Below are 115,268 nucleotides of genomic sequence, written 5' to 3'. Positions count from 1 at the left end.
AACAGTCTCCAGGCTCTGAGCCATCAGCCCAGAGCCTGACGCGGGGCTCGAACTCACGGACCGTGAGATCGTGACCTGGCTGAAGTCAGACGCCTAACCGACTGTGCCACCCAGGCGCCCCTCAATAAGTCTTTCTTGAATGACTGAAGGAATAACCTCACACTGCTCAGTCGGCCCCCCACCCCCCAGGGGTCATTCCAAGGTCTCATCTCCAACCTCAGCCCAAGCACGAACACCTGCCTGGCTCCCACCTATGACCGGGGCAGAGAAGGACCCAGCTGTCAGCAGCTCAGCCCTTGCGTGCTCCCCGTGGGCCCCTCTGCCCCTGTTCCAGGCTCACGAGAGCTCCTTCACGGCGGCCACACTCTTCCCCAAGGTGACCCCCCTTCTGCTTCATGTGGGTCAGGAGGGGCTTTGCATTTCTGGTTGTCACTGGACAACCGTGTTCCAGAGTCCAGTAGCTCTGCCTGCCCTGTAGGTCTGAAGCCTGCCTCTTAAAGCCTTAGGAGCATGGCTCTCCAGCCCAGTTCAACAAACATTTCCTAGATCCCCACTCAGTCCACACTTAGGAGGAGAGAGCTGTGTTTGCTCCCCAGCCCCCGGGTGCCAGACTTGGAGCGGGCAGAAGTGAGACACTACCTGGACCACCGGACCACAAAGGGGGCCAGCACAGGCAAAAGCATCCAACTTCTCATCACCCCCTTGTCACTAGCACAATCTGACCAAACGTTCCCAGAGAAGCAGACCCACCAGCGTGCCTCCTACCCTTCGGGAGGGCCATCCACGGCTGAGTCTGAGGGTACCGTGTTGACAAGAACAAATGTTAAGGCTCCAGTATGTGGGTTATTCACCCTCTTTTACATTGTTTAAATTTTTTCAGTTGAATTGAATATATTATGATCTCCTTAGGTGTGGGAAATAGCCCACTCCCCGTCTTATCCTCAGGGCCTACTTAGCCAATAGCTGGCGTAAATAGAGAAATTCTGGTTGCGTTGGCTACATAACAAATACGCCAGAACTTACTGGCTTAAAACAGTGACAACACTTATTTTTCTCCCAGATCTTCAATTTGAGTGTGCCTCAGTGGGGATACTACGCTTCTGCTCCACTTGGCATCAGCTGAGGTGATTCAAAGTCTGGGAGCCGAAGTGATCTGCAAGATTGCTCATCACATTTCTGGGAATTGACGCAAACTCTCGGCTGAAGTCTTAGCTGGGGTTACCAGCCAGGACATCCACACACGGCCTCTCCACGTGGCCAGGACTTCCTCACCACGTGGACACTGGTTTCCAGGGCTGAGAGGCCTGACAGAGAGCCAGGAAGAAACCTTATCATCCCTTCTGATAGAGCCTGGAAAGCCAAACAACCTCCCTTCTGCCACATACTATTTGTCAAGACAGTTGCAAAGGCCTCCAGGCTTAAAGGGATAAGAAATAGTCTCTGTGTCCTGATGGGCAGTAGCAAGGTTCTGGAAACACATGTGGGGCTGGACATATTACTCTGGCTATTTGGAGGAAATATTATCTGTCACAAAGGGCTACAAAATGCCTTAAATATCCCAGAAGAATAAAATTATTCCCACTTAGAATTCTGTACCCAGCAAAACTATCAGTCAGGTGAATGTCTGGAAATGCAATTCTTAAAAGTTTACCTCCTGTGACTTTCTCTCGGAGAGCTACTAGGGAATGCTCCACCAAAGCAGGAAAGTAGATCAAAGAAGCAGAAGACACTCCTTGCATGGATTCAATCCAAGGAGGAGGAGAAGGGAGCCCTCAGATGACACAGATGGCACAGAAGCCAGGATGAGAGCAAGAGGGTGGATGGTTCCAGAAGAGATGTGTGTGGGTAAACATGCACATTTATGGAACTGATGGAATATCTTGTCTGTCTGTCCATTAGGAAATGATAGAGTGATTGTAAGGATTTGTGATCATGACATATAAAATGGAACGGAGGACAGAAAGACCAATTGAATAAAACAGAGCCCAGACACAGGCCTGTGTGTAGATACTATATGGCCATGATAACAGTGTAGGTCAGACTGGCAAAATTTAGTATTTATTCTTTATTTTATTTTTGAGAGAGAGAGAGAGAGAGCAAAGGAAAGGCAGAGAGAGGGAGACACAGAATCTGAAGCAGGCTCCAAGCTCCAAGCTGTCAGCCCAGAGCCCAACATGGGGCTTGAACTCATGAACCAAGAGATCATGACCCGAGCCAAAGTCGGACGCTTAACCCACTGAGCCACCAAGTCATCCAAGAGTGGTAAAAATTTAAAAGCTTGATGATACAGAATGTTGGCAAGGAAATAGATCAAAGGACACTTAAATTCCCTGTTTATGGGGTATAAAGTAGAGTGACCACTTTGGAAAATTGTTTGGTATTACCCAGGAAAACAACAAAAGCATATCTTCTAACCCAGCAATTCCACTCACCGGTGCACACCCAAGAAAGATTTTTGTATCTGCGCATCAGGAGATATGTAACAATTGGCTTTAGAAGCATTGTTTGTAAGAGAAAAAACTGGACACAGCCCGGTGTCAATAGCAGTAAAACAGAATAACTGTGTTATATTCTTACGATGAAATGCTACCATGCAGTGATGAAAACGGTTGAGCCACAGGCACATGAGCCAACATGGATGAATCTCCCAATGCTGAGCAAAAAAGCAAGTCCCTGAAGAAGAAGGGGAAAGGCTTCCATTTCTATGTTCACCACCGGGCAAGACTAAACAAGCTGCTGTCTAAGGACACATACGTGGATGATAAAACTGAACAAGCCAGACAAGGTACACCACAGAAGTCAGGATGAGGACGCCCCAGGGATTTCTAAGAGACTGGAAAAGTTCCAGTGCTTAGCCTGGGAGTTTGTTCTTTTTCTTAAATAAAATTGTTTTTACACATTCTTCTGTAGGGTGTATATGTTTCATAATTTTGAAAATGGGAAATCAGGGCCCCTGGGTGGCTTAGTTGATTGACTGACTCTTGATTTCAGCTCAGGTCATGATCTCACGGTTCATAAGTTCGAGCCCCGCATCGGGGTTGGTGCTGACAGTGTGGAGCCTGCTTGGGGTTCTCTCTCTGTCGCCCTCTCTCTCTGCCTGTCCCCTGCTCACTCTCTCTGTCTCTCTCTCAAAAAAGACAAAAAAAAAACAAAAAAAAAAAACCAGGGGGGAAACTGAGAAGGTGGAGAATGGAGTGTTTAATTTCGGAAAGAATAGAAAACATTGTACAGGGAAGTGTCAGGAGGGAGCGACACCAATGTAGTCACAGCAGGACAAAGACACGTGGGTTTTCAAACCCTGAGCCAGCCACACCGGGAACCTGATGGACAGAACCCAGGGCTGCATGAAGTGCTCAATCTTCACCTTCCATGAGAGGAAGGCCTCTGATAAATTATCTGAAATCAGTAAATCAATAGATGGAGGTTTAAACATATTATTTACAAAAACGGAGAAACATATCAGAAGAAACAACCAAAGGAGTCTGAGAAGAGGGGAGGGGTGTCATAGGGCCGGGAAGTGCGGGGTTTTATCATGCTGCTTAAATAAATGCTGAGTGTGTATTTAATAAGTGGTTGTTGGGGGCTTGAGAAATGCACATTAAAATGATACTTGGGCTTTTTTCCCCATCAAATTGGCAAAAAAGACAACCATTATTAACTCTCGGCGCTGGTAAATGTTGAGGAAGCCAGCAGCCACCATGGGGGTGGAAGTGAGTTGGCACTCACAATGTATGGGGCATTGTCTATTATTTCAGTGTTTTGAAGGATCTATGCATCCATGGTTGGGTTTGGAGTTGGCTCATATTACATTTTATTGCTTTTGATTTAAAGGGGTGCTCTGATTGGTCAGAAGGTGGAAGTCTCGGGTTAGGAACTGGGCTTGCACTCAAAGCCCAGCAGAATTAGGGTACAGCCTTCTCGGGTTCGTGTTTCAAACTGTGAGCCTGAATCGAGATCTGGAATTAATGAGGATTCTGAGGGGGCCAAGGCTAGGATGAATGGCACTGGATTGGAGTTTGTTAGGACGTAGATTTATTTCCCCAGTAGGTGTGAAATCAGGCGGCTGAAAATGTAAGCGCGTTCGCATGTGGGCAAAAGGAGCTGCGTAGGCCTGCCCCCAGCATCTCCCTGCGACTTTCTGCAATTCAAGGCCGATACCTTCGAGCTTCCCAGCCCAGACGCTGTGGCCCCCGGAGCGTCGGCTGCGTCCGCTCCTGCAACCGCGCTGGAGCGGACGAGCAGGACTCCTGTCCCTGCGCTCATCGCGCACTGGGGGTAGCTGGACATCGGCCGCGGGCGAGGGAGCCAAGGTCGCGGTGGCTCTGTTTGCGCGGTCTCGCTTGACGTGAGCCCGCAGGGCAGCGTCTTTTCAACTTGTTTACCAGCCTGCGTCACCCGGGAACCTTTCACCGACACCTAGGACAAAAGGTTCCTCTTTTGTAAGTCTCCTTTGGGCAGAAAGGGCATTCGCCAGAGCTAGGGACTCCGACTGGTGCAGGGCGCCACCCAGTGGTAGATTCGGACAGCGCGCACCCACCCATCTGCCCATTCCTCCTTTAGCCCTTCTGTACCCACCATGCATGCATCATCCATCCACTCCATGCTCCCATCCACCCACCCACTCTCCCATCTCATCTAATAATCATCCACCTACCCCATTCATCCACATCTCTACCCCTCCACCCAGCCACTGCATGTGGATCCATCAATACACCACCCACCCATCCACCTACATTTGTATAACTCAGCCATACGTACACTCTCTCTCCACCCATCCACTCATTCGTCCCCCAGAATTTTCATCCTTTCATATAAATATTTATTTTTTCCATCCATATCCATCCACCATCCGCCATCCGTTGACTCATTTGCCAAAATATTTATGGAACACCTTCTGTGTGCTAGGTACTGTGCAAAGCATTGGAATCAAGGGATCACAGGACACTCTTCTTGTCCTTATGGAACCTACAGGACACCAGAAGCAACACACAGAGGCCCTTGTGAAATGGCCATTGCTTTGAAGGGGGTGCAGGGCACTGTGAGGATGTATCAGCCCAGATATGGGGGCCAAGGGTTGCTGGGCTGAACAAAGGACTTCTAGGCTGAGGTTTACAAAACAGTGGGAATGAGCCAGGCAAAGAGGACTAGGAGGCCAGAGGCTGGTGCCCTGGAAAAGGATGCCATGGATACAAAGGCCTGGAAGCCAAGTGGGCTAGAGGGGTGGAAGCTATTTGGGCGTGTGTGTGCATCTGTGGAGATCTCCCTGTGCATACAGGGGAAAGTCTGCACAGTGTTCTTTGGTGCTAGATGGTTGGGGTATCAACACATTGTCCATTCAGATCCCCCCATCTCCTTGCTGACACAACTCATGGGGTCCAGGCATGCCCCCTCTTCCCCAGGGCCATATGCCCCAGGGCTGGGATGTCCCACTGAGTTCCCATTTTCCATGCTATGACTGGTTTAGGCATGTGAAAAATCTCTCTGGCTAAGGAGATGTGACAAGTGTTCTGAGGGGCTTCTCATTGTGTGAGATGATATTGCCTTATTAAGTCATTTCTCATAGAGCTTTCTGTTTCTTGTAGCAAAATACAACCTAAATGTTATCAAGAACTATTATTGAGAACCTCTTGTGGGGCACAGTCCAGGAAGTGACACCTTGCTGCCTCAAATCTCCTGGTCACAGTAGCATGTCCTGCCCTCCCACCCCAGCCCCATATCTGGACTGCGTCTTCAGAGCCATGGTCCCTCTATCTTGTCCTCTTCCTCCTCTCTCTCTCTCTCTCTCTCTCTCTCAATCTTGCTTTCTCCATGCCCTCAAGCCTGGTCTAGTCTCAGCCCCTCTTCCTGGGTAACCACAATATCCAAGACTGCCTGGGACCCCCACTCCATCCACCCCAAGCCCGTGAAGGCCAAGCAGGGGAGTGCCATCTTTGATCTGGAATGATGTCATTGTATCTTACCCAGCCAATTCACAGAGTCCCCCAAGACTTGGCCATCTGACTCCTGAGCAGTGGCACTGAGTCGGCCTCTGATGACCTAGGCTCCAGCAGAGCTGCAGGGAAGAACTTAGTCAGGGCCCCAGTCCCACAGTGGATTAGCACCAGCCCTGCCCTCAAGGGGCAAGATAGGGCCCCAGCCAAGATCCTTGTATCTTCTCACCCACCAGGTCACCCTCAGCATTTCCTGAAACTACTGTTACCCAGGCCCCTAATGGCTTTCTATTTGACGCTTTTCAGTCTTTTAACCACTCGAAATTTCTTCTTCTTTTTAATATATTTATTGATATATTCACACATCAAACAACTCATTCATTTAAAATGCATTTAGTCATGGGGCGCCTGGGTGGTTCAGTCGGTTGGGCGTCCAACTACCGCTCAGGTTATGGTCTCACAGTCCATGAGATCGAGCCCCACATCAGGTTCTGTGCTGACAGACAAGAGCCTGGAGCCTGCTTCAGATTCCATGTCTCTCTCTCTCTCTCTCTCTCTCTCTCTCATTCTCTCTCCCTCTCTGCCCCTCACCCACTCGTGCTCTCTCTCAATCTCTTTCTCAAAAATAAATAAACATTAAAAAAATAATTAAAAAAATAAAATGCATTTAGTCGGGGTGCCTGGCTGGCTCAGTCAGTAGAGCATCTGCCTTTTTTTTTTTTTTTTTGAGCATCAGACTCTTGATCTCAGGTTTTGGGTTCAAGCCCCACTCTGGACGTGGAAGCTACTTAGAAATAAATAAATAAAGGGGCGCCTGGGTGGCTCAGTCGGTTAAGCATCCAACTTTGGCTCAGGTCATGACCTCACAGTTTCCGAGTTTGAGCCCCACATCAGGCTCTGTGCTGACAGCTCGGAGCCTGGAGCCTGCTTCAGATTCTGTGTCTCCCTCTCTCTCTGCCCCTCTCCTGCTCATGCTCATGCTCTGTCTCTCTCTCTCTCTCTCAAAAATAAATATTTTTTTAAAAATTTTTTAACAAATAAATAAATAAAATAAATTTTAAAAATACATTTAGTATATTCACAGAGTTGTGCAACCACCACCATAATCTAATTCTAGACATTTTCATCACCTACAAGAAAAAAACTACGTCTCCATTAGCTGTCACTGCCATTTTTCCCCTAACACCACCCCTCCCCCTGGTCGCCCTTGGCAACCACTAATGGACTTTCTGTCTCTATGGATTTGCCCATTCCAGATATTGCAAACGGAATCAAACAACATGTGATCTTTTGGGACTGTCTCCTTGCACCTAGTGTAATGCTTTCAAAGCTCATCCATGTTACACTATTTACCAGTACATCATTTCTTTGTATTACCAAGTAATATTCCATGGTATGAGGGTAGCATATTTTGTCGACCCAGTCATCAGTTGATGAAAATCCAGGTTGTTTCTCAGCCACTATGAAGAATGCTGCTAGGAATATTCACGTACGAGTTTTTACGTGGACACATTTGCGTTTTGCTTGGGTCTACACCTACGAATGGAATGGCTGGGTCATAGGGTAACTCTAGTGTAACTCTTTGAGGAGTGCCAGACTGTTTTCCAAAGCAGCTGAGCCATTTTACATTCCCACCAGCCGTGTATGAAGGCTCCGATTTCTCTGCATCCTAATCAACACTAGTTATCAGCTGTCTGTTTGATTAGGTCTATCCTAGTGGGTGTGATATGATATCTCGTCGTGGTTTTGATCTGCATTTCCCTGATGACGAGGTATGCTGAGCATCTTTTCGTGTGTTTGTCCGCCATCCATATATCTTCTTTGGAGAACTGTCAATTGTGATCCTTTGCTTGTTTTTAAATTGGATTGTCTGCATTTTTATTAATGAGTCATAAGAGTTCATTATATACTCTAGATACAAGTCCTTTATCAGATGCATGTTTTGCAAATATTCTTCCCCCTTCTTTCCACTTTCTTGATGGTTATTGTTTACAGCACAAAAATTTATATTTCAGTGAAATCCAATCTGTCTTTTTTTTTTTTGTCACTTGTGCTTTTGGTGTCAGAGCTAAGAAACAGCCACCTAACTCAAGGTCACAAAGATTCACTCCTGTGTTTTCCTCTAAGAGTTTTAGCTCTCACATTTAGGTCGATGGTTCCTTTTGACTTAATTTTGGTGTCTGGTATGAGCTGGAGTCCAACCTCCTTCTTTTGCATCTGGAAACCCAATTGTTCTAGCTGCACTTGTTGAAAGGCCATTCTTTCCCCCATCGAATTGTCCTGGCACCCACTCTTTAAACTCTCTGTTCCTTTGGCTTTGTTTCTCTGTTCTAAGGAACACGCTTGCCTGGTTTTCTTCCTCCTTTTTGGCGCCTAGTTTCCCTTTTTGCTGCAGGGGGGGACTCTTTCTTCCCCCTGGCGATGGTGTCTTCTCACTCCCAGAGAGCCCCTCTCCCTGGCTTTTCACACCTGCTCCAAGGACATCCTGCAGGCCCCTCCCAGCCATCTACAACTCACCGTGTTCTCTCTCCCTCAGCACTCCCACTCTCCATGTCAGTGCAGATCCTCCAGGAAGGAAATGCTAAGACAGAAACAGATGTACAAGAGATCTGTTGGGAGTGACGCCCATTTGGATAAAGGGCAGGAGGAGCCCCAGGCTGTGGCTCTGAAGTCTTGTCCAGGCCACAGGAAGCAAAGCTCGCCCACAGGAGGAGTCCCTTGCAAGGCAGAAGTGGCCTCTGGTGCTCCCACGGTGCCTGGGCATTGGCTGGGGTGGCCCGGGGAAGGTATGGCTTCAGTATAAGTTGTGCTTCATCCCAGATGTGCAGTAGCTGGAGCCTGTCAGCCAGCTACACTCCTAGAAGCTTCTCTCCAGAAAGCAGACCTGAGCCCATGTTCTGCGCCCCACCCCATTCTCATCTCAGCCAACACGTTTAGGCTGCCTGAGTCCACTTAGCTCCGTCTACCGCCACAGCCAGCCTCTGACCCTGTTTGGTTCAGCCTCCTGCCCTCCTAACTGCCTCCACCTTAAATCTAAGTCAACATTAGCTCTTGCTGGGAAATGGCTTCCTAGGACCTCTCCCCAGCCCATCCTTTCCACGGAGCTAAAGGTTCAACTAAATAGCAAATCTGATGGTGGTTTTCTCTTCTTTGTGCTCCATGAGCAGTGATGGGACAAGATTCTAGCCTCCGTGACCTGGCAAGGACCTCCTTTCCTTTTCCTGGCACCCCTCCAAGCCCTCCCCCCCACCACCCCTGCCTCTGCCAACAACACCTGACACCCCCAACCTCACAAGATCGCTCATGCTCCCTGAACTGGGGTTCAGTCTCCCCTGCTCCTCAAATCCTTTCACTCACAGCCCTATCTGCCTATTTACATCCTATGTAGCCTTTGTTTTTTATTAACATTTATTTATTTTTTGAGAGTCAGAGAGAGACAGAGCACAAGCAGGGGAGGTGCAGAGAGAAGGAGACACAGAATCGGAAGCAGGCTCCAGGCTCCGAGCTGTCAGCACAGAGCCCGATGCAGGGCTTGAACCCACAAACTGTGAGATCATGACCCGAGCCGAAGTCGGTCGCTTAACCGAAAGAGCCATCCAGGCGCCCCTACAGCCTTTGTATTTTAAAGTTTATTTATTTATTTTGAGAGAAAGAGAGAGTACAAGTGAGGGGGGCAGAGAGAGAGAGAGGGAGAGAGAAAATCACAAGCAGTCTCTGTGCTGTCAGCGCACAGCCCAACATGGTACTTGATTCCATGACCCTGGGATCACAGCCTGAGCTGAAATCAAGTGTCGAACACTTAAGGACTGAGCCACCCAGGTGCCCTAGACTCTATGCATCTTTTTCCAAAAGTGTATTTATTTTGAGAGAGGGAGAGAGAGAATCCCAGCCTAGAGCCCAATGCTGGGCTCAATCTCACCAACCGAGACATCATGACCTGAGCCAAAATCAAGAGTCGGACGCTTAACCAACTAAGCCACCCAGGTGCCCCTTATGCATCCTTTAATCTGGTCCCAATGATGTCACCCCCGCACGATGCCTTCCATGATGATTCAAGCCAACAGAATCTTACCCTGGGCTTCAAGACCTTTCTTGTTATCCCCCTTAACACTGTAGTCAAATGTGGATGCCAAAAGTCACCCTGTTTTCTCCCCAGACACCAGTGAAATCATCTGTCCATCTGAGCTGGCAGGGAAGCAGTCTGATGAGCCGGACATAAAAAGCATGCGGGGCCAGAGCGCCACAAGGACCGGTGAGGGCAGAGGGGTAAGGAGGCGACCCCGCGTGGGAAATGGCGTGGTGCTTCAGACTCATTGTCAAGACGTGGCATCTTTCCCTGATACACAGCTCACAGAGGGACTGCAGACACAGCTTGAACTGGGGCCACGGCCACGTGCAGCAGGTAAACTGGAAACAGCACACATGGTCAGTAATGCCCGTGAAGAGCCGACACACCGTGAAGTAGAGTAGACGTGGTTTAGTCTCTTTCCATGTCCTGCAACCTCGGAGGCTGAAGGAAGGGGCAAAAGGAAATCCAGACTCAGGGCGCACAGGCGAGTTGAAGCATCTGCCCGCTGGGGTGCCCTTCCAGTCCTGACGGGGCAGAGTCACTGAAATCCTCCTGCGTCTCCTCTTGCTGCAGGTTTGCTCCCTTCTGCTCCACAGGAAGCCTCCAGACATCCAAGAGCTATCAGCACGTGTGTTGCATATCGTCCAGACCCGTCTACTGCAGTGGGAGAGAGGTTCTAAGGTCGGCTTGCGTTAGGGGCACCCAGGGTCCAAGCAGCCCAGGCAGACAAGTGCAGGTGGGGCTGCAACGGGACGCTGCCTGGCTGACCAAGCAGAAGAGTCCGTCTCCAGCCCCGGGCCCCACGCCTTGGCCCTCCCCAGCCAGCCGAGAGAGCGCTGCCTCTCCCAAGGCCAGTGGGAGGAGGCATGGGGTGGCCTTTGATAACCTGGACTACAGAGCCAGGCTGCCTGGGTTTGAGTCCCACTTCCACCACCTACGGACAAATGCCTTCGTGTCTCCCGCCCTCAGCTTCCTCGCAGAGATCACAGCACCCTGGCTGGGACGCCCCTTCTGCAGACAATAGCACATGGACTTTCTCAATCAGCCACACCCCTCAGATCGTGCTATAATCCCAGCACACAAGCGTTATCTGAGGCCCCAGATGTTTATTATGAATTTTCGTAATGTAATTGTTCAAACTTCAACCTTCAGAAATATTGCAAGAATTTTGTAATGAACACTCACATACCCACCACCTGGATTCTACAATTAACATGAATCTATCCGTCTCTTCAGCACTGCGTATCCATCTATGAGCGTATCCAGCAACCCATCTCATATTTTAAATTAGCTCTTAGTCGACAAATTGTGTTCAGAGTGAGATCTTGTAGGCTCGAATTAAGAGTTTAAAAAGGCCACATTGGGGCGCCTGGGTGGCGCAGTCGGTTAAAAGTCCGACTTCAGCCAGGTCACGATCTCGCGGTCCGTGAGTTCGAGCCCCGCGTCGGGCTCTGGGCTGATGGCTCGGAGCCTGGAGCCTGTTTCTGATTCTGTGTCTCCCTCTCTGTCTGCCCCTCCCCCGTTCATGCTCTGTCTCTCTCTCTGTCCCAAAAAATAAATAAATGTTGAAAAAAAAATTTAAAAAAAAAAGGCCACATTTTCTAAATAACTGACAGCCAAAGACAAGAACGTACACATTGACTAGAGAATGTGTCTTTATTATGAAGTATGCCCTTGGATTTCTTGGGCTTTTTCAAAGTGTATGCATCATTGCTTTGGATAATTGTATACAATTATAAAACAATTCCAGGTCAGAGTCCATACGTGTCTGATTAAGAGCAAAGATAAAACTCCACTGCCTGTAAATCCCGTCTCGGGCACACCCTGGCTTTGCTGGGCATGTTTCTTAATCTCATGGTGATTCAGTCTCCTCACTAACCCTGGAGGTACTAACAGGACTTACTTCACAGGCGGACTGTGCTAGATGGGCACAGAGAACAGCAGCAGGCACACAGAAGCATTCTGTAAAAGTGCACAGGTAATTCACAGTAGTTCACAAACTCACCTGTTAATAACAACGAATTGGTAGTATGCTCAGTAGCTTTTCCCTCTTTGGGTCAGTCATTTTCCAGATTCCTAAAAGTCTCAGAGCAATAAGTGTCCGAGATAAACCATCTTGAAAGTGTTTGCTTTCCTGCTGATACCTGACTCCAGTGCACAGCTCTTTATTCTGCTGCTGCACAGACAGGCAGGGGCTAAACCATTTGGGGTTTTACCTGACAGTGTAAGGAGCCTCTATCCTGGGGGTAAAGAAACACCACTTGTCTATTCAGGGTATTGAATGCTAGCTGCTGTAATAAATACTCCCACACACATGTGAGCACACACACACACACACACGCACACAAATCACGTATATGGCTTAACATAATATTTCCTTTGTCCCTTGTACAAAGCCTATGGTAGATACTGCCAGTTGGGACACTGTCCTCCAGTGGGAATTGAGGGATCCCCGCTCCTTCCACCTCAGGGAGCCCCTCCATGTTCCGTGGAACTGGTCTCCCTACCCGCTACACCTGCCTTGGGCAGAGCCAGGAGCTGCTGGAATTCTCCCTGGCATCTTACTGGCTGGCAGTCTGCTCCAGAGCACAGAATACTGCTAGAAAGACAGAGCCCTGACTGTGCCCCAGCTCCAAGCAGCCTTTGTGAATCTGCAAATTCCCTAGATGCATGGGACAATGTAGTGACCATGGTGAGGACTGGAGGGGTTCTCCTGTTTTGAAGGAACAAGGGATGTCAGCTGGAGAGGCAGAGGGCCCACCCTGGCCCACATCCGCTGGTGAATCTGGACTATCTGAACCTGATCCCTGCTCTTTAACATCTCATTTCTTCCCTGTCTTCTGATAGTCCTTGCTCGTCATTCTGTGTCTTTCGTACACGTCTCATTCGCCCTCTGGCACAGTAGGGATTCTCAAGCCTTAGCCAGCAATGTAACCAGCCTGTTACTGCCCTGGTTGCACGGCTCTGCCCCTAGACTTTCTGCTTCAGAAACAGGCAGAACGTTGACTTCTCCAAAGAGTTCCCGGTATCTCTGATGCTGCTGGCCCCGGGGCCACACTTTGAGAACAGCCCCTGTAGAGAGTGAGGTCCACTCGACAGAAAGGACAGGTCTGTTTTTGCACCACAGGTATCCCGAGGTGCACATTGAAGAAATGAATCGGGGAACGACAGTAAAAGAGCAGGAGTGAGGAACGAGGAATGACGGAGGGAGGAAACTCCTGTTCCCCAAGCCCCATCCCGGACACCGTTCGGGCGGCGACCCGACAGCTGGGACAGCAGGGCTCCACGACTTTCTGCGCCGGGACCCTGCAGCCCGCAGGCCCCACCCCCACGCAGCCGGGGCGTCTAGGCTTTGTGACGTCACCGCCCTGGCCTGCAAGAAGAATGGTTGCCATGGCGACGTAAATAGAAGGCCCGGACGCCCTGAGCCGGGAACAGCCGCGCGGAGGTTTCGGAGCTAGCCGCTGCGCACGGGGGCCGGTGGGTGCGCGCGGGGTCGCATGGGGGGGTGCGCGGGGCCGGGGATGCGCGTGGGGCCCGGGGAGGGCTCCTCTGGCGCCCCTTGCAAGGCCCCTTTGCAAGGCTGCCCGTGTGTCCTTACTCGTTACTTTGCTTTATCATATACCTAGCTGTCTAGCCATCCCTGTGTCCTTCCATGCCTTGTGCACCCCCGCTGTATGGCCCACTGCTCATCCCAACCGAGTTGGGGTGTTGGGAGGCGGGGCGCTGCTAACTCGTCCCTCTCCAGGCCTGGGCAGTAGCAGAGTGTTGCTGGAATGGCTCGGACTTTGGAGGCCAGGAATCTTGAGCTGGAATCCCCACTGTGGCCTTTCTTTGCTGTGTGACTTTGGACGCCTCGCTGAATCTCCACTTTGCTTCTTCCTTTGCAAAAGGAAAATTTCATTCAGCGAATCGTTAAGACGCTCCAAAGACGCCACGCTAGGCGCTTTGATGAGCACATTGGCTCCACGTGAGAAAAGACCCCTGTCCTCTTGGAGGTTGCTTTCAGGGGGGAAATAGGCAATGCACGGATTTTTTTAAAGTGATAACTCAGACAGCGGTAACTGCAGCGAAGAAAGTAAGGTGAGGTCATATGGGGTTGGGGAGAAAGAAAGCATGTGGACGGTGTGGTGAAGGAAGACATCTCTGAAGTGGTGCAGGAGGAGCACCCTCCCACCCACAGCTGGGTGTGGGTGAACGTTTTTTGGCCAAGGAAGTGGTACATGCAAAGACCCTGAGACAGAGCAAGGCTGTGCAGGAAGTCTGTGTTTTGTGTGGCGGTGCATGCTCTAGAAACAGAAAGATAAGTCAGGGCAACTGGAACCAAGTCAAGGAGGGGAGAGAGGATGAAGGAGGGGGGAGGCGGGAAGATATAGGTGTTGGCCACACAGTGAGCCCTCAGTAGATGCCAGCTGTTCCCAGCCACCCAGGGATACGGGGGTGAGGGCCCGGGGATCATCTGGCTCAAGCACTGTGTCACTCCTCAGGTTGGAATCGCCTTTAGCCAAGGCCAAGTTTTGCAACAAGCCTTTGTTCCTCTGCCCAGATGTCCAAGATAACATCCACTATGGTCTCCAAGGAAATGATTTACAACAGTAAGTATGGGGCTGGCCTAGGCTCAGAATCAGTGACAGCCTAGGGAGCTTGGGATAGTGAGGTCCAGGGTCAGTTGAGGTGAAGGTGTTTCCAAATCAGGCCATGAGGCAGAGATCCCAGGTGTGCCAGGTTCCCTAGAAACTCCATGTTCCATTCCTAGGGTGCTGTAACAAAGTGCCACAACAGACTGGCGGCTTAAACCACAGACATTTATTGTCTCACGGCTCTGGGGAGCTGAAGTCCAAGACATAGGGGTCCCCAGCAGGATTGGTGCCTTCTGAGGGTCCACGAGGAAGAGTCTGTTCCAGGCTGTCTCCTGGCTTCGTTGGCTGGCAATGTCTGGCGTTCCTCGGATTATGGATGCGTCACTCTGCTTTCATCGTCACATGGCATTCTGCCTATGTGCGTGTCTGTTGCAAATTTCGCCTTTTGATTAAGGTCGGGAGTCATACAGGATAGGTGCCCACACTACTACCCATGACCTCATCTACGTCTACAATGACCCTATTTCTTACCAGGGTCATGTCATGAGGTGCTGGAAGTTAGGATTTCAAGTACTCAGAAACATTAACTTGGAGGGGGGGGGACACAATTCACCCCATAATAGGTTTTGTAGAAGGTACCATAGTGGAGGTGGGGCTCTCTCAGCCTTTCTGCAGCTATGGTCACTGGGATGAGCCCAGAGGAAGTACCAGCTGGCTCCAGGCCCTTGTGGGCGGACATCCTGCCTCCTCTGAAGTCACACCCCTGCTGCCAGGTGCCCCCCCCTGGTGGCCTGGAGGGAGGCCGCCAGGGCTGGGGGGGACGGGTTGCAGAGTAGGAAACACTGTCATCTGTGTGCTCTTAAATGCCTTCAGCTTGTAATTTGTTTTTGAGTAGGTAAACTATTGCCATGGTTCAAAATTCCAAAGTGTTCAAAGCCCCCTGTTGTGAAAGGCCCCACCTGCCCCCAGATACGCAGTATCGCCGCCTCAGAGGTGGCCCTTGGCTCCAATCTCTCACCTCCTTCCACAGAGCTCCATTCATAAGCTCTGTGCACACTGGCATATAGATACAGTTCGTATACATATAGATGCAGTTCATACAGTTTGTCCCTTTCTCACACAGATGGCCACACAAGACACAGGCTTCCTGCACCTTGGTTTTTTCCATTAATCCAGATACCATGGAGACGCTTTCTTATCAAAATATGAGTACCCTTAGACTTCTAGTGTTGTGAGCAGAACAGTAATCCCATAGTGTGGATGTACCATAGTTTATTTAATCAGTCCATGCTAATTGGCATTTAGTTTGTTTTAAAACATGTACAGCTATCAGGGCCCCCCGGGTGGCTCAGTTGGTTAAGTGTCCATCTTGGTTCAGGTCATGATCTCACAATCCATGAGTTCGAGCCCTGTGTCAGGCTCTGTGCTGCCAGCTCAGAGCCTGGAGCCTGCTTCAGATTCTGTGTCTCCGTCTCTCTGCCCCTCCCCCACTCATGCTCTATCTCTGTCTCTCAAAAATAAATAAATATTTAAAAAATATTTAAAAACATGTACAAATATCAACATTTGCCCCCACTATTGCCATTCTGTGCTTACTCGCTCTATTCCAGAGTGAATTAAAAAATGAAGAAAGGCTGAAATGGGGTTACCAAAAAAAAAAAAAAAAAAAAGATAGCTTTGAAATGTTTGCAGACAAGAAATCGATTCTAAACGCACACACACACACACCAATGCAGCAACATGACTGCACTAGCACAAGACCGTTGAAGACTTTATAAACTATGTTGATTCATCCAGAAGAACCAGGAGGGTGGTTACATGGCGGGGTGGGGGGGGTTACCCTGTAACCCTCAACACTGTGTATATCACTTCCCTTGCAGGTGACATGTAAACAGGAGGCTTCCCTAGTCTGGGTTGAGGGTCTGTGCCTTTGGGAGGAAACCAGGCCAAGCAGGTACCTCAAGTGTACAGACCCAGGGCATTACCAGGCCAGGCCAAGCAGGGGCACACAGGGGGGTACGTGAAATCGCTCCATGGGGGCAGATTGTTGAGCCTGACATCCTGGGTTCAGCTGCAGGAGCTGGGGACTAAGGTAAGGGCCAGAAAGACTGAGTTCCCTGGGGGGAGAGGGGAGCCTGGGCCAGGTACAGGTAGGCTGTCCGGACCCCAGCCCTACCCAGAGAGCCAAGGGCGGAGGCACTGGGGTCAGACACACCCAGTGGAGCACCACACCTCTGCGAGCCTCAGCTACCGCATCTGTGGAATGGGAGCAATCCCCAGTCCCTACGGCTATTGTGAGATGCAAATGGAAACACAGGTCAAGGGCTCAGCATAACGCCCTGTGCACCGTAAGTGCCCTATAAACAGTAGCCTCCTTGACATTGCTATTATTAGTCTCTCCAAGGTCACCATTATTACAACCAGTACCCCACCTTCAGAGCCTCGGCTGGTCTCCCAGTGTGAAGCCTGAGTCTGAAGAAGATGCTCAGAGAATACAGGTGGAGTGGTGGTTAAGGGGTCTGGGCCAAGATGGCCGGAATTTGACATCAGAGGAGTGAGCTCTGGGTTTGCTCTTCATTCACAAACCTTTCTTAAGTGCCAGCTGGATGCAGGCATCTGTTCTAAACACTAGGGATTCAGGAGTGAATAAAACCCTCCCCTTGGTGGGGACTCATATTGCGACAAGGGAGGCAGACATTGGAAAGCAAACAGTCTGTATTTACCAGCCAAGAAGCAGTAGAAGGAGACCTACCAGAGGCTTTGGGCAGGGGCATAGGGCATAATTTAAATGGGAGCGGTAGTCCGGGAAGGCGTCTCAGAGGAGGTGACATTCGATACCTATCAGTAACGATCCTGAAGGATGAAATAGAGAGGACATTCGAGGCAGTGGAGAAAGCCCAGCAAAGGTCCTGAGGCCAGTATGAGCTTGCAGTGTGAGAGGAAGAGACAGAAAGCCAGTCTGGCATAACTTGGGTAGGGCCTTTCAGGCTGTGGGGAGGATTATTCAGTTCTGTTGAGGTGATAGGAGGGGTTTTAGCAGGGAGATTGCACCATTTCTGGGCCTTATGACTTCAATGAGTAGGGATGCCATTGTCTGTGACACAGGAAGAGGGGCTGGTTCACCCACAGCCTCCCTGGAGATCCTGGGCAAGGCGTCACCCCTGGTGCAGAGGTGGACACTTAACAGAGACCTTGTCCAGGCAGAGGAGCCAGGGAAAGCCCAGACTAGACCCAAGGCTTCCCAGTCAGGCTTGTGGGGAGGGGTCTGCAGGACCCCTGCAGAAAGTTGGAGAGAAAAGCAATAAACAGCTTCCCTCTCAGAGCTGCTCTGTTCCTGCCACTCCGCTGCCTGTGTTCCTAGGCCAGACCAGAATGCTCTTCCCCTAGATCTCCCTGTGGCTCCTCCTCCACCTCCTTTAGGAGTTCATTCAAATGTCACCTTCTGTTTTATTTTTCTTGGTGCCACTTTCCACCTGCCAACGTGCGTCAGTGTTCCCAACTTGTCTGTCTCTCCCCAGCACGTCGTAAGCTCCACCCAGGCAGGGGTGTTTGCCCGTCTTGCCTGCCGTACTTGCTTGGCAAGTAACAGGTCCTTGGTACAATCCTGTTGGCCTGAAAGCTTTCCCCTGAAGGTCGGAGTTCGGCAGGGAGGTCTGCTAGCTATTCGACACTGTGCTAAAAGCTCAAGCCAGAGCATTTATGTTTCTTTCTGAAGATTTTGTTTTTTGGGGCATCTGGGTGGCTCAGTCGGTTAAGTGTCCAACTTCAGCTCAGGTCATGACCTCGGGGATCGTGAGTTCGAGCCCCGCGTCGGGCTATGTGCTGACAGCTCGGAGCCTGGAGCCTGCTTTGGATTCTGTGTCTTCCTCTTTGCCTCTCGCCCACTTGTGCTCTCTCTCTCTCTCTTTCTCTCTCTCTCTCTCAAAAATAAATAAGCATAAAAAAAAAGATTTTGTTTTTAAGTGAACTCCCCACCCAGTGTGGGGCTCCAACTTACAACCCCCAGATCAAGAGTCACATGCTCCACTGCCCGAGCCAGCCAGGCGCCCCCTCTGTAAAGGAAGACGGGAAACTACTCCTATATATAAAGATAATCCCAAGGAATGCACCAGAAAGCTGCTCCTGCAAGTAAATGAATTCAGCCAGGTTGCAGGGTACAAGATCAAAACACCAAAACTATTTGTGTTCCTACACGCCAGCACCAAGCCATCCAAAGTGGAAATTAAGAAAGCAACTCCATTCACAAGGGCATCTAAAAGAGTAAAATCTCTATGCTTGGGGTGACGTCATGGGAAATATTAAGAGTAGGAAGATCCAGGAATCCGTCTCTCTCCACCAAAACAACTTCTGAGCTGGCAGGAGCTATCAGAATCCCAATTTGGAACTCTAGAGTCTAGATGGACACTTGCAGTTTCCAGGGCAGAACTGGATGAAGAGGCTGGGAGGGGTGTGGGGGATGGGTGAAATAGGTGATAGGGACTCTGGAGAGCACTTGTCATCATGAGCACGGGGTGATGTATAGAATTGTTGAATCACTGTATTGTACACCCAAAACTAATATAACACTGTATGCTAACTAAAAAGAAAAAAAAAAGAGGGGCTCCTGGGTGGCTCAGTCAGTTAAGTGTCCAACTTGGGCTCTGGTCGTGATCTCGAGGTTCGTGGGTTCGAGCCCCACATCAGCTCAGAGCCTGGAGCCTGCTTCGGATTCTGTGTCTCCCTCTCTCTCTCTGCCCCTCCTCCACTCACATTCTGTCTGTCTGTCTCTCTCTCTCAAAAATAAACATTAAAAAAAATTTTTTAAAAAGAGAACAAAAGCAATCATAAATATGCCATGTAGCTATATCAACGTAACAAAAAAGAACTATGGAAATGTAAATCCACATATAGATATTAAAATTGACACACAAATTAAAAAATTAAAAAAAATACAATGTAGGTTGCATTACTACTCAGGTCTGATAAGGCCAACAGATGAGAGGGTGGCTGCCATGGGAGAGGTAGTTTGTTATCCTCACAGATCCCTAGAAACAGGAAGCAGGGCCACACAGGGAAGGACCGGGCTGGGTCAAAAGCAGAGGGAGCAGGGCAACTGTGGGCAGGAGCCTCTGTTGTGATTTCCATGGGAAGGAACGGGTGAGGCAGGGTATATGGGCTTAGGGTTGACTGGATTGAGTAATTTCAGGACTCGGGGCATAGTGCTGTCTTGAGATGTCTGGTACCTGGCCTTGGGTGATTGGAGCAGGGGCCAGTGGCCCTGGGTATGAGAACATCATAGCAGAGGTGGGAGGTGGGTGTGTGAGCTCCGGATTAGTTAGTTTGTACTCTTGGACAACTCCTTAACTCTCTCTAGGGATTGGCCAACCCCAGGGTGGAGAGGCAGGGACAGTCCCTGCAGGGTCAGTAAGATCCAGATATTAGAGCGTCAGATATAGAAAGGACAAGCCACAGTTAATGCACCTATCCTCAAGGAGTTCCCCATCTTATGAAGGAAGGTGACCCCTACAGTCCTATAAGCCACTGAAGAGTGTGCTGGTTCTCTACTGCTGTGTAACAAATTCCCCCCAAAACTTGGTGGCTTAAAACAATAGTAAACATGCGTTAGCTCAGTTTCCGTGGGTCAGGAACTCACAAGGGGCTTGGCTTGGGGTTCTGGCCCAGGGCATCTCCTTTGCGGTCATCTGAAGGTGAGGCTGGGGCCGCGGCATGGGCTCCCAGCAGGCTCAGTCACATGGCCGTTGGCTGGGGCTGACACTTCCAGAGCAGGTGATCCCAGAGAGAGCAAGGCAGGACCACAATGTCGTCTCTGACCTCGCTCCAAAAGTCACCCACTGTCGCTTCCACGGCTGGAGGGGTCATGGCAGGGCATGAGTGCCAGGAGCCCAGGGATGCTGGGGGCTATGGTAGGTGGCAGCCACCACAGAGGATATGAGCACGTGATCATTTTTCCAAATTGTGTCTTAAATGGTCTGCCAGGCTGCCAGGTATGGTCAAGACTCCATGCAGCCACCTCTTTGGGCTCTGGCATGTGTCTCTCCTTTGCCTTCTCACACCCAGGGGTGGGCAAGGCCCCTGCTGTTAAAAGCACCGAATTACTCCTCTTGGTTTTCCCCGCCTCTCAAATACCTCCCCTTGAGTGGACCTTCTGTGTCCTGTGGGGAATCTGGTGGTGGCCCTTCCCCAGCTGTGTGGCCCCTTTCTGACTGTGCACCTCCCCCTCATTCACAGCCACCCCTTGAGAGCTGGCCAAACCTACCGTGTCTACTGGCATCCCCTCCCTAACCCTGTGGGATCCTGGCTTCTGCCCCATCACTCCACCCTGCCCATCTCGCTCTGGGGTGTGGCTGAGGCCTCTCCAAGGGCACCTCCCCTCCACTCACTCCTTCTCCGGCCCTCCTCCCTGGGCTCTGGTCCTCTCTGGCCTGTCTATCTGCTCCATTGGCCTCCTTGCCAAGCTCCTCCACCATCGGGGTTCCTGGGGCTGTGTCCTGGGCCGTCCTCTCTCTCAGCCACGACCACAGCCTCAGTTTCCATCTGTTCACCAGGGACACCCACATTTCCGTCCTCTCTTCCCCTAGTCCCCAGGCGTCCATCAACTGGCCTCTTCAGAGCCCCTGTTTGGCGGTTGCCACGGGGACCTGAACCCAGCACCCTGCCTGAGCTCCAGGCCTCCTGATCCCCACCCCCGCCACCCCAGATCCCTCCTTCCCTTCTCTGCCACCTCAGCAAACAGCACCTGATGCAAGGGCGTTCTTGCCTAAGGGATGGAGTTATCCCCGGGGCTCCCTTCTCTCCCATGCCCACACCCAGTCAGGCACCAAGCACCCCCCGCCCCCACCGGGCTCTTCTGGAAAGCACTGCATCCATGCCTACTCCCGCCCTGTCCTGCCACTGACTCCCACCCTCATCTAAGCCCCCAGCCGTCTTCTGTGGGGAGCAGAAGGTCCTGGTAGTGCGGAGGACAGGCTCGGCGGTGTGCAGGGGAGATACCGAGTAAGTCCCAGAGTGAAGGAGGGATGAGGCTGGGTCCCACAGTGCTGGCCCATCCCTCTTGTAGCCGGAGTGCAGAGAAGGTGTCTCAGGGGAGTAGAGGCAGAGAGACAGCTGGCTGCTGGAAAAGGAGCAGGTCAACAGGTGGCTTCCCCAGGGAGCCAGCATCTCCCCCCCCACCCACCATCACACAGGTGCTACTGGAGGCAGGAGGCACCCACCACCCACCCCCCGTCTCCCCCTGCTGGGGGCGGGGAGGGGGCATGTTATCACTTTCTATGAGGACATGTTGCAGCCAGCTCACCTCTCCCGGAGAATTTTTCTAAAAGTAGGCTTCCATTTTTAAAGCTTTTTAATTAAAAAAAAAAAAAAGCATCCTGTTAAAGTACTAGAAGAAAACAGGAACTTTTTACATGTACTTAACCTTCAGATGCAGAATGCCTCTCTAAGCAAGATACAGAATGCCAAAGCATTGCACTGAGTAAACATTAAAATGTCCTGTAAGGCAAATGCATGAGAGACAGTCCAAAGGTAATAGTCGTATCAGCGGGAGCAAACATACTGTCAGCAGCTCCGACGAACAAAGGAGCTAGTGTCCTCTAATAGGTAGAAGTGCTCAAGATCATTTAAAAACCACCACATCCCAATTTAAAAATGAGCAAAGGATACTAACAGAGAGAAGCCAGGATAATCAGCATCTGAAAAGATACACAATCTTTTCTGAGATCAAGAAGTGCAAAGTGCACATTAAAATCGAGATGAGTTTATTGCCTCTCAGACTGACAAATTCCAGGTGTGTGGGAAACAGTCCAGCTCAAGCTGGTGATAGAGAGCAAGGATTGTGCAAGTTTGGAAATTGCATGAGATTAGAAATAGCCTCAGGGTCCTGACTAAGGGGCACCTGACCATGGAGCAAGGAGATTTGTGCATGAGCAGATATACTGTTTCTGAGAGAGAGAGAGAGAGAGAGAGAGAGAGAGAGAGAGAATGCAAGAAGGGAAGAAGGGTAGAGAGAGAGAGAGCGAGAGAAAGAGAGAGAGAGAGAGAGAGAGAGAGAGAGAGAGAATCCTAAGTAGGCTCTACACTCAGCACAGAGCCCGATGCAGGGCTCGATCTCATGACCCTTGGATCATGACCTGAGCCAAAATCAAGAGTCAGACACTTGACCGACTGAACCGTTCCTCTATTCTTTTTTTTCTAACTTTTTAAAAATGATGGGAAATGATCCATAACAAAATTTACTCCTTTGAGCATTTTTAAGTATACAGACCAGTGGCATTGTAAGTACCTTCGCACTGGTGGGTAACCGTCACCACCATCCAAACCCAGAACTTTTTCATCTTGTAAAACTGAAATTCTGTCTCCATTGAACACTAACTCCCCACCCCACCCCCTCCCCCAGTGGCTGGCACCCTCCGTCCTGGTTTCTGTCCGTAGGAGTTTGACTGCTCTGGGGACCTCATGTAAGTTGGCTCATACAGTGTTTGTCCTTGTGTGACTGGCTTCTGTCACTCAGCACAGTGTCCTCAAGGTTCATCCATGGTGTAGCATGAAAGCAGATGATTTTGCAGTGAAAAAGTAAGGGGACATCTAAGCACGCGTATGCAAAAATACCTCTGGTTAGAGAAACAAAGATCCATTTGGTAGGGAGGGCTGTGGGTGAGGATTTTTCGTTGTATCAACATGTCATTTCAGTGGTCATCGTAACACAGCAAACCACATCGTTAACCCTTTTTGCCATGCCTGTGCATTGCTCTTTTAATTAAGACAAAAGTTGATTTTCATTAGAGTTTTGGTTTGTTTGGCTTGGGTTTTAACGTTTATTTATTTTTGAGACACAGAGAGACAGAGCATGAACGGGGAAGGGTCAGAGAGAGAGAGACACAGAATCTGAAACAGGCTCCAGGCTCTGAGCTGTCAGCACAGAGCCCGACGCGGGGCTCGAACTCATGGACCGCGAGATCATGACCTGAGTCGAAGTCGGACGCTTAACCGACTGAGCCACCCAGGCGCCCCTGTTTGGCTTGGGTCTTAATCTATTTAAATAATAGCAGTATCTGCTGACTTTTGTGATCTAGTTAATTAAATGTTGCTACCTGGCAATTGAACCATACAGTCAGCAAGATGGAGAATATGCACCCAGCAGTCTGTGCTCCTGAATTCTCCACACACCTCACCGCTCCCTATTGCCTCCCCTCTGCTCACCATTATATATGCAGTTTGACCTGCAGGCATCTGAGTTGTCAGCCCCATGCCCTTGACCCGCCTGCCAGGGCCACAGGACAGCTTTCCTCCTCACTCTTTCCACAGCCCATCACCCAGCTGCTTGGGGTCTGCCCTTGGTATACGTCCCTCACCTCACAAGCCCTACCTTCCCGGTGTCATCCCAAGTCTCCTCCCCCAAGCTGGTCCAAAATGACCGGCTGCCCACCTGAGCACATCCCCAGGCTCCCTGAAAGCCCCCTCCCTATCTTCCAGCAGCTGGCTGCCCTCCCAAGCTGGCATAGACTGGAATCTCCAAGCTACAGATAATTTCTGAGTTGGGGTAAGAGGACCTACCAGGCCAAATGCCTCCATCCCTGTGGGCATCAAGGACATGGGTTTCCCCCAATCTTCCGCTGCGGTCCTGAGGGAAGCCCCGGGAGGCTCATGGCAAAGGCACAGGCAGGGCCCTGAAGCAGAGGGCCTGGGTCTGTGACCTCCCCATAAACGGGCCCTGCGCGCCTCTCACGGGGCAAATGGAAGGATGCTGAAGAGAAAAGCACAAAACGTGTTGTGTGTGTCAGGCATGTGTGCACACGGGCCATTTTTGTGCACAGTTATCACAGCTTGCCAGCAAAGTCCGTACAATCCTCTCAGATGTGGAAACTGAGGCTCAGGGAAGCTGGGTGACTTGTTGGGGGGGGGAGCTCAGCAGGCAGGCAAGGGCACTGGAGTCTCTCCCAGCCTCCTGCTGTGTTCATGGCTTCAAGAGCCAATGAGTCATTTGCTGTGGCCTTTGCTTTCGTCTCCCCGCAGAGAACATCCTGGAGTCCACGGACAATAGTTCTACTTCAGTCATTGAAGAAAAAAAGGAAAAACGCAGGAACACAGGTAAAGGGAGCCCTCAAGTTGGGAGCTGAAGTCTGCGTGGGTGAGAGTCAGACATCTCCCTCCGTAGGCCTGTCTCCAACACCAGTGGCAAAAGGAAAGTCTTCTGCTTCCAATGGGTTACCAAGACCCAAAATAATAGTAATGTAAACAAAGTAGGATTTATTTTTCCTCCAGTAAAGGGAAATGTGGGAGGCAGTCCAGAGCTCCAGGAGGCCCCACAAACAGCAGTTCTACGAAACTGTCCCGGTGACCAGGTCCCAAGTCTTTCTGCCTTCAAGCCAATTTTAGCCTTAGGGTTTCAACTGCAAAGTTATCATGTGGTCACAAAATAGCTGCTGCAGCCTCAGCCATCACATCTGATTTCAGACATGGGGAAAGGGTCAAGGGAGGAGCAAAACAGCCTCCCAGCCAGCTCAGTCCTCCTTGGAAAAATACCCTTCCCAGAGGACCCACACAACAATTTCTGCCTACGTTCCATTGTCTAAAATTTGTCCCGTGGCCATCAGTATCTGAAAGGGAGGCTGAGCCATGTAACTTTTCAACTAGGCAACTTCCCCTTGTTAAGAGGAAGAAGGGTAGGCAGCTGGCTGCTTGTACTGCTTCCTCTGAGCCTCTGCAGTGCTGTTCCATCCCCCTGGCCTCCTGTGCCGCCCCCCAGGTTTGCAGGCCAGTCTGATCCTTCCACAGAAGGGGGCAGATGGGAGCACGCTCCCTGAGCCTACCTCTCACAGGCTGAGCTCCTACCTCTCATTCCCCTGCCCCCCCCCCCCACCCGCCTGGTTTCCTCTTTCTTTTAATTCTGAAAACCGAAACCTGTCCAGGAATAGAGACTAAGGTCCTGTGAACTCAGGTGCCCATCACCAGTACAGAAGATTTAGCCACATTTGTTTCATCTATCTTTCTCTTTTTTTGTTTTTCATCTTTGCCAGAACATTTTTTAATTTTAATTCTTAAAGTTTTAATTCCAATATAGTTAACCTACAACTAGAATAGTTTCAGGTGGACAATATAGTGATTGAATGTTACTCAGTACCCACCATGATAGCTGTATGCTTTATTCCCCAACACCTGTTTCTCCCATCACCCCACGGCCCTCCCTCCCTCTGGTGACCATCAGTTTGGTTCTCTATGGTGAAGTGTCTGTTTCTTGGTTTGTCTCTTTTTCTGCCTTTGTTCATTTGTTTTATGTTGTAAATTCCACAAGTGAAATCACATTGTATTTGTCTTTCCTTGAGAGACTTAACATTGCTTAGCATAATACTCTCTAGCTCCATCCACGTTGTCGCAAATGACAAGATTTCATTCATTTTTATGGCTAATATTCCTGTGTGTGCACGTGTGTGTGTGTGTGTGTGTGTATCACATCTTCTTTATCCATTCATTTATCCATGGACAACTGGGTTGCTTCCATACTTGGCAAGCATACTTTAAATTTAAATCCAGGTAGGGCACCTGGGTGGCTCAGTTAGGCGTCTGACTTTGGCTCAGGTCATGATCTCCCAGTTCGTGAGTTCAAGCCTCATGTCGGGCTCTGTGCTGACAGCTCAGAGCCTGGAACTTGCTTCAGATTCTGTGTCTCCCTCTCTCTCTGCCCCTCCTCCACTCACACTCTATCATTCTCTCAAAAATAAACATTAAAAAGTCAAATCCAGGCATGTCCTTGCATCATTATATCCCACAACGTACATTTTTAAAAAATAGGGCTTTTTCTTTGCAAAACCATAGTCAAGTTACCCAATTATCTCAGATATGTCTTCCTATAGAAGATTCGTTCTAGGGGCGCCTGGGTGGCTCAGTCGGTTGAGCGTCCGACTTCGGCTCAGGTCACGATCTCGTGGTCCGTGAGTTCGAGTCCCGCATCGGGCTCTGGGCTGATGGCTCAGAGCCTGGAGCCTGCTTCCGATTCTGTGTCTCCCCCTCTCTCTGCCCCTCCCCCGTTCATGCTCTGTCTCTCTCTGTCTCAAAAATAAATAAAACGTTAAAAAAAAAAGAAGATTTGTTCTAATTGATTCAAATGAGATCTGATCATCTTCTCTCTCTTTACAATCTAGCAGAGCCCCTCCCCCACGTCCTTTCATTTTCTGCGTCTTGACTTACTGAGACATGGCGTTAATTACCTGTAGAACGACCCCTGTTCTGTATGTATCTGTTTGCTACCAGGTCATTGTTCTAGAAACTGTTTCTCTGTTCCTCATCTTTCCTTTAATTGTACATTTTAACCTTACGTGCTTGATAAGATGTTCCATTTTGTCCACAAGAATGCTTCCTACCACCTCTCACAAGAAGCCCGTGCGTCTAGCTGCCCGCCACTCGTGGTATTGCCACGCTCGGTGGGGTCTGGTGGTGACCGCCTGGCCCTCTGCCACATTCCCATCAACTATTCACCCGACAGCTTCTTCTGACCATGGACCCCTGTGCCTGAACTGATCACCACATTAAGGGTGAGGCATCCGGGTTTGGTGTGATTGGTTTGGTCCCTTCGCTAAGGTATAATTAGGTGAAATGCACAAATCATAGGTATACAATTTGACAAATTTCAGTAAATGTATACACATTTGTAGCTTCCGTCTCATTCGCCATCTAGAACATTTGCATCTTCCCGGAAGTTCCCTTTCCCCCAGAGACAGCAGGGCTCTGCTGTCACCCCAGAATCATTCTATCCATTCTCGAACCTCATATAAGTGCAGTCACACTCCGTGCTCTTTCGGTCCTGGCCTCTTTCACGCAACATCACACCTGTGAAATGCCAGTCACAAGAGTCCCTTCTTGGTTGTTGCTGTGTGTATTCTGTTGTGTGCATATGCCGACAGTATTCTTTCCGGGATGGATGAACATTTGGGTTGTTTCTGGGTTTTTGATATTCTGAGCAATATTGCAGTAAACATTGCTGTGCATGCCATTTAGAGGACATAAACGCTTATTTCTCCTGGAAATGAGGAAGGAGTGGAATTGCTGGCAGGATGTTTAACCTTAGTAGATAGTGCTGAGCAGTTTTCCAGAACACTTGCTCCAATTCACAGTCCCACCAATAATAGGTGTGAGCAATCCAAATGCTCCACATCCTTTCCAACACCTGGCACGTTGTCAATACTTTTGCTATTACCTGGCCCTTTGGATATGGATTAGTATCTCATATTCCCTGTGATCCATGAGAGTGATTACCTTTTCATATGTTCACTGATGACTCTGCTGTGAAGTGCCTGTTCCTGACTCTGCCCACTTTTCTGCTGGGTTGTCTTTTCATTTTAATGATTTCTAGGAACTCTTTACATATTCTGGAAACAAGTCTTTCACCAGTTCTAAATATGCAAATACCTTCCCTCACTTGGCAGATTGCTTTTTCCCTTCTTAGTGGTGCATGTTTAATGAACAAAAGTTCCTAATTTTAGTGGAGTTCACTTTCCCAATCATTTTCTTATCATTGGTATGTTTTATGAACTGTTTTAAAGCTCTCTGCTGACCCCCAAGGCCATGAAGATACTGCATTTTATACAAGTTTTGTTTTCACTTTACAATCAGACCTATAAATCATCTCTAATCTAGTTGTAACCATTTTGTTTGCAGATTCTTTGGATTTTCTCCTCTACAATCACATCACCTTGAGATGACATTATTCGTCCTTCCTTTCCAAGCTTATACTTTTTATTTCTTTTTCTTGCTTAACTACAACCCTGAGTAGAAGTGCAAAGACGGCATCCGTGCCTTGTTCCTGATCATGGGGGGCGGGGGAAGCACGCAATATTTTGCCTAGAGGTTTCTTGTAGATTCCTGTACTCATTTCGTGTTGCTGCTATAGCAAATTACCACAAACTCAGTGGCTTAGAGCAACACAGATAAATTATCTTACAATTCTGGAGGTCAGAGTCCAAAATGAAACTTAGAAAACTAGAATCAAAGTGTCCATGGGGCTGCGTTCCTTCCAGAGGCTCCAGGGGAGAATCTGCTTCCTTGCCTTTTCCAGCTTAGAGGCGCCTGTGTCCTTGGCTCCTGGCTCCTTCCTCCATTTCCAACTCCAGCAGCACAGTGTCCTCCGGTCTCAGTGACATCATTCCAACCTCTGCTTCCATTGTCACACCTCCTCCTCATGCTGCTGGCCTTCCTGCCTCCTGTTAGAAGGACCCTCGTGATTGCATCAGACCCATCTGCAAATCCAGGACCATCTCGCATCTCAAGGTCCTTAGCTTCATCCCATCCGCAAAGTCCCCTTTACCATATAAGGGAGCCTAGTCACAGGTCTGGGATGTAGGCCATGGACATCTTTGGGGGGCCATTACTCAGCTCACCACACTTCCTCTTATCAGACCAGGGAAGTCTCCTTCTATTCCTATGTTGCTAAGACTCTCATTAAAAATCAGTTTCGAACTGTATCAAATACTTTTACTGCATTTCTTGAAAAGATCATATAATTTTCTCCCCCATTCTGTTATTGGGGTTACTACATTGATTGGTTTCTAAATGTCAAACCGACTTTGCCTTTCTGGAATGATCTGCTCCAAATGACTGCCATCCTTGATCGTGGGCTCATCTTCACATTAATACATTAACCATTAGCCGTTCGGAAACATTCCCTACTTGCAGGACTGCAAATGCAATTTCTGTTTTTGGAAGCCCGTCCCCACATAGCTACTTCTAGCTCTGTGGCCTCGGGTGAGCCGCTTCCCTCTCCGTGCCTCAGTTTCCTCAGTGGGAGTAACAAGAATTCCCAACTCATAGGATTGCTATGAAAATCAAGTCAGGTATAGTCCTTGGTCTGGCCCACAGTTAAGTGCTCAGTGCTTGCTAACTATCGTAATTAATCTTTTCGATGGAGACACGGGACATGCAGCCCAGGCGTGCTACCGGCCAGTTTGGGGACATAAAGACTCCGACTCTGGCTCAGTCCTCACTCTTCTGAATTTAGGGAGATGCCTCTGCCCGGGGCTGCTGGGCAGATGCAGGGAGTGAGAGAGACAGGCATGAGGATGTGAGGAGGGGGTTAGCTGTGCAGCACCATTGCTGCACCCAGAGCCATCACTTCCTGCACATCCTCCTCCCACAGCCCAGCCCAGTGGGCCATACTTCCCCACTTAACCCCAGACCCGCTGCCTCCCCAGTTCCAACACTCTCTGTCTGCCAGGCTCCCCCCTTCTTGTCCGGAGCTGTGTGCAATTTCTAAACTTATGCCTTTTCTGGTGGGGCGGGGGGGGGGGGGAATGGCCTGGTGAGGGAGGCGAGCCACGTGCCCAGGGCACCATGTCCCCCGACCTCCTCCCCCCGCCACCTCCCCCCCACCTCCCCTGCCGCCTGACACATAGAGGCCCTTGGGCGGTCTCTTCTGGAACCCCTGTGTCGGAATCAAAGGATGTAAAAGAAAGTTGTGATTAGGCGTGGGACAAGAGTGCACGACTCCAAACCAAACCTGCACAAGCCCGGTCCCTTCTCCTCCCATCCACCACCCGTGTGACCACTACCCACGTGACCTCTCCCTATCTTGGGCGCCCCCCTCCCACGGGCTCCCCTCTCCAGAAGCCCAGCTGAGAACGGACTGCCTGCTTCCTCCTCCCGGCTGGGCCCAGGAGTGGATAATCTTTCTTTATTCTTCTCACTCGTTTTCAAACTATTTTGACCGGTTGAAAAGTTGAAAGAATAGTACAAAGATGTTGTGGACTCGGGGCTTTCCTGACACCTCCACGGGACAGGTGTGGGTGAAGGGTCCTGGCGGACCACCGGGGTGACATGCTGGGGTTGCACTGGCCAGAAACGGCCCACCCCTCTGGCTGCTGCCCTGGTTCCCTCCGATGGCCTGAGCAGGGTGGAGTCTGTCAGTTTCTCCACTCTTCCTAGTTGACAAGTAGGACTCTTGTGCGGCGGTATTTTGAGTCTCTTAGAACTTCAAATCCCCCCTTCACAGCATCCCCTTTCTGCTGGTGAGGGTGTGAAATAAGACAGAAAGGAAAGGCAGGCCAGCATCAGACTTCGAAGTCTGGAAATGCTCACAGCCCCTGGCCTCTGTTCTCCCTTCCCGAAATCAGTTGCAAAGACCCAGTCCGTGGGGGCACATGGGTGTGTGCCGCGGGGTGTCCGAGGCGGCTCCCGGGCTGCTGCACATGTCCCGGCAACGGGTCCTGATGAAATCACGCGTTACCGCAGCCTTTTACATTTGCCTACAGGTCCACAAAGAATTAGTAATTTCACAGGCAGCTGCTGAAGGTAAAGTGTTTTTAGTTATTTATTTTCTTAAAGATTTTTTTATTTTATTAATTTTTTAAAGTGTTTATTTACTTTTGAGAGAGAGACAGAGCATGAGTGGGGCAGGGGCAGAAAGAGACAGAGACACAGAATCCGAAGCAGGCTCCAGGCTCTGAGCTGTCAGCACAGAGCCCGATGCGGGGCTCAAACTCATGAACCATGAGATCATGACCTGAGCCGAAGTCGGACGCTTCACCGACTGAGCCACCCAGGCGCCCTGGTCAAGTGTTTTTTGGGGCGCCTGGGTGGCGCAGTCGGTGAAGCGTCCGACTTCAGCCAGGTCACGATCTCGCGGTCTGTGAGTTCGAGCCCCGAGTCGGGCTCTGGGCTGATGGCTCAGAGCCTGGAGCCTGTTTCCGATTCTGTGTCTCCCTCTCTCTCTGCCCCTCCCCCATTCATGCTCTGTCTCTGTCCCAAAAATAAATAAAAAACGTTGAAAAAAAATTTTTTTTTAAAAATAAAAGAAGATATGAAATTATTAAAAATAGGTGTTAGCATGTACTAGAAGAAAATACCCCCAGAAATATTACCAGCGATTGTTTTGAAGTGGAGGAATTATTTTGTTATTATACTCTTTAGCTTCCAAGAATGCTTTAGTTTGTTTTACAACGAATGCTGTGTCCTCCAAATGGAGGATGCGGGAGAAAGCAACCATATTTTTAAGACCTTAGTTTGGTGCTTCTGGGTTCTGTCCTCCCTGATCCCTGCTGAGCTGAGCAGTGGGAACCTAACCCGTACCCAAAGGGGTGGGAAGAGCAGCAAAATTAGGGTCCTTGGCAGCTCCCATCTCTCCAAGTCCTGCCCTGCCTCCCCAGGCCTCAGGTGTTTTGCCGTCACTCGCCCCCAAACTCAGCCTCCCCCTGGGGGGCTTGTGGAGAATCCTGCGGACAGGGCATTGCCCTACAGCACTCACTGTCCTCCGTAGGCAGGTGCCTCTGCTCTGGAGTCACTGGGCCTCCGTGACCATCTGGCCCCATCACTTCCCCACTCCTGCTTTTCCCCTCTGCAGAATGGGGGTTCCTGGGACTTTAAATGAGAGGGGACAGAGGGCCACATGTCTGAGACCGGGGGCGGGGGGTAGGAGCTGTGTTTACCAGGCCTCTTTCAGATGTCAGGGACAGAAGCCCAAGCCCACCTAGGTTAAACCTGACAGGTGAGTTTCTGCAGTCAGAAGGTCCAGGGTTGGATTTCAGGCACAGCTGGATCCAAGAGAACATTCGACACCTGCTCACGCTTTCAAGGAAGCTCCTCATGCTGGGTTGGGAGGGCACCAGGACTCCAGAGGCACAGACCACCTGTTTGGAAGAGCTGGCTCATCTCTCCAATGAGATATCTCCCTCCCCAGTGCCCGAGATTGTTCCTGACCATGCGGCTAATCCTTTCCACATGTCTGGAGACGTGGATTTCTTCTTGCTCAGAGATCAGGAGCGGAATAAGTCTCGCCTAGTGAGTATCCAGGACTGAGGCCTGCCTGCAACTCTTCCCTCCCTCATGCACGCAGACCCAGATTGCCCTTCTCAGAAGAGTACTTTCCTCAGGTCACTCTCTCACTCTAGAATAGTCAATGGTTCACTATTTTTAAAAAATGTTTATTGATACTTGAGAGAGAGAGGGTGAGGGAGGGAGGGGCAGAGAGAGAGGGAGACACAGAATCCCAAGCAGTCTCCAGGCTCTGGGTTGTCAGCACAGAGCCCCACACAGGGCTCGAACCCATGAGCCGTGATATCATGACCTGAGCTGAAGTTGGATGCTTAACCGACTGAGCCACCCAGGTGCCCCTCGCTATTTTTAAAAAATCAACTCGAAACCCTGATGAGCTCTCCAATCTCTGACCTGTCCCACTGTCTTACCCAGCTTCATCGCCACTCTTCCTGGGCCTTGTCAGAGTGGGCTGTTGGAAGCTGCTGTGGCCACCGTGCTTCAGCTACCAGGTCTTTCTGCTGTCCCTTGCATGAGATGCCACCCTCCTGACACTCCCTGTCCTTCAAGGCCCGTCTCAGACCTCAGGCCCCCTCTCGCCTCTCCCAGGAGACCCGCACCTCCAACTGCTCCAGCCTTGCACAATCCCTCTCGTGGGAATTCTTGGAGGCCAAATCCACACACAAACATGCACCTGTGCGTGTATGCGCGTGCGCACACACACATACACATATGCATGGCCCTCAGCAGCACCTGGGAGTCCCTGAGCTAGCCCCGGACCCCCCTCCACCGGCCCACGCCTTGTCTGCACCCCAGCATAGTCTGTCTTGCCTCCCCACCCAAGAGCCCACTTGCCCACTCCCACCTGCCGTGGCATGGCTGGAGCGAGCAAGCGTCACTGCAGCCAGGCTCAGGGAGGACTCACCAGCGGGCATCTTCACTGAGAAGTGCTCAGCATGGGCCAGGTTTCTGGGACATGGTCTCAGGCACATGCCTATGACCAGCCCTCCCGGGCTGACTCTGTCTACTTCAACTCATGGCTCAGTATCTGAGATTCCTCGGAGAACTGGCTCCGGCCGAGACCCCAACCGAAGACACAAAAGGAAATGCACGTTTTCCAGCCCCTACTCAGACCTCCCTGCCCCACCAACTGCCTAGAAGCTCTGTGGGGGCCACCATCAGTGTTTTCCCCATCCTGCTGCCATGCTGTGCACCCACTCATGCCCTGGAAGGAGACACTCCCACAAAGCCACACCAAGCAGCACACACTTCTGCGAGGCCTCCAAGTGGGCAAATACAGCAGAAACACACACAACTTTCTCTGACGGACTTAGAGACCTTCCTCCAGGGCAGGATTATCTCTTCCCAGCCTGGCCCTGATTCCACGGTCGCTTCTGCCTTCTTCCTAAACCCCCCAAACATGGCACCCGTCCCCCCCCAGCACAGCCCTCCCCCCTCAATCCCGCACCCCAGCAGAGCCCCCCCAATGTCACATTGACCCCAAGCAGCTGCCCAGTTTCTTCTAAGTGCAGACCCTCTGCCACTGGGAATCTAGGTGATATTTCCCCAGCTTTGCTACACGGAGGTCCAATCTAGGGGTCTCCGGCTGGGTCCCACCACAGATGTGGTTTCCCTAAGCAGCTTTCTAAAGACGCTGCATTCATTGCTGCACCTGGCAGCCCTGGGGAAAGGACAGATGAAGAGAAGAGGATTTGTGCAGGCCTGTCTGATCCTGCAGGCTGAGGTGCCTGGGCCATGGAAGGATGTGGAGAAACCCCAGGGCTTGGGCTGCAGGAAGGGATGGGCTCCCCTGAGGGGCCTTTGGCCTACACTGGTCCTCAGGGAAGAAAAGCCCCCATCCCCACGCCATCCTGGGGTCCCCCCAAGCTGAGGGCTCAGGGACGGGAGCAACGCTGGGGCAGGTTGGAGGCCAGGCTGGGTGGAGAGGAGCAGATCCCCGGCGACCTGCCCACCGCTGCCAGCTCTGACTACCGAGCTTGCAGACCAAACTCGGGATTTCGAGTTTCTTTTGGAAACTCACAAGATCCAGCTTCCCGGAACCTTCGGTGTGTCCGATTTAGCAAATCACAATTTGAGAATATGAGAATAGTGTGAATGAATTTCAGGAGGAACCATCGCTTAGTGAGTATGTCCCTGCACTACTGACCTGGAATGCAAACCTGGCTCGGCATCCTGTACTTAATCTGGCAACCCCACCCCCACCTCGCCCTTAACCCCCGCTCTCAGCCCCACTGCCCTCTCACCCCGGGAGCTGTGCTCAGAGCCCCCAGGAGCGTTTTCCCAGGCACACAGCTCCGCAGCCCCCTCTGCGCGCAGCAATGCTTAGCCCCGCCAAGTGCACCCCCACCCTGACCCAAGTGCGCCCCCCGGGCAATTCCCCCTTCACCTCCCGCGCCGCATGCGCGTCCCCTCAAGGCTGTGCGACCCAGGGACAAGGCGTCGCCGCCGATGGGAGGACGCTGGTCCCAGGCGCGGTGGGGGAGGGGGTGGAAGTGGTGGCCGGCCCCGCCCGACCCCGGCTGACCCGCCCAACAGGAGCGGGAGCAGAAGAAGACGCTGCGGATGCACCAAAAGATGACCTACGCGTCCAAAGTGTTGGCCAAGCACACCAGCCTGCGTCGCGAGCTGCAGCTGGAGGACGAGATGCAGGACCAGGAGGTGCGCGCCGAGGCGGAGCGGCTGCGCGCCTTCCACGACGACACGGCGTGGAAGCTCTCCATGACCAAAGGTGGCCCCCTTCCCCAGCGTCGGGTCTTGACCTCGGGGCGCGCGCAGTGCTGTTCACGTGCTCGGAGAGGCAGGGCTCCGGTGCAGTGGGGAAGGAGGGTCGTTTCTGTGTCTGACCCCGCCTCCCTCCATCACAGGGATGGATTCCAGCCGGACTGCCAATCTAAAAGCCTTTGAATCCCAACGTTGCTTGCATTCGGAAGGTTCCCGTGCACGTGAAGGCAGATTGCGCCCATATAAAATATAGTCCCTTAATATGGTGGAGGGAAAGAGCATCAGTCTGGAACCAGGTTCCCTGGGTTCAGATGTCAGCTTCAACACTGAATGCCCTCGCCATCCTGGGCCAGGTGTTCACCTCCTCTGCACGGCAGTTTCCTCTCCGGTCTGATGACAGTGGCGACCTCGTGGGTTGTGGGATTCAGCGTCTTTAGATGCTACACGGAAGTCCTGTGTGTGTGTGTGTGTGTGTGTGAGAGAGAGAGAGAGAGAGAGAGCTGTTATTAATTTTATGACCCAGCATTAATACTCTACCAGCCCAGATGATAGAGTCCTGGAACCCAACTGGTGTACTGAATGTGAATATTAATCCGAGACCCCCCAGCCTCTACCCCCTGACCCAGTGGCTTGTTATATGGGGGAACAAAGCCCCTGAGCTCACTTTGACATTATGTGTGCCGAGCTCTGCATGAAGAGACACAGAACTGCACTTTTTTCCTTTTGGTCTCTACCCTCCATTCCAAGATCTGGGAGAGGAAGCTGGTCTCAGTGGGAAGACTGGACCCAGCAGGTTTAGGCACCAGACCTGTCGGTATCCCAGATTTGACTTGCAGTGAGGACCTGGGTCTCCTTGAGGGAAGAGCCTTCCCACAAGATGGGCCAGGGAGGCAGAGGCCCAGCTGGGTCTCTGCCAGGCTTCTAGGCTTGAAACACCACTCCTACACCACACTAGGGTCTTCTGGAACCGAGAGGGTTTAAGAGATGAGGCAGAGAGTCACATGGCTCTGCTGTCCTTTCCTTGGCTCCTGGTCTCTCCAAAGTCAGGACGTCTCTGGGCTTTCCTCTCCAGAAAGACCAGGGAAAGAGGATCCTGTGGCCCTTTGCTCTCTGCTTATGCTCCAGAAGGTCTTACAGGGGCCCACCTTAACTTTCTCCCACTGGCTTCCCGCCTGGTGTGTAGACCTAGCTGATGAGGGTTTTGGGGGTGATAGTGGGGCCCGTGCGGCCCAGAACCAAAGGCCAAGAAAGAGTTCTTGAAGACGTCTTTGGTGCAAAAGGGTGATTTTCTTGAAGCACGGGGACTGGACCTGTGGGCAGGAAGAGCTGCCCGGGGACCATGAGGAGACACTGGGGGAGGTAGAGGCCAGCGGAAGTTTCCAGTGAGATTTTCATGAGCTAAAGAAGACTCACAGGATACTGGAGGCATAGCTAATGTCGAGCTAAGGTTGTTTTTACCTCTAGCAAAGCAGTAGCAGTAAGACAGCTCCTGGAGAAACTTACTCTGCCCGCCTCAAGTATCTGTCAATGGGCGGCAGGTTACAAGGAAATTTAGTTCTGCCATTTCCTTCTGCCTTTGTTTCCCACATCGCTATGGAGGGGTAATGGAGACTTAGGTCCCGAAGGACTGTGATGCTCTATCAGTTAACCATTTGTTTTTCCCCTTTCCTTTGTTCTTGGGCCGCCTGGGCCGGGGGGGGGGGGGGGGGGTGTTTGCGGCCTATCAGCTTGCCTTATGCTCCCTCATCGTAGCTACTATCTAAACTGGATCCTGGGGTCTTAGAGCACCCCAAATAGAGATCATGCTGCCCTGTTTTTCTCTCCCCATCCCTTTGCAGTTCCTGGCCCAATAGGTCTTTCATTATTAGGTGCAGCTGGGTGAAACTTCCTGGGCAGGGCTGGCCAGAGTCTCACTCCAGGTGAAAAGAGTACTACGGCAGGAGAGGCTCAGGCCAGACTCAGGAAAGGACTTCCCACCTGGCCCGATCTCCAGCAGTGGAGAGTGTGATATATCCACAGAGCCTCCTCTCCTGTTGCTAGAGACGGAGCCCAGTCTCCCAGAGTCCCCGTAACAACCTGGGCCTCACAGCAGAGCAGGTGCCTGGAGAGGTATCCCGGCCGGTCTGGGTCTCTCTCACCCTGCCCACCCCGCCCCTCTCCTCTCTTTGCAGAAAAGAAGATGGAATCTGATAACCTGAACAACTACATCAACCAGAAGCGCCAGATGTTCCGCATCCAGGTTGGCCCAGCTGTGCTGGGGGGGGGGGGGGCGGGCGGGGGGCTGTCCCAGTGAGGGGTGTGACTCCCACTCTGGTGGCCCTCAGTATGCCCTGGACATGAAGCAGCAGGAGATCCAGCGGCTGGAGCTGCTGGTGACCAAGGAGGAGGCAGAGCTGGAGCGGGCAGAAAGGTCCCTGGAGAATGACGCCGCCCTGTTTGAGGAGTTCCTCCGGGAGAATGATCGGAGCTCGGTGCAGGCCCTGAAAGCGTGAGCCCACACGGAGGGCCCCCCAGTGCTCGTGGGGCCTGAGCACCTGCACCCACGCTAGCCTGCAGCCCGCCTGCCCCCCATCCCCTCCCCCCACCACCTGACCCTGGCAGCTCCCCCAACCCACCGCCCCGCCCCAGGGCGGTGTATATGCCCCCTTTAACAGTTTTGCGACTGGCCCCCTGCCCCCATCCTCATCCCCACCTCCAGGGCTGAGAAGGAGACCAAAGCAAAGGTGGAGAAGATCTTGGAAATCCGGGACCTGACCACCCAGATCATGAACATCAAAAGGTGAGCGCGGAGGGCAAGCCACTGAGGTTGGCCTGCCGCCACTTCCCTCTGTCATTCGCCCCCAGCCAAAAGAAGCCCCCACGCAGGGCAGATCTCGTGGCTTTGCCTCTCAAACCTAAGTGGTTCAGGGACTCAAAGCCCTGCGGGAAGCAGCTGCACATTTTACAGAGGAGGTGACAGGGGCCAAGAGAGATCCAGTGACTTTCCCAAGGCCACAGCACCAGGAGGCAGGCTCACTTGGAGACCAGGGTCCCCAGGGTAAGCTGCAAGTCCAAAGTCACAGAGGGTTATACCTGTGGAGGTGTGACCCACGTCGGTCCCCAGCAGGCCGGTGTCCTCTCCCAGGCACACCTGTCCCCAGGAGAGCCAGGAGCACTCTGGGCTTACCCAGGCTGCAGAGGCAGTTCCCTCTGGAGGGGTCTCCCCACGAGGAGGAAGCTGACCTCCCCTCCCCCTCCCCAATCCAGCGAGATCTCCAAATTTGAAGACACTTTGCAGCATTACAAGGCCTACAAGGACTTCCTGTACAAGCTGTCGCCCAAGGAGTGGTTGGAAGAGAGGGAGGAGAAGCGTTTGGCTCTCAAAAAGGCCAAGGAGGTCACTGAGCCCCCCATAGAGAACACTTTACACTCCACGATCCGGGACAAAGGTAACAGGAAAGAAGGTAGTTCCCTGGGTCCACCCAGACCCGTGCCCTGCTGGCAGTGGCCTTGGAGGTGTCCAGGCCACAGGCTGGGCCCCTTCAGTGCCGGTAAAGCCCCAGCCAGGGGCAGCAGCTGCCCCTTAGGGCCCACACATTCCCTCAGGGAAGACAGGGCCATCTCTAACTCAGACCCAAGGGGCTTTCCTCCCTTGTAGGTCTTTCTGAAACTGCATGGGCCCTAAAACTGTGGGGGGGCCCTGAAACTGTGGGGGCCCTTTCTGAAACTGTTGGGAGGGCCCCAGGGAGCCCTGTGCCCTCAAGCAGTATTGCTGAAGGCCTTGCTCCAGTGGAAGCCATCCGAAACCCCTCCCTTGTTTCCTGTAGGACCAGGGACCAAGGGCAAGACAGGCTCCAGAGGTACGTGGCTGGCGCAAGCTGGAGGGGCCCTGCCCCGGGCTGGGGCATGTGAAAGCCATCCCTCTGTTTCCTCCAGAGGGGCAGGGCCCAAAGAAGTTCTGGAAGTTCCTGCAGGTGGCGCAGCTGGGGCAGATCCCGTCCAACACCCTGAACCTCCAGCATAGAAGCCAGGCCAGTGTGTATAGCGGGCTGAACGCCAAAGGGTGAGTGGGTCTGGGGTAGGGCAAGGAGGCTGGGGTAGTGGCTGGGGCCCGCTGGGGACTGCTCCCAAGTGGCTCCAGGCCAGGGGTGCCTAGGACAAGCCCAGCCTCTCCGGGAAGGGTGAGACTGTGACCAGGGGGCTGTTCCCAGCTTGAAGGGTGTATAGTCTGACTCAAGCCCCAAGATCGAGGTGTTTTCTAAACCGTTTTATTTCTGTCCGATTTGGTAACCTTCTGTCTGGGGTGGCCCACTTGGGTGCTAAAACGAGACAGTCAAATATAAACGGATGCAGGCAGGCAAGTGGGTGCAGGGAGCGTCAGAGCCTTTTAAGAGAAGCCAGAGTCTGGGTTTTTACATAAAATGCTCTCTGGGCCTGGCTTGTCTCTGCTGCATGCCTGCGTGATCGTGCGCAGAAGCAGGCGTTGTTGGCGGTCGCCGCCTAGTGCCCCACTGCACGAAGCCCCACTCTCCAGGTCCTCTACGATTGGTGGCCTTTTGGGTTGTTCCCAATTCTTGGCTATTTTGATTAGAGCTGCTGCAAACATTCCAGTACTTTTATGTTGGAGTACTCTTTGCATGAGTATTTTTGTTGGAAACAAGAGTGGGAGTGCTGGTTCACGAGGCGAGATGCTTAGCTTTAGCGGCTTCTGCCAAAGACCTGCCATGGCTGCTACATTATACGCTCCAGCCAACAGGCAAGAGAGTTCCGGCTGCCCTGCCACGTCCTGTTCAGATCCGGCTATCGTAGGTCCCTTCCATTCTCGGTATTCTGGCATGGTTATTTCATAATAGAGTGTCTTGGGATGCCTGGGTGGTTCAGTCGGTTGAGCATCCGACTCTTGATCTGGACTTAGGTCGTGATCTCACAGTCCTGGGATTGAGTCCGCACCTACCGTGCGGAAACTGCTTGGGATTCTCTGTCTCCCTCTTTCTCTGCCTCTCCCCTGTGCTCTCTCTCGGCCTCTCTCTCTCTCAAAATAAATAAACGTTTAAAAAATAAAAGAGACTGTCTCGACAGACAGATCAGGAGATGAGGTCACTGAAATGGTAGTTTTTTTATTTTATTTTATTTTTTTTAATTTACATCCAAATTAGCATATGGTGCAACAATGATTTCAGGAGTAGATTCCTTAATGCCCCTTATCCATTTAGCCCATCCCCCCTCCCACATCCCCTCCAGTAACCCTCTGTTTGTTCTCCGTATTTATGAGTCTCTTATGTTTTGTCCCCTTCCCTGTTTTTATATTATTTTTGCTTCCTTTCCCTTATGTTCATCTGTTTTGTCTCTCAAAGTCCTCATATGAGTGAAGTCCTATGATTTTTGTCTTTCTCTGACTAATTTTGCTTAGCCTAATACCCTCCAGTTCCATCCACGTAGTTGCAGATGGCGAGATTTCATTCTTTTTGATTGCCGAGTAATACTCCATTGTATCTGTATAACCACATCTTCTTTATCCATTCATCCGTGGATGGGCATTTGGGCTCTTTCCATACTTTGGCTCTTGTTGATAGTGCTGCTATAAACATTGGGGTGCATGTGCCCCTTCAAAACAGCACACCTGTACCCTGTGGATAAATACCTAGGAGTGCCATTGCTGGGTCGTAGGGTAGTTCCATTTTTCATTTTTTGAGGAACCTCCATACTGCATTCCCAGAAATGGTAGGTTTTTTTTGTTGTTTTTTTTGGGGGGGGGACAGAGAGAGACAGAGCATGAACGGGGGAGGGGCAGAGAGAGAGGGAGACACAGAATCGGAAACAGGCTCCAGGCTCCGAGCCATCAGCCCAGAGCCTGACGCGGGGCTCAAACTCACGGACCGCGAGATCGTGACCTGGCTGAAGTCGGACGCTTAACCGACTGCGCCACCCAGGCGCCGCAGAAATGGTAGTTTTTAAATGCAATACCACCTCACACCTGTCAGAATGGCTAACATTAACAACTCGGGCAACAACACATGTTGGCGAGGATGCGGAGAAAGAGGAACCCTTTTGCACGGCTGGTGGGAATGCAAACTGGTGCAGTCACTCTGGAAAACAGTATGGAGGTGGCCCCAGGGGCTCAGCCTCCCCACCCCTCTCCTTTGTATCTCTCATCCCTTAGGTGTACCAGCCTCTGTCCTTCCTCCTCTACGACAGCCTGGCAACCCTCTCCCATGCTTCCGTCCGCTACCTGCTCCTGAGGGCCACGCCCCTATGCGGATGACCCCCCTTACATGTTTGTTCTCACTACGCAACCTCCCATATCCCCCAGCTGATGCTTCTCAGGCAGGAAGGGGACCTGAGTGCTACCGGTTTCCAAGCTCACTTTCATCTTGATGTGTCACGGTCCTGCCTTGTGAAGAAGACTGGCCACCGTTAGTGGGCCAGGCACATGCCTCGGGTTCACTTTTATCCCTGCAACCCCGGCCGGTGGGAGCTGTTGTTTACAGTTCGGTGTTGAACAGAGGCTCCGGGGGATTTAGCTCTGCATGCTTCCTCTACCGGGACTGCCCTCAGCCCTGGAGCTCCCACCATCCAGGCCCCATGTTGGGGCAGTCCCTCAGACTAGAGGTCTAGGATCACACTATTCTGGGTCCCTCCATCTATTAGCCATGTGACCAGGGTCACTGAGTACAGTTGAGCAGGTTGTGGGCTGCAGAAGGCACTCAACTGAGAGGGCAAGTGGGAGCTAAAGTCCAGCCTACCCCCCAGACTACATCCATCTGGAGGCAGATTCTCAGGCACCTTATGGGCCAGCAGTGCCCTGCAGGTGACATGGGGCAGGTGGCTAGTTCTCAAAGCCCCATATTCCTCATTTGCCAGAGGAACATCAATGTGTTTGGTGTGAGCTACAGGCCTGGTGAGTGATTTGGTTGTTCCTGTGGCCCTTCCTCTGAGAAGCCCTCCAGGGTTCCCCCTCAGGGCTCCCACAGAGCCCTGCACTTATCACCTCCCCATGTCAGGTGGGTCAGAGCCTGGAGTCACATGAGCCTCAGCCCAGGTTCCTAGGGGTGGAGCCCAGGCTCCTCAGGCTAGAAGCCTGCCCCACCTGCTTCTCAGCCAGCAGAACCTGTGCGTTGAGGGCAGGGGCCCAGGCCGAAGCAGGCCAGGAGGGGCAATGAGAGCAGGTTTGGAAGTCATTTGAGGTTGGGTCCCATCCAGCAGGGCCTTCCAAGGCCCACGCTGAGTGCTCAAAGCCCACGATTTTTCCAGTACCTCCGAGGGTCTGGGAGAGCCCCCGCCCCTGTGGGGTGCTCAGGGTCCATCAGAGGTGCTGCGAGTGTCACAGGATAGCCCAGTGGGACCATCAAGGACAAGTGCCAAGGCCATATCTAGATAGGGGAGGTGGGCAGAAAAGGCCCTGAAGGTGGCTCCTTGAAGGTAGGGGTGCCTGGGTGGTTCAGTTGGTTAAGCATCCGACCTCAGCTCAGGTCATGATTTCACAGCTCATGAGTGTGAGCCCTGCGTCAGGTTCTGTGCTGACAGCTCAGAGGCTGGATTCTGTATCTCTATCTCTGTCCCTACTCTTTTCGCTCTCTCTCTCTCTCTCTCTCTCAAAAATAAACATTAAAGGAGCACCTGGGTGGCTCAGTGGGTTGGGCATCCAACTTCGGCTCAGGTCATGATCTCGTGGTCCATGAGTCTGAGCCCTGCGTCGGGCTCTGGGCTGACAGCTCAGAGCCTGGAGCCTGTTTCAGATTCTGTGTCTCCCTCTCTCTTTGACGTTCCCCCGTTCATGCTCTGTCTCTGTCTCAAAAATGAAAAAACGTAAAAAAAGAATAAAATAAAATTTTAAATAATAATAATAAATAAATAAACATTAAAAAAAGAAGAAGAAGACGAATGGTCAATGAGGGGCAACCCTAGCAGTGGCAGTGGGTGCAAAGGCCCTGAGGTAGGTCAGCACCCAGAGAGACAGAAAGAGGGCGGGTAAGGCAGGAGCAGGGGAACTTCAGGAGGAGAAGGAGGCGAGGGGGGCAGCAGGGGCCCTGGGCAGCAGGTTCCAAGGAGGGGGCTGAGTTTTATTCTGTCTGAAGTGACATGAACTAACTGAATTTGAAACAGTCCCCTGGCTGCTGAGTGACCATTGTGGGGCCAAGAGGAGGGCCAGTGCCCCTGCCTGGTCAGCTGGCGGGGTGAAGGAGGGGACGAGGACATAGGGAGCAGGGAGGTGCCCTGGTGACTCCAGATGGCTTCACCGCTGGGGCGGGAGAAGATGACCACCATCTCTGTGCACCAGGTCACTGCTGTCCTGACCCTGCATCTCTCTGCAGATCAGACTCTACCACCACTATGACTGAGGACTCAGGCAGCGACGGGGAGGTCAGTGGCCACGCTCCGGGTGGGGCTGCGGAATCCGGTCCCCCTGCACCGACCGGCCAGCCCACATGCATGGCTCTGGTTGCAGGAGCTGGACCTATACTTCACGGAGCCCCAGCAGCTCCTGGACATCTTCACGAAGCTAGAGGAGCAGAACCTGTCACTCATCCAGAACACCCAGGAGATGGAGGAGACCCTGGAGGATCTGAACTGCACTCTGAAAAACACCCAGATCCGCATGTAGGTCTCCTGCTGGGGCTGACTGGGCGGGCAGGGGAAGCTTCCAGCCTTGGCTGTCATCCTGGGACCCTGGGATGCCACTGGGAATTGGGCTATGGCAGCCCCCCACCTTCCCCATCCAGGGCCTTGGCCCTGCCCTAGCTTTAGTTTTCTGGAAAGCTCCGCAGGAAGCCTGATTCTGGGGACAGGGCATGTCCTTTTGGGCAGAGGGGCTGGGGGATGGGAAGAGGTCAGGTGGGTGGAGCCACATGGGGCTGGTCCCCTCCCTTGGAGCAGCCTGCAAGTCAGAGGGAGGCTTCAAGGAAGGACACCCCCGCCCCGCCCTCCCTCCCCCGTCCAGGTGCATTCTGCTGATGCCAGGCCCAGCAGGGCTGGGCTGTATCAGGCCTGTCAGAAGTGAGGAATCATCCCTTCATACCCAAACACTGACCGAGCACCCATTCTGGGTCAGGCCCAGGTCTAGGCTCTCCAAGGATAAGGCCAGGCCCTGCCTCATGGAGCTGACATTTGACAGAGACAGGCAGACGGGCTCACGGATTGGACGTGGAGATACTGACATGTGCAAGAGGAACACAGACAATGATACGAGAGGGAGGCTAAAGTAGGGGTGGTGGCAGATAGGAGGGGGACAGGGGAGGCTCCCGGGGAAAGTGTCACTTGAACCAGGCTCTTCCTAAGCGATGGGAAGCTGCACAGAGATCTGGTGGTAGAGGGTTCCGGGCAGAGGGAAAGCAGGTGCGAAGAAGTAAGGAAGAAGCCCACCCAAGACTCGGATGCCCCACAGGGAGCCATGTTCTTGAGTATCCATGTTGGCCCGTGTTCTGCCACGGAGAATCTCCTGCAGGTGCTGTGAAACTACTGGTTCTCGGGCGAGATTGTGTTTCCCAGAAAGCTGAGGGTAGCAGAGACAGAGGGGGAGATGAGCTGGGGAGACGTAGACAGCCTCCCTGTTTCCAGGAACCTGGCGAGAGGACACACACACATGCATGCGTAGCAGAATCCCAGAGATGCTGTCCCCTCACTGGTCTGTAGCCTGCTCAGCCATCCCTGAGTACCAACACTTTATTTCCAGAAGAGTCATAGCCTGTAGACATTAACTTCCATGAATCCAGCCCCCTTTCTCTGAGAAATATATATTTTTAAAATATATGTAGCTCACTTGCATGAGCACTCTCTCTCTCTCTCTCTCAAAACTAAACATTAAAAAAATTTTTTTAAGTAATAAAAAAATAAAAATATATGCCACAAATAAACAATCTGAATAGGCCTATTAAGGAAATTGAATCAACAATTAATAACCTGTAAAACAGAAAGCAGCAGACCCAGATGGGTGTACTGGAAAATTCTACCAAACATTTAAGGAAAAAAAATTTTACCAATTCTCTACAGTCTCTTCCAGTTGATAGAAACAGGGAATACTTTCTTTTTTTTTTTTCTTTTTTTAAATTTTTTTAAATGTTTATTATTTTTGAGAGAGCATGAGCAGGGGAGGGATAGAGAGAGAGGGAGACACAGAATCTGAAGCAGGCTCCAGGCTCCAGAACAGAGCCCAACGTGGGGTTCAAACTCACAAAGTGTGAGATCATGACCTGAGCCGAAGTTGGATACTTAAACGACTGAGCCACCCAGGCGTCCCAACAGGGAATACTAACTCATTCTGTAAGACCAGCATTAACTCAATTCCAAAACCAGGCAGAGACATTAGAAGAAAAGACTACCACAGACCAGTATTTATCATGGACACAGATGTAAAAATCCTCAACAAAATATTAGCAAATTGAATTGAACAATGTATAAGAAGAATTATAGATCATGACCACATGGGATTTTTCCCAGGTACGCAAGGCTGTTTCAACATTTGAAAATCAATTAGTGTAATCCAACACATCAACAAGCTAAAGAGGAAAAATCACATGATTATAGCAATAGATGCAGAAAAAGCACTTGATAAAAATCTAACACAAATTCATAGTAAAAGCTCTCAATACACTAGGAATAGAGGAGGACTTCCTGAACTTGATAAAAGGACATCTACAAAAACCCTACTGCTAACTTACACTTGAAGCCTTCTTGCTAAGATCAGGAATAAAGCAAGGATGTCTTCTCACCATTCGTTTCCAACATCTTACTGGGAGTCCCAGCTAATGCAATAAGACAAGAAAAGGAAATAGAGGTACAGGTTTCCCCTGCTATCAGAGTAGAACGTCCCTATAAAACCTTTCATAAGCCAAAATAGTGTAAAGCAAAGGAGCAATTACCATTAATTTATATGGAAAGTTTTCTTTGTGTTCCCAGATGTGAAAAATAATCTCTCCTGGGCTTTTCCGATACCTTAGGACACCTCTTGCTAATAGATGCATGAAAAAGAGGTAAAGCACAGATGTGCAAAGACACGGTTCAAAGCTATGGCGGCTTGACGCTGAGATGCTGAATGTAGTTCCCAGGGAAGGAGCTTGGCAGGGCCAGTCTCGCTGCCTCCAGAATGGCTCACTGCACAACAGACGCTGAACACGATTGTCACTTCTTGCTTTTTTTCATAAAAGTGAAAATCCTCTGCCATTTTCTTTCAGTTAGCAAAAACAGGTACTAATGCAGGTCTTTCCTTTCACTGAAAAGGAGAGTGACCTAATATGAAGCTTAGAAAAGTGGGGAATGCCTAAATACAGATGGGGAAGAAAGAAATAAAACTTTGTTGGCACATGACATGATCATCTACGTAGAAAATCTCAAAGTATCAACAAAAAACTCCTAGACTGGTAAGCCATTCTAGCAACGTTACAGAATACAAGGCCCCTATAAAAAACTTCATTTCCTATGTACTAGCAATAAACAAGTAGAATTTGAGATGATTGAAAACACAATAATACCATTTTCATCAGCACCCTCAAAAAAGAAATGCTGGGGCGCCTGGGTGGCGCAGTCGGTTAAGCGTCCGACTTCAGCCAGGTCACGATCTCGCGGTCCGGGAGTTCGAGCCCCGCGTCGGGCTCTGGGCTGATGGCTCAGAGCCTGGAGCCTGTTTCCAATTCTGTGTCTCCCTCTCTCTCTGCCCCTCCCCCGTTCATGCTCTGTCTCTCTCTGTCCCAAAAATAAATAAACGTTGAAAAAAAAACTTAAAAAAAAAAATCATATAAAAAAAAAGAAATGCTTACAAATCTAACAAAACATGCACAAGATGTATATGAGGAAAAAATATAAAAATCTGATGATGGATCAAAGAATTAAATAAACAGATGCTTCACCTTTATAGGTAAGAAGGTTCAATACTGTCAAGATACCAGTTCCTCCCAACTTGATCTATAGATTTAACACAGTCCCAGTCAAAAGGCCAGCAAGTTATTTTGTCAATATCGACAAACTGATTCTAAAGTTTACACAGAGAGGTAAAAGACCCAGAATAGCTAACACATTTTTAAAGGAGAAGAAAAAAGTTGGAGGACTCACACTACCCGAGTTCAAGGCTTACTGTAAAGCTACAGTAATCAAGACCTGTGCTACTGGCAAATAATTCAGTGGAACAGAATAGAGTAGCTCAGAAACAAACCCATCCAAATCTGTCAGCCGATCTCTGACAAAGGAGCAGAGGCAATACGGTGGAGCAAAGATACTTTGCAACAAGTGGTGCTGGGACGACCAGACGTCCACATGCAAAAAATGAATCTAGGCACGGACTTGACACTGTTAATAAAAAACTAACTTAAAATGGATCGTTGACCTAAGTGTAAAATGTAAAACCATAAAACTCCCAGAAGATAACATACGAACAAATCTAGATGATCTTGGGTATGGTGGTTTTTCAATACAATGCCAAAGTGACAATCCATGAAAGAAAGAATTGATAAGCTGGATTTCATTGACATTAAAATTTCTGCTTTATGAAAGGCAATGTCAAGAGAACTGAGAAGACCAGCCATAGGCTGGGAGAAAATATTTGTGAAATACATATCTGATAAACATCTCCAAACTATACAAAGAACTCTTAAAATTTAACAATAAGAAAACGAACGGGGTGCCTGGGTGGCTCACTTGGTTGGGGGTCTGACTTCGGCTCAGGTCATGGTCTCACAGTTCGTGAGTTTGAGCCCCGCATCGGGCTCTGTGCTGACAGCTCAGAGCCTGGAACCTGCTTCACATTCTGTGTCTGCTTCTCTCTCTGCCCCTCCGCCACTTGTGCTCTCTCTCCCTGTCAAAAATAAATAAACATTAAAAACAAAAGAAGAAAATGAACAACCTGGTTTAAAAATGGGCCAAACACCTGAACAATACTTCATCATCAAGAAGATATAGAGAAGGCAAATAAACATATGAAAAGATGTTCAACATCAGATGTCTTAAGGAATTGCAACTTAAAACAATAAGATACTGCAATATACACCTACTAAAATGGACAAAATCTAAAAGACTGACAGCACCAAACACTGGTGAGGATGCGGAGCAATGGGAACTCCCTTGGTCGTTGGAGGGAATGCAAAATGGTGCAGCCACCTTAGAAGATAGTCTGGCAGTTCCTTACAAAGCTAAACGATCCAGCAGTCTCGCTCCTTGGTATTTACCCAAAGGAGTCAAAAACTTATGTCCACACAAAACCCACATGTGGTCGTTTATGGCAGCTTTATTCATAATTGCCAAAACTTGGAAGCAACTGAGATGCCCTTCAGTAAGTAAACAGATAAACAAACTCAGTACACCCAGATAGCATATCGTTCAGTGCTGAAAAGAAATGAGCTACGAAGCCACGAAAAAACATGGAGGAACCTTAAAAGCATACGTATTACTAAGTGAAAGAAGCCAGTCTGAAAGGTGACGACTGAGTGATCCCAGCTATAGGACATCCCGGAAAAGGATAACTATGGAGATGATAAAAGGACCAGGGGTTGCCAGGGGTTGGGGGGCGGGGGGAGGGATGAGTGAGTGGAGCACAGAGGATTTTTCGGGCAATGAAACAAGTCTGTGTGACACCATGATTACATGTCCTTATACATTTGTCTAAATCCATGGACTGTACGACACTAAGAGTGAACCCCCATGGAAACTGTGGACTTCGGGTGATAATGACGTGTCGGTGTGGGTTTACCGATTGTAACAAATGTATGTCGGTGTTGGGGGAGGCAGGTGGAAGGAGAGGATATTTGGGAACTCTCTGTACCTTCTGTTCATTTTGTTTTTAAAGACGAAGTCTCTACTAAAAAATATATACAGGGGCACCTAGGTGGCTCAGTTGGTTAAGCATCTGACTTCAGCTCAGGTCATGATCTCACGGTTCGTGAGTTCGAGCCCCACATGGGGCTCTGTGCTGACAGCTCGGAGCCTGAAGCCTGCTTCAGAGTCTGTGTGTCCCTCTTCTCTCTGTCCCTCCCTGCTCGCGCTCTGTCTCTCTCAAACATAAAATAAACATTAAAAAATTTTGTTTCGGGGCTTCTGGGTGGCTCAGTCGGTTGAGCATCCAACTTCAGCTCAGGTCACGATCTCGCCATCTGTGAGTTCGAGCCCTGCGTCGGGCTCTGTGCTGACAGCTCAGAGCCTGGAGCCTGTTTCAGATTCTGTGTCTCCCCCTCTCTGCCCCTTCCCCGCCATGCTCTGTCTCTCTCTGTCTCTCAAAAATGAATAAACGTTAAAAAAATTTTTTTTTTAATTTTTGTTTCAAATATATACAACAGTAAACGAAGAGTCTGTTCCAACACTGGAAGGAAGAGCGGCCGTGTTAGAGAAAATGTCCAAAAAAAAAAAAAAATCCCAGAATTCCTCACTGCAAAGTTCTTTGTGATAGGCAGGAACTAGAAACAGCACACGTGCCCACAGCAGGGAAGTGGACAAACCATTACTGCTGCTGTAGCAAAGGACTGCACAGTTTATTCCCTCACAGACAGAGGCCAGAGTTCCAAAGTGGGCCTCACTGGGCTACCATCAAGGCATCGGCAGGACTTTGTTCCTCTCTGGAGGCTGAAAGGGAGATCCTTTTGTTACCTTTTCTAGCTTCTGGAGGCCACCCGGGCCCCTTCCATTTTCAAACCAGCAACGCCAGCCGAGGCTTCTCACGCCGTGTCACCCCTGACCCTCGTTCCTGCCTCCTCCTCCCATTTCTGAGGACCCTTGTGATGACCCTGGGCCCACCTGGGCAATCCAAGATCATCTCCCCAGCTCCAGGTTTGCTAGTTTGCAACCTTAACTCTATGTGCAGCCTTGGTTCTCCCTTGCCAAGTCATATACTATATCCACGGTGTCCTGGGATTAGGCATGGACATGTAAGGGGGGCCATACACACCATAGAAATCTATTCAGCAAGAAGAAAAGAACAAAGTATTAAGACAACGTGGCAGCAACGTGGATGAACCTCACAAACATTATGCTGAGGAAGAGAAGCCAGGCGCCAAAGATGACCTACTATAATATTCATTTGAAGTGCCAGAACCAGGTATTGGTTAACGGTTGCTGCGTAACAAACCATCCCAAAACTTGGCTTACTGTAACACATATATTATTTCGCCCTTTCTGTGAGTTGGGAATCTGGCCAGTTGGGCTGACTCCTCTGCTGTGGGGCCTCTCACGGATTGCTGTCCAGGTGGTAGCTGGGCTGTGGCCATCCCACGACTGCACTTGGGGAAAGAGCCGCTTCCAAACTCACCCGTGTGGCTGTTGGCAGGATTGGATTCCTTGCTGGCTGGAGGCCAAAGGACACTCTCCGTCTCTTGCCACATGAGGTCTCTGAAAAGGCAGCTTGTTTCTTCAAAGTGCGCAAGCTGAAAAGCCACCAGAGAGTCTGCAAGCAAGATGGAAGTCACGATCTTATGTAACCTAATCTCAGAAGTCACATCCCGTCCCACATTGAATTGGTTAGAAGCAAGCCACTGGGGCCAGCCCACATTCAAGGCTGTGGGTAACTTTGAGAAGACAGGTGTCACTAAGGTCCATCTCATAAGGGAAAAAAATGAATGGCGACATCAGCCCATTGGATGCCCGTGGCTAGGGAAGGGGAGGGAGTTGATACAAAGGGGCATGAGGAAACTTTTGGGGTAATGAAAAGGTTCTATGTCCTGATTATGCTGGTCCTTACATAGGTGTTTAAATTTGTCAAATCTCATCAGTTGGCACATAAAATGGGTGTATTTTCTGATAAGTAAATTAAACCTCAATAATATTTTTGGCAAACATAGGATTTTTTTTAATGTTTATTTATTTTTGGGAGACGGATCATGACATGAGTAGGAGAGGGGCAGAGAGGGAGAGGAAGACACAAAATCCGAAGCAGGCTCCAGGCTCTGAGCTGTCAGCACAGAGCCCGACATAGGGCTTGAACCCATGAACCGTGAGATCATGACCTGAGCTGAAGTCGGACACTTAACCAACTAAGCCGCCCAGGCGCCCCAGACTTTTTTTTTTTAATGTAGGACCTTTTAAGGCTGTCTTTATCACTCACCTGTCTACATTGACTAGGTACATAAGGGCTGTAGGACGAGCCATCTCCTGCCTCCTTGGTTGAGAGAACAGCATCATTCATTCTTGGCCAGGGAGGACTGGGGTGAGGTGGGCAAGGCACCCAGAACATAACATTTTAGGGAGGTGCATGTGTGACCCCAAAGGTGAGCACTTCCTTGAATTTTGTGTACTGTGTCCCAGCCCCATTCTCTGCCTGCCTTGCTGCGATTTGTTTGAGATGCTCACTCTACAGTCCCTCCAGTGAGGGCCAAGAGGAGCCCAGCCCCAGAAAACGGACCCATGGACGCAGAAGGGAGCACAAACACCCCGGGACAGCCTGAGGAAAGCTGCAGAGCCTGATCACCAGTGTGAGCTCCTCACTTCCAGCAGCCAGACAGCACAGAGGTGATGGGACCCAGGAGAAGAAGGCGAGCAGAGCCACTCAGGTGAGAGGAAGCCCAACCCCCCCTAGATTCAAGAAAAGAGAAACGAAGCCAGAATCCCTTCCTGGAAACCATGCAAACCTTCCTCCTGGAGAAACCAGCCCAACCAGGAGGTCAGAAAATAAGCAGGAAGGAACCCAGAAGAACCCCCAGACACCTAAAAGCTGCAGTGAGCCAGAGGTGGGGGTGAGGGTCAGCCTTGCAGCAGCTGGAACCGCCACAGCGAGGCCAGCAACACACAAGGCACCGCAAGCTTCAGAAAGCACTTGCCAGTGCTGACCTCTGGCTGAGGCAAGACCATGTATGGGCTGAGTCTTGGCAGTCTTTCTAGGCACCTGCCACCATGGCTGCCCCTCAGACACAGAAGCGAGACCCCACGGCCCAGGGGAAGACCAGCCTGCACCTTTGCCTCTTGCCCAGGCTCCATCTGGACACACAATCAAAGTGGCACAACTCATCTGAAGTCCTTGGTGCTGGACTTGCCCTGGCCTGGAGCCTGAAGGACAAGCGAACAGGAAAATGTCACCAGAAACACGAGAAAATGCATTCATTAAGGGGATGAGTTTGAGACATGCAAGTAAACGTAGATTCTGCAGGTATCAAGAAGCAGAGAGGCACGCCTGGGTGCAAGCAAGGATTAAGGGATTAAGACCACAATAAAGACTGGATGCAGCCAGCACATGAGTCGGCAAGGGGGGCAACATTAAGCTGGGGACAGCTCCCAGAACTCTGTTGGAAAGGACACGGAGACGAAGCGACAGGACCCCAGGGAGACGGCACGCCAGGGTCGCGTGGAACGAATTCAGGAGATGGCCACACATGGAAGGGAGGAGCAAAAGTCAGCGCGGTGATGGATGAAAACTACCTGTGCTGGAAGGCCAGGCGAATGTGCAGGGAGAGGCACCTACACTGCACACCCTCCCGCAGGATTGAAGAGTGAGCAGAAGGCACGACACCGAGGCGGACAAGGAAAACAAACGAAACATCAGGTACCCTATAAAGGAACCAAAACTAAGTGCGTGTTGCCTGTTACTCCCAAGCTCCTAAATGCCAGCCAGGGTCTAGCAGAGCATTGCTTTTGAGTTTGGTGGGGTGAAAGGGGTCTCTCTTTCATTCGGTTTCCTTTTTCAATGTAGTCAAGTCCACATAACATCGAATTTATGTACCTTTACGTAGTGCAGCCGTCCCCACCATCCACCCCCGCCCCCCCAGCTCTTTTCATCTTGTAAAACTGTTAACCAATAACTTGTTAACCAATAACTCTCCATTCTCCTGCCCCTCAGCCCCTGGCAAGCCACTGTGCTGTCAAAAAGGTTTTGACTATTCCGAGTACCTCATATAAGTGGGATCATACAATATTCGACTTTTCGTAACTGGCTTACTTCACTTAATGTCCTCAAGGTTGATCCATTTTCCTTCCTTTTCAAGGTTGTATATAATATTCCACATTTTGTATAATAGACCACAATCTGTTTATTATCCATCCATCCATCATACACACTTGGGTTGCTTCTACATTTTTAGCTATTGCAAACAATGCTGCCGTGAACACGGGTATATGAATGTTTCTTCAAGATTGTTTTCAATTCCTTTGGGCATATACCCAAAAGTGGAATTGCTGGAACATACAGTATTTCTTTTTCTTGTATTGCCTCCAGCAGGTAGGAGTAGTGAAATGCCTTTCACTACTTCTACGGTGCTTTTTTATTTAAATTCAAGTTAGCTAACATACAGTGTAGTCTTGGCTTCAGGAGTAGAACCCAGGGATTCATCTCTTACATCTGACACCCAGTGCTCATCCTGAAGAGTGCCCTCCTTAATGCCCATCACCCATTTAAGCCACCCCCCACCTGCCTCTGCCCTAGCAACCCTCAGTTTGTTCTCTGTATTAAAGAATCTCTTGTGGTTTGCCCCTGTTTTTACCTTATTTTTCCTCCCCTTCCCCCATGCCCATCTGTTGTGTTTCTCAAATTCCACGTGAGTGAAATCATATGATATGTGTCTTCCTCTTACTGACTTATTTCAACTAGCATAATACCCTCTAGTTCCATCCACATTGTTACCAAGGGCAAGATTTCATTCTTTTTGATGGCAGAGTAATACCACATCTTCTTTATCCATTTGCCCATCGATGGACATTTGGGCTCTTTCCATACTTTGGCTATTGATGATAGCCCTGCTATAAACATTGGGATGCATGTGCCCCTTTGAAACAGCACACCTGTATCCTTTGATAAATACCTAGTAGTGCAATTGCTGGGCCATAGGGTAGTTCTATTTTTAATTTTTTGAGGACCCTCCATACTGTTTTCCAGAGTGGCTGCACCAGTGTGCATTCCCACCAGCAGTGCAAAAGAGATCCTCTCTTTCTGCATTCATGCCAACATCTGTTGTTGCCTGAGTTGTTAATGTTAGCCATTCAGACAGGTGTGAGGTGGTCTCTCACTGTGGTTTTGAATTGTATTTCCCTGATGATGAGTGATGTTGAGCATTTTTTCATGTGTCAGTTGGCCATCTGGATGTCTTCTTTGGAGAAATGTCTGTTCATGTCTTCTCCCCATTTCTTCACTGGATTATTTGATTTTGGGGTATTGAGTTTGGTACGTTCTTTATAGATTTTGGATACTAACCCTTTATCTGATATGTCATTTGCAAGTATCTTCATTCATTCCGTTTGTTGCCTTTTAGTTTTGTTGATTGTTTCCTTTGCAGTGCAGAAGCTTCTTGTTTTGATGAGGTCCCAATAGTTCATTTTTGCTTTTGTTTTCCTTGCCTCCAGAGACATGAATAAGAACTTGCTGCAGCCGAGCTCAGAGAGGTTGCTGACTGTTTTCTCCTCTAGGATTTTGATGGCTTCCTGTCTTACATTTAGGTCTTTCGTCCATTTTGAATTTATTTTTGTGGTATATAGTATTTCTATCTTTAACTTTGGGATGCTATTTTATTGTAAATGGGACTGCTTTTGTTTTCCTTTTCAGATTTTTCATTATTTGTGTATACAACTGCAACTGATTCTGCTACTTCACTAAATTATTTAATTCTAACAGCTTTGTTGTGGAGTCTTTAGGGTTTTCTATCATCTGCATCTGTTACATCATCTGCATCATCTGATTTACATCATCTTCAAACAGATGATTTTATTTCTTCTTTTCCAACTTGGATGCTTTCTCTTTCTTTTTCTTACTTAGTTGCTCTGGCTAGAACTTCCAGTACTATGTGGAATAGAAGTGGTGAATGCAGGCATCCTTACCATGCTTATTGATCTTAGAGGAACAGCTTTCAGTCTTTCACCACTGAGTATGATGTTTGCTGTGGGCTTTTCATATATGGCTTTTATTATATGGAGGTAGTTTCCATTTTCCTATTTTGCTTTTTTTTAATGTTTGGTTAAATCCTTTTTCTGCACCAGCTGAGATGATCATGTGGTCTTTTTCCTTCATTCTGTTAATGTGGTATATTATCCTGATTCCTAGCATCCTAGGAGTAAGTCTCACTTGTGTTGTATGATCCTTGTCAAATTTGGCTGAATTCTGTATGCTAATATTTTAAATTTTGTGCATGAATGTTCATAAGAGATGTTGGTCTATAGTTTCTTTTCTTGTCAGTGCCTTTGACCAGCTTTGGTATCATGTTTATGCTGCTCTCATAAAATGAATTCAGAGGTGTTCCCTCTTCTTCAACTTTTGGAAAAATTTCAAAAGGATTGGTATTAGATTTTTGATTACTGATTCAATCTCCTTACCAGTTATAGGCCTATTCAGATTGTCTGTTTCTACATGATTTAGTCTTGATAGATTTTGTGTTTCTAGGAATTTGTCTATTTCATCGGTTGTCCAGTTTGGAGGCACACGGCTATTCATGGTACTGATCCTTCTTATTTCTGTAGGATCAGTAGTGATGTTCCCACTTTCATTTCTCATTTTAGTAACTTCAGTCTTTTTTTCCTTAGTCCATCTAAGTTAAGGGTTTGTCAGTTTTTTTGATCTTTTTGAAAAACTGTTTTTCTATTCTTTATTTTGTTTTTCTCCTTTCTTTTTTTTTTTATATTAATTCCTTCCTTTTGCTGGCTTCAGGTTGAATTTGTTCTCCTTTTTCTAGAAGTTCCTTAAGTTGTAAAGTTAGATTGTTGGTCTGAGATCTTTCTCTTTTTTTAATGTAAGTTTTATAGTCATAAATTCTCCCCCTTAGCACCATACATTGTGCTGTTTCCCATAAGTTTTGCTCTGTTGTGTTACCAGGTTTCTTCATCTCTATTTTTTTTTTTTTGGCTAATTTCCTTATGATTTCTTTTTTTTTCTTAATGTTTATTTTTTATTTTTGAGAGAGACAGAGCATGAGTGGGGGAGGGGAAGAGAGAGAGGGAGACACAGGATCTGAAGCAGGTTCCAGGCTCTAAGCTGTCAGCACAGAGCCCAACACGGAGCTCGAACTCATGAACCACGAGATCATGATCTGAGCCAAAGTCAGATGCTTAACCGACTGAGCCACCCAGGCACCCCTATGATTTCTTCTTTGATCCACTGGTTGTTTACAAAAGTGTTCTTTAATTTCCACAACTTTGTGAAATTTTCTAGTTTTGCTTTCATTAACAATTTCTAACTTTATCTGATTTTTAACAGAAAAGATACTTTGTATGATATCTATCTTTTTAAATCTATTGAAACTGAATTTGTGGCCCTAATATTTGGGACATCCTGAAAAATACCCCATTTGCACTTGACAGTGTATTTTGCTTTGCTGGGTAGAGTTTTCTGTGTATGTCTGTTACATCTAGTTGGTATATTGCAATGTTTAAGTCCTCTGTTCCTTATCTTCTGTCTGCTTGTTCTTCCACTATTGCAAGGGGGATATTGGTCTCCAACCATTCTAGTTCTCCCTTCCACCTGTCAGTTTTTGTTTTATATGTTTTGATAGTCTGTCATTAGGCATGTAAATGTTTATAATTGTTATATTTTCTTGGTGTAGTGGAAATTTATTAATATATAATGCCTTCTTTGTCTCTTTTAAACTTTTCTGGTTTAAAGTATGTCTGATATTAGTATTGCTACTCTCATTCTCTGTTTTGGTTACTATTTGCAGGGAGTATCTTTTCCCACCCTTTCACTTTCAACCGGTTTGTGTCTTTGGAACTCAAGTGAGTCTCTTATAGACAACATATAGTTGAATCATGTGTTCTCCATTCTGCCAGTCTCAGTCTTTTGATTAGAGAGTTTAATCCATTTACATTTAAAGTAATTGATGAAATGGTGTGACTTGTGTCATTGTACCTTTTGTTTACTATATGCCTTATAGGTTTTTCCCCCCATCTCCTGCAATACTGTTTTATTTGTGTTTAGTTGATTGTTTGTAGTGAAATGTTTAAATGCCTTTCTCATTTCCTTTTTATATATTCTATAGGTATTTTCTTTGTGGTTACCACAGGGATTACATTTAATAACCTAAATTTGAATCTCTACCACCATAACTTCAGTAACATACAAAACCTCTGCTCCTTTACAGTTCCATCTTCATCCTTTTTGCTGCTGAAGTCACAAACTTACATCTCTATACATCCTGTGCTCTAAAACATAAACTAAAAATTCTTTAAAATGCAAGAGTCTCTTAAATTATGTAGAAAACAGAATTCAGAGTTACACTCCAAACAGTTATAGTAATGCTACCTTTATACTAATAATTATGTTTTCTTTAAATGTATTAGTCTCTTAGATCATTTGGAAAACAAAGAGTACAGTTTCAAACCAGTGTTAACTTATACTGGCTTCTAGGGGCCCCTGGGTTGCTCAGTCAGTTGAGCATCTGACTCTTGATTTTGGTTCAGGTCATGATTTTAAGGTTCTGGGATTGAGCCCTGTACTGGGCTCTGTACTGAGCATGGAGCCTACTTGGGATTCTCTCTCTCCCACTGTGGCCCTCTCCCCCACCCTCTCTAAATAAGTAAATAAATAAATAAATAAATAAATAAATAATTTATACTAGCTTTTAAAATTGCCCACATTTATGGGGTACCTGGTTCGGTTGGTTAAGTGTCTGACCTTGGATCAGGTCATGATCTCATGGTTCGAGTTCGAGCCCCACGTTGGTCTCTGTGCTGACAGCTTGGAGCCTGGAGCCTGCTTCAGATTCTGTGTCTCCCTCTCTTTCTGCCTCTCCTCGACTCATACTCTCTCAAGAATAAGTAAAACATTAAAAAAAATTGTTTTAATTGCCCACATTTTACCTTTATTGGGACCTTTATTCTGTCATACAACTTTAAGTTAATGTCTGATTTCATTTCACCATGCAGGACTCCCCCGGGCATTTCTGGCAGGGCAGGTCTACTGGTCACAAACTCCTTCACTTTTGTTTTTCTGGGAATGTCTTAACTTTACCCTCACTTTTAAAGGGCAGTTTTTCCAGATACAGAATTCTTGGTTAACAGTTGTTTTTTTTCCTCTGAGCACTTTGAATATATTAGGTCTTCTGCCCTCCAAAGTTTCTAATGAGAAACTTCTGATAATCTTATTGAAGATCTTCTGTATGTGATGATTTGTTTCTCTCTTGCAGCTTTCAAAATCCTCTGGCTTTGGCTTTTAATCATCCCATAACAGTTTGATTATAACAATCTCTCAGGGGGCACCCAAGTGACTCAGTCGGCTAAGCATCCGACTTTGGCTCAGGTCATGTTCTCATGATGGGTGAGTTTGAGCCCCGCACTGGGCTCTGTGCTGACAGCTCAGAGCCTGGAGCCTACTTGGATTCTGTGTCTCCCTCTCTCTCTGCCCCTCCCCTACTCACTCTCTGTCTCAAAAATAAATAACAAATTAAAATAATAATAATAATCTCTCAGTGTGGGGCTGATTTCCTCTTATTGGAGTCCCTTAGGCTTTTTCGATGTCTTTCATCCAATTTTAGAGTTTTCATCCATCATTTCTTCAAATTCTCTCCTCCCCCTTTTCTCTTCTCCTCCTGGGACGTCCATGATGCATATATTAGTTCTCTTGATGGTGTCCCACTAATTCCTTAGGCTCTGTTTGCTTTTTTCAATCTTTTTCTTCCTGCTCCCCAGCCTTGATAGTTTCCATTGTCCGATCTTGAAGATCACAGATTCTTCTCCCTGCTCAGAGCAGCCTTTGAATCCCTCTAGTGAATATTTTATTTCAGTTACTTATCAGGTCCAGAATTTTTTTCTTTTTACGTTTCCTATCTCTTTATTGATACTTTCATTTTATTTGCACATCATCTTCTTGACTTTCTCTATATCTTCTTTTAGATCTTTGAGCATCTTTTTTTGACAGTTGTTTTGAAGTCTTTGTGGTATGTCTAACATCAGGGATTTGGGAGGAAATTTCCTGTTTATTTTTTTTTCCTCACTGAATGGGCCATACTTTTTGTTGCCTTGATTTTGGTGTTGGAACACTGAACATTTGAATCTAATAACGTGGTAACTCTGGAAATCAGATTTTCTCCTTACTCCATGGTGTACCGTTTTTGTCTATTTGAATGTTGTAGGCAGTCTCTGTGTTGAGAATCACCCTGAGGTGTAAACCTAGTCTTTTCTGAGACTTTCCCTGGGCATGCATGGTCACTGTCTAATTTTCCCCATAGATGCTGTTGTTTGTACATGTCCTTGGTCTTTAATGTCTGGCCCTCCAAAGGGGAAAAGGCAAAAAAAATAGAGGGAGGAAAAAGAGCACTGGTCCTTTAAATCCCCTGGAAGTCAAGTGGACTTGTGACAATGAGGGGATGTTAAAACAGTGGCTGCCTGCCCATTTGCCTGTACCTCTGTGGTCAGAAGCACCAATCAGGGATCAGGGCAGAGATCCCCCGTTATTTTGGAGAACAGGGCCCTTAAAAAAAGGCTCACTCTAATTCCCAAGGCTGTGCTGGACTAAAATTAACTACAATTACTGTCCAAGCCTTCCCCTGGAAGTTGCAAGCTTTAGTAGACTCCAGAGTTCCAAAATGGCTTTATCAGATTCTGCCAGTGCGATCGCTGTCCAGTGGGGACACAGATTCCTGAGGTCCTACTCTGCCATCTTTCTCTATTTCAAAGTATTTTATTTTTGTTCTTTTTGCCGCTATTTCTGCAGGAATATGGTAACTTTCTCTTTTGAATGATCCTTATTCATATTTGGTGATGTTTGCTTTTTTTTCCTTTTTTTAATACCAGTGGATTGAACTTTCTAGCTATATGTCCCCAGGTATCTATGAAGGGATCGTCTTTCTTGCTATCTTTCAAAAAACTTTTCATAACTTCTGCAGTTCAGCCCAATACCACTAAGGAAATCTCATACAGGGGCACCTGGGTGGCTCAACCGGCTGAGCGTCTGACTCTTGATCTCGGCTCAGGTCATGATCTCACAGTTCATGAGTTTGAGCCCTACATCAGGCTCTGTGCTGACAGCACAGAGCCTGTAGGGGATCCTCTGTCTCCCTCTCTCTCTGCCCCTCCCCTGCTCAGACTCTCTCTCTAAATAAACAAATTTAAAGAAGGAAAAAGAAAATCTTGTACATATAAATGTACAAAAATGGAGAGACTAGTATCATGAGTCCCCAAGGGCCCATCACCAGCTTCAATACTGATCACCTCATAGCCGATCTCCTTTTCCCTAGACCCCACTGACCTCTCCGCCTCCCATATTATTCCAAATTCCAGGCACATATCATTTCATCTGTAAGTACTCCAGTAGATCTCCCTCAAAAGATATGGGCTCTTTATCGTAACCACAGTACCATCGTCACATCTAAAAAAAACAAAAACAAAACAGTAATCCTTAATACTGAATATCCATGATCCATAAACGGTTGGAGTTTTTAAACTGTTGGTTTGAATTAGAATCCAAATAAGATCGCACTCTGCAGTTGGTTGTGTTGTTAAATCCCTTTTGATCTATAGGTTCCCTCTCCATCTTGTTGTCCCCCTGCAGCTCAGTTGTTGAAGAAACCAGGTCACTCTTCCAACAGTGAAGTGCTGTTTAGACTCTGGAATGGCTCCTAAAATCAGCACTTCTGACACTCAAGTGATGTGCACACTGGTCTGAGGCCCGCTGCTGAGCAGTGGGTCCCTTATGCCTCTGCATTCCTGTCAATTGGTGGGATTTCACTGAGAAAAGATTGTGACCCAACAGTGTTACATTTCAAGAGAACTATTTGGGAAAAGGTATCTTTTTATGCCAGTTACCCTGATAAGAAATAGAACAACAACGAAAACCCTACCACCACGTCCGCAGAGCAAAGGCAAAATAGCACTGTACCAGCTGTAGGATCACACTTAGCAGTTAAGGCAATGACAGTGAAGGAAGTATTTAAGAAAAAAAAAAAAAAAGGTTAAAACTGAATGCAGTCACGTGTCCTTTGGGAGGAGTACCACTGACCCCAAATGCACTCATCCCTACGATGGGCACTCTGGGTTGGAGGGAAATTGGGCCTGACACCCAGGAGGTGCTTTATGCTGTCATCCCAGGTGACCTGCATGAGCCCCACCAGCACCTGGGTGGGTGGATGGAGATGAGCTGCATGTGGTCTCTCTGGCCACCCACCAGCTGGTCCGTCTGGCCGGACCATCTCAACCACCCTCACACTCACAAGCTCCTGGCCTCGGCACTCAACCCCATAGCCAGGGGAGTGTAGCCTGCACCCCTGTGCTGGTGCATGTGACAGGCCGTGGGACCCGCAGCAGGCAAAGGGCCAGCAGCCCATGATGCTTTGTTTGCTTAGAGTTGAGAAAATGTCCGTGGGTCCTATCAACAAATGGGGAGACAGCCACAGAATCATCATGGGGGTGGCAGGGTCCCTCTGGGCCTCCCAGGCACTGCTGGGAGTGGCCCGGTGTCCATGTGCTCTCTCTAACTGGGACCTGCATGCAGCTGACCACAATGGGTAGACCTCTGTCAGCCAACACATGATGGTCGGTGTCTGCCATGACTGTGAAAGATCTTTACTTATTAATTATTTCACTTAAAATTTGATTGTTGGAATTCTATTCCTAAATATATGCCCCAGAGAATTGAAAACAAGTCCTCACAAAAACGTGTGAGTGTTCACAGCAGCATAATTCCCAGGAGTCAAAAGGTAGGACCCCCCCACCCCCAAATGTCTATTTCAACACAGTGTGGTCCATCCATATAGGGGACGGTCACGCAATCATAACAAAGAACAGAGTTCTGACACGTGCCACACTTTGAAAACATTCTGCTGAATGAAGGAGCCAGACACAAAGACCCCTGATGTATGGCTCCAGGGTGGCTCAGTCGGTTAAGCATCTGACTCTTGATTTTGGCTCAGGTAATGATCTCCTGGTTCGTGAGAGCAAGCCCCATGTCGGGCTCTGTGCTGAGCATGAAGTCTGCTTGGGGTTCTCTCTTCTCCCTCTGTCTGTCCCTCCCCCACCTGTGCGCATGCACTCAAAATAAGCATTTAAAAAAGAATTTTCTAGGTATGTGAATTATACCTCAATAAAGCTGTTACTTTTTTTTTGTAGTGTTGATCGTTAAAGATCTTAAATCTTTTTAATTTTTTTAATGTTTATTTACTTTTGAGACAGAGACAGAGACAGAGTGTGAATGGGGGAGGGGCAGAGAGAGACACACACGCAGAATCTGAAAAGGCTCCAGGCTCCCGACTGTCAGCACAGAGCCCAATGGGGGGCTCGAACCCCTGAACCGTGAGATCATAACCTGAGCCAAAGTCCAGCGCATAACCAACTGAGCCACCCAGGCACCCCTAAAGACCTTAAATCTTACCCCTGCATCTCGGCAGCATCTCTGACCCCTGGGCCACGCAGACACTTCACAGTCATGGCCCCTAAGCCCTCAGGACAGTGGCAGGGCGGTTGGGCTCTGAGAGGTGAAGTGCCCAGAGCTGCGCTGAGTGGGCGGGGCCCTGCTGGTCCCCTATCCAGGGACAGGGAAGTCAACCAGCTGAAGCAGTGGGTCAACACGCTGATGACGTCCATCGCCAAGGAAGAGGAGACAGTGGCCGAGCTGCAGCTCAAAGCTCGAGTGTTCCACTTCGGCGAGTACAAGGGCGCTCAGGAGGTAGGCCCCCGGTCAGCGGTCAGTGGGTGTGGAGGGAGTGTGGGCGACCACAGGCCTGGGGCCCGGTCCCTTCAAGAGCACCCCCGGGAGCACCCAGTGCCCAGCACTCAAAGCCAGTCCTGAGACACTGCAATGTTCTGGGGCAGCCACGCCCCTCGCCACTTTCCAGGCTCTGTAGGCCTGACTGAGGGGCACCGGCTGGAGAAGCCCCTTGGTCCCCAAACTGGAGCCACCCCATGTACTTATGCCCCTTGGCTGCTCAGCTGCCCCCAGCACACCTCCTCCATTCCTTTGTCCTTCCATTCAACAAATACGTCTGGTTCTTCCACACCAAGTGTCCAGAAGGCGAGCCTGCCAGGAGGAAGAAGGCATGTCCCCAGGCCAGGCTGAAAGAGTGAGAGTCTTCTGAGGGCACAGAGGGCCAGGAATGTGCCGGGCAGTGGCATGACCTTCCTGACAGTGCAGCTGGGGTCACGGGCATGGCCCCAGCTTCCTAATTCAAATTCCTTCCTTCATTCAAATTACTGATGAGCACCTACTGTGTGCCAGCACCAGGCCAGGGACAGAGGATGCCACAACAAGCTAGGCCAGTGCCACCGGCCTCCTGCCAGACAGACTCACTGGCTGCCGGCCTGAGCCTTTCTGTCGGCTGTTCCTCACTTAATCCTCACGCCCAATCCATGTGGCAGGGGATGTTACGTTTCTGAATGTCAGAGCGGGCTCAGAGGGAGGGGTTCATCTGCCCCAGGCCACACAGAAAGTAACTCACAGGACAGTGTCCAGTGGAGAGCCAAGGTCAGTCCAAGGGTGGAACAGGAAGGCTCCCTGAAGGAGGGGACTAGGCCACGTGCACAGCAAGGCAGCTGGGGTAGAGGCCAAGACACAGGTGTGAGTCCCAGCATGGGGGCTGGAAGCCTGGACCCGGCTGACCACAGGAGGGCAAAGGGGGTCAGGCAGCTGTGGCCTAGAAAAATCCAAGTGTCCAAGCTGTTTCTCCCAGGGATCCTGAGTGTGCCGGGCAGAGCTCGGGGAGGCCAGCCGTGTCTCAGCAAGGGGCCCTGGGTCTGGCAGGCTGTGCAGTGGGGGTGCACGGAGGCCCACGCAACCCCTCTGCGGGCCTGCCTGCCTTGCAGGACAAGCTTCTGGAAAGCCTGAACCGCAAGGTGCTGGACGTGTACCGGCACTGCATCAGCACCCAGCAGGAGTCCAACCTGGGCACTGTGCAGATGCTCACCATCATCGAGCACTACCTGAACGAGCTGCTCGAACACCTAGAGCATGTACCCCAGGTCAAGATCGAGCAGGCTGAGAAGGCCAAGGAGAAGGAACGCCGCATGAGGTGAGAGCCCAGGCCCCTGCCCCACCGGGCCGCCTCACAAAGTAGGGAGGGCCCTGAGGGCGAGGATGCCCTCCACACCCCTGCCCCTGCTCCGGGCTGGCCTGTCCTCTGAGAGCTCCCGAACCAGGGAGAGAGGACCCTGATGCTCTGACCTCAAAGACGAAGCCAGAGGGTCTTCCAGAGGGGGCATCAAACTCAGCCCAGTGAGGGAAGGCCCTCTCCTGGTGTGGGAGATGATGTGGACTCAGGGAGCCCAGGAGACAAAGTGAGGGTGTGGACAGCATGGCCTTGCCCTGAGGACAAGGGGCAGCACTGGCCATTTTCCCTGCTGGATCGGAGAGGGAGAGATTGGCATTGCCAGAACCCAGGGGAGGGAAGGTGCAGACTCAGGGAGAAGCTGAGGAAGGCCGGTTTAGGGGCAGAGGCAGGCAGGAACACTTGGCAGTCATGGGTAGCATGGACCCATCCTCCAGGGGGAGGCCCAGGGAGCTCCCCACAGACCCAGTGGCTCCGCTGGCCAGGGGGGCCGCCTGCTTCATTCACTCCTGTGCAGGGACCTGAGACACGGCCACCTGCAAAGAGCCATCTGCCTCTCCCACAAGCAAAGGGGCTCTTCCTCTGTGTCCCCTGTCCCATACCCTGGTAGAAGCAGGCACCGGGCGAAAGTCTGATGAGCAGAGAGGCACACACAGAGGTGGACCAGTGACCAGGGAGGGGGACCGAGGAACGTGGGCCTCCAAGGGGTAGGAGCCGATGGACCAGAGCTGGGACCTCCAAAAAGCAGGGGCAGCAGCCAACCTGGCCTGGCAGGGAAGGGTGAAGAGGAGTAGGGAGTTCTCCCAGAGGGAGGGCCATGGCCTGACTGAAGGCTGCATCAAGGAGCTAGGAAGGGAAGCTGGCAGCCTTCCCAGGCTCCTCCCGTCTTTTGATGTGTCCTGTGCTGCCCCCCGTACCCAGACTCCGAGAAGAGAAGGTGCTGATGCAGAAGCAGCTGCAGGAGGAGCGTCTGCAGCGGGCCCAGGCTCGGGCCCAGGCGGAGATCAAGAAGAAGGTGGGCATGATGGCCCTGGGGAGTCACTGCTGGGGAAGGGGCCCCACCGGCAGGCACGGTTGAGGCCGGGAGGGGCTGAGGGCCTGGCTCGCACCGTTTGCAGAAGCTACTGCTGAGACCCCGGGGGAAAGACGGAGCCATCAGAGCAAGGCGGGGGTAGAGCAGGGTCTCCTGGTCCTGGCCCACCGATCCCGCTGCCCCTCAGGGCTGCCCTCCACCCCCAGACCCACTTCCTCTGCGAGTCCTCCCCTGGGGCTGCCTGCCCTCTTGCACACGCACTCCTGGTGACTGGCCTGGCTGTGCCCTCCCGGCTCAGCCCCCACAGGGTCCCACCGTACCACCTACACTCCAGCACGACCCCATCACTGCAGCTCATTCTCTGTCACTAGGGGTCCCCCCGGCCACCCCACAGGGAACAGGTTCTGGCCCTAGCAGCAGGAGGTGTGCTCCCTCAAGCAGGCCCAGGCCTGAATACAGCCCCCAACAGACAGATGAGGCCGAAGGGCCACTCTCTGAAAGGTAGCACTCTCCACGCTGTCACGTGGGGATGGCAGACACTGGGGTGGGGGGGTCTCCTCCTGAATCCCCAGTGCAAAGGAAGTAGGTTCCCTCTGTTCAGCCAGGCATTCCCAATCCGTTTTGTGGTACATCCCTGCGTGCGCGCGCACACACACACACACACACACACACACACACACACACAATCTAGGGGCCGGCACCCCAGGGAACAGGCTTCATAAACGCAGGCTGGACTCACTCCCGGGGCACTGAAGGGCAGCTCCAGCCCAGAGCCCACAGGCTGAGCAGAGGCTGGGACCTCCACGGGGTCCCCTGGCCTCAGCTCCACAGCCTTGAGAAGCATGCTGCCCAGTGTCTAGGTGTCTAGGCGGCACCTTCCGGCTCAGCGAGGCTGCGGAGCGCAGGCTCACGGGGTCTTACTCTGCAGAGAGGCAGGAGGCTGGTGTGTCGCTCCCAGCTCCCAGTCCTGAAAATAAAGGTGGAGCCTGAGCACGTGCTGATGGACAAGGACAAGGAGGAGCAGCTGCTATTCTTCACCTAGCCCTCCGGAGCTGGCCAGCCCCTCTGCCCACAGCACGGCAACGGCAGCAGCAGGAAGCCCAGGCAGGGCAGGGCAGGGCAGGGCAGGGCAGGGCGGTGGGCTGGATGCGGCTGGCGCAGGATCGCCGTGCCCCCGCCACCCCCCCCGTGGCCTCCCGCTGTGTTCCCTTACCTGTGTGAAATAAACTCTCCCTCTCTGGTGTCTTGATGGCCTGTTGCAGGAGGCAGGTTGCTTTCCACCTCCATGCCCTGCCCTTTAATCCCTGACCCCTGAACAAATGCTCGAGGGAAGGAGCCCCTGCTGCCCTCATCCGAGGTGGCTGCTTTGAGAAACAAGGGCCAGTTCCATGCAGAGGTGTGATGGGAGACTAGCCCCAATGCAGGGACAAGAAAAGGAGGCAGCGGGCTGAGCAGACGAAAGGGTTATTACTCCTGACTGAAGGAAAAACAGGACCTCGACGCTAGGCACACAGTTCTGTGAATGAAGCCAGGGGACATCTCCAGTGCGTGATTATACAAAAACTTTTATTCATTTGTACTAGAAATTGGGCCCGTTGCCACCAGGGAACCTAGTGCCCAGAAAACTGACGGCCAGTACCAATCACTTCACAGTGGTGGACATTCACAGGGGGACGTTCTGGGGAAAGGCCCAGTGACACACCCGAGAGAACATTCCTGTGGCCCGCCCCCTCCTCCCATCAGAAGGACAGCACAGTGTGATCAATAGGCCACTTTGCCCCCAAGGCCACCCTGGCAGGTGGGCTGGCTCCTCGTAGAGAGAAGGGGCTTCCAGACGACCTGGAGGCCAAGGTGCCAGATGGACACAAAACTTTAGTCTGTGCTGCAGCACAGAGTTCTGTGGGTAAAGACCATTCATAAATGGGGCCCAAGTTCCTTTGGAGGGAGCAGCAGCCTGGACAGACAGCACCTCAGAGCAGGACAGAGAGAGGACTCACAATCAAATGCTGGGGTGATTCTCAAAAGCCCAAGTCCAGAAACTCAAGTAATGAAGAAACACAAAACAGAGTTTGGACAATTCCAAGTCCAACAACCCAAACAGCATCTGAACAAACATGCACTTCCAAAGGCACAAGGCAGAAAACCAGCATTTCTGAGTGACCCTGTGTCTAGTCCTGCTAACGAACAAATAAATATGTGCAAGGTTATCAGCTCGCCTTCTCCGGCCAGACAGACCGTACTCCGTAGAAACGTACGGTGACACAGTAGATGCACATGTGCGGCCTCAGCAACAAACACACACGCCACTGTCCCTGTCCTACATGTGACGTGTAGGACTCAGGACATGACTTTAGAAGCTGCGGACAAATTATCGTTAACAATAGCCAAATCCAGAGTTCGGAAAAATTACCTTTGAAGTTTTAACTCTAACATTCCCGAATCGGGAGCTTCAAATCTGCTCTATGCAGAGGCCTCACTAACAGGACCCCAGGTGCTCCACTTCACCCCCGTCATTTTCTTCTCATGCCAGCCACCCGCCTGGTCCTGCCAAAACGTGGATCTGAATTTGGCTTCGCTGGGACAACAGGGCCGCTTCTGCCCCAGAGGGTGACAAAACCAACCCAACTACAAACACCCAAGGGGGTGGGAAACAGCCTGTTAGCTGAGAAAGGGAAAACAGTTTCTAGGTCTGTCTCAGGCCAAATGCTAAAACACAGAAGCTGAAAGACCCCACTTAGATTTACTACGGATACAGTCGTACTTGACTAGGGAATCTGTACCCCACCCGACTGCCTGCAGAAGTCTGTTTTCTTAATGCAGCAGGTGCTCCACAGTTTAGATCAAATTGGACAAAGGCTGTCCGTGCACAACCAAGTACAGAAAAGGCATGTGCTTTTGCCCCTGAAGGCAATCCTTGCCTCACGAAGCACTTTGCTCAGATAAGGCAATTTCAGCTAATACAGCCCCAAACCGGTTCCTGATAAAATGTAAGGAAGATATTTTTGAGAAATGTGCCCAAAAGTCTCCAAAGCACTCGGCTAGCCTCCTGAGCAGAAACCACGTGAGGGCTCACTCAGGCCTGCAAGAGCACATAATGGGAGTCCTGGGGGACACAGACCGGAGGCATCACCCTCGGGTCCCCAGGCAGAGGGCTGCTGTCACTGTAGGTCCTGCAGATTGATGGTGCTCCCTGCACACTGCACATCCTCAGGCTCGGCGTCCTCTCCAGCTGCAGGAAGCACCTCCTGAAAAAACCAAGCAGAGCAGTGAGGGACGGGGCAGGGCTGGGGGCAGGGGGAGGTGCGGGACCACCTCCCAGACGCAGCCCTGCAGCCACACACAACCAGCAGCATAACCCACGGGCCGGCCGGTAGGGCACCTCTCCCTGTTCTCGACTCGAGTCTTGCTTTCCCCTTGTTATATATTCTTCGAAGAAAGGAATTTGAGCATAAACAAAAAAGGAAAAGTGAACTTAATAATAGTATGTTGCAGGTTTGCTCATAAATCTGACTGTCCTTGTTTATCTCATAGCCCTTTTCCCCATTTTGTATGTGGGTCGCACCCTTCCTAGTTCCCAACTGCCCCCATGCATCATCACTGGCCGCCCAGGACTCTGGCCTCCCGGCCGCACCATCACCCACCTAACCCACCCCCTCCTGCCTGAAGAATATTCCCACAGCATTAGATTCAAAGCGACGGTGAACATCTTCTGGCTAGTTATTTGTACACTACCAGGCTTCTTTAAGAACATCTAATGAGTGGGAATACCAGACAGAATGGAGTTGACATCTGTGAGGTTTTCTGAATATAAGTTCCCAAACTACGTTCCAAGGACAGTCTGGGGCCCCACCACTCCTCTGTATACCAGCACTTGACTCAATAGTTATTTTTGGTATTGAGGAAAATGCTCAACAGCCCAATTTGAATACAAGAAAACTAAAATTACTGTGTATGTGGATTTTAAAAACATGTATTTAAACTGAATTGTTAGAAGTTCAATTAGCTACATACTCTCACTATTGTATAGCCAAATCTAAATTACCCATTGCCACCTATACCCACTGGCTTATCCACTTACTTAAGCAAACTAATTTTTCTGGGTCTATTTTCCCACAGGTTAAAAACTGGCCAGCCTGTTTCCCAGAAAAAGTGACTAGAATTTCTAAATATAAAATACTTGAGGAGTATATTCAATTTCACATTACAAGTAGGAGCTACAATGGTGAACAAATCTGATCTTTCTTACCAGCCTTTTATTTCTTGGTCATTCACCCATCTTTCTAGAAAGCCTCAAAAGATCCTGGCAACGAACCCAATGGGTCTCCATTCAACGCCTACCTCAGTAAAACAAGCCTCAGAAAGCCAGAAGCTTCTGGCAGTCTTACTAACAAAGCCAAAGAGTTGTAAGGCATCCACACCTGGAGGACATAGACGGGCAAATCAACAGCCAACAGGGGGTGGAAGGCGGAAGGCTGCGGGCTGAGAACCAATGGTGAGACGGCTTCACCTGAGGGGTCGTCCTGGGGAGGCAACAGCACGTGTTTCATTTACCAGCCATGGCAACATTCCTCGCCTTGGCCTGAGGAGTCCCCGTCAATGTGCTACACCCACCCACCCCGGATTCCAGGCAGGGCAACACGGGGAGCCACGTGAGGCCTGAGGACCCAGCAGTAACTGGAACTGGGCAGGGGGCTGCCTGCCCTTCCTCCTGGTCCTCAGCCTCTCATCTTGCTCCCAGCTGGAGACCCATACCACCTGCCATCTGGCTGTCCCCCGCTCCCAGGCCCTTTCCCTGGAGCTCCCCCCAACTCAATACCGCCCCTCAGTCTCGGCTGTTCCTCAACTCTGGCGGAGGCTCCCAGCCCCTCCAGCTCTCCAGTGGCCGCCTCACTCTACACAGGAAGGCCCCCCTCTGCCTCAGCGCACCGTCGAGAAGGGATAAGAGGGCACAGGTCTCCTGCAAGGGGGAGGCTCCTAGGACCCTAATCATGCAAGTAAGAAAAGGGACACTGGCTACCATTTCAGCTTCATTGGCATGCCTGGCCCACAGCCCCGCCACTCAACTCCTGGTGCCGGTGCCACTGTCAACACCATCATTCCCACTTCTTAGACAATAAAACTGAGGCCCGGCGTACGTAAGTAGCTTGCCCCAGACAACACTAGCTGGAGAGGGAAAGGCAGAGAATCAAAAGTGAGTTTTCTCCACCTCAAAGCTCACACCTTCTATCGGGTGTCTCTTAAACAGCAGCTCCTCCCTTTGCAGCGAGCGCCTTTTCTGCAACGGTGCCAGCTTTCCCGGGGGAAAGCACCTTAAACATAAAGGCTACGTCCTCCGTCGCACTGAGCACCCCCCCCACACAGGGGCGCCAAGCTGCCTGAGGAAGCCCCTTCCGCCCCCCCATTGAGAAGACAAGTGAGGTCTGGGGAAGGGCAGGCAGGGGAGGGTGAGGAGTCAGGCACCACAAGGCGTCCTCTGGCCAGCCTCGGGCAGCCCTTACAACTGCTAGGAGGCCTCAGGCAGGAGTGGGGCACGGCACCCCCACTTCACAGAACTCCAAGTGAGGTGTGGCACGCAGACCGCACGGGGGCAGTTTGGACACTGAAGCGTCGATCCTCGTAAGGATGAAAGCTCGGACAAGTACAGAGAGACAGGACAGGAGGACAGGAGGAGCTGGGGTGACAGAGCGATCATCCAGTGCTTGGGATGGTTAGAAGTCAAGAGGCGGTTAGAAGTCTCTCAGTTCCTGAGAGGAAGGGGCACTGGACAGCTGTAGGCCCAGGGAGATGCAGCCTGAAGCCTGGCCCCCGGCTGCCGCCCGGCCAGCGTCCTCCTGGCGACCAGTGTCCTCCTGGCTCGCTGGGTCTTACCTGCAATAACTGGACCTGAACACACGGCATCCCGGCTGCTGGAGTGGGTCCTGGCAGACCTCCACCGGGTACCACAAGGTTCCCACACAACCAACCGGTCTGGCTTGCGTGCAAGTGAGTAGGACTGACTTTGCCACCTTTCGTCTTCCTCTGAGCAGACCCTGAGGCTCCTGAAATGAAACAGACCAGCCACATGCAATACACAGTGTGACTGCGCAGGCCCCTGCCCTCACGGGGGCCCCACTCTGGGGCCACGCGGTCCCGTTGTCATGGTGCACAGCTCTGCAGGCTTAACACGAGTCAACAGGGAGAATCGGTGGGGTTAAGAGACGAAAAGAGCCGAGATTATGATCAGAAAGTTTAGCAAACTTACACACGTCTCCTGGACATGCAGCAATCAGACGCCAAGTGCCCATTTCTTGGGGGGGGTGCGGAGGCTCCCCCTTACCCTGCAACCCCAACACTGCAGGCACACAGGAGACCCGACACCGTGGCGCACAACCACTGCGCGGAGCAGCAGGACCACAGAAGCGGAGAAGGGAAGAAAGCGGCCATCACACCCCACCCTCGGGCACCACAGCATGTGCCCAATCGCTGCCAAATCCTTCAAGCTGTTTTCTGTCCGGCTTCCTCTGCGAGAGTCATCGCCTCACTGATTTCATAAAAACACGCTTTTCAAAATACTTAAGTACAAAGAAGAAACGATCCGGATGCCCAGAAAGGGGTTTTCTAACACCCATGTGGCTTGTGAGCAGGGGGGAAACCCCAGAGACCAGCAGCCTGGATTCAAATCCTGGCTCCACCAAAGACTTTGGTACCTGACCTTGGACAAGAAACCTAAGCTCCGGCCTCAGTGTTCCCTACCTGTGACATGGGAACAATACTCCTTAGTTTGGGAGTTTTGGGAGGATTAAGTAAGTACGTGATACGAGTTGAGAACAGTGCCTGGGTCACGGTAAGTGGCAAGGAATTTTAGGTGCTGTTGATTGCTGTGTACAGACAGCCCTGGACACGTGTACATGAATGGCTTCAGAAAGACAGTTTTACAATGAGTATCGCACAACTTCATGTTAGTAAAAGCATTTGCTTCTGTTGAATTTAATAAAATGAAAAGGAACAAGTGAAACTGAACAAGTGAAACCGAAGGACTTGCTGAACGTCCAGAAAGCATTTCCTCATGAAAATTTCTAATGACCTAATGGGAAAAGAGGAAAAACATGAGAGGCTGCATTCTTCCTTTAGGTCTCGTACTCTGAGTTTCCATTTTAAACGGGAACGGTCAACTCTGGCACACAAGACGGGCCACCCCCGTTGGCAGCGAGTTTTCCTTTCACCTTGATGCCAAAACCAGCCTAGAGGGCCCAACTCTGGAGCCGCGCTATGTGCTACCTGTGTGCACCCCACCGCTGCCTGCCTGATCCTGCCCATCACCCTCGCGGTGTTTCCCGCACGCCCAGTGCACCGGACTGGCAGGAAACTCCAGGATGATGTCTCCTTAACCCTCAGCACTTGACAGACTCAGCTCAGGGGGAGGTGGGGGGTGCTGTAGGCTGCAGTGTGTTTCCGCCCACGGCGTGCTCTTTCCCTCTGGGTGTCTGAGGGATTCATCTTTGTGGAAAGTCTCGGTTTTCCCCGGGGGCACATTTAGTGCCCCCCTTCACTGCAGGGAATCGCAGTTCCATTACAGCCCTGAGTACTTCCTTCTCGTTTCCGTCTGCCAGGTTCTCTGCCTCGGGGAACCCAATCCCTCCTGCAGGATTAGCTCTGGCTGTTCTCCATGCTCCTCCTAACTGCTCTGCGTGATTTCAGACAGCAGAGCAAGGCTGGGACGAGGGTGAGGAAGCAAGGCGAGGTGCTAAGGCGCGGGATCCACTCGCTCTTCTTTAACAGTAAAGAAATTCCATGTCACTTCCTATTTTCCCTGAACATGCTTGATATTCCACTCCACTCTGGAATTTTACCTGACGCACTGTTCTGCTTTGAAGTCTTCAATGACCCTAGCATATCTCCCTGAGATAAAAAATATGTACATAAATTAAAATTTTAGGGGCGCCTGGCTGGCTCAGTTGGTTGAGCATCCGACTCTTGATTTTAGCTCAGGTCATGATCCCAGGGTCATGGGATCAAGCCCTGCATTGTTGGGTTCTGCACTGAGCATGGAGCCTGCTTGAGATTCTCTTTCTCTCTCTCTCTCTCTCTCTCTCTCTCTCTCTCTCTCTCTCTCTCCCTCCCTCCCTCCCTCCCTCCGCCCCTCTCCCTGCTCACACTCTCTCTCTTAAAACTAAACTAACTAAATTAAATTAAATTAATTTTAGGGGTGCCTGGGTGGCTCAGGGATTCTCTCTCTCTCTCTTTCTCTGCCCCTCCCCTGCTTGTGTGCATTCTCTCTCTCTCTCAAAATAAATTAATAAACTTTAAAAAGATAAAATTTTAGTTTAAAAATTTATTTCAATATACTTTCTAGGAGTTAAAATCATCTGAAAACCTGCATCACCATTGCAATTAGTAACACAAACCCAACCAAAATAACAGAACATACTAGAATCTCTGATAATTATGAAATGTTAAAAATAAAATTGTACTGATGTATCGAGAACAGTGTGACGGCCTGTTTTCCAGGAGGCTCATGTGGCTGTGTGTATTACTCATTGCTAGACTCAAACGGGGTCAACGTACATTTTTGCCAATTAAAAAAACATTACAGATAAATGCTTGTGTGCTTTAAATGTAATTTCATCACAATTATAGCACCCTGCAGCTGCAAATTCAGCTCCTTTGGGCAGCTCAGGGCAACTACACGAATGAGTGCGAGCACCCCGGTCAGTGTGCACCGTCAGGATGGTGCCTGTTTCTCACAAAAGGTCCAATTTCATGTTTCAGGTCAAACAAACATATTGCAACATGGATCAAGGGATGTTATGAAAATCACTATGAAGGAAAACACCAAGTAATGTACCTTTTTAAGCTACTTTTAAAAGCAAGATTTAAATATGTGTATCTAATACTTACTAGCCAGCTCTATAAGATAAAAGCAAGGTCATTCTGAGCCACTCCTCATTTATTTCACAATGATTCAATGACAAGTGCGTAGGCCACACTCTATCTTACCTATGAAGAAGTATGATCAAAGCATCGTATCTCTTCAAAACATGTGCTAGCCTGTATGCCATGCAACTAGGGGGAAATGAAGTAAAAATGCGGAGAACAGAATCAGAAATAGATCCCACTTAATTTTCCCAGACAACAGCATTAACATGTTTCCTTTATACCTCATGAAAGACAACAGTATTCCCTGCTGAAAAACAAGCCAGTAACTAGAATATGATTGTATTTTTGTTAAAGGGATGTCAGAGGTATTGATTCTGTAACAGGAAATAAGATGGACTATAACGAGAATATTCATGATACACGTAAGCTAAACTGGTTTTAGCTACTCTATTAGCACACACTCCATCTAAAAGGAATCACATACATTCTCTTTTCAGTGTGTACCTTCAAGCCAATGCCTAAGAATCTGGTAGTCCCACAGACGCCACAGTTAAACACTGAGATGAGAATCACGGTCTAACCTGGAGGGCTCTAGCACCTTCTCCGGTTAATAGTCCGTCCAAGGGATGCAGTGTCACCAGCTAAAAGGAACCGCTCAGGCTTACGTATCTGAACACTGCTGCTTTCATGGTATCCTCCTTAAAAGCAGTTCATGCTAGGACAAGAGCAGAAAGGTGGGAAAGGTGAGGGCTCTAAATGAACGCGGCTCCCACCCCCACGGCCCCTTCTACACTGTATCTTGGTGCAGAACCTCTCAACATGGCCCCCTACCAGAACCCATGCACGAGAAATGCCAAGCTGGCAAGAGTGCCTCAAGGCAGTCTTGACGCCTGTGTGAGTTAATCCATACACGATGCTTCCACGAAGCCAGCACTCTCAGGTGTTCTGGGTCTGGGGCTCTGGAAGAGCTTTTATATAGGCCCTAAGGTGCTGCGCCACAGGGATCTTGGTGGAGGGATGGGACTCGCTGTCATGAAGGAAAGGCGGACAGGAGAGCCTGCAGGAGTCCTAGACCCAAATGCACGGTCTTAAACTACAAATGGAAGATGACGATCTGAAAGCAGGTTCCCTTCCAACTAGCCATGCTCGCCTCCCCTTCCAAGTCTTCTCATCCATCCAAGGTCCTGGAGCCGGGCCAAGGGCTCCCATCAGCACCCTGAGGAAGCTGCGAGGGAAGAAGGTGGGCCATAAGAGGGAACCTGAGCCCACACACTGAGCGCCCAAGCGCTTGACCTCTAGACTCCCTGCTCAAGAGAAAAAACACCTTTACCTGCTGGAGCCATCGGCACAGGGTACATGGCCCCAAATGATACACTGTGCTATCTGGTAATGTGCCATCAACATGTAAAACAGCTGAAAATGAATTACACACTGCCTGAGTTAGTTATCCAAGCCCACCAATCCACGGATGCTTGAAGGCTTACAGCCAACACATGGAACCCCATGACGGCCATGCGGCCGCCCTCACTAGTAAAGATGCCATGACACTACGTGTAACGTGACTTAATAAACTTAATAAACCGATCTCAAGAAAAACTAAAGAATCCCTTTCTCACAGTGGAAATCTAGAAACCTTTAAAGGGCAAGTCATCTTCATAATGAACGAATTTTGCTTCGATAACCTCAACACTGATCCGAAACACTGGTTTTGTGCTAGATAACTTGAAAGAGCCGGGAGAGGAGAGAAGGAGAAATCCAGCCGGCAATTAAGTTTCTAGTTAAGTAGACCTAAAAAGAGAATCCTGATCGCGCATGAAATAGCCAGGTGAGCCGGAGTGCACAGCGAACTGTGGTGTAGCATCACCTCACCTCACAAAGCCATCATCAGAATTAGGGGAGACCAGCAGCACAGAGCCTGGCTCAGGCAAGGTGCTCCACACATCTCCTGGAGATGCCCCTAGGCTAACAGCTACAGAACCCAGTGCCATCCCAGGCACGTGCCATCCTCGCCCCCAGGAGGGATGTGCAATGGAGATGGTCAGCTCCCTATCCTACACACCGCTGGCTCAGAGGGCTCCTTCCCCCCACCAGGTGTGTAGCAGGGAGCATGATGAACTTTGGGCTCATACAGGCTTTCTCTGCTGGGCATCCTCACTGAACCACAGAACACAGTGAACTATCTGAGTGCCTATTGCCCAATTCTCCTAAGGATGGGAGGCTAGACCCATCACATACCCTGTATGGTGGTGGGCACTGGGGCTTCATGCTTTCACACTTCCTGTTGTTTAGTTCTACGCGGCTGTTAAAGGATGTACCACAAGCGGCTGTTAAAGGATGTACCACAAGAACATGTTTATTCACAAGAAAAAATGTTCGTGCTTAATAGCAACAAGCAGGTAAGAAATACACGTGTATCATTTCTTCAAAACAAGTAACAGGTATAGTTTAGACACGTAGGGAAATGTTTAACATCAAAACGCTGGAAGTGGTTTTCCCTGGGTGGTGGAGCTGCCGGGGAAGGTACGTTAAGAAATCCATGATTTTTCCCTAAGAGCACACCAACATTACCGGAACCCCTGACGGAACGTGCACCCTCAGTTTACGGGCCCGCACGTCTGTGCTCCGGCTGTCCCCACTTGTCTGGGGGCCTTGCTCTCCACCAGAGCACTGGCTGGCTTTCGTCACGGACACCCGTGGGTGTCCGTGGGTGTCAGCAGGCCTGGGTCACCTCCAGCACAGTGGTCTCCCTGCCCCATCAATTCTTTTTCGAAGCCCGTGTGGAGATTTTAACTAAGTAAGTCTTCCAAATGAACTTAAACCTGACGGGTATTTTTTTTTTCTTTTAAAAAGTTCCTTTTGGGGGGCGCCTGGGTGGCTCAGTCGGTTAAGCATCCAACTTTAGCTCAGGTCATGATCTCAGGGTTCATGACCTCAAGCCCCCGAGTGAGGCTGTCTGTTGTCAGTGCAGAGCCCGTTTCTGATCCTCTGTCTCCCTCACTCTCTGCTCCTCTGTCACTCGCTCTCAAAAATCAACATTTAAAAAAAAGTAATAAAAAGTTCCTTTGGGGGTACCTGGGTGGCTCAGTTGGTTAAGTATTCAACTCTTGGTTTTGACTTGGGTCATGATCTCACGGTTTGTGGGTTTAAGCCCCACATCAGGGACAGCGCAGAGCCTGCTTTGGGATTCTCTCTCTGCTCCCACCCCCTCAAAATGAACAAACTTAAAAACTAAAATAAGAAATAAAAGGCTCCTTTGGGATTTTAAAGGAAATGAATAAAAAATGTAAATTAACAGTACAAATTGAGTGTTCCATCCAAGTACACAGTAAGCTGTAAACAGGCCCTTATCCAGGCGCAGCATATCTGTCACTAGTAATTCTGACACTTCATTACTTTCATTGCCATTATGAGTGACATCTATTTTTCAGTATTGTTTTTCCGATTATTCTGACAGAAAAACGACTCATGTGATATATGCAAACATTTTTTATACAATTAGCTACTGGTTTACCCTTATTTGTAATTATTTGAGTCTATTCCCTTGGGTTTTCTAAGCCTGATAATCATCACTGATGGGCAATCACATCTTCCTACTGATTTTTCTCTAAAGTTTCCATAAAAACGTCCAATGTTATTGTAGTGCTGGTGTGGCTGCATCTTCTGATTATAACGGGAACAGGTTCCCCACTGAAAATAGTGTTGACTGTTTTTCTGACTTGCTCTCCATTATTAGGGAAATCTTTTTAGTTCCTAGTTAAAGGTTTATGATTTTTGAAAATCAACAATGATGAGTTTTATCTACTGCCTTGTTTGGCATCAGTGAAGATCATGCGGTTCGCCTCTGGCTCTCTGATGTGGCAAAAAATACTGACAGCTGCCTAACCATGACCCACGTGGAACCCCACACAAGCCCTAGTCATCTGGAATTCAGTGGCTGGTATTTTACTCAGGGGTTCTACGTCCACTTCACTCGCTGAAGACGAAATGCTCTTTTCTTATGTGTAGTACAGCTAGCAGGCTGACTGGAGGTTCTGGAGTCAGTCGGCCTTGGGTGCTCCACCCCGGTGCGGCCATCCATCAGCTGTGCAGCCCCGTCAAGTCAATCTCTCTGTGCCTCAGCTTCTTCATCCAGAAAGTGGAGCATCAGCGCTTACATCTCATAGGGTTGCTGTGAGCAGTACATCAGAACAATGTTGGGTATATGAGCTTTGATGAACTATTACGCCTCGGTCAGGCATAGCTCTGGGGTATGCTAACTGAATGCCTCTTATTTGAAACGTGGCCGGTGATTAGCTATCTGTTCATGGTTTACCATTCTTTCAAATACTGCCTGGATCTTTACTTCATTAGGTACTGGGCTGTAACGGCAATCCTCACCATGAAGCTTACGATTGCTGCCTGTGTCCTAAACACACATACGTATGTTTTCCAGGGACCTACAGATGAAGCTACAATCAGAATGCAATGATGAAGCAGTAGAGCATACCCTGGAAATACTGAGAGGGCCAGTACCAAGAGATCTCGAAAAAGGTTTGGGATAATCTAGCAGCCATAATGCAGTCATCATAGCCCTTATGAAACTGCCCATAGAGGATTAGTCAGGGGCCCATCAGGGCCCCAGGAACACTCTAGGTAAAACACCCAGAGGGATTCCACGCAGACGATGGGGTACACCAGTGATAGCACACTAACGAGCAACCACCTAAGTTGGCACAGCAGGTAGGCACCACCACCTCAGAATCCAGAAGAGGGACAGTGCCCAGGAGCCAGAACGATATCAGGGTCAAGGGCTGCCCAGCAAGAACTGGGACCGTGGGGGAAACACAGCCATTGTCATAAAACTCCTACCAAAGCAGAGCGTAAGCAAGGTCCCGGTTCCTCCTTCCTCCCTCCACCTAATCCCCTGCCAATGCTCCTGCTGGCCAACCTAGGCTAGGAGTCTAGGAAAGATAGTCCTGAGGTCGTGAAGGTCAAACTGGCAAGCTGGAAAGGAGGACTCTAATGGTTCACATGAAAAGGCTGTCCAGGAGCTCCCTGGGTGACAGAGAAACAGGGGCAGGATTTGGGGACAGAATACGCCTCCATGTACCATCCAGAGTTCAGGACCACCAGACCACACACATCTGGCCTTGGCTCCCAGGGCCTGGCTCCCACCCCTGCCCGCTGAACTCCATCCAAAAGCCAGCATACTGGAGCCACATACACACGAAGTCCTGCCACTGTTTTCCTTATTTTGCTCCAATAAAAACTAAATGAATGTACAGAAGCACATGCTGTGATGAGCAAGACATACATGCTACTGAACTAACCACTGGGTCCTCTAATCAGCACTGGGCTAAGTGTTTTACTTAGAATCCTTTACCGTAAGAATCCTCACGGGTAATCCACACAACCACCTGGAGAGGCAGGTCCCGTACTGTCCCTCACAACAGAAGAGGAGGCTGCAGCCGAGGGGTCAGACACCTGCCCAAAGCCACTGCAACCAGAGGAACAGACCTCAACCCCATCCCTGACCCCCACGGTGGTGCTCCGATCCCTAGCCACTTAGCGCTGTCACGAGTCACCGTACATGGCGGCATGGATACAGCACAGCTCTCCAAAGTGTGGCAAAGCCAATCACATCTTCTATGCTGCACGAAGGCCCCTCCTCACAAGGATCAGGAACCTGCCAGAGAGGGCTTTCGGCAGGCTGCCAGGGTCAGACTTCCATGCTCACTTGACAGCAAGGTGGGAGGACCTGCAGGGGGAGCAGGCGTCTACCAAGGAGACAGAAGGGGAGGGAACAGCACAGGGCACGCTCTGTAAAGGTAACAGAAACAAAACAAGGGACAGCAGCTAGTCAGTAGAGGGCAGGCCTGTACAACCAGGACTGAGAAGAGCCTCATCACCAGCTCACCGCCGGGTGCAGGACACCTCAACTCCCAGCCTATTCGGGGACAGGGGTCACATTTCTCCACCACCACCACCACCACCACCACCACCACCACCACCACCATCTCCACCACAGGAAGTCCGCTGCCCCCAAGCCCCTTTATCTGCTTCAGATCTCCGGCCATACCAGCTCTTCAAACCATCGCTCTAGTCCAGGAAGCAAACGGAACCTGGGCCCCAAGGGATGGGTGCAGCCCCTGCCCACAACTGTACTGCCAGGAGGCTCCCTCTCCGAAGAGCTGCTCAAACACGCTGTGCTTACGCTAACCTGCACGGTCTAACCCTAGGTAGGTGAAGGTCAGCGGTGCAGAGGGTACTACCATGGACAGCTGGAGCAAAATCATCCTAAGGACAAGACCAGGTGGCCTCCCTCCCCATACCCCCCCCCCCCGCCTGCAATCCACTTTGCTCCCCCATCACGGGCCACGCCGGCCACCCTGGGCGCCTACATGGAGCCTATGGGGTGTAAAACAGCCCCAAGTGATCCTGACACACATTCTCCCACACCACCAGGGAGCGTTTACTCCAGCCGCAGTCCAGACTCCCCATCCACCCTGCCGGGGGCCTTCATGACGCTCAAGTTCATAATCCACTCTTGCAGGTCCAGTGTCTGCGTGAATGTTCCCAGAATTCTCTTCTAGAAAACAGGCTGTAACTGAGGCATGTCCTCAGTTAACGGCCAGCCCTCGCTGGGGCCTTTCTCCCGTCTTCCCTTAGTGTGGCTCTCCTACTCTCAGCATGGCAGCGCGGGAAGAAATGGAAGGAGCCTAGTGACTCCGATGCCTAAAGATTTTTGCTTTAATGTGTTTAATGTGGGGGGGGGGGGATTGTGTGTACATGTATTTTAAAAAACAGGTTTTTGACTTAATTTCAGAGCTCAATCCAACCCAATTAATCAAACATTCCAGTGGCACAGACTGACCAGTGGCAGCAAGCACAGCATCTCACCTGGCCGTCCACCCGCAAGCCCATCTTCCAATGTGGGACGAGCTGGCTGTGCTGAAGGAGCCGCAGAGGGCCCCACCCCGTGCTGCCAGGCCCTCATCTGTTGCTTACTGCTTCCGTCACCCCCTTCTGGGAAGGGAGACCAGTTCCAGACTCCATGTCTTTACCGGTTTACAGGTAAAGCGGCTGGGGAGCTCGCCCAAGTGCCCCAGGTGTGAACCCCCCCTCCCCCCCCGCAAAGCCTCCACTGGTGTGCTCCATCCTGGCAGAATAGCTGTTCCACTTCCCACGACTTAAACTGGGGGTCGATATTTATTAATTACATATTTAATGTATTTTCAAGTACAAAAAATAAAAATGGTGAAAATGATTTAAAAACCCATAATCTTAACACTCAAGAAAAACCACTATCCATGCAAGGATATTTGTTTGCTCTACCATTTGTGTTTCTATGCAAATACATGCACAAAATATGTCTGTCAACGACACACTCGGCTTTTCTTACAAACACGGACTTACCAAACCTATGCACAACGTGTGCTTTGCTGGCGTTATAATTATAAGCTATAAATATTTAGTAGTACACAGCTCCACACTGAGCAGCAGCTGACATGTGGGCCCTTACGTAGATCCCTGGATACTTCCCTGAGAAAAGTCCCAAAATAGTTATTTCATGATTGAACGTTACGCAGATCTTTTGGCTCTCGAAAACAGCATCAAATGACCGTCCAGAAATGTCACACTGCATCCCCAGTGAGGCTCTCCCCAGCACAGCCCGGGAACGCGTTCCTCGCGCCCCCGTGTGGGCTCTGGGTGTCCTCGCCTCTGAGTACCGAGCACACCCCTCTGATGACGAAGGGGACGCCTCCTCGTGTCAGCCGCCTTCTGCACAGCACTTGCTCAGGTCCCCTACCCCTTTTCCTAAGGATGCTTTCATCTTTCTTATTATTTCATGCTGTGTCTGTTCATTCAAAACCTTTCCGCATCCGCGGATCTCCAAGGCCTGTGCCTCTGCTCTGCTCTGGGCATCTGTGTCCCATGAGGAGTGTGCTCCCCAGGGAGAGCGGCGTGGAGGCCCAGGCATGAGGCCGGCTGCTGAGAAGTGTCACCTTAGAGAGCTACCGTGAAGATCAAACACGAGCTGAACCACAGAAAGCACACAGCTGAGAACAAAGTAGGCACTGGCTATCCGAACAGCTTTCCATGCCTTTCAAATTCCTTAAAGCCCTCATCTTCGTTCTTTATCCTGCACGGAACCTTAGTGTTTCTTCCCAAAAGGCCGTCACTCGTTTGCCATAATTGGAAGAACCATATTGACGCGCACAAATAAGAACGGCCACAGGCCTGTTTATCAACGTGCGTCCCTCTGTGTCCTGGCCTAAGGCCACGGCTCCACCGCGGTTTTCATGGCTGCAGCTTGTGAGGCATCCCCAGGCAGAGGGCACATCCTCCAGGTCAGTGTCCCACGTGTCCTCAGGAACCTCTGCCCCTAGGTTCCTACATAAGTGCTCTGAAATCTCCGCAGAATTTCAAATAGAATTGTGTTAAAGCCTGCAGGAAGTGTCCGCCTGACTGCTGTAAAGGTGGCTTTCTCTTGAGCACTCCAGTGCTGTTAGCAAATCTGGATGGCTCCATCAAGACAGCTCCAGCATTTACCCACTTCTTCCTGCCAGCAGCCACCATCTGCCCTGCTGGGGACAGCAAGGAACCCCTACCTGCTCTCCTTGACCCTTGACCTTAGGGTTTACTTTCAAAAGAGCAGCTGGAATGATCCTTTTAAAAATATGTCACTTTCAGAAGGCACCTGGGTGGCTCAATGGGTTAAGCATCTGACTTCAGCTCAGGTCATGATTTCACAGTTTGTGGGTTCGAGGCCCTCATCGGGCTCTGTGCTGACAGCTCCGAGCCTGGAGCTTACTTCAGATTCTGTGTCTCCCTCTCTCTCTGCCCCTCCCCGTTCACACTCTGTCTCTATCTCAAATATAAACATTTAAAAAAATGATTTTTAATAAATAAATAAAAAGGTGTCACTTTTCTAATTATGTCTTCATGTTTCCCCATCTGACTGTGAGCAAAAGCCACAGTTCCAGCACAGCCCCAAGCAGCCTGGCCTCCTACCTGCTCTCTGATCACTTCCATAAAGTGAGCCTCCTCACTCTGACAACAGAGGCCTTTCCACTGAGAGCACCCTCCAGCCTCAGGCTGGCAGGGGCTGTCCCTTTGCCCACATCTACCCACACGGCTATTTCCCTTCCTCCCCTCCATCAAGGGTCTCCTCCTCTGTTGAGGCCTCTGTCTACCCTATTTGAAAACTGCAAACCAACACAGACCCCTTTCCTTGTTTTATTCACATTTACCGTTTGAGTTACTGTTTTTGTTTATCCAAAACTCCCCTCAACTCCACCCCCACCCCCAACTCCCACATCAGAATGCAAGCAGTGATGCCCATGTTATTTACCTGTCCCTACATGACAGGCAGGAAGGACGTGTATCAGCAGGAAGGAGTCACCACATTTGAGAACATCATCTTTTCTCTGAGTCAAGTTTTGTTGTCTTCTTCTCTTCCTCCTCCTTTATGTCCTACCCACTCACAAAATTTCCCCCTGGTTGCTCCGGAATTTTTGTTACTGTGAATGTGGTATTTTCTCCACTGTATTTCCTAACTAGCCACATCGAACACTTCTCATAATTACACGTTTATGTTATAAGCAGTTACTTACATGTCTTTAAACCAAAGAGTTTATTAAGTTTTCTTTTGTTTTCCAAGTAATTTTTACTTTCTATTCTACCACACTATGGTTAAAAACATGTACTACCAAATTAGGTTCTTTCCCCTAAAGACTTTACGGCTTTCCTAATTTGTTCAGTTTAATTCTGATAAATATCCCATGGTTATGGAGTAGGACCTACAAAATCAACTTTATTAACCCCATTGTAAGTATCTTTCATATGTGTATTGTTTTATGCTTAATTTGCAAATAATGAGCTAAATTACCCATTTCCAATATTGGTAGGTTTTCATTTACCCAGTTCTAGATTTCCACCACTTTTTACTTTATCTTATTTGGTATTATAAGTTTCATATAAATATTCACATAATGGTTATTCATATAACTGTTATATTCATATATAAATATTCACAAAAATGTTATAAATCTTAGTCTTGCTGTTGATTACATACGTGAACAGCAGCCAACAAAAGGGAAAGTCTTCTCTGCCCCAGTTGCTTTGAATTCTACGCTTCTGATATTTATGATTAACCCCTGCTTTGTGATTGTTTTATCCGGTCTTAATTTTAAGCTTCCTAAATATTCCCATCCAGGGTGTGCCACCTCTAGACAACCCGTGATAGAGATTTTCGCCTTTTGACTCTTGCCAAAAAAAAGTTAGGGCAGTCACGTGCATTTACATTTTTACTGCCACAGACACGGTTTTGCTGTTTACTGCCTCTTCCGTTAAGTGCTATACATTCTTTCCTTTCCCCAACCTCAGAGACCAGAAAAACACACATCCATTAGTAGTCCTGATGTTGGTTGCATTAAAAAAAAAGTTTGTTTTGCTATCAGCTTCAAGAATGAAAGTTTCTCTTTACTTTTTATATTTTTATATTTGGCAGGTGGCCACAATACTAAAGATACAGAAAATGGCGCAATTTTACTTTCTGTACACAACAGCAACCCAATGGGAATAGTCTTGAATTTCAGACCCTATACCTTATTTTTCCAATCATTCAGATTGCACATTTTCTAAGAATCAATACGCACACTCTGCACTTAACTACACTGACAACAATGACCCCCAACGGTGTTTAAATGGCTTAACTCCACTGAGTCCTGTTTCCCTGCAACTTCTCTTAGACTTATTTTTTTGTTTCTTTATTTATTTTTGAGAGACAGAGAGCACGAGCAGAGGAGGGGCAGAGAGAGAGGGAGACACAGAATCTGACACAGATTCTAAGCTCTGAGCTGTCAGCACAGAGCCTGACAGAGGGCTCGAACTCACGGACCATGAGATCATGACCTAAGCCGAAGTTGGACGCCCAACCGACTGAGCCACCCAGGCGCCCCACATCTCTTAGACTTATTACACAATAATCATTGAATCCTGAAAGCCAAAAAACTCCCAAACCCACATTTCCCCCTCTAAATCTGGTGCCAAACAATTATTTAGTGGCTAACATCTGACATGAACTCACAGGAATATATTTAACTGAGAAGCACTGACATATTAACTAGGCATGTTAAGAAATATAGAACAGATGTACCTTATTACCATTTAAAAGGTAAAATATTCCAAGTCCAAACCTCAGCCAGCACAGGTTAACATACATGAAGATATTCCCTGGCCCTGTCTGCTGGGAAGGCCTAGGCACAATGACACCCAGGTAGCAATGAGCAACAACCACAAAGAGTGCCCTGACCTTGCTTTCTGAAACCATTTTCCAATAAAAGGAGAAGTGGCTGAAAACTGGGCTGGGGCAGGGAAAATACAAGACGGTGCCACAAGTTAGGGAAATGCCCCTGAAAAAAAAAAAAAAACAGGGCATGTTGAAACAGCACAAGAATCCTGGGGCACCTGAGTGGGTTAAGCGTCCGACTTCGGCTCAGGTCATGAACTTGCAGTTCGTGGATTCAAGCCCTGGTCGGGCTCTGTGCTGACAGCTTGGAGCCTGGAGCCTACTTTGGATTCTGTGCCTCCCTCTCTCTGCCCCCCTCAAAAATAAATAAAGATCACAGTGTCTCTGTCTCGCTCTCTCAAAAATAAAGATGAGAGAAAGAAAGAAAGAAAGAAAGAAAGAAAGAAAGAAAGAAAGAAAGAAAGAAAGAAAGAAAGAAAGAAAGAAAAGGAAGGAAGGGCGGGCACAAGAATCCAACTGAAAGAGCTGCCAGGAGCCAGAGCTGGAGCAATCTGAGCAGCAAATAAATACTGATAATACTGATTATCGTCCAGTACTCCTCACAATAACCTAAAGGATAATAAACACCTCTGAGTCCACACTAATGTAACCAAAACATAAATGAGGGAGAAGAGACCACTTTCCCTTAGAGAAGTACAGGGATGAGGGAGAAAGAAAATCACCACTAGAACACCACAGTAACAAAGTCCACCCTTAAGTGCTGAATGAGGGGAGGCTTAAGGAGAAACAGGATATTTGCATGAGGACAGGAGCAGATTAACCTTGCCCAAGGACAAGTCTGGCCTTTGCCTCTCGATCCTGAAAAGAAATCGCAAGGTCCCTGGAAGGTCCAGCCTGGTAAGTGTGTCTACCTGGGAGCCCTCAGGCACTTCAGACAGTGTACGGACGTGATTTATGGTGGAGGTCTCAGGTCGCAGAGTCAGCTCAATCTTCAGAGGGGCTGGAGACTGTCAGCCACATGGACAGGCACCCATCTGTGCAATCGAGACACGATCAACGTGTGGATATGAAGGCCCAGGTGAGCTCCCCTGGTTGGCAATACTTTGTCACACAATGGGAGAAGTCAGCACTGTCTGCAAACAGGACAGACTGCCCACCAGAGGTCTGGGACCTCCAGAAGGAAGAACACCTAATCGCTTGCAAGGGAGTTACGCCACCCACCAACAACTGACCCACTGGATCAAAGCTCAATTAGATCCAGCCTCTAGATGGGATCACTGATTTATAGGAACCACAGAAGACAGAGGAACCGGTTAATCTCCAGCACAGTGGTGCAACCAGCCAAATCTAGACTGGCCAACTCCGCAGGACAAACCACCCAGATTCTCCCACAAGCACACGGGACAAAAATGGAGGGAGAAACCTACAGATGACAAAGAACATTAAGAAACATATCAACCAATAGTAATATGAGGCTTACTTGGAATGCGATTCAAGCAAATAGCTATAAAAATCATTTACAACGTTTGAGACAACTGAAAATTTGAACACTTGCAAAATATTAAGGAAATACTGTTAATTTTTAAAGAAGTGATAACATCATATGGGTTTGCTTTTTAAGTGTCATTGTTTAAAAGATAATGTGGAACTATATAAAAAATTAAAAATAAGTAAAACCTCTACAGATAAAAACAATTAAAAATAAAAGTACCTCCACAGATGCCACCCAAAAGCAACGCAGTCAATGTAACATGTACCATACACCTGAATGTTCAGTGTCCTTTGTCCTTCAAGTGGAGGTTACCGATAGGGTTAAACAGAGGCATCTGCTTCCCTTCACTGACTCTGCCTAGCAGGTGCTAGATTCTTCCACTCTATGGACGTCCTCTACCACCACATACTTTTTTCTATTATCTCTACAAGTGCCATGGGGACACTGTGTGACTGCTGTGGAGGTAACCCTTCCCCAGTCACAGGGAACAGGGCCACGAACAACATTCACTGTAGGGTACTATCTGCTTTAAGAAAACGGATTAACAGGAAATAGGGAGTGATTTTAAAGAAGCCATGATATTAAGAAAGATACAAACTGTACTGCTAACCGTACATACTCTTTGATATTCTTCAAATAAATTTTAGACAAAGAGACACATGAAACACTCGAAAAACGGTACTAGAAGTCGTCGCTGTTTCCTTTACAGAAGGATTTTCCAGTTTCTTCATGCACGGCATCCCGCCATTCCATTCTCTAGACGGACAACAGACAGATGCACGAGGCCACAAATTAACAGGTCTTGTCTGGTCCACTCAAGTGTTTTTTAAAAATTCGACAAAGTTGCTGACGTTTTAAAATTACAAGATTTTAACATAACGCTGAACTACGCATCCACAATGCCACATGCCACCCAAGGGCCGGCTCCGCAAAACCCTGCTCCTGGGACAGCAGCAGCCCCGTCCCCAGGCTGTTCCCAATGCCATGGTCAGGGGCCAGTCGCCATCTGGCAGCAGGTTCCCACCTCTGCTCTTCTGACCCTTGGCCTGGCTGTTCTTTACCTTAGTGGCCTACTAGGCAACAGACACTGGCGTCTGCAACCGCTAACTTTCGCACAGCCTTTTCAGGTCAGCAAGACGTCTCCAGACGGATGCTGGAAATTTTGCGGTATCTTCTGGAGTTCACATAAAGGGCATTTTGAACGTAAAAGTAACACAAAGAACACAGAAACGCCTATTCCGTGTGTTTCTTCTCATTAAGGCCCAGGGTGACTCAGAGCCCTCACTCCCCCAGCACACACAGCCTCACCTGCGATGCTCCCAGCTCCTTTCTGCTTTTTTTTCTTGGCTAGTTGAATGGCTCGGGAATCAGTTCTTGCTGAGCCCCCACTTTCCTGGGACCAAAGAAAAGTGTGTCAGTCACTTGTTCCAAATGGCAAAAGAAGGGTAGTAAGGGAACTATGGAAATGTACTAAGTCTGCCTCCTGAACAGAGTAGAGTCCGATAATCTCTGAGGATCTCCAGCAAAGGTTCACCGAGAATCAAATGCTACATCCAATTACGGTGACAACTAAACAGAACGAGAGGTGGAACAATATACATGATTTTATTATCCAGAGAAGCAAAGTTTATTCCTCCAAAGTCTAAAACATATTAAAATATTTTACACAGAAACTGTTATAAAAGGAGTTACATACTTCTCTGCTGTCCGAAACAAATAACCAGCTTCCCTCGGTGGTTCAAGATTAATTAGCTGCAGCACTTCTCAACATTTTCCAGAACATGCCACACGATACTGGTACGGCAGACCTAGGGAGGTCCTATTTCATATCCCCACTACAGAAGCCGCTCTGGTGGTGAGGCCTGACTCAAAAGTTATATACACCAAAACAGTAACTACATTACCAAATTCAGGAAGTTTACTGAGGGGGCCAAACAGTATTCAAATGGGACTTCGCTTCTATAAGTTTGTGAATGTGTTGATACGAAAAAGAGTTTAATACTTATCACTACAAGAAGAAAAAGAACAGCCCTCATCAGCTCGTGGCATACCTGTAACCCATTCACCACACACCATCTGTGCTCAGAGAATCGAGGCAGCCCAACGTCACACAGCTAGCGAGAAAATGAACAAGGAGTCAGGATCAAGGTCATGGCGGCTTCTCCTGCCTCCACCCACAGTTACAGCTCCGGAGATACCGTGGTACCAAGGATCTCCTATTTCCCAAGGCACCAAGGCCCTCTACACAGGCCTGGCCTCCCCACTGATCGCTGAGCCTTGGCCATCTCCCCTCCTGGCCCAGTCACCTGGTGGTTCAGCAACTGCTGTGGCCACTTAGGCAAAGGCCAGCAAGTATGGCCATGCCACCGCCAAGCAAGAGCCGTCAGAAAAGGTACGACCGACCGTGCTTCTCTCAGACTGAAAGGCTCCATGGTAGATGGGTTACCACATCCCTCACAATGGATTCTAATTCAAAGGATTTAATTTTTTTTTTAAACTATGGTAAAATAGGATTTAACGTTTTGAACAACAGAAGTATCACCACCAAATTTAACCCATGCCACAAAGAAACCTATTTGATCATTCCCATCTGAGACTGAGGAAAAAAAAAGAGACTCTCCCCCAAGAATCTTTAATTAAATTATTTTAAATTAAGTTATATTAAATGTATTAACTGACATAAATATAATTAAAAGTATATTAACTGTGGAGCCTCACAACTGGAGAGGTCCTCTTATAACCCTCCAGAAACAGAAGCTCACAAACCACTCCTTTGCTTTCTTGTTAATTCTAATTTAAAAAAATTTTTTCTCTTTTACATGGTTTTAAAGTTTCCATTAAACCTGATGTCATGATTCCTCTTCCTCTGGCCATTAGGAAGTCTAAGGACCTCTTATCCCATGGAAAGCACAAAGGCAAGACATTTCAACGTTACGAAATACCTCATTTTTTTTTCCAGAAAAGAAACACATCATCACAGAATCACAAAACTCAAAAGGACCTTAGAAATCATCTAGCCAAACCCCCTCATTTTAGAAATAAATGAGAATTTAAGGTTCAGACAGGATAAGTGATTTCCTCAAGGTCATAAAAACTAGTCAGTTCCAGACTCAAGATCAGAATTCAGATTTCCAGACTTGTAGTCCAGGGCTCCGTCTCTTTTCGCAAACCAGTAAGAAATGTCTGCACATGAACGATTAATCCAGAACATCCTCAAGACTGAGTGTAAGAGAAGCGAGTTACGCAGTGGTGACTGAATAGAGCACTTCATACCAAATAGAAGCTGCCGGTCCCCGCACTGAGCCCCGTGTCTCTCTGAGGACTGTGCTTGTCGGCAGGGCTGCAGAACGCCGACCGGGGCACCCCTCGGCTCCGTTCCTGCTGCCTGACAGTGTCGGGGCCAGGAGGTGAGTCCGGTTCCACTTTGATTGGAGCCAGCAGCTCCGGGCCACTGGTGCTTCCTGGTGGGGGGCTCGGAGAGGTCAATGTGGTGGTGTTGTCTGCTAAATTACCTCCTGAGGTCAAAGCCTGTGGGTCCTGACTCAAGTTCTTCACAGGCACCGCTACCAGACAGCCTAAGGCTCCTGCACTTACAGTCTGCACATCATCCATACTGAAGCTGCTCTGCTGAAGAACTGTGGCTGCTGTCCCAAGAACGAGAGGGCCGTCCAGGCTTGGAGGAATGTCACTGTGGGCCACCAACACCAGCGGGTCCATGGACCCCAAGGAACTATTATTAGCAGGGAGGGTCCCTCCAAGAGAGGAGCTCACCGAAGTAACGTCAATAGTCAAGATTCCAGAGTTCAGCGCCTCATCTGAGGCCCCCGCGGCACTCCCACCGTCCCCAGGTGCATCAGAGAAGAGGGCCGCCAGGTCTATGTTGTTGAGCTCACTTTGGCCTGGGCTGCCAAGTTCACTGTTGTGTGTAAGAGAACTCGGAGCTCCAAGCTGAGGGAAGAGATCTGAAAGAGAAACGAATACTCTGGTTGTTGTATGCCCTTTAGAAGATCATGAAGTTCTGTCTGCGCTTTGGATGTCATGCTAGCAAGTGACCCATCAAGGTAACACGTACACTTCCTGCACCTGCTGCTTGATGCATCGAGGGTGGCCACACACCAAAAAAAGGCACTGCTTGATAACCTTATCAGGCTTTTTACATACATTGTCTCAAATCCTTAAACCGACAGGGATTTCTGCGACCGGAAATAACTTGAGAGTCTACGTAATGTTTCGCAAAGTCACATCAACTGGTAATAGGAAGTGGCAAGACTTGAATTCACATCTTTCTGGCTTCAAACCCAATGCTCTTTCTGCTACGCAACATGAACTGCCCTCAAGAGGACTGTAAAACCTTCCACAGAACACAAATCTTCGGAAGTCAAACATAAGCTGAACTCTGGCTCTGAGGTATTTTTGGAATCAGCTTGTGTCAGCTCATGTCTCATCAAAATCTAGCTACCACTCCAAAACAAATTTGAGTCATCGGAGGGTGATCAGAGGGAATAAAAACTGTTCTGCCTGGAGTGCTCTGGGATCAAGGCCCTGGCTCAAGGCCCCAGCTCTAGGGACCGCAGAGAACTTAGACATCAGCCACAGGGCACCCAAGGAGCTACGTTCCCTCCAAGGGGCCTCTCCTGACGGGCTCTCCTCCTCCCCGCCACCACTGTATTTCCAACCTCTATCACTCCTACCTCCCCTAGGCCATGATCACCTGGAGGTGGGGAGTCTATCTGACCCACACGGTCCCTTCAGCACCAGGCACTGGTGCCTGGCTCCTAAATAGCATTTAATGATTATAGCAAAAATAATTCTAATAAATCCCTCTTGAGTCTTAAGTGTTCATTCAGTCTCAGTTGTTGGTCATATCACTCTTTAAATATTTGAATCTCTGTCATTCAATTAAACACTTTAAACACACTTCCCTTGGAGGAATAATAAACATTAAGCATATTTTTAAAATATTTCGAGGAACACTCAAAGCAGGGATTTATACACCACTACACCCAATCAGTCACCCCAAATCCTAGGATTCTTCAAGCACCAAGCAAACAGGAAGATGGGAGCACAAAATATTTGGGAGCCAAAAGGGCCTTGAAGTTATTTCTTCCCAAGAAACTTCTACCTGAAGCTTCTAGAATGTGCCAGTGCCTGGCCAGAGGGAAAAGGCTCTCTCAGTTCTCTGGTTCTATTCCGCCTACACCAACTGTTAGCTAATCCCAAAGTACTTTCCAGTTGTGCACACCAGCTCCGAGTGCCTATTAGAGTTCCAACGCAAACCTATGAAGAAAATCAGCTACAGACAAATAAATTAATAACCAAATTCTGAATCTATCTTCTTTAGGCGTCACACTACTTCACAGTTTAAAAACAGTATTAAGGGGTGCCTGGGTGGCTCAGTCGGTTGGGCGTCTGACTCTTGGTTTTGGCTCAGGTCATGATCTCACGGTTCATGGGATCAAGTCCCGTGCTGGACTCCTCTAACAACGCAGAGCCTGCTTGGGATCCTCTCTCTCCGCCCCTGCCATGCACACGTGCACACTCTCTTTCAAAATGAATAAACTTAAAAAAAAAATCGCAGTGCAGAGACCAATTTGCTCATAAATTTCCTATTTAGCATCACATTAATTCCATAGGTATTTACTGGACACCTATTATTGCGAGGCCCAGATATTCTGAAATCATTAAACATTAATTACTACAGCTTCTAGCCCAAGGTTTCCATTGTGACCTCGCTCCACCAACTCTCTTTGACCTTAGACAAGTCCTTCTCCTTTCCACCTCAGCTTCATCAGTGACAGGGCCGTGAGGATGCTCTGGCCCAAGAAGCACCACGAGGGGAACTCCCACAGCCAGCCCAGGGCCTGGCAGAGCCCCTAGCAGTATATATCCACAACAACGGACGTTCCCGAGCACTTGTTTCTCACGGGGCTAGCACTGGGACACTACCTAGTTATCCACCCCTGACCATGGCAGGGAATAACGACACTCAGGTCAATGTCGTATTATAAATTCAGAGCCTGGGAAACACAGGCACTACAAAAGCAGCTGAGAGGCTCTCATATCCAGACAGACTAAGGAAGCTCATCTGAAATAAACAATGCCATCGCTGACTTGAATGAGCCAAGCCAGGAAAGAGGAAAGAACAGGAGCAAAGCAGAGGCCTGGGTGCACAGCATCCCATAGCACCGGGCTCAGAACTGGGAGTGGTGAGGGGTAAGTTTCGTAGACAGAGGGAGGAACCCAACCACTGAAGGCCTCTCAACACCAGCCTAAGGCTCTTGACTGGACTCTGCGTGTTGAGGTGCCAGTCCCTGACAGGAGCCCTCAGAACACCTAGAGCCCAGTAGGGCAGCTTCTTCAAATACAAAGCTAAATGGCAACTGCTGTTAGGGCCACAGGAGTGAAGTGACCACATATCAACAGGATGGAAAGAAGCAGAAGAAGGACGTTTCCCTCAGAGAACTACTCAAATTCTCTTCCGTGCTTGAAAGATGAGGAAACGGGGGACTGCAGACCTGTGCCCTGCCCTGGATCACACAGCTAGGAAGTGACTGTGCCCCAAGGCTGGTGTTGCCTGTCGCACAGATGGCAGGGAGCGGGGCCCAGTTAGCAGCACACTCAAATGACCTGAAGGCTAGCCAGGACTTCACCAAACAGGCCCCGTCGGGAGAGCAGGCTGGTGCCAGTGGTCTGGGGCAGCGGCAGTGCATAGTTGCCCAGACCTTGCAAGGTCCTGCCCACAGGGCTGTGCACGCAGCCTCTACAGGCAGCCTGTCAGTCCCACACCACCATGTAGCCAGAGAACCAGGCCCTCACATCCCTGGAATCCCCACTCCAGGCTACTACTGTGGCTCCCTCTCTGCTCTACCCTCCCCAGAACTTCAAGCCAACTACCCCCACCCCCTGCGCCTCCCGGCCCCACCACAATGTGAAACACAACTCTGTCTGGTCTTTGAGGACTGTCCTCACCTCGGTGCTGGGAGGAGACAGAAGGGAAGTACCCAGAGACCACAACAGGACAGAGAAAGAGGAGTGAAAAAGACAAATGGGGGAGAGGCACGCTCAGAATTCAGGACAGAGATCACAGAGCGAGACAGATTTAGGAGACACATATTAGGAAAAGCCAACCAAGTGGGAGACTGATAGGTAGGTAGAGAGATAGACAGCTAGCTAGCTACATATACATACATATATATACATATATATATATATATATACGTATACACACACACACACACACACATATATATGTAAATAAATAGTGGAGGACTGAATACTCCTCAAAAGAAGCACTTCAGACACACGGGAAGGAATAGAGGGTCAGAGGCAAGAAGCGGCAGGAGAACCCAAAAGATGCCACCAGGCTTGGCAGTGTGGTCCACAGGCTGGTAAGGCTTCACTGTGCTCGCCTTAGTGACTTCTGACAACCTCTGAAAGGAGGAGAGGAAGGAAGGACGTGCGTTTGCTTCTCTGACACACGTCGAGCTTACACATCTGCAGCACTCTGGGAGGGAAGTAAACCGAGCAGACCTGGGCGCTGGCTGTGCTGTCGGACCACATGAGCCTTCATGCTGTGCTTGGAGGTGAAGAGTCTGTTACAGCTGGAGACCGGGCAACGGCTTTTCGGAGCACCCACGTCCTGCAGGTGTTTCTTGGAGTGAATGTAGAGGCTGCTACGAGCAGAGAACCTGGCACAGCACCCTGGAACAAAAAGAACAATAAGCAATAAACCTAAGGATTCCCAAGGAACTAGTGGTTTCCTTTCTTCCCATCAGAATCGTAAGACAGTACATGTCTATGCTCTGACCTCTGGCAAGGGACAGACACAATACCCTTTGGGGCAGCATCACAAATGTAGGGGCCAAAGCTGACTGCCCCAAGCCCACCACTTTGGCATGCAGATTATGCCAGCTGGAAACAATCAAGGCCTAAAAGACTCAAGAATAAACTGTGACATCCCTCCTCCCGACTGCCTAAAACGATGGAGGCAGATGGAGGACCTACTCCAGGAAAAAAGCTATCACCATAGATAACTACATTATGACACTAACGAGGTATGGTGGACAGGGAAGGCCTAGCAAGGCCTATTTGATCAAAGTCCTCTCTGTGTCCCATTGTCATCCATGGACCCAGTAAACATTTGTTCCCCAAACACTCACTCTTTTCATCTTCTTGTGAATTGCTTTCCTTCCCTTTGAAAATCCCAGATCCCAACCCCCCACCTCTTTCTAGCTCAGGATAACATATATACCTCATTTTGCCTGTACCTGGAATCTCACATCTGTGTGAGTTTCCCATATATATGAAATTAAATTTTATTTCCTATTAATCTGTCTCCTGTCAATTTAACTTAGTCCAGCTAGAACCACTTGGAGAGGGTAGAAAAAAATTCTTCCTCCCCAATACAAAGGAATTAAATTTGAAAGCAAACTGGATTTAAAAGGAGATATAAAATTCCCCTGCATAGAAGACACATAACCTTGGACTAGTTAACTCTGGGCCTGTTTCTTCACCCATTACACGGTGCTGCTGGGAAAAGTCAGTCAAATTAAGTGCTAAACAACCCCTTCAAAATTCAATTGCTAAAAATGTATACCAATCATCTACACTTAGCTACCACTACAAAAACCGTAACCCTAGAACATTTAAGAGTTGGAAACTACCTCAACAGATCACCAAAGCCAACTCCTCTCATTTTACCACTGAGAAACTGATGCCCAAAGGGACCCAGCAAATGACCCTAAATCGGGTGTACAAGTGGAGCCTGCAGGTGGCATCACCTTGCTGGCTGTTCGACAGCTTAGCCGGAGTCAACAAGACCACAGACCTGCGCGCACATCAGAGGGTGAACAAGACTAATTCAAAAACTCCCCCACTTTCCTCTTGCCCTGATCCCCCACTGCTGGAGCTCTTGCACCACAGGGACACAGAGAGGGCAAGCGGGGTTCTTGGCAGCTACAAGCTTGTGACCTGCAAGTACATGACCAACCAGCTGTCCTGACAAAGGGGAAAAATAAAACCAGTGCAAGTGCCATGAAGTGTTCTGGAAGCAGAAGAAAGAGCACACTTCCTGAGGCGACAGAAAAGGTCTCAAGAGGCAAGAAGCATCTGAGGTGACTGGGTCCTGACATGGAGTCAGGGCTGCACAGCAGAGCAGGAGGGGCGTGCAGGCCAAGGAGCTGCCTTCTAAGGTGTGGAGGCCACAACAGGGCAGCAGGGTGGGCAGGGCCTGGACTCTGGAGCCCAACTCTAGTCAGCCCCTACTGGCCGCGCCTCATTTCTTCTTTCCAGGTCTCCTTTTCCTTTCCTCTCAGGTGGGAATGACAACCTGCCGCACAGGGTTATAAAGACAACGTGAAAACGATTCCAAGCTACAGAGTGTTCGCGCAGTGCCCAAGAAAATGGAAAGCGCATCAATGCACTGTGGCACCGTCTTGGAATGGCGAGGTGGAAATGCTGGAGTCTGGGGCCCACGGGAGGCCTATTTCAGGAAAAGAGGCTATGAGGATAGGATGCGGCCAGATGACGAAAGGCTCTGGCTGCCTCTGAGAGGAGTTTTGAACTTATTTCATTTTCAAATGCAGCTTCAAGCCTGTTTTCAGGTCAGGCTCCTGAGAGAAAACACCAGAGAGAACAGACGCCTCCAGTCCCAGGTGCACCGTCTGTGCTTTGCTCCACACAGGGCCCAGGAGGGACGCCTCAGCCCCTTTTCCAGCTGGGACCCCTCAGCACAGACTTACAGAGGAAGATCGCAGAGCAGAGGTGCCAAAAACACTTCTTACCAAACTGCTTTGCCAAGGAAGGGGCAACCACAACAGGGATGTCTGTCACACTCTTGCCACAGTGGTTTCGATTTTTTAAAATATTTGCTAATTCGATAGGGAACCAAATACATTTCATTTTAATTTGTACATCCTTTGATGACCAGGAATATGACCATTTTTTCCATGTGTGTTAAAGGCGGTCTTTTTCTTTTAATGTTTGATAATCACCTTTTTTGTTTAAGATGATTGCATTTATTTAAGACTGTATTTTTTTAAAGTAATTTCTACATTCAACGTGGGACTCAAACTCACAACCCCAAGATCAACAGAGTCGCACACTCCACCGACTGAGCCAGCCAGGCGCCCCATGGCTGTCTTTTCGTAACTGCAACATCACCTGTTGAGATGCGTACCCATTCTTCACAAATCAAAGTCATCAGTGCTTGGCACCCCACATTTATAGCAAGTTACCCCACCGCCCCGAGGAGGGGCAGAGGCAGCCCACCAATGACAAACGTCAAGGGAATGTCCTCAGCTTGAATTCCCCGCTTACATAAGGACCACACATTCCAACCTCCACTCGGTGCACATAGTGACACACCCTACTAGACACGCCCCAACACACACACACACACACACACACACACACACACACACACACAGTCCTCATTCCACCACCTTGTCCTCCCTCAGCACACTCACTGCCGTGTGGCCCTACCCTCTCCATCTCCTCCAGTTACTACAAAAAGATGGGTGGTGGTTGTTTTTGACTTTTTGTTATGAAACAGTTCAAACAAAGCAGGAAAAATGGTCTAATCACCCAGACTTAAGAATTATCAACTCTTCTTTAAAAAAAAAAAAAGTTATCAACTCTCAGCCAACCCAAAAGAGTTCTAGGATCCTTTCCCCGAGGCTCCAGCCCTTACCTCCACTCCCTCGAGAAGCACGCTCTTTGATCAAGCACCACTAGATCTCCCCACCCACACCCGCCTCTACCAGCTCAATGCCCAGACATGCCCACAGCCCCCGAGGATACAAATACAGAAAGGCAGAAGCCACCCCTCCTCTGTAGCCAACCACCACCCCTTCCTCTTTCCCTCAGTCACCTCCAGGAGAGGGGTCGGCACAAGCCACCCCCCGCCTCACCAGAGCTCACCGCTCAGGGCACTAGAGCGGGCTCTGCCCGAGTCACTCCACTGAACCTCGACCCTCCCCCTGCGGGACCCCGCTGACCCTACCGGAGGAGCCCCTGGTTCCTCACCGCCCTGCCGCACTACCTCAGCGCCCAACCCATCTCCTTCCCCACACATCCTCCTCTACTGGCTTCAGTGCCACCAATGCTCCCACTTTCCCCATTCCTTCCTAGGACCCTCCTAGGACTCCCCTTCTACTTTCCCACCGGCAGGAGTGGCGGTCCCCAGGGTTTTGTACTAGGCCTTCTTTTTCATTTAATAGCATTTAATTTCATTTAATGGTAACAACGGCAGTAGGTGACATCTGTGGTTTTTTCTATATGCCTCCATTCAACCTGCTACCTATAGAGCCCTCTTGTAAGCACCCTGTGTGGGTTTGTGACCACTTCAAAGATGAGGAGAAGAGGCACAGTGCCCTCACGCTGCTTGTCAGAAGTTACAGAGCCACTTACGTGGCAGGCTCGAGGCTGGAGTCCAGGACGCCTGGTTCCGGCACTCAGGCCTTCAATCGCACCACACCACACCATCTCTTTTCAGAGCACACCTCTCTTCGAGCGCCACATCCACTTCTGCGGCTTAAATCATCACCACGTGCTACCTGCCTCACCCCCGGCCCACCTCCTCACTGAACCCCGAAAGCAGTGCATCCCTGCCATCGGAATGTGGAAAGCCTGTGGGCACCTAAAATGCAGCCCGTCCTCTTCCTTCAACCACCAGCCCCGCGTGCCCACCTCAAGTGAGATACGCCCATATCCACCACCCAGCACTGCTGGTGCACGAACTTCTCTCTCTGTCTCTCTCTCTCTCTCGCTCGCTCGTGCCTTCTCGCCCTTCCCACCGCTAAGCTCCAATACAGGTGCTGGCCGTCTCCCCAGGACACCGGACCCAGCCTAAGCTCAAACAATGGTCCCACCACTCCCCTGCCCCAAGCACTCAGACTGCTGCTCTGGGAGACTGCCTCGCACTGGCCTCCCTGCCTCCTCCACCGCACTCCACTCCCCCCCACCCCCCCAGCCCCTGCTGCCCCGGGCTAGCTCTGCCTCATTCTTTGGCTGACTGGGAGGCCACTCCCATGCCCCCCGTGCTCCAGGAACAGTCCGGATGACCTCTGTCCCCACAGCACCCCGCACATTATTGGCCTACCTGGTGCGCCCCAACTGGAGCTCTGATGACAGGAGGAACCGTGTCTTGATTAAACTATGTTTAATCAACACATTATCTTCGTGACATTCTAGCAATTGGTCTCAGTTTCACACCGGTCTTTATTATCCACTTTCCAGGTAAAGGAAACTGAGGCCCAGAGAAGCCGGCCTGAGATCTCCAACCAACGGGTGAGGGCCAGGATCAAGATTCACAACCACACGCTGACCCACTCTGCCATCCCGGCGCATCTGCGGTACCTACAGCAGGGCCAGCACGGACAAGCCACAGAGCTGACTTCTGGCCAACGAATCATGCCTTCGGTGTTTCAGAGAAAAAAAATTCCCAGTACGTTTTTTTAAAAAGCCAGCCTGACTACTGCTGTCCATGTGGCTACCATTTACTGAGTCCGTGACAGGTACCAGGTGCCAAAACAGGCATTTCCACACGTTCTTTCCCCTGATCCTCACAACCGCCAAATTAAACAGGTAATAACTAGAGCCACGGATCTCGTGAGTGCACTTCAGAGCCAGGAATCAACCCTGGTCTGATTCTGAAGTCGGTTCACTACACTGCTCCCAAGGTAAGACAACGAACTAAAAACCAGCCAATTAAACCCAATGCTGCAACTTGTGCTCAGCTTGTCGTTATGTAAATAAAACTTACCTTTGAACAACTTAAACTTACAACAACGTGGACGTGTGCTAGTTTAGAGCTCAAAGGAATGTGTTAAAAATCTACCTTCCACAGGACACTCGAACGGCTTTGTGCCCAGGTGGGTGATGCTATGGCCTTTCAGGTGCTCTGCTCTCGTGAAGGACTTCCCACAGCCTTCCACAGGACAGGTAAACCTCCGATCGTCATCGTGTTTCCTGGGAGAACAAAGAAACAGGAACGGTGATTATGCACGCCACCCAGAGACACCAGGCCTCAAGAGGGGATTCTTTGTTTAAAATCCCACAAATTACAAACTCTCAGCATTTAAAGAAAATGATCAGTACATTTCAGAAAATCTGAATTCACTCTAGCCCTTATGGGCAGGTTTGCAATTTAGCTACCCTGTAATTAGAAATTCTACTTTAATGACAAGGCTGACTTGAGAGTCAGACACAACAATTAGTGCTGCTTCCATCGGAACAGCTGGGTCCCAAATGTATTGACGAAGCTACTTCTGACGGTTACAGATTCTGGTAACAAACGAGGTTTCCAAGCTACAGAGGGCAAAGAGAAGCGTGCACAGAAAATCAACTGCAATCCTCAAGTCCTTGCATAAACACCACCCTTTCCTGAGTAACGTTTTTACAGTAAACCCCTCAATCCCCAGCTGTGCAAACCACTCAACCTCTCTGTGCCCCAATGCAAAACAGCGAGAAGAACATCAAGGCCAGGGTTGCTGTGAAGGTTAAATGATATCTCGTTTACGTGAAGTGCCGACCAGTACCTGCACACAGGTGAAGCCTCCGGGGTCGTCATTATCACCACGGAAAGTTTGTAATGACATAAGGAAAGGTTCTTCCACAGTGTTAACTTTTTTAAAAATATTAGCTTGTATATAAAGTACACAAATTACATTCAAAAACAAGTATACATAAAAAACCTGACACTAGGTGATCAGATTCTGAGTGGTTTTCTTCTCACAGCTCTCTGAATTTACCAAATTATCTACAACGGGCTCCTTTTCTTATAACTTAAAAAAAACGTCAACAGATACATGTCATCCACAGGCTTCTGCTGCGGACAAACAACAAATTCATTTCCCATACTGGTAACTGAACCGAAATGTAAAGAGTACCTTTTGTGCCGTAGGAGTTTAGACATGCTGGTGAAGGTCCAGCCGCAACTGTCAGAGTCGCAAATAAAAGGTCTTTCGCCTTGGAAAAGACAAAAATTACACCTCGTCACCATAAATGCAAGCTACCACAATGACAAACTGTGGGTGCAAACGATGTTGCATTCTCTAGCTCATTACCTGTATGACTTCTCAGGTGAATTTTCAGGCGACAGGCTTTGTCATATTGTTTGCTGCATCCAGGAAAGGAGCAAGAAAAGAGTTCTTGTTCCCTGAAGTGGGCTCGGTTATGGGAAAACAGAGCACTCACTGTGATGAATGTCTTCTCACAGCCTGAACAAAGAAAACACAAACGCTGCTCACTGGTGTGACAAAAATCACATAACACGGCTAACCTAGCCACCACTCCAGGACACCGTGAAGCAAACAAGGAAGAAAATGAGTCAGAAGCCCTCCAGAAAGTTACAACCATTGTTACAACCGCTGACATCTGGCTTTGTAAAGGCAGCCGATAGGCACATGCAGGCCACCTGTTGTCATCGGACTTCAATATGAAGCCACCGATCAAGGGAGCTCCAATCACAGCAATGTGCTCCCAGTTCCACAGCACAGATCTTGCTTACACTCTGTGAACTCAAGTGTCAGGGCTGCCTATGCGAGACCAAAGAAAACCCAATGAAAGAGATCAGATGCTAAGGAACAAGGATTTTGTCTGGCAGGAGTTGCACTTGGAAGGGCCACAAACCATTGTTATGTCCGAGACTTTTTCACCCCTTGGGGGTGATGCACTGTCCTACACACACCCTCTGTGTCCTCTATGCATCCTCTGTAACCGGCAGCATCCCCCCCGTCACCAGGTTTTTTTTTCCTTTTGCCTGTTTCCCCAGGGTACCCTGCTGTCAAAGGAGGCTACCAGGGTCATCTTCACTCCCCTGGCTTTTTCCTTCACCTCTATCGCCAACCCCAGTGGAGCCACCAGAAAGGAGCCTACTTCAGCAATTCACAGACTTTCCACATCGAAAGCTCTCCTTTAACAAAAAGGTTCAGTGTTCAAATGGAGTAGAAAATACTAGGTTGTAAGATGCTTCCCAGGTATCTTTGTTGCAGCTCTTCTCAGAGCCTTTAACATGCTACCATCGTGCCTGTAAACCACTAAGCAGATACACGCTGTGCATCATCACCGCATCAAAGCACTAGCCCAAGGAACCCTACTTTCCCTAGCAATGCTTAATTGGGAAGTGCTCATCTTCCTAAATGCCCTAAAATCCTCCTCCTCTTTAGCATAAATCTGCCCTCCCTCCCCACCCCCACCCATTCCCTATTTTGGGCTTGGATGTATTTTCATACACTCCAACAGGTAAATCTCTCAGCCCTTAGCAAGATTCACCCACCCTGCAATCAACAACTAAGGCCTATGATCCTCCCTCTGAAATCTTTCCTACATGGAACTCAGGCCTAGAACACTTAACGGGGCTTCACTGGTTCCTCTCCTGACCCCACCCGTCTTAAAACACCCCACTGATCATCCAACTCAAAACTTTCGGGGGGACTTCATACCCGAAAGCAAGCTACAGCCCTGATCTTCCTGGTATTATACGTGGAACGACACTCTTGGTGCATTTCACTAGGGAGCAGACTATAAGCCATCATCAGATTCACGGTATGTAACTGAGAAAGGTTCTGAAACGGTGCTCTAAACTCATATTCTCCACAAAGAGGATGCACAAGACAGTCTACAAGCATGTGGGAAGAAAACAGAAGAATCTATTAACATGTGTTTTTCATTTCACCCTTTAAAAGTCTCTATATGTGAGTGTATTTTTTACAACATGCACATTACTAGGAGAGCGCTGCACGTATATAATACATCAGTAACACGCTGGGTGTGTGCTAGGCATATAGTTGAGTTTTTGTTTTGATGAACAGGAAGTGGAAGGCCCCTCACACTCTACGGGCCCTCCCACACCCTTCCAACTTCACTCCCCACCCCACACCACCACCACAGCCCATATTCCCTGCCTTGGCTTGGCAGTGTCACTTCCCCCCCAAGTCAATTCCTTCCCAGGCGGGAATCTTCTCTTCCTCCTGGGGAGGCACATTCTTCCCCTTAGAGCACCTAAAACTGCCGATCCTGGTGGAGTTTACTCTTGTGGAGCCTGCATTCCCTCCCACTGCAGACAACGAAAGAGGAGAAAACCCTCCACTGGATTTCACCTACACTGCTGGGCCTCGGACTCTTCATCTGTGAAATGAGGATAATTTTTAGGACTTCCCCAAACTGAAGTCCAAAGGAAATAAAAGCAGAAAAGCCACCAAAAGCGCAATGCACCACACCTGTGACCATCCCCCTCAGGCCTCAGGGCCTCAGAATGTGGCATCTGGCCAGATTCATCTGTGTTCCTCCCACACTGGTGTGTGCCAGCAGAAATATCTGATAACTGACCATTTCTAACCGATGAAAGCCCAAAGAACACAAACGCCTGACTCATAAGACAAATCTCTGGGAAGATGCTTTATCACTTTCATTAACCTAAAGCACTTTAAGAGAGAGACCTGTTGCCTCCACCGCGGGGAAGGAAGGCTGTAATGATTTGTTACTACCTTGCTGTCGAAATCCCCGCAGCAATGCAGGGTTGAGATATCTAAGCGAATCACCTGGAAAGAACTGGAACACAGACACAAGAGTGCTCCGTTCCCGCCCCTCACTCTCGGCCCACGGAATTTAAATCCTGCCCAAGTGAGCAGCAGAAGGCAGGGCGACGCCGCACCCACTGTGAGCGACTGAATTTGGCCCTGGGGCCCCGGGAGCCCCCCGAAGCCCGCCCGCAGGCCCGTGGCGCGCGGTTACCGGGAAAGTCACACTTGTAGGGCCGCTCGGGCTCGAAGTGGCTGCGCTGGTGGGAGCTGAGTTTGGCGTGCGTGGGGAAGCGTTCGGAGCACACCTCGCACTTGAACAAGTTCTCCTGCTCGTGGCCCTTCATGTGCGCTTTGAGGTTGTACACTGTGGTGAACTTCTTGCCGCAGCCGCCCACGGGGCAGCCGAAGGGCCGCAGCTTGTCGTGCGACTGCAGGTGCCGCTTGAGCTTGTAAGAGGTGGTAAAGGCCCAGCCGCAGCCGTCCAGGGGACACTTGAAGGGCCGCCGGCCCTGGCTGCTGCCGTGCGTGAGCAGGTGCACCTTGAGCTGGTGCTTCTTGGCGAAGGAGAGCGCGCACTGCGGCTCCGGGCAGCGGTAGCCAGGGGCGCCAGAGCCGGGGGCCGGGGGACCGCGGCGGCCCTCCGCCGGGCTCGCGGCCTCCTCCCCCGGAGGCGCGGGCGGGCCCCGGGGCGGCTGGTCGGACGGCGGAGGCGCGGCAGCCAGCGTGAAGACGCCGTGATCGAAACGCACCAGCAGGTCCTGGCTGTTGATGGTGACGGTGCCCGCGAGGCCCGCTCCGGGCCCGGGGGCGGCGGCCGCGCCGCTGGGGCCCTGCTGGGGACGGCCGGCCGGGCTCGCGCCCGCGCTGGGCCCGACCTCCCGCCGCCCGGGCGCCTCGGCCGCGGCGCCGCGCGCCACTTCCAGCAGCACCACGAAGGAGTCGCTGCCATCCTCGGGGGGCGGGGGACTCGGCCCCGGGCCCTCCGACGCCGCCCGGGCCTCCCCGCACAGCGGCCCCGGCCCGCCATCTTCAGAGCCCCGCAGCAGCAGCAGACGGCGGCGCGCGGGGCCAGGGCTGGGCGGCGGCCCGGGGCCTCGGCGGAGCCGGCCGGGACCGCCGGCGCCGCCGCCATGTTGGGCTCCGCGCGCGGTCGGGGCGGCGAGCAGCTTCGGGAGGTCCATCTTGGGCCCAGCCGCGGCGTCGCAGCCGCCGCCTCGGAAGAAGCGCGGTCCGCCCCGCCCAGCCGTGCGCGACGCCGTGCGGCCGCCGCGGCGGATCGGCGCCAAAGCCCGGCGCGGAGCACGGCCGGAGTCCGGCCTGGAGCTGCGCGTGCGCGTGAGCCGCGGGGCGCTGCGCGAGGCCTGCCGGACTCGGGGTGGTCAGCGCGGGGCCCGCAAGGCCTGCTGGCCGCCGAGCCCCGGGGGTTTTGGCCGGCCCCGACCTCGCGAGCTGCGGTCCGGATCCCTCCGTGGGGAACGACGCTTGCCCCCGACCTAACAGTACCGGCTTTCCACTGGGTAGTGGATTAGTAATAGCAGCCAACTATCTTCACACTCACAAGGGTGAGGAAGCTGAGGCACTGACGGTTCGAGTCCCTTGCCCGAGGTCACAGCCAGGTACTGGGAGAGTCAGGGTTCCGGCACCAGGCTGGGCTAATTGGACTGGAAACCGCCCCGCTGGCTCTGGCTCCTGGCCCACAGACGTTGCGAGTAGTGCCCGCAGATCCTTTCCCCCTGGAACGGACCCCCGCCTACACTCTGCATTTCCTACTAAACTTCCTAAAGCCTTACACCTCCGCAGCCCTTACTCCATTGTTGCCTGAACTCCCCCACCCCACCCCTCAACCCGGATTCCGTCTGCTCTCCTGACCCAAACCCCTACTTCACGACTAGCTTCCTAGCAAAATAACGCTGCATCCGCCATGCCCTCCACCCAGTCTAGTCTCCATAGGGCATAGCTGTGTACTCATTTGGCACACCCCATTGCTCTTATGCCTAGCTGGTCTCCCCTGCATTTGTCACCACTGTACCCCTCACTCTACAATCCCATTGCCCCACCCCCCATCCTTATCCCAGTTCCTCCAACAGGCCAAGCCAGTTCCACCCACAGAGACTGCACATCTGGTCTCTGATTCCTCTAGGAAGACTGGCCTTCTGATCACATACACCCTCACCCAGCTTATTTTCTGCCTTCCCTCTGATTTGTGTCCCCTTATAGCTCTCAAGTGCAGTTTTTTTTTTTTTTATTTGCCCTTTTCCTGGCTAATTCATGGTCTATATCCGCCTGTAGAATGTAGACTCCTTTAGGGCAGGAACTGTGTCAGTCTCATTCAAGCTGTATGTCCAGAGGCTAACAGCGAAAATTCTCAGTTAAATGTTTATTGATGAGTGCCTTATTATTAAAAGTACTTTATTTTTTTTTTAATGTCTATTTATATTAGAGAGAGAGTGTGTGTGAGCCGGGTAGGGGCAGAGAGAGAGGGAGACACAGAATTCCAAGCAGGCTCCAGGCTCTGAGCTGTCAGCACAGAGCCTGATGCTGAGCTCATGGACCCGGAGGTCATGACCTGAGCCGAAGTTGGATACTTCACCAACTGAGCCACTCGGGCACCCCAAAAGTATTTTAAAAATAAGGTACATAAATAATATTGAAAAGAATAGGACAGGGGTGCCTGAGTGGCTCAGTTGGTAAAGCGTCGGACTTCAACTCAGGTCATGATCTCATGGTGCCTGAGTTCTAGCCCCACATCTGGCTCTGTGCTGACAGCTCAGAGCCTGGAGCCTGCATCAGATTCTGTGCCTCTGTCTCTCTGCCCCTCCCCCACTCACACTTTGTCTCTCTCTGTCTCTCAAAAATGAATAAACGTTAAAAAAAATTTTAAAGAATAGGAAACACTATATATATACATAATTTATGTCTGCAAATACATTGTTCCCAGGCCATTCCATGGAGGAAAGAATAATCTTTTCAAAAACAAATGGTTCTGGGACAACTGGATATCTACATAGGAAAGAATGAATTTGGACCCGTACTTCCCACCAGACACAAAAAGTAACTCAAAATGGATCAAAGACCTAAATGTAAGAACAAGAACTATTAGAAGACAACAGTATATTTGTGTGACCTTGGATTAGGGGATGGTTTCCTCTAGATGTGAAACTAAAACACAAGTAATGAAAGAAACAAATTTGGCCTCATCAAAACCAAGAACTCTTTTACCTCAAAGAACACCAAAAGGAAAGTGAAAAGACAACCCACAGAATGGAAGAAAAATTTGTAAATCCTGTATCTGATCAGCAACTACTACCCAGAATATAGTTTTAAAAACTCATGACCCAACAGCAAAAAGACAACCCAACTTAAAAGCAAAGGATTTGAATAGATATCTCTCCAGAGATGTACAAATGGCCAATAAGCACACAAAAAGATGCTTGACATCATTACTCATTAGGGAAATGTAAATCAAAACCGCAAGGATATAACATTTCTTCTCTACTAACAGCTATAATTTTTTAAAGTGAAAAAGAACAAGTGTGAGAATGGCAGAAAAATTGGAACCCTCATAACATTTCTGGTGGGAATGTAATATGGTGAAGCCAGTGTGCAAGTAAGCTTGGCAGCTCCTCAAAAGTTAGATATAGAATTTCCCTATCACCCAGCAATTCCATTCCTAGGCATATACCCAAGAGAAATGACGTAGGCTACAACAAGAGTGAACCTTGAAGACATGCTAAGGGAAGAAAGCCAGACACGAGACCACATGCTATAAGATTCCACTCATGTGTCTAGAAAAGGTAAATCGATTGAGTCAGAAAGTAGATTAGTGGTTGCCAGGGGATGCACAGTAAAAGGAAATTGGGACTAACTGCTAATAGCTATGGAATTTCTTTTTGGGGTGATGGAAATGCCCTGGAATTAGACATCGGTGATGGGTACACAACACAGTTGAGTATACCAAAAACCACTGACTTGTACGTTTTAAAACAGTAACTTTTGCATTCTGTATGACTCTGCTAAAAATATATTGGCAGGAAAAGTCAATGCACAACATTGTTTAGAAGGATCCTGTTTATATACGGAGGGAGAAATGATGTGTATGTTCACATATTTGCATATCCTTAGAACATTTCTAGAAAGATACTCAAGACACTGCTAGTACTTGCGACTGCTTCTAAAGAGAGGTGGGGAAAGACAGGTACCTTCACTTAGTACTTCTCTCCTGTTGGCACTACTTTTGTTTTAGATCATGAATGGATTTTTTTGTTTTTGTTGTTTCGTATAAATTCCAGCGTAACAAACATACAGTGTTATATTAATTTCAAGTGTACAATATAGAGGTTTAACAATTCTGTACATTATTCAGTGTTTCATCACAGTAAGTGCACTCTTAATCCCCTTCACCTATTTCACCCACACCCCGCCCCCTCCCCTGTGGCAGTTTGTTCTTTATGTTTAAGAGTCTAGTTTCTTGTCTCTTTCTTGGTTCATTTCTTTTGTTTCTTAAATTCCACATATGAGTGAGATCATGGTATTTGTCTTTCTCTGACTTATGTAGCTTAGCATTATACTCCCTAATTCCATCCACATTGTTGCTAATGGCAAGATCTCGTTCTTTTTTAATGGCTGAATAATATTCCATTGTATCTTTACACCACTTCTTTTTTTTTTTTAATTTTTTTTTTAACGTTTATTTATTTTTGAGACAGAGAGAGACAGAGCATGAACGGGGAAGGGGCAGAGAGAGAGGGAGACACAGAATCGGAAACAGGCTCCAGGCTCTGAGCCATCAGCCCAGGGCCTGACGCGGGGCTTGAACTCACGGACCGCGAGATCGTGACCTGGCTGAAGTCGGACGCTTAACCGACTGCGCCACCCAGGCGCCCCTTTACACCACTTCTTTATCCATTCATCGGTGGATGGACACTTGGGCTGCTTCCATATCTTGGCAATTGTAAATAATGCTGCATAAACATAGGGGTGCATGTATCCCTCTGGATCAGTGTTTTTGTGTTCTTTGGGTGAATACCCAATAGTGCGATTGCTAGATCTACAGTTCTATTTTTAACTCTTTGAAGAACCTCCACACTGTTTTCCACAGTGACTGTACCAGTTTGCATTCCCACCAACAATGCATGAGGGTTCCTTTTTCTCCACATCCTCGCCAACACCTGTTGTTTCTTGCATTGTTAATTTTAGCCATTCTGACAAGTGTGAGGTGATATCTCATTTTTTTGATTTGCATTTCCCTGACAAATGAGTGGTGGTGAGCATCTTTTCATGTGTTGGCTGGCCATCTGGATGTCTTCTATGGAGAAATGTCTGTTCACGTCTTCTGCCCATTTTTTAATTGGATTATTTGTTTTCTGGGTGTTGAGTTATATAAATTCTTTATATATTGTGGATACTAACCCTTTATCAGGCATGTCATTTGCAAATATCTTCTCCCATTCCATAGGTTGCCTTTTGGTTTTGTTGATTGTTTCCTTGCCTGTGCAGAAGCTTTTTTTATTTTGATGTAGTCCCAATAGTTTAATTTTGCTTTTGTTCCCCTTTTCTCAGGAGACATATCTAGAAAAATGTTGCCATGGTCAGTGTCAGAGAAATTACTGCCTGTGCTCTCTCCTAGGATTTTTATGGTTTCAAGTCTCACATTTAGGTCTTTAATCCATTTTGAATTTATTTTTGTGTAAGGTGTAAGAAAGCGGTCCAGTTTCTTTTTTTTGCCTGTTGCTATCCAGTTTTTCCAACACCATATGTTAAGAAAGTGGTCCAGTTTCATTCTTTTGCGTGTTGCTGTCCAGTTTTTCCAACACCATATGTTAAAGAGACTGTCTTTTTCCCATTGGGTATTCCTGCCTTCTTTGTTGAAGTTCATTGACCATGTAATCATGGGTTTATTTCTGGGCTCTCTATTCTGTTCCATTGACCTATGTGTCTATTTTTGCCAGTACCTTACTATTTTGATGACTGGTGCTTTGTAGTAGATCTTGAAATTTGGGATTGTGGTACCTCCAGTTTTGTTTTGTTTTGTTTCAAGATTGCTTTGGCTACTTGAGGTCTTTTGTGGCTCCATACAAATTTTAGAATTATTTGTTCTAATTCTGTGAACTAGATTGATATTTTGAAAAGGATTGCATTAAATCTATAGATTGCTTTGGATAGCATGGACATATTAAAAATATTTCTTCTCCCAATCCATGAGCATGGAATGTCTTTCCATTTCTTTATGTCATTTTCAATTTCTTTCACCAATGTGTGTAGTTTTCAGAGTACAGGTCTTTCACCTCCATGGTTAAGTTTATTCCCAGGTATTTTGTTATTTTTGGTGCAATTGTAAGTGGGATTATTGTCTTAATTTCTCTTTCTGCTACTTATTAGTGCAACAGAGTTCTGTGCATTCATTTTGTATCTTGTGACCTCACTAAATTCTAGTAGTTTTTTCAGGGAGTCTTTGGGGTTTCCTATATATAGTATCGGGTCATCTGCAAATAGTGAGTTTTACTTCTTCCTTACCAATTTGGATGTGTTTTATTTCTTTTTGTTGTCTGATTGATGTGGCTAGGACTCCCAGTGCTATATTGAATAAAAGTGATGAGAGTGTATGTCCTGGTCTTATTCCTGACCCAAGGGGAAAAGCTCTCTGTTTTTCCCCACTGAGTATGATGTTTTCCACATAAGGCCTTTATTGTGTTGAGGTACATTCCCTCTAGATCTACTGTGTTGAAGGTTTTTATCATGACTAGGTGCTGTACTTAGTCAAATGCTTTTTCTGCATGTATCAAAATGATCATGTGGTTTCTATCCTTACTCTTGTTCATGTTGATTGATTTGCAAATATTGAACCACCCTTGCATCCCAGGAATAAATAAATCCCACTTGATTGTGGTGAATCATTTTCTTTTTTTTTTTTTTTAATTTTTTCTGAATGTTTATTTATTTTTATAGGAGAGAGACACAGAGTGTGAGCAGGGGAGGAGCAGAGAGAAAGGGAGACACAGAATCCAAAGCAGGCTCCAGGCTCCGAGGTGTCAGCACAGAGCCCCACGCGGGTCTTGAACTCACAAACCGTAAGATCGTCACCCAGTCCGAAGTCAGGCGCTTAACTGACTGAGCCACCAAGGCGCCCCTGGTGAATCATTTTCTTAATGTGTTGTTTGCTTCAGTTTGCTAACATTTTGTTGAGAATTTTTGTGTCTATGCTCATCAGAGATATTGCTAACTACAGAGTTCTCGAGATCATGAGCAATTTTTATAATTAAGAAACTTTTTCCACTATTGAAAACGGTATGGCAGATCTTCAAAAAACTGATCATGGAATTACCATATGACCCAACAATCCCACTTCTGGGATTGTTGAACCGAATGCAGGGACTCAGACAGATATTCACACAGCCATGCATGTAGAAGCATTATCCTAGCACCCAAGAGTTGGAAGCAGTCCAAGTGCCCACAGATGGATAAATGGCTAAACAAAATGTGGTTTATGGATACAGTGGAATATTCTTCAGTCCTCAAAAGGAAGGAAATTTTGAACATGTCACAACATGGATGAACCTTGAGGACATTGTGCTGCATAAAATAAGCCGGTCACAAAAAAAGGATAAACCGTGTATAATAATACATAGTTTTATATGAGGACCATTTATATGAGGACCATTTAGGGGCACCTGGGTGGCTCAGTCGGTTAAGCGGCCGACTTTGGCTCAGGTCATGATCTTGCAGTCCGTGAGTTCGAGCCCCGCATCGGGCTCTGTGCTGACAGCTCAGAGCCTGGAGCCTGTTTCCGATTCTGTGTCTCCTTCTCTCTGACCCTCCCCCATTCATGCTCTGTTTCTCTCTGTCTCAAAAATAAATAAACGTTAAAAAATAAATAAATAGGGGCGCCTGGGTGGCTCAGTCGGTTAAGCGTCCGACTTCAGCTCAGGTCACGATCTCACGGTCCGTGAGTTCGAGCCCCAAGTCGGGCTCTGGGCTGATGGCTCAGAGCCTGGAGTCTGCTTCCGATTCTGTGTCTCCCTCTCTCTCTGCCCCTCCCCTGTTCATGCTCTGTCTCTCTCTGTCTCAAAAATAAAAAAAATAAATAAATAAAATAAAAATAAATAAATAAATAAATAAATAAATAAATAAATATATGAGGACCATTTATATGAGGTCCCTAGAGCTGTACAATTCATAGAGACAGAATGTAGGGTGGTGGCTATAGGGGCTGAGGTGGGGGGAGGAGGAGTCAGGACTTAATGGATATGGAGTTTCAGTTTGGGAAGATGAAAACATTCTGGAGCTGGATGGTGGGGACGGCTGTGCAACAGTGTGAGTGCTTCATGCCCCTGAACTGCACTCTTAGAAATGGTCAAAATGGTGAATTTTATGTGACGTATATTTTCCTACAATAAAAGAAAATTTAAAAAATTTTTCAAGTTTCATTTATTTATTTGGAGGTAGAGAGAGAGAGTGAGTAAGGGAGGGGCAGAGCAAGATGGAGAGAGAATCCCAAGCAGGCTCTGGATCATCAGCGTAAAGCCCAATGAGGGGCTCAAACTCACGAACCACAAGATCATGACCGGAGCTGAGATCAAAAGTCAGATGCCTCATCGAGTAAGCCACCCAGGCGCCCCGAAAATTTAAACATTTTTAATAAAACACATTTGGTGGGAATATGGATGCATTCCTCTTTTGGATTGTTCAGCTTTTAAGAGATACTTTGGGTATTTTTCATAACACTTTTAAATGGGTGAAATCAGCCTTACTTAACATTTGGTAAGGATTCATCTCACCCTTCCTACTGCCCTAGGTTCTCCATCGCAGCGAGTAATAGGGCTTACAGTGAAGAGCAGGTGTGCTAACTCATGAGCTGGGCTGGAATAGTTGTTGTTCCTCAGACAGAGAGGAACTCTCCAAGCATGTGTGTGTAGGAAGTGGTTTGGGGACAGCCAGGGGAGGAGACATGACACACAAGTGCTTGTCCTATTTGTTTGCATCTGGGGAGAAATCCCACCAGCCCAGATTTTGCTGGGCACCCAGCACTACAGTCAGGGCACAGGGGTGCCAGAATACCAAGTCCGGGGGTCCCAAACAGACCAGGTTGGGCCACCTGCCACCGGCAAAATCCAGAGGCAGAGACACCCATGTAGGGAAACAGGAAAGGAATTTATTTCGGGCGGGCCAACACCGGGAAGACAGCAGACTAGTGTCTCACAGTCTCCAAAGTGCCAAAAATACTTCTAGGTTTATATAAGGAAAATGTGGGGCAAATGTGGGTGGGTACAAGCAGGTGAGCAGTGAGGGTCATATGAGGGGGGGGGGGGGGGTCTTGTTGGCTCAGGGCAGTGCTTCTTGCTTGAGGAGGTAGTTTCCTTCCCACTGGGGATGCTTTGCCCGAAGAGTCTTTTTCCTGAATTAAATTGCAAAGAACTGAATCAATTAGAACGTACAGACTGAGGGGCACCAGAGGGGCTCAGTCGGTTAAGCGTCCAGCTCAGGTCATGATCTCGTGGCTCGTGGGTTCGAGCCCCACATCGGGCTCTGTGCTGACAGCTCAGAGCCTGGAACCTGCTTCGTATTCTGTGTCTCCCTCTCTTTGTCCCTCCCCTGCTTGCGCTTTCTCTCTCTCAAAAATAAATAAACATTAAAAAAAAAAAAAGAATGTACAGACGAAGATCAAAATGGAGGGAACTGAAATGCCCTTTCAGCACTTGGATGGCATCACTGTGGGCTTTGAATTGCCAACGTCGATGCTCAGGGCATCGAAAGTTATGGCAGCAGTAGGACAGGCTGAGGTTGGGAGTTCGAATGTGCATTTTTTTCCCCCAGCACCACTGAGCAGGGAAACTAAAGGGAGACCATGAAAAACTGCTTTTTTTGCTCCTTTTCCCACTTCCGTTCTTGCTCAGGTCTATTCCCCTGCCTTATACATGCCTTATAGGACAGATGATATATGTCCTTCTTGTAAAAGGTCAAGGACTTAATGATTTCTTTGGGGTCTTCCAGCACAGTAGAGAACATCTAAGGAGGGACCAGGTGGGGTCATTATGAATATCTTGGAAGATTCCATTGACTCACCAAGACCCCTGGCTCCTGGGTATAGGTGACTTACAGAGGACATCTACACACTCCTCTTTGTTCCTGTATGCCTGCGAAAACACAGGCACTTGACTATAATTCTCAGTAAAAAGCCCAGACTCCAAGCAAAGATGAGACTCACTCTTTTTTCCATTCCGAGTTTCCCAGGTGCTCTGCCTGAATCTGCACTCTCTCTAGGTCTGCAATAAATTCTGCTCTCACTTCATCTCAGCACATTTGGTTTCTATTCTGCGCGAAGCCAAGGACCCCCTTAACCGGTCCTGTGAGACCCCCCCTCTCCATCCTTGGCCCCATCCAGCCTGCAACACCACCAAGCAGTTACCCCAATTCTGGTACTATCTACCTGGATATAGCGTCAGACGGCATAGGTTATGGGCTCAGGCCTAAAAAGACTGCCCCCCACACACACCTCCCCCTTGTCCCTTTCCCCCCTTGTCACCTGTGCTTCTGAGGGGCTGGAAATAGACTGGAGGTTCCCATGACCCCATACTTGGGTTTGATACATGTGCTAGAGTGGCTCACAGAACCGAGGAACATGTTACTTACCAGCTTACCAGTTTTTTATAAAAGGACAGAACTCTCTGCGTGCCATTCTCCCCAAATCTCCACGTGCTCCCCAACCCAGGAGCTCTCCTGGCCCCGTTCTTTAGGGCTTTTACAGAGCCTTCAATACTCAGGCATGATTGATTAAATCATGGGCCGTTAATGATGGATTCAATCTCTAGCCCTGCCCCACTCTCCAGAGGTCAGGGGGTGGGACTGAAAGTTCCAAGCCTCTAATCACTCCCTTGATTCCCCAGGCAACCAGCCCTCCAGCTTTAGGTGTTCCCCAAAAGTCACCTCATTAACATAAACTCACGTGTGCTAGAAAGGAGTTTAACACTATAAAAACACTTTTTTAAAGAAACTTTTATTGTGTATTTATTTTTGACAGAGACAGAGCACGCACGAGAGAGAGAGAGAGAGAGAGAGAGAGAGAGAGAGAGACACGCAGAATGCGAAGCAGGCTCCAAGCTGTCAGCACAGAGCCCCACGCGGGGCTCGAACTCATGAACCATGAGGTCATGACCTGAGCCAAAGTCTGACGCTTAACCTACCGAGCCACCCAGGCACCCCTAGAATATAAAAACACCTTGATCACTCTTATTAGGAAATTCTAAGGGTTTTAGGAGCTCTGTGCCAGAAATGGGAATGAAGATCAAACATATATTTTTTATTATAAATCAAAATACCACAGAGTAGGAAGAAACCTCTCCATCAGGGAAGCCTGTGATGGTTAATTTTACGCGTTAATTTTAGTGGGCCATATTAAACATTGTTTCCGGGTGCGTCTCTGAGAGTGCTCCCAGACAGGATTAGCATTTAAATGGATGGCTCTTCTGCAAATAGGTGGGCATTTGCAATCTGTGGAGGCGGAGGAAGAGGAATTTCCTCTTTTCCTGTCTCTCCTGCTCTTTTTTTTTTCTTAATTTTTTTTTTTAGTGTTTGTTTATTTTTGAGAGAACAGGCGGGGGCGAGCAGAGAGAGGGAGAGACGCAGAATCCGAAGCAGGCTCCAGACTCTGAGCTGTCAGCACAGCTGGAACCCACGAACTGTGAGATCATGACCTGGGCAGAAGGGCGCTTAACCGACTGAGCCACCCAGGCGCCCCTCATCTTGTTCTGGGATTTACACCATTACTCCCCTGGTCCTCAGGCCTTCATACTTGAACTGAATTACACCTCTGGCTTTCCTGAGCCTCCAGCTTACAGTTCCAAGGGACTCCCATGATATACATAGCAAAAATATGTATCTATAGACATCTATAGATGTGCAGATACATCTCCTACTGGTTCTGTTTATCTAGAGGACAATTGTACACAGATCAAACCCCAACAGAGACCCTGCAGGTGATCCACAGTGGGAAGCAGGCAGTGTAAGAAACTGGCATCACCAAGCCCAAGAAGGAACAGCCACAGTTGGCCTCACCACTGGAGGGCAGTAAGGATTGGTAGGGACTGGGGCAAATTGGAAAAAACAGCCCAGCCCCAAGGAGCCTCCAGCTGGTTGCTGATACAGAGGTGAGAGGGCACAGTGTCACCTGATCTCTTGATTTCTTTACATAAACGGAAAATCCGGATATTTAAGCCAAAGCGTCCAACTTGTAAAAACTGGTGACAAAGTCAAACATTTTTTAA

The 115,268-nt window shown here is 49.3% G+C and overlaps 2 protein-coding genes across 5 annotated transcripts; one reads left to right on the top strand and one right to left on the bottom strand.

Annotated features, from left to right (window-relative positions):
* Window positions 1-13,366: 13,366 nt before the first annotated feature.
* Window positions 13,367-66,148, top strand: CFAP100 (cilia and flagella associated protein 100). Its single transcript, XM_043588311.1, has 17 exons — window positions 13,367-13,479; window positions 14,487-14,594; window positions 24,588-24,662; window positions 32,236-32,336; window positions 34,866-35,058; window positions 37,223-37,290; window positions 37,376-37,539; window positions 37,750-37,830; window positions 38,298-38,479; window positions 38,858-38,890; window positions 38,967-39,093; window positions 43,343-43,391; window positions 43,477-43,628; window positions 62,364-62,499; window positions 63,633-63,838; window positions 64,796-64,889; window positions 65,836-66,148. The coding sequence occupies exons 2-17, from the start codon at window positions 14,546-14,548 to the stop codon at window positions 65,947-65,949; spliced, it is 1,824 nt and encodes a 607-aa protein (XP_043444246.1). The 5' UTR covers window positions 13,367-13,479; window positions 14,487-14,545; the 3' UTR covers window positions 65,950-66,148.
* Window positions 66,149-66,452: 304 nt separating this feature from the next.
* ZXDC (ZXD family zinc finger C) lies at window positions 66,453-104,236 on the bottom strand. Of its 4 annotated transcripts, none has more exons than XM_043588309.1 (11): window positions 103,223-104,236; window positions 100,555-100,707; window positions 100,378-100,456; window positions 99,327-99,457; window positions 94,019-94,189; window positions 90,260-90,450; window positions 88,540-88,602; window positions 87,797-87,881; window positions 70,776-70,945; window positions 69,326-69,427; window positions 66,453-68,152 (listed from the first exon to the last, which is right to left on the bottom strand). In XM_043588309.1, exons 1-11 carry the CDS (start codon window positions 104,190-104,192, stop codon window positions 68,066-68,068), a joined length of 2,202 nt encoding a protein of 733 aa, XP_043444244.1. In that variant the 5' UTR covers window positions 104,193-104,236; the 3' UTR covers window positions 66,453-68,065. The 4 variants fall into 4 exon arrangements, with proteins under 4 accessions (XP_043444244.1, XP_043444242.1, XP_043444245.1 ...); XM_043588307.1 differs by having other exon boundaries at window positions 89,762-90,450; window positions 103,223-104,233; XM_043588310.1 differs by lacking the exon at window positions 88,540-88,602.
* Between the last annotated feature and the right edge of the window lie 11,032 nt (window positions 104,237-115,268).

The sequence above is a fragment of the Prionailurus bengalensis genome, chromosome A2, assembly GCF_016509475.1.
Source record: "Prionailurus bengalensis isolate Pbe53 chromosome A2, Fcat_Pben_1.1_paternal_pri, whole genome shotgun sequence".
In the NCBI taxonomy this organism is placed as follows: Eukaryota; Metazoa; Chordata; class Mammalia; order Carnivora; family Felidae; genus Prionailurus; species Prionailurus bengalensis.
Note: the sequence above shows the minus strand (reverse complement) of the source record. Positions and strands in the feature narration are given on the sequence as shown.

Excerpts from the sequence above, each read along its gene's own strand:
- CFAP100 (XM_043588311.1), top strand. The coding sequence starts at position 14,546 with ATGTCCAAGATAACATCCACTATGGTCTCCAAGGAAATGATTTACAAC. Across the intron at positions 35,059-37,222 it reads GAAGCTCTCCATGACCAAAG|AAAAGAAGATGGAATCTGAT; the intron begins GTGGCCCCCTTC and ends CTCTCTTTGCAG. Across the intron at positions 37,291-37,375 it reads GCCAGATGTTCCGCATCCAG|TATGCCCTGGACATGAAGCA; the intron begins GTTGGCCCAGCT and ends GGTGGCCCTCAG.
- ZXDC (XM_043588307.1), bottom strand. The coding sequence starts at position 104,192 with ATGGACCTCCCGAAGCTGCTCGCCGCCCCGACCGCGCGCGGAGCCCAA. Across the intron at positions 87,882-88,539 it reads GTGTGGTGAATGGGTTACAG|GAAAGTGGGGGCTCAGCAAG; the intron begins GTATGCCACGAG and ends CTTTGGTCCCAG. Across the intron at positions 70,946-87,796 it reads AGGAGCTGGGAGCATCGCAG|GAGCCTCAGGGTCTGCTCAG; the intron begins GTGAGGCTGTGT and ends GTTTCATTTCAG.